Raw genomic sequence first — 144,179 nt, 5'->3', positions numbered from 1 at the left:
GACATGTTAGCATTTCCATCAGTCCTACTTCTGCCTAGGATCCTCCAATCGTCACTAACTCTTCTGAGCACTTCCTATTTTTTTTTAAAGATTTTATTTATTTATTTGTTTATTTGAGAGAGAGAAAGAACACAGAGAGAGAGGGAGAAGCAGACTCTCCACTTAGCAGAGAGCCCGATGTGGGACGAGATTGCAGGGCCCTGAGATCACGACCCGAGCGGAAGGCAGACGCCCAACAGACTGAGCCACCCAGACGCCCCTTCTGAGCACTTTCCAGAAGCAAAGTGCAATACTTTGTGACAGCGTAATCGAGGGATAGGGTGAGCGGCGGTCCCCACTGGTGAGGGGTTTACAAATCAAGCCTATGGGTCTAAGAAACAAAACCCCAAGCAGTCTATGGTAAGTGCCAATTGTCGGGAGTGGGTGAGGTCCTAAAGGAAGGATGGGACTCGGGCACAGCTCTAAAAGACAGTAGCAGCATACCTTTGAATCCTCTTCATGTGTGTGTTGTTTTTATCTCTTCCAGAAAGGATGTTCTTAGATCCGGGATGGCAAATGGATTTTGTCTTCAGTGACCATTGCAACTGGCAGGTGTCCAGCAAGAAGGGCTAAGATTACTTCTGGGCACGGAGGAAAGTGTTGGTATCCTTCCCAGGTAACTGCCAAATGTATAGCTTAAGTAGGTGGCAGCACGTGAGTGACATTTTCTGTAAATTATTACACCTGATCTACAAAGATGGCTTTGCCCGCTGAGTGAAACTCACACATTACCGGTGTGTGGTCCTGCAGCCTTAAATTCTAGTTTCCTCTCATGTGCCCGTGAAGACGTACAGCTTTACATCTAATTACAGAGCTGGAAAAGGAAGCTCTCTATCCTGAAGTTGGCTTCAACAGCCACATGAGATGAGACAAATGTCTTTGTTCAAAGTATTGCACTAGGATTTGTTATGTGGGTGGAATCCTGTGGGATGGTGACAGTTTGTGGGAATTTTATGGGGAAGGAACTGGGTTAACAAGGTCACCGTTTTTCTTTTTTGGGCTTAGGCGTTATTCTACAGTGCATGTGTAGAAAAATCTGATCTCCAGCGCTTGCATTCAGTATTTTCATAAAAGAAATCATCGTGACAGTGTATGTCAAGAAGAGTCATGCATGATTTGAAATTCTATAGATATCTTCCTTCAGAATCTTAACAATAATAATGACAATAAAACATTCGTGCACACGCAAAACTTTTCTGAAAGATTATATGCAAGCTGATGTAGATTTTGTCCCTGCCTGGAAAGGCAGATATAAATACCTACAGCACATTCCCATCAGTCTCAGACTGGGTCATCATGAAGATGTGACCGAGAGCGCACAGTCTCCGTGCCCGGAAAGACCTTGATGCAAATCCCGACTCCACCATTTTCTGACTCAATGGTCTTGGACTATTTCTTCAAACAGGAAATGGCGATAGCAATAGCACACCCAGAGGATTGTTAAAAGGGCGAAACGTGAATGCCTAGTACATTGTCTGTTTCGATACATTTAAGTTCCTGTCTTCTCTTGTATCCCTTGTACTACTTATGGAATATCTGACTCCCATCTCTGCAAATTCTTTCTGGTTTTCCAATCCCACTTTCGGCCGGGAGCAAAGGAAAATATTTCCTTCGTTTCTGAGTGATTCTATGTGCTTCTGCTCCGGGTCCCCAAACCTCCTTCTGGGACTGCAACCCTAGGGCTCCCGTGACCACCTCCCCACCTCCTTCTCCACATTCTGTCGGAGGCAACCCTTGCAGATTTTCTACCTTGCAGGGTTACCCCAGGCAAGCTGCCGACTGATGGATTTACCAATAATTACAATCTTCTGAAAGGCATGCTTCATGGGTATTTTAAAAAGTGAGTCTATGCCTAGTAATAGAAGAGTCTAATTTACATATATCCTTTTAGGTCAGAGACTGGATGTCATGCTTCTTTGTTCCCTATGCGTGTAAGTTATTAATATTAGTAAGTATGTAGCCAAGACCATGAAATATTTATCTACTGAATAAAAGGGCAGGGGGTCAGGGAAATAAAGGGTTTGAGAGGGAGGGCAGAAACGTGAGAAAATCTGGGAAAAAGACTGCTGAGGTGGGGGAGGGGGGAAGACGGGTGGATGTTCCTCAGCACAATAGGGTTTCAGCACAACAAAAATAAATAAAATAAGAAAAAAAAAACTGTGCCCCAGTTATCCAGATTTGTAATGGACAGTTTGTGGGCCATGAAATGTCTCATTGCTTGCCGCCCTCCTTTGCTGGGGAGCGCATGGCTTCCGTTACAGGGAGCTAAGCACACACTTCCGGCTTTTTCAGCCCATCCTGGAAACTCCCCAGCCAGAAGTAATTTCCACACTTTATTATGTCCTGTTGGGGGGATTCTATATACTCCTCACCCCCGAAAAAATTTCAAGTATCACTGAAACCTCAGCTCCAATGACCCGAATCAAGTTTGGAAGGAACTGTGATTTTCCAGAAAACTCTTTAAAGGATGCCACTTTATAAAGAGCCACCTGCTCACTGAGCAGTGACAATGCGCATCAGACTGATGAAAATGATGCTGCTTTTAACCTCAGACTACACCGGATACTCCTCTGAGAAAAGCGGACTTTGTCCCGCTCTGTGTCTTGCCACAGAGACACAGGAAAGGACACCTCCGCGGCTCCCCTCCACCGCAAAGATGACATTACTTGAGTCTTGAATCAGTGGAGTGACCTACATAAGCTCTCCTGAAAATAATATTTCAAAGTATTTTAGTGAAACCCTATGTATAAGCATGCACGTGTGCACGCCCCGAGTCTTAACGGGTTTATAGAAAGTTTCATGAGTAGATAAAAAGAGAAAAGAATGACCTTTTTTATATTGCTGATTCCATATACAGCTGACCCTCAGCAAGAGGGGTTTGGACTGTGTGGGTCCACCTACATACAGATTTTTATAGATATAGATATAGATATATAGATATCTATGTATCTAGATATTATATATATAGAAATACAGTACAACACTGTAAATGTATTTTCCCTTTTTTTTTTTTAAGATTTTATTTTTTAAGTAATCTTGACTCCCATCGCGGGGCTCAAACATACAATCCTAAAATCAAGAATCGCTCGCTTGGGCACCTGGGTGGCTCAGTTAGGCATCTGCCTTCTGCTCAGGTCATGATCCTGGGATCCTGGGATCGAGCCCCCAGTCGGGCTCCCTGCTCGTTGGTAAGCCTGCTTCTCCCTCTCCCACTCCCCCTGCTTGTGTTCCCTCTCTTGCTGTGTCTCTCTCTGTCAAATAAATAAAATCTTAGAAAGAGAAAAGAAGGAAGGAAGGAAAAGAATCGCTTTCTCTACCGACTGAGCCAGCCAGGTGCCCCCTTACGATTTTCTTGGTAAGTGTCTTTACTCTAGATTACTTTTTCTAAGAATACAGTATATGATATATACAAAATATGTGTTAAGCGACTGTTTATGCTACTGGTCAGGCTTCCAGTCAACAGTAGGCTATTAGTAGTTAGGTTTTTGGAGAGTCAAAAGTTAGGTGTGGATTTTGACTGTGCAGGGAGGTGAGTGACGCTAACCCCCACCTTGTTCAAGGCAAGGGTCAACTCTATATTGTTGGTGAGATGTTCGCTTTTTAAAAACAATCGAAGAAAAGGTAATGCTTACTGTTCAACTGAAGAAGGATGTTGAGCAGATTAATGGGAGGGTCAACACAGTGTATCTCTCAAAGTTGAATTAAGTATAGAGCCCTTCTAATGGTTACAAAGAAAGTCCTCTTGGACCATAAGACTATGGTTTTGGGTTTTCAAGTGTCCTTGTCCTTAGCTGTCGAGAGGATGACTTTATAAACTAAACTCTTGTTTTATGAAACGATCCTTAAATCAGGGATTATCACCAGGAAAGGATTTGGTTTTACAACCAGCACCAACAAAATGAAGATTACTATTACAATAAACACAGAACAAAAAAATTCTTGGTCGGAATTGGGTTTTTTATTTTTGGCATTTTAAGGTGTTTTGACATCTGGAGGCTTTGCTAATCTTGGAGAGCCGGACCCTCCCAGGGATCTCGAATTCCTGGAGATAGTAAACTGCTTACCCGCTAACAGACCTTTCGTATGCAAATCAACCCATTCCAAGGCCTGTGCACCACCCACCTCCTTTATCAAATTTACTCCCCAAACCAATATCCCCCACCCCCCACCCTAAATCACCCCAAGGCTACATACCATCCCTCTGGGGACCGCCCCACAGCCCAAAACCCACCAAGATTATTCAAAGTAGCTAATCCTAACACTTCCCGGGCCTGGTCCATTCCTTCCTGTGAAAGCCACAATAAAGGCTTTTAGGCCCATCATCTCTCCTGCCTTCGGTCTCCTGATCCACCCCGGAACTTCCCGTGTGACTCAGCATGGTGTGACCCGTCCCCTCCAGTTGGCAACTGGGAGTAGTCAACTCTTCTTTCAAAGACAGATACCTTCCCGGCCATCACCTCACCATAGTCAGTTGAAACCAGTCCTGGGTACCTTTCAAGACGTCCTTGGATTCTGAGACCGGAACCCTAGTTTGAGAGACGTGGCTCTAGTGGGCTCCCTAGGCCAGTAGTGTCACCTGTAGAAATGCAAATTCTTAGGGCACCTGCTAAGCCTCTGCCTTAGGCTCAGGTCATGATCCCGGGGTCCCGGAATCGAGCCACGCATAAGGCTCTCTGCTCAGCAGGGAGCCTGCTTCCGTTGTGATCTCTGTCTGTCAAATAAATAAAATCTTGGAAAAAAAAAAAGAAAGAAATACAAATTCTTGGACTCTGTCCAGACTTCATGCATCAGACCCTCTGGAAGGGGGGGGGGCAGCCCTAAGTCCTGCAGGGGGTTCCTACACTCGCTTCAGTTAGAGAAACCCCACCCTCTAGCCCTCAATGGCAACCTTCTGTGAGCTTTTGGTTGTGAGGTTCTCCTGTTCCTTTCCCTTTCCGCACCTTTTTGGGGCGCCAAGGTCTTTCCTCATGAAGCTGCCTGTGTACCGTAGGCGTTATTTCCTGGCCTTTAAAGCCACCCTTCCCAGCTATCAGTTTCACTCTGGGAAAGCAAAACTTGTCATTTCTCTCTCTCGCTCGCTCGCTCGCTCGCTCTCTCTCTCTTTCTCTCAGAATGGCCCAAGTGCCTGCTCAGCCCCTGAGAGTGATGCGTCCTTACGTTTTGCGTCACAGGCTCTCCCTTGGCTCTACCCAAGTCCACTCCCCAGGTCCCCAGGAGGGGTGGAAGGGCGCTGTGCACAGGAGAGACCAAGTCTCAAAACTAGAGGTTAGAGCCTCCATTTCCAAGACCTTCACGCCTTCATCTGCTCGCTTCTGTCGCACAAAGAAGAATTAGCCTTGTTCTCAAACTGAAGCCTTCCTAAAGATTGGAAGCTGTAAGACATCTTCATGGTATCACTTCAGGTTACTTGTAAAAAAAACATTTAAAAAGTAAAACGTATATATATTTGAAGGTAATTTTGATGAGACGGTTTCCGTCATCATTTTCAGCCCATTGAAAGTTGTCTCTCTGTCTCCCCCAAGGGCTGAGAAATGACCCAGCCCAACCTGCTACACTTTCACAGGGAGCCTTATTCAAATGAACGTAATCCTACTTGTTTCTCACAAAGAGAGATGTTTTCTTTCCCTTGTTTGCATAAACTTTGCAGCCGCTTGTAGTGACATCACAGGCTCGACTTTATTTGCCGAGTAAGCAAATCGGCATGTGAAGGCCTCATGCAAAAAAGACATAAATATTTCCTAATCATTAGCACTGTCTCGTGTTATTTATCCGGCTCCCGATACAAAAATCATCATTTTTTAAAAGCCTTCAGAAATGGCTCCGAAGGGGCTTGGATTTCAGCAGAAGGTGTGAGCTTCCACTGTAGCACCTCATAAAAGTCACTTAACCTCTCAGGCTCTCGTTTCCCCCCTCTTCTCATGTTATTTGATTTTTGTCAAGATTTCATTTTTTAGTAATCTCCACACCGAGCATGGGGCTTGAATTTACAACGCCAGATCAAGCATGTCACTCGACTGTGATGGAGCCTAGCCAGGCACCTCGCCCTCTTCTCGTTTTTGTTGTGTGTGTGTGTGTGTTTTTTTTTCTTAGATAATGTCAACAGGCCAATGAACCCCTGTGGCTCAAAGCTTCTGTGGTCTAGAAAGAGTTGGCTCCCTTTTTGCCCCATTATAAGACTTGATCAGTCGTGAGAACACAGCTTTGGCCATGACAAGGGTGCTCTCGGTGGAGGTGTGCAATTGTTCCTGGAGCACAAGTAGTCTGGGGTTGCCTCCTGCCCCGGGGAAGGACCTGACCATGCATCACCTTCCAAGCTCCTTCTTATTCAGGAAGATTCTCTGCCTTGCAACAGGCTCTCCCGCTGACTTTCCTTCAGCCAGAAGAGCAGGAGCGAGGCTTTAATTTCACAATGCCCTGAGATTACATTCTCCTCTTCAAACACTGGTTCTCGACCTTGGCTTCACTTTTGCCTCACGTGGGGAATCTTGAAAAAAATCACACTATCTAGGTCCCATCCCCTCTCCGCCCACCCCCCACCCGGGGGGGGGGGGATTCTGATATTGGCCTAGGGTTTGGCCAAGGCATTGGGATTTTCAAAAGCCCCCCCAGCTGGTTCCAAAGGCAGCCAGATTCCAGTACCAGCGCCGAGGGGATGCAGCCCCAGCGATTGAAAAGGCTGGCCTCAGATCCCTCCCAGAAGATGGATATTAAAACAAAGGAGAAAGGAAGAAAGGAATCGCCTGGGGAGAAGACCAAAGGGGAAGCGGAATGGCTGAAGGAGGAAGGATTAAGCAGGTACTAAAGGCAATCTCCACAGTCCTCATAAAGCAGGTGCGGAACAAACACTTGGCTTCTGGCTTCACGAAGAGCCCAGGGGACAGGAGAGCTAATCCTGTGCAGAGATGTGTCTGTTTTCCATCTGGCTCTCCGCTATCCCTCCCTAAACACTGCCTGGTGTGGGGACTGCTGAGGGGCAGACTGTTTTTTCTGCATGCTGAGGACAGGAGCAGGGTCCCCCTGCAGACCCCTTCATTTGGTAGCCAGTGGACCCGGGCGTCACAAACATGATTGCGTTTCCCAGGCCGGCGCTTTAACTGCCTTTCCTGGCAAACAGACTCCCACGCAGTTTTAAGAGAATCGTTCCGGTGGAGGCATTTCATTGGTTGAGGTATTACACTAAAAGCCATTGCCAGAAAATAAAAGTGATCATATTAGAAGCTGGCAGGCCCAGGAACTGACAGACACCTTATTTGATAGAGCACCTTGGAGTTTACCAAACCCTCTGACATCCTCTATCATTTAGGTTTGCTTCAGAGCATCCCTGTGAGGCAGGTAAATCACAAACCATCTCCCTTCACACCCAAGAACGCAAGAAAGCTCAGAGTGGCTTAGCCACTGGTCCAAGGCGGCACAGCCCGGCGCTGGTTCTGGACCTTTTTGTTCTTGCATTATTCTCCCTGTCTGCTGGACAGACCCCTCTGGTGCCTGTTCTGGCTGGCTGACTTCGGTTCCTCGGTTCCTCAGTGCCTGCTTCATGCTTCCCCCAGCCCCGCCCCCACTGTGTGTGTGTGTGTGTGTGTGTGTTTTCCTGTCTTTGCTTCTCTCCGAGTTGCCAAGTGCCTTGTTTTGCTCCTGAGCAATTCTTTTACCTGAGTAACCAGCTCCCTGCATCAAAGTGCTCTGTATGGAACACTCAAGAGGGTTCTGTTTACCGGCTAGACTCTGTATCAGGCAGGTCCTGGCAGGAAACAGATGGTGCACTCAACAGGGGAAGGGAGAAGCATGGAGAAGAGGCTGTTTACACTGATATGGGCAGGATAGAGGGAGCCGACAGGGCATTGGCGAGGAGCTGCTAGGGACTCACCTTCCCTGGGCTAGCAAGGGCAAGGGGAGGAGAGTGCATTGCTGTCGGTGTGGGAACGCAGTGGCTGCCAAAATCATGTCCTAATGGGAGGGAAGGAGGGAAGGAGGGGGAAAAAAAAGAAAAATAAATACACCTTTCTCTCCTCCTACCCTCCTGTCTCCTGCTGCTGTCTCCCACTACCAAACCCGACTGAAAGCCAGGGGCCAAGGGTAATGAAGTCCACAGAAGTCAGTCCACAGGGTCACAAGTAGGGCAGAGGCGAGAGGGAAGGGAGTGGGTGGGAGTGGGCGTTTGTGCGTGTGTTGGGAAAGGAGGAAGCAAATGGAGAGCAATCAGTTTGACTCTGACTCACACAGCCAGTAAAATGTTGAGTCAGGACTAAGGCACTGATGTTCTCATTTCAGGTCTTGAGTTTGTTCTAGGGTTGATTAAACCCAGGAGAAAGATGACACAGAAATCTTACCTTTGTTTCTGATTATTTTTATTGCATAGAAAGTGTTCAGTATTGGGATGGTAACAGCTTTTACCTGTTACTTTGGGATGCTCAAGCCCGCTCTGGGCATGGTGCCTTTAGAAAGAATATTTATTTGATCAGCTTCCCAAGAATAATGTCATTCTGGGGTTTTAGCTAATTCTGACTTTTAGCTAATTCTTGGTTTTAGCTAATTCTGACTTTTCTCATTTTAGGGTGTGTGTGTGTGTGTGTGTGTGTGTGTGTGTGTGTGTGTGGCTTTCATTGTTTTTCAATGAGCACATAGTTTTATAATTTAAAAAATTGTGCTCTTCTACTTTCAGGATTTATACAAAGATGATTTTCAGGACAACTGTACCTTCAACCCCCAGACCCATTTCTCTGTTATTTATAGTATACCCGAGTGTCTATGAATAGAGAACTTCCTTGTTTGACAGACAAGGAACCCTGAGCTGGGGGAGAGAGCTGTGACTGGACCCAGCTCTCCTGTGTCCCTCCAGCACCAGCGGTGCTGATCCCAGGGAGACTGGTTTTGCCTGTGCAAAAGCAATATTCATTGCTTTCTTCCCTGAAAGCTTTTATTAGACTAACCGCCCTTTCAGTGGAAGAAGGACAATGGAGGTGTGGGAAGAGGAGGGAGTCTGCTGGGAGGGAGGCACAGGCGGGGAGTGGGGAGGGAGAACACAGGGATAGAGGGGACGTGGCTGGGAGAAGACAGGCTGGAAGGAGATGAGGGCTCAGGGACTAACATCCATAAAAATAAACACGGACGACAACAATATTTCACTGCTGTTCCCTAGGAAGAGGCATCCTAATACGGTTTTACTAAAACTAACATCTGTGGAACCATGATGGGGTGGTTTTGCCCTGCTCAGAGGGCTTCACTGGTTTCTGCACACTCTGAGGTTGCCCTCAACACACTCGACAGCATAGGTCTTTTATAGACGTGTGCTTTGTCTTGGGAGGAATGCACAGCTGAAATGGATTGCTTAATGTTCTAGACTAGAGTGGGTCTGGTAATGTCAGAGGAAATTCCAGAGAATATGCCTTATAATTCCATTTGGGGCCATTGGCATACTTCGCGCTTATGCGTGTGTGTGTGTGTGTGTGTGTGTGTGTGCCTGAGAACTCAGTCCACCTCTGAGTGGTACATAGCCGTGTAGCCAGGGCAGGCTGTCTCCGTAAGTGGCAGAAAGCTCTGGAGCCCCTGGAACAAATGAAGTATGGAGAAATGTAGGACGGACATCGGGAGAGAAAGATAAAGAAGCCCCATTGCCTGGTAGAGCTCTGCTCACAGCCCACAGCACTGGTCACTCAGTATTTAAAACTATGACACACCACAAAATATTCCAGCAGCCATGAGCTGAGGCACAGAAAAATTGCCAAACAGGCAAACATATTTGATACACAATTCTTTCCTTTCCCTCTTGTCTTCCTCTCCCAACTATGAGTGTCCCCACTCCCGCCCCTTGCAGTTCTATCTCCCTAAAGCCTCCAGAACCCTCAGAACAGCGTTATACTTGGACCCCCAAGCTTCACATGACTCTCTCCTTGGTCTATCAAGAACATTCCCATTCCTTGTGGCACCTAGCTGGATCGGTCCATAAGGCGTGCAACTCTTGAGCCCAATGTGGGTACAGAGATTACTTTAAAAAAAAAAAAGACATTATCATTCTTTGAAGGTCCCGCATAGACAGAAATGGCCTTTAAAATTCCACCCTGAGATTTTTTTGTTTCTGAACTTCTTGTTGGGGTGCCTGGGTGGCTCAGTGGGTTAAAGCCTCTGTCTTCAGCTCAGGTCATGATCCCAGGGTCCTGGGATCGAGCCCCCCCCCCCCCATTGGGCTTTCTGCTCAGCAGGGAGCCTCCTTCTTCCTCTTTCTCTGCCTGCCTCTCTTCCTACTAGTGATCTCTGTCTGTCAAATAAATAAATAAAATCTTAAAAAAAAATAAAAAAATAAACTTCTTGTTATTTAGAACACCAAGGTGATTCCTAATTTATACTAAGGTGTGAATGGCTTATGAAAGTTAGGTGTGTAGGCTATCCTAAGGATACTTGTACATTTAAAAGTTGACACTAAACTGAAGCCAAGAGATGGTTTTTGGGTTATATAGGCAAAGAACTGGCCTTGGAATTAGAAAGTCTACCCTTAATTTCACTACTCGCATTGGTGACATTAAGCAAGTGACTTATACTCTCTCCCTTGCTAACTCTCGATCTCCTCATTCGAAATAAAATGTAGCTAATTATCTTCAGCATAAGATTGTTGTGAGGATTAAGTAAAATGGTGTGTATAAAAGCAATATATACAAATATAAAGTATGGTATAACGCAAGCATTTAATCAATCATGGTACAATTCTAGACAGAAACCAGTCTTAGAAACCAGTCTAAAATGACATTCTGGGGGGTGGATGGGGGTGTTCATTGGATTTTTCCAAGTGTGAGCACCAAAATCCCGAGTACAATAGTAGAGGGAGATCAACCCAGTCCAGGTGTCACAACTCCTGGAGGGTTTATTTAGCTCTGAACTTTATGAATTCAACAGAAGAGTTGTTGAGAAAGAAGTATCTAAGTTTATACAGAAACTCCTTATAGCCAGGCCAGTAGATATGGTGTCTGCATATAAGGATCAGGAAGCTGTTGGCAAAACCAAAGCAATTCAGGTTACAAATTGTCAAGTGGATACTTGATTCATCTTCAGGTTGCTTAATTACAGCTACTTCAATTGTAGCAATCAAGAGCAAGACGGATATCGAAAGAAAGTTGAGTGATACCTCCATTCTCAACGGCTTCATCCAACAGAAAATTTCCTTGTTGTTCACTGGCCCAGTATACATATACTGGGATTTTTCCCAGGGAAACCTCTCACCATTCCCCAGACAGTTACCCTTCCCGCTCAGAACCAGTGGCTGACATCAGGCACCTACTTTATAGGCTGGACTTCAGCTTTCCCCGCCCCTTGGAGCTCATCACTTACAGAGACCAAACAAAGATCACCAAACCCAGCCTTACAAAAGAGAAGTGTTTTTCAATTTGTGAGCCTTTTTATGTGGATAGTCTGACAAATCACCAATTTAGAGGCTTCCCTCAGTTGAAATAAAAGTTGAGTTACACGAAATGGGTCTATCTTAAAAAATCGAAATTGGTACTGTTCAACAAAACTTTCTGTGGTGATTGAAATGTTCTAGATCTGTGATGGCCAGTGTGGTAGCTGCTAGTCACATGTGGCCATCTGGTGCTGGAAATGTAGCCAGGACAACTAAGGAACCAGATTTTTGTTTTATTTTATTTTGTTAATTTAGGTTTATATAGCCACATGTGGCCAGTGGCTACCATGCTAGTCCTTGTAGATTCTAGATCATATGGTAACCTCCCTTATTACCTCCATTATGGCTTTCTTTTCTGGTTACATCTTTGTGTTATCTTCTCCGTAGGCTTCCTCACATTTCCCTGACAAGGTAAAATGTTTAGGACTTAACGATGTGAGACTTGAAACTACCATAAAAAATGTAACCATCCTGTGTACAACTATATCATCAGTGAAGAGTTTCGTCCTGGGGATTCAACAAGGTTGCATTCAAGGAGATTCATTATTGAGCTAACACTAGGTAGCCCTTATTCTGTGCCAGGCACTAAATACATACCCATTTAATATTCCTAAGAATCCTATTAGGTAGATAATCTTATCTGTCCCTTTTAACAGATGAAGAAATTGGGGTATGAAAAGGTCAGTAATGTTTTATTTTTTTTTTAAGATTTGTATATTTTAGAGAGAGAACATGCACACACATGCACATGAGTTGGGGGATGGGCAGAGGGAGAGAATCTTCAAGCCGACTCCCAGACAAGTGTGGAGCCCCACCCTGCGGGTTCGATCCCACGACCCATCAGAACACGTGAAGAGGTCAATAGCATGCTGTACATGTCATAGTTAGGAAGCGGCAAAGTGAAGATTCAAACCCAGGGAGTCTGGCTTCAAAGTCCATGTGGTACTGGCTTCCAAGCTTCCAGTTTTTCTAGATCCATCTGGTTCTCCTCAAAAATCATCATTCTCTGGGGGTGCCAGGCAGAGCTCAGTTGGTGCTACTCTCGGTCTCGGGGTTGTGAGTTCAGGCCCCACGTTGGGGGTAGAGGGTACTGAAAAAAACCATCACCCTCTGAACTCCTACAGCACTTATTGTCTGTGAAGGTCACCCAGCAGGGAACGTAGGCTCTCGGCTATACCCTGATTGGTGCCAGGAGACAGAAACCAGGTGAGGGAGCAGCACACCTCTTCGAGACGAAAGTACCATGGGGTACAGAATCCCCAGCAGTGGATGAGTAGAGAGAGGAGGGAAATCTGAAATTGCTTATCCCCTCCCCCACCCATCCAGCCATATATCATCCTGCCAGGAAGGAGAAAATACCTTAAGGGACACCTGTCTTATTTTCCCTTGGAAGTATCCTTTAGCATTCTGCACTGAATCTCAAGACCACAGGATAACGTTTCCTCTGAATTCTGCTCTGCTGGTCCCCATTTCTTTTCTGTTTTTACACTGTGTGCTAGGAATCTGTTCCAATAACCCATACCTATTAAACTCAAGCCCTGAAGATCCTGACTTAAGCCGCTTTCAAATGAAACCAGGACAATAATCAGAGCTAAGCCTCTGGAGTCACTTTCTCCAAGCATAAAAGGGATGATGGGGAAGCTTTACCCTGACCCTAATAGTTACTGTATGGAATGATCCCCAGACTTTCATGGAAACAGCAGATCGGCTATCCCAATGCTCATTTTCACAGAATCCTTCAACTTCACTGAGGAGATGTAGAAAAGTCAAAGAATGCAGTGGTCCCTTGGTTCTGAAATGAAAACCAGTTTCAACCAATGATCCTTGATCATTCAGTAACGCGCAGGAGAAAATGGACCATTTCCTTCCCCTCGCTGTCAATCATACCGCATTACAAAGACCATGCTGATTTGCTAGGAGATGTTCAACCTTTCTTTTATGTTTCCAGAGAAAATGGAGGGGAAAGAATGTGAAGAAATACAGCTGACAGGTAAACAACTGTCAGGAGGAGAAAATTGGCCATCTCTAATGTCAGCCTGTAAACACGTATTTAGCATTCCAAGATATTCCTACAGCGGAGGCTTTCAAAGAGCTTGTAGTGGAAATAATGCAGACAGAATGTCCTACCGCAGTTAAAATTTAGAGGATGGAAGAGCCATAAAAATCAAAAGCAAAAGTCTGAGCAGCGGTTATCCAGTTGAACTACACCTTGCCTTTGACCAATTTGAATTATTTGTCTTGCTTTTTCAGCATGATAACCAGTGGGTATTTTTCCCTGGTAACTGAGGAACCGTAACTAAGGTGGGACAGAAGAGCAGTGAGTAGAAGCTCACTATTGGCTAACGCTTCCAGGATGAGTCTGCGGGAAATAGTAACCATAGCATGGCCCAGAAAAAGGCAAATACGACTTTAACAGATTAGAAACATTAGTGTTGGATGAAGGGACAAATGGTACCCAATTATGCCCGGTCCTATTCATTTCTGCTTTCACTGATTGTGACAAATATATATGGCAGGAGTTGGTAGGAAGCAGTCCATTTATTTAGATCATTAAATATGCAATATTTAATGAGAATGTTTTATTTTTACAAGGTCCCCGCAGAAATTAAAAAACACTCAGTTCGTTAACCGTTTGGAATCGTATTTTGTTTTGGCAATAATGGAATGAACATCGCAGGCAAAATGAGCTGTTTCCTCATTGCCTTTGGTTTTGAATGTAAGCTTTTAAAAAGAGTACTAAGTGCACAAAGAAAGCTCTAGTAATCATGAACTGTGATTTAGTGAAATACTGGGTGGTTGTGTCTTTCTATTGCAAATTGTCAAATGGTGCATTAGCAATATATCAGTTGCAATTATACTAAAAGAGACACCTTGACTCGAAGTGAAGTGTTATTTCCTCTCCTTGAGAGATTTATTTGAGTGTGAAGAGAACACACTGTTACAGACCCTGGGTTTGTATTCAGGCCTACACAATATTTGCTGCTGTTCTTTCCTCCATTACCTATGAATCAGTATATGCCTCCTATTATATAATACTTGCTGATAATCATCGATTTGCAAATAATGTCATCTCATGAAATCATTCATTTTTAAATTATAAGGAGCACTAATGTAATACCAGCAAATTAAAACCCAGTATTTTAGATTTCAATGCCACATGGGTCTATCACTGGGGTTCTGGGTACCTTGAACTCAAGAGTGTCCAAAATCTGAACTCTTCGTGTGCACCCAGAACTTGTTTCTCCTCCTCTGTTCTCTGTCTCATTTGACGCCACCTCCCATCACCCAGTTGCCGGAGCCGAGAACTGGGCGCAAGCTTGCATTCCTCTCTGTCCCCTCACTGCTTCGTCCAGTTCATCACCAAGTCTGACCGGGTCTGTCTCCTTACTATCACTCAGCACTGTCCTTTTCCCTCCATATCCACTGCCACTTTCTTATTTCAAGCCAGCGACCATCTCACACCCCCACTCTTGCAAAAGCTTCTTTCCTGGTCTCTGTGCCTCTGAGCTTGTGTCAACATGGCCCTCGAGTATGTACGTCCCAATGTCTCATCATGGTCCACTAATTCATGACCTCACCCCCTTCTCCTCTTCAGTCATTTTTGTCACTCTCCATCTCTCTGTCTAAAGCCCTGGGCTGATCCTCCCCACTTCTTATTCTCCTTTACCCCAAAGTTCTCTTTCAAGGTCCTCCTTGGAAGCCTCCCCTCTCTCCCTCAACACTGCAGGCTGGCTACCCCTCCTTTGCCCATGAGTGGCATGTGTTACGAGGCGCCACAATTGGTAATTTCCTTGCCTGATGTGCAGTGCCTTGAGGAGAAAGAATGGGTCTTTCTCAAGTTTGTCTTTCCAGGGTTCAACCCCTCTTTTCATTATAAGTGTGCAATAAATATTTGCCTAACAAATGAGTGAAATCCAGTACACCCCGTACGTAATGCTCCCTGTTTGGGGGAGTGAGAACTTGCTCGAAAGTGAAGGCAAGGTTAATAGGACCAATGATGCTGGGTGTACGCTGGGAGACCATTCCCCAGAAGTCTTAGGGTTTCTGCACATCTTTGAGGCAGAGGTGCTGATGGCCTTTGTTCAGACTAATTGTTTTCAAATGTTTGTACAGCAAACAGCCTTAGAGTTAGATAGAGATAGTGTGGAGCAAAGGGCAGGTTTGTTTACTGTCCCGTAATAACATCCAGAGTGTCTCCCTCTAGAATAAAGGTCAGTCATGCTTACTGACCGTTATAAAAGATTCAAGTTCCCTAAGCTCAGGGTCCCTTTCCTGTAATGTAACCCACACATGTGGAGGGTCGCTTGGTCCTCTTGGTGCTTCCCTGTGAGAACCAAGACTTGGGAAACCAGAGCAAATTCTGGTGGTATTCTGGCTAAAGCTATTGCTTATGAGGAAGGAACTGGCATTTGTCTCTGACCTAGGAACCTTATGTCCTTGGTCAACAACCATGAAACTGTGCTAAGCTAACTCAGTAGGTTACAAGTAGAGTAAAACCTCAAACCTTTCTCAGTGCTAACTTGGGAGAACACAATCTGTGGACATATTTATAGCCAGGGATATCAAATTTCCTGGCAACGGTAGGATCCACATTTTGTGTTGTGGGAATGGTGGTGATATTAGACTGGTGATATGAGATATGAGATGAAATGATGATATGAGAAAAATAGGTTGCCCCATTTACTTCACAGACCACCTTCCTCAGCAGTCAAGCAGGTAACATAATTGGGTGACGTGGGCTGAGTTGGAGCCATCTATATGGCTCCTGCCAACATTTGCGCCAGCAGAATGAGGGACACTTTCTAGCGTTCTCTTCTGCCAAGCAAATGAAGACTTAGATATGGATTTTTATCAAAAATATTCTCATTAATGGGCGCCTGGGTGGCTCACATGGTTAAGCATTTGTCTTCAGCTCAGGTCCTGGGATTGAGTCTGGAGTAGGACTTCCTGCTCTGCAGAGAGTCTGCTTCTCCCTCTCCCTCTGCTTCTCCCCTCTTCTTGTGCTCTCTCTCTCTCTCTTTCAAATAAATAAATAAATCTTTAAAAAATATTCTCATTAATAAATGTTGAGAACAAATGTACCTTTTTAAGAACACATTTTACTTTAAGCTAAACAAAAGCCCACTGCTGTGTGCCCCCTCTGCCTTAGAAAAAATGGAGGGGCACCTGGTTGGCCCAGTTGGTAGAACATGTGACTCTTTATATATAATACACACACACACACACATATATAAATTTTTATTTTTATTAACATATAATTTATTATTTGCCCCAGGGGTCCAGGTCTGTGAACTGTCAGGCTTACACACTTCACAGCACTCACCATATCACATACCCTCCCCAATGTCCATAACCCAACCACCCTCTCCAAACCCCGCTTCCCCCCAGCAACAACACGTGACTCTTGATCTTGAGGTTGTAAGTTCGAGCCCCAAGTTGGGTATAGAGGGTACTTTAAAAACATAAAACCTTGAAGAAAGGAAACAATGGAAAATAGCCAAGTTCCTGTGAGCTGTTTGCCCACAATGCCAAAAGGAAATTGAAACTTATATACAGCTGCCAATGAAATCAAGGTGGATCGGGACCCCCACTCCAAATCCGTATCTCCAAGATCAGGGTATCTACCCTCTTCTTTCCTCTTCCACATACGGTCTCTTGTTGCCTATATCCTTTCTGCTCATCTTTCTCTAATTACAGGCTGTATGCGTGTTTATGCAAACGCAATTCTACCCAAGTCGATTCATGGCGTTTTTTTAAAAAAAAACCCTAAGAATCATAAATGATAATAATATCTAATGTTTGTTGAGCACTTAACTGTGTATCAAGCTCAATAGCAAGCAATTTGCATACATTATCTTACTTAATTCTCATAATAGTCTTTTCAGAGTATTATCCCTATTTCACACTGGAGGAAAAAAAATAGTTGTGTGGATGGTTGCCAGGGTCTGGGGGGAGGGGAGAGAGGGGAACTGTGTCATAGACAGAGACTTTCATTTCTGAAAGATGAAAAGAGTTCTGGAGATTGGCTGCACCACAATGGGAATGCACTTAGCACTACTGAACGGTACACTTAAAAACTGAGAAGAAGGTACATTTTATGTTCTGTGTCTTTCAGCACAAGCTTTAAACAAACAAATGCGAAAAATAAAGACTGGAAAAAGGCAAGTCAAAATGGAGGCAGTGGTTATGTTCAAGGAGTCCCATTTGAACAGTAGTTCTATTTTGAGAGTGCGCTTTTCTCTACTTAGAAATTTTCAACAATCAACATTAAAAAAGTAGTTGGGAGTGGGGTGAAAAGATGAATACCATATGAAATGCCCAGCAAAGGGCACACCGATGGGATCCATTTCTGGAGCCATCTTTCCTGTTCTCTAGCTTTTGCTGTGCCCTCCATACCACTCTGCTCACAACCAGTCAATTGGGTGGGTTCGTTGGCTTCCTAATGTCCACCAGTCACCAATATCCCAGAAGAAATAAAGTGGGGATTATATCAAGCAATATATAAACCCAGTTAACAATCTACTTTCTTTTTTTTTTTTTAAGATTTTATCTATTTATTTGAGAGAGAGATCACAAGTAGGCAGAGAGGCAGGCCAAGAGAGGGGGGAAGCAGGCTCCCTGCCAAGCAGAGAACCCGACGCAGGGCTCCATCCCAAGACCCCGAGATCATGACCTGAGCCAAAGGCAGAGACTTAACCCACTGAGCCACCCAGGCACTCCAACAACCTACCTCTTGTAGGCTCATCATCGCCAGGAGCAAAAGGCCACTGTTTGGGCTTCTCCATCTGTTCTTTCATCAGAGCCCTACAACTCTGCCCCAACAAGGCATCAAATCATACCCCTTGGTCAATTCACAAATGTTTATTGAGCAATGACTACACTCAAAACAGGAAACTATCATGTTTCCTTAGGCAAGCTCACATCTTTTGTGGGGGTGTCATCTGTGTTTTCTTGGGTTCCCAATCAAGCCCAGGGGGAAAAGCCCAACCCATGGATGTGAGAAGACCACAGATTAGGCACCTGGATGGCTCATTTTTTAAGTGTCTGCCTTTGGCTCAGGTCATGATCCCAGGGTCCTGGAACTGAGTCCCACATCGGGCTCCCTGCTAAGCAGGGAGCCTGCTTCTCCCAATCCTACTCCCCCTGCTTGTGCCCCCCGACCCCATCTGTGAAATAAATAAATAAGATCTTAAAAAAAAAAAGAAAAGAGAAGACCACAGATTGCCCCATGGGCTGTGTTGGAAATGTTGGACTGGAGAGGAAAAGAAATTCCAAATAACTTTGTAGACCAGATTTAGTTTATATTGGCCAAATTTTCCTTTGTTTGGCAAGCACTGGCCAGTTCAAGCTAGAACTGGGGATTTCAGCTTCCAATGTGTATGTACACGTAAGGGTCATTATGTAATAAGAATACATAAAATACATATTTTGTTCAGATTTGGTAAAGAAAGACTTTATTAAAGAGGATTGTTGTAAGGTGGAGGAGACTATTCCAATAGGGACAACGCTCCTGATCATAAGATCTGCAAGTGTCTCCCATAAAATATAGTTTAATACCCAGTTTATTAGCATCGCATGCCACGCAGAGCTATCTAAAAGTATTTTATCGTTGGGGGCCTGCCTGGCTCAGTTGGAAGAGCATGCGACTCTTGATCTCAGGGTCGTGAGTTCAAGCCTCATGTTGGGTGTAGAAATTACTTCAAAAAACTTTTAAAAAATATTTTACTGTTAATCCTTGCCACATATCTAAGTATGTTTAATTGCACAATTAGAAGGTCTGAAGTATTTGAAGGTAAGGAAATGTGTTCAAGTCTCCCTTTTATTCAATAGTGGGTCAAGGGATGGAATTTAAGTTTCTTCTCTACTAATATTTACAGTGTACCAAATAGAAAAACAGGGGTCGAACAGACATTTCTGCAAAGAAGACATCCAGATGGCCAACAGACACATGTGCTCCACATCACTCAGCATCAGGGAAATACAAATCAAAACCACAATGAGATATCACCTCACACCCGTCAGAATGGCTAAAATTAACAAGTCAGGAAATGAGAGATGCTGGCAAGGATGCGGAGAAAGGGGAACCCTCCTACACTGTTGGTGGGAATGCAAGCTGGTGCAACCACTCTGGAAAACAGCATGGAGGTTCCTCAAAATGTTGAAAATAGAACTACCCTATGACCCAGCAATTGCACTACTGGGTATTTACCCTAAAGATACAAACGCAGTGATCTGAAGGGGCACGTGCACTGGAATGTTTATAGCAGCAATGTCTACAACAGCCAAACTATGGAAAGAACCTAGATGTCCATCAACAGATGAATGGATAAAGAAGATGTGGTATATATACACAATGGAATACTATGCAGCCATCAAAAGAAATGAAATCTTGCCATTTGCGACGACGTGGATGGAACTAGAGGGTATCATGCTTAGTGAAATAAGTCAATCGGAGAAAGACAGCTATCATATGATCTCCCTGATATGAGGACGTGGAGATGCAACATGGGGGGTTGGGGTATAGGAGAAGAATAAATGAAACAAGATGGGATTGGGAGGGAGACAAACCATAAGTGACTCTTAATCTCACAAAACAAACTGGGGGTTGCTGGGGGGAGGTGGGGTTGGGAGAGGGGGAGGGGGTTATGGACATTGGGGAGGGTATGGGCTATGGTGAGTGCTGTGAAGTGTGTAAACCTGGTGATTCACAGACCTGTACCCCTGGGGATAAAAATACATTATCCGTTTATAAAAAAATTAAATAAATAAATAAGTAAATAAAAGAAAAACAGGGGTCCTGGGGTAGCTGGGTTTGGTGGCCTTAAAAACTGAGATAATGTAGCAGTGCCATAATCTCTTACTCCAGATACCTGATATTCTGCTACCATCTTTCAGTAATCTTATTTTTCCAGAAAAGCTTCAAATTTTAATATTCTTTCCTACTATCAGAATAAGAATACTTGCCTTCACATAATTTTTAGTTGGCCAATATACTGTCATAATACTGATGGACTTGTCAAAACAGCTGGACATATTCCATTGTGACAGATTATAGGTGGTCCTTGTTTTGCAAACCAGGCAAAGCAATCTTCATCAACGGGAAAAATTACAAGTGTTCTGTGACCTTTAAAAATTGTCAAAAACATTAAAATCTCTCTTACTGTTGGCTAGAAATGTATAAGAAAATGAAAAAAATGGTAAAATTAATTTAATATTTAGTTATTTAATTTTTATATAATTTAATAGTTTAGTATTTAATACACTGCAATTGAAAACATTAGACACATTGAGTAGTAAAGCGTTTTTCCTTTTTCTGGTTTTTAAGATTTTATTTTTGGGGCACCTGGGTAGCTCAGTGTGTTGAGCCTCTGCCTTCAGCTCAAGTCATGATCTCAGGGTCCTGGAATCAGGGCTCTCTGCTCAGCAGGGAGCCTGCTTTCTGCGCCCCCAACCCCACCTGCCTCTCTGCCTACTTGTGATTTCTCGTGAAATAAATAAATACATAAAATCTTTAAAAATATTTTTTATTTTTGAATCATCTTTTTACACCCGATGTGGACTCAAACTCACAATCAAGAGTTGCATGCCCTACGGACTGAGCATGCCAGACCCACCTAAAGTGTTTTGTTTTGTTGTTGTTTTTAAAGATTTTATTTATTTATTTATTTGACAGAGAGAAGAGACAGCAAGAGAGGAAACACAAGCAAGGGGAGGGGGAGAGAGAGAAGCAGGATTCCTACCCAGCAGGGAGCCCCATGCAGGATTTGATCTCATGGGATCATCACCTGAGTTGAAGGCAGAAGCTTTACCACTGAGCCACCCAGGCACCCCGTGTTTTGTTTTGTTGTAAAAAAGGAAAAAATCTTATCAAGAGTAGTTTGAGCAGCACTTCCCTCTTAGTGTGTAACTTTGAATGGGGAGGGAGTAAACTTTTTCTATGCACTGGCAATTTAATTGTCATAATTAATTTGTCAGGCCTTTCTAAATATGAATCAGTGACCAGTATTTTGTGTTTTGCACTTTTTTTGAGAAAGAGAAAGAGTCAGAGCACACAGTTGCACGTGGGGTGGAGACAGAGAATCCTAAGCAGGCTCCATGCTAAGTGTGGAGCCCGATGCAGGGTTCAGTCTGTCGATGTGCATGGAAATCAAGGATCATCATGCAACCAGCTGAAACACTCAGGTGCTCTTGTCCTTTGTACTATTTTTTATAAGATTTTTTTAAGATTTTATTTATTTATTTGACAGATGGAGGTCACAAGTAGGCAGAGAGGCAGGCAGAGAGAGAGGGGGAAGCAGGCTCCCTGCTGAGCAGAGAGCCCGATGCCAGGCTCGATCCCAGGACCCTGAGATCATGACCTGAGCCAAAGGCAGAGGCTTTAACCCACTGAGCCACCCAGGAGCCCCCCCCTTTATACTTTAAATGTAAAATATCTCTGGGAGTTCCTTTAATGTGAAATTTTTGCCAGTGTCACTTCCTCTGGTACATTATGCCTTTTATCACCACCACTTTCCTCATTTATACGTTTGATTGGCTCCTCGTCACTAAGTTCTTCTGACTGCATATCTAGAATCTCTTGAGGACAGAGGCATGGTCAACATTCTCACACTCTGTTATTTCTTCTACAACTCCATTTATGTTAGTTTCAAATTTAACTTCCCGTATTACTACTTTTCGTTTCGGTGCGGCACTTTCATCTTCGTTGGTCAATTTCCTTTTTTGATTACCCATTTTTGGAAAATGTCACATGCATTCATCCCTGGATACCAAGTAGGCCAAACAAGCACATGTTCTGTTGTCCTTGTTGGAACTGAATAACAGATCAGCAGTGACCAATCAGAGACAGGCTTTGAAAGACGTGATGTGATTGGTCACTGAATGGTCTAAGCATCTGTTATGTCACGATTTGTGGACAAAAGAATGAGCAGCAAAGTTTGTACTTTATGCGATCACATTGTTGGGGGACTGGTGTTATTAACTAATCTGAAATATTTGCATATCAAAACCATGCAAAGCTAGGACTGGGTATATAACAAAACCTTGGGATCCTGTAGCCTTTCTCTCCCAACTCTGAATAAATCAGTGTTTCTCCAGGATTAGTATCAGAGTTTAATTTGCATAGGTAACTTGGCAATTATGGGATGACCCAAGAAATCCCTAGAACTCTTACACAAGTGGCCCTCCACCCCTTGGAGGAGGGAAGATGGCTTGGGCTTATGACCAAGCCTCCTAGATACCTGGGACTGAACACTTCTAAGGAAGCCTGCTCTGGAAAGCATTGCAGTGGAAGTCTGAGGGCTCACATTAGGCAAGAATCTGGTTTCACCTGTGACCTGCAGAAGACACATGTGAAAACAAGTAGGGCTCAGCCACTGTCTAATATTTGTATCTTCTCTTGGGGTGCCTGGGAAGCTCAGTTGGTTAAGCGTCTGCCTTTGGCTCAGTTCATGATCTCAGGGTCCTGGGATTGAGCCCTACATTGGGCTCCAGGCTCAGCAGGAAGCCTGCTTCTCCCTCTCCCTCTGCCCCGGACTCCACTTCCTGCCCGCTTGCACTGGTGTGCGCTCACACTCTCTCTCTAATAAAGAAACAAAATCTTTAAAAAATATTTACATCTTTTCTCGAAAGAGCCTCAGAGCATTACATTCACTGACCAAGGGGGCTTCCTGAGCTGCTGCCCAGTAGGGAAGTTGCTGAGAAAGGCACTCTGCACTGCCAGGCAGCAGAAGGATCTGGGACGACTCCCCAAGTACAGAGCTGCAGAGAAATGCTGAGAGAAAGGGTGGAAAAACCATGCAGGACAGCCTGTTTTGGGTTTCTTTGGCTACTATTTGCTAACTTCCATATTTTACAAACCTCACATGGAAAAATTTACTCTTTCACTCTATGAATAATTACTGTCAACTCTGGCCTACACTGTGCAAGGCCCTGACATAAGCTGGTGAAAGTGACGAACCGTGCAGGAAGGTGGCCATCAAAATGGCTAATGACGCAGCTGATCATTTAGTTATAATCAAGATATCGAAATAAATGCCGTGAAAAAGATTCACATAGTGGCATGACATTGTGTGGGCAGAGGGGGCATTTGGGAGAGGCTATCTTGAAGGGGTGACATTTGAGCTGAACTTTGAATGAAATGCCAGTTGGGTTGCCCAAAGCCCTGGCATATCCCCCATATTTCGAAGCTTTATGACATTTACATAGAAAATGATTATCTCCCCTCTTCCTTTTCCAGAGAAAATGTCTCTACATTTTATGGATTTTTATTATTTTTATGAAGCACAAGTTTTTAAGCCCCCTTGGTCTGCTCTGGACCTCATTTAGGGTGTCACACAGCCCTTCTCTCTGTGCAAACACCTGCCCTCATCTACCTGCCTTCACCCCCTCTCTGATGTTCCGCCTATCCTCCCCATTTTCCCACCTCTGACCCAGCCCTGCCCCATAGATTTGACCTATACTATTGACAACCTGACCACAAACTGGGCTGTTCTGAGCAGCTCCAATTCTCTATGTAAGTGTCCATCCCTCCTACCTTGATGTTGCATCCACTGGCATATGGCTGTCCCTTGACTGACCATAGCCTCACTTACAAGACCCAGACAATTTTGTTAAATGCATACTATAAGAACTCCAAGATACTTCATCCTAGTCCCACTGAAAATGTAAGGTCTACAGTGGTAGAGCCAATGTCTCCTTCAAATGAAGCAGTACTCCTTGCACAGTCATCAAGAATTCATCTATAAAGGCCCCAGCTCCCACCCCCCCTTGGCAGGAGCTATGGACATAGCTCTGAGATGTGTACTCAACAATCTTTATGAGTTCTCCAGTGGGGCTGAATCCCAGCTGTCCGTAGTGAGAACCTACTTGGTACTCTACTCTTTGTGGATTCCCTTCCCTTCCCTTCCTTATCGCACTTCCACACTCTTTTGCCATCCCCCAGACAGACTACTCGCACTCAAATCTTTGTCCCAGGATCAACTTCAAGTAGAAAACGAACTCAGCTGCCTGTATGGGAGGGCCATCTTCCTGACAATGCGCTGAGTCTTTGACATGCCGTATCTCAATTAATATTCAGACAACTTTAAGAGGTAATTCTTGTACTTTCCCTCGTCTTACAGATAAGAAATTGGGGCCCTGAGAAGTAAGTAGATCTAGTAAGTCTAGATCATACAGCAAGTTCATGGTGAAGCCAGGATTCCAAATTAGACAGTCTGACTCTAAATCTACATCCTTAGCCACAACCTAAAGTTTTATGTTTTAGAAACACCCATCAGGGGGCTACATTAACTTCAGCTGAGCTCACCACGTACCACGAACGATGGTCATGTGCAGGCATGAATGCTCTCAGAATGATTTGCTCTCATTCTGCTTACTTCTAAGGCCAGTCCTACTTTAGGGCAATCTGGGCTCAGGCAGAACTTCAAGATACAGATTACATCTTTAATTCCCTGTGTATAAAACATTATTAGAGGGGCACCTGGGTGACTCAGTTGGTTAATTAATAATTAAAGTTATAATTTAAATTTAAGTTATAATTTAAATTATAAAATTATAAAATAATTACAATTTTAATTATAAAATCTATAATTACATGGCTTTCACTGGAAATAAAAACACACTATAAAAACAGATGTTAATAAAAATCAAACACCTAAAACTTTGGCATCTAAAAAAACCTACAACATTTTAAAAGCTTGCAGTCAGACCTGCTGGGATTCAAATCCTGACTCTGCCGTGCCTAGCTGTGGTACCTGGGTTAAAAATATAATATATGTAAGTGCTGAGGACAGTGTCTGCCCGACAGATAGTAGACACTACATAAAGGTTGCCTTTTCTTTAGTCTTTTTTCTTTTTCTTCCCTCCCTCCCTCCCTCCCTCCCTCCCTCCCTTCCTTCCTTCCTTCCTTCTTTTAGGGCATGGAGCCCAACACAGGGCCTGAACTCACAATCCTGAGATCAAGACCTGAGCTGAGTTCAAGAATCAGACATTTGGGCACCTGGGGGGCTCAGTTAGTTGGGTGACTGCCTTAGGCTCAGGTCATGATCCTGGAGTCCCAGGATGGAGTTCTGCATAGGGCTCCCTGCTCAGCAAGGAGCCTGCTTTTTTCCTGTGGCCCTCACCCCACTCATATTCTCTCTCAAATAAATAAAATCTTTTTAAAAAATAAATGAAACATTATTAGTGAATATTTATTACGTTAATGGAGAAGGCTAGGTTTCATCCTAATCTTCACAGAAATCCAAATGGAGTCCCAATGCGTGAATGTTGACTGCATTATGAAATGTATAAAAGTTGGCACATGCAAAAGCTAAACTATGAGTATAAATCAGACTCCATATTTAAAGATGAGGTCAACGAAAGGTGGTGCCAAGAAAAAGGAAATTTCTCTCTCTGAAAGGCAGAAAATAAAGAACAAGCAGTGGGAGCTAAAAATCCGAAAGACAGCTGAAGAAGCTCTGAATTGTAACTCCCGGGGTTTTTCAGTGTTGAGATGAGTTTTCTTCATGTGAAACAAAAGGCAAATCAGTTAATGAGGCTGAGGTGAAGTGTTATGAATCTGCAGAGAAAGCAAGCTGACGGCTTGATTGGCATATTGAAGGAGAGGAGGAGAATGAATGGAAAATTTACCAGATGAAATTTCCAGATGCCTTTTTCACCTCAGAAATGAACAAGGATGTAGATGGGGAAAAATGCTTTCATCCTTAATAATAAGTGGCTAAGAAATATGGGTCTTGTTTAGAAACAAGAAGGATTAGTCCAACAGATATAAAAACTCATCGATGCATCTCAAGGTGATAATGAGACAAAAATCGTAGGCATAGAATACCTATGAGGTACAATTGTGAGTCTAATGCCCCCTGAGGTATCCAGCAAGGCCCAGGTACTTTGGGGACCAACTTGCCTGGTCTCCACAGAAACAAAAATAACTGAGCCCAAAGATCATTTGGGCAGGAGTAGCAGTATTGGAGGGTTTTGTCTTCCTTCCATCTCTTGTTTTCCATTTAAGATCCTGATCTTTTGACTAGCTTAGCTCCCAACCACATACATTCTTTGTTTGTTTCACGGCTGGCGGATTTGTCTCTGAAGTTCTTAGTTAGGCAGTGTATCCGGTGAACTTTTCCACTTGGCCCCTTGACCATTTCTGGGGATTCTGCCAAGCACAGAGCCATTGGTTTGGGCCCAGTCTCCTTCGTGGGCCAGACCAGGTCAATGTCCCTTATGATTATCCTTCATGGGCTCTGCACTGTGAGACATTTTCTTAACTTCCAGGGGGTCACACAGCTGTTCTTTGCTGTATCTTAAGGTGCTCTTGAACCCAGATTGTTCTAAAGTAATTGTGTTAGTCAGGGCTCTCCAGAGAAACAGAATCAATGGAAGATCTATGTCTATGTTTATATGTCTGTATATTCTATTTCTATATATAAGGATATCTACAGGCCTATATCTCTCTATATAGATATCTACATCTCTATATCTCTTTCTCTACTGAAAGATATATATCTTGTATGTCTATATCTTGTACATATCTTTCTATAGAGAATGATAAAATATATAAATATCTTAAGACAGAGATTTATTACAAGGAATTGGCTCACATCATAAAAACTGAAAAGTCCTAAGACCTGCTCTTGGTAAGCTAGAGAACCAGGATCTGATGGTTTAAATTCCACCCTCAGACCAAGAGAAGACTGATTTCCCAGCTCAGGGGTCAGGCAGGTAGAGCCTCCCCTCACTGGGCATTTTTGTTCAATTCGGGTCTTCAACTGATTGAATGAGGTCCATTCACGTTAGGGACGGCAATCTTCTGTACTCCCTCTGTGGATTCAAATGTTAACCTCAGAGGGCTCTGGATGGCTCAGTGGTTAAGCATTTGCCTTCCGCTCAGGTCATGATCCCAGGGCCCTAGGATCAAGTCCGGAGTTGGGCTCCCTGCTCCTCGGGAAGCCTGTTCCCCCCTCCCACTTCCCCTGCTTGTGTTCCCTCTTTTGCTGTGTCTCTGTCAAAAAAAAAATAAAGAAAATCTTCAAAAAAAAATGTTCACCTCATCCAGAGACACACCCAGAATAATATTTGATCAAATGTCTGAATGGGGCACCTGGCTGGCTCAGTCAGTTAAGGGTCTGCCTTCAACTCAGGCCATGATTCCAGGGTCCTGGGATCCAGACCCAAGTGGGGCTCCCTGCTCAGCAGGGAACCTGCTTCTCCCTCTCTCTCTGCCCCTCCTCCTGCTTGTGCTGTCTGTCTCTCTCTATCTCTGTCAAATAAATAAATAAATAAATAAATAAATAAATAAAATTTTTAAAGAAACAAATGTCTGGACACCCTATGGCCCAGTCAAGCTGCCGTTAAGTTAAGCATATCAGTAAGATTACCCCCAGAGTGAGTGGTATCCACTTTCTAGGAGATATTCTGGGAGGGCTCTCCACCCCCACCCACCAATCAGAATGTCTGTCCTTCAGAAATAAAGGAGAATAATGAGATGTTATTTTGTATACATGTATGTATGAAAATATGTATGTATGTATTAACAGTAATGTCCCAATGGTCTAAAACACTAGCAAAAAGCCTTTATTTCTGCTCCTCTGCTTTCTGATACTTGGAAAGCCTTGTAAATTTAGGACAGAACCCATGACTTTTTAGACTCGTTAGAAGAGCGGAAAAAGAACAGGCTTTGAAAAAGATGAGAGTCATCTAATACAATACAGCTAACTCTTGTGTATTCAGTATTACAAGTTTTAATACAAAGTTTTCCCCCAAATTGGGCCTGATTTCCTGATACGCCACCCGTGGGCCCTCTCTCCCCCTCACTCCACCTCTCTTCCTTCAACCTGCAGCTGTTGCTGGGAAATGACCACTGTCATTCACCAGGAAGTTCCTTCCTGTCAATTCTTAAATGACATGTTGGTTAGAATCTTCCTTTTATGCCAAGACAGCACCCAGATGCCTCGTGCCTTATTTTACACCTTCTTTACACAAACACAAAGCCAGCTGATAGCCAAAAGCATGGTGAGTTTTGATCATTAAAATTCCTGAATTCCTTTGGGCTCCATTTGGAAACAGATTTATTTACAGTTTTAATGATCATTCCTGGTTGTTACTTTGGTTTTGTTTCCTCGTTGCTCTGTTTCATTTTATCTCATGGCCAAGCTGTGAGAAGTCCTGTAGAGAGAGGCTGTTCATTTGTCCCAGTTTACCAGGGACAGTCTCAGTTTATGAGGATTGCCTTGACTTAATTTGTTAATGACCCCTTTTTTCATTCTCAAAAGCATCCCAGTACAGATGATAAATCATGTGTTCACCTATAAATAGGGGCCATTTGAAACAGATTAATGTTAATTTAGTCTCATGGGTAAATGGTAAACATTTCCACCGTGCTCCTCTGTGCTTTTCTTAGACCAGATTCAAACTCCAGCATTGATGTTTCTGGGCGGCAAGGTATGCATCTGAAAAGGAGGTCCTTTTCGGAATAGTCTTCACCATGCCACTTCAAAGACTACTGGAAATTTCTATATGTTTGATCTTAAATATTCCGGTCTCAGGGACTTTCAAATTTTGCTCCCAAGATCTATTCCTAGAACCCAGAGGTGTTTTAAACATTATTTTAATGTAAACTCAAGACATCCGTCCTTCAAACTTAATTTTTTAAATTTTTTATTTTTTAACAATTTTATTTATTTATTTGAGAGTGAGAGAGCGAGAGAGAGAATGAGAGCACAAGCAGGGCGAGTGGGAGAGGGAGAAGCAGGCTCCCCACTGAACAGGGAGCCCAATGCAGGACTTGATCCCAGGACCCTGGGATCATGACCTGAGCTGAAGGCAGCTGCTTAAAGGACTGGGTCAGCCAGGCACCCCCAAACTTAATTTTTAAAATAAACAAACTTGATTTTGAAAATAAAAGTGTATTTTCCCTTGAAAACCTAAAGGCTTTGATCCCTGTGAAGAACCTGCCTTTACTATGTGTTTTTCACTCTAAACAGCTAAATTCCTTCCTTAGTAGGTCGCCGTCAGTAGGGTTGACCAGTGTCCCATTAGAGCCTGAGTTGCTGCTTTAAGACTTCATGTAGCTTAGCCCATTTGTGCCCAAATGTGAAGCAGAGCTATCCTCGTCCTTCTAAGGCACTTCTAGAATCACTGTTCAGTTCATTGTTATGGGACCTTTCCCTGAGTATCAACCTGTGCTTGAGTCAATGGTCAGGGGGTGGGATAGGAAAGAATAAGGGCTGTGTGCCACACATCCAGCTGGATGGAAGCTGGATGGAAGGGGAACATTTCCTGGTGCCCCAAGTCTCAGGAAAGGCTGTGGGATGAACCTTTTTGTCCTTCTTTTCTTTCTTCCTTTCCTGTTCTCTGACTTGCATTTATTTTCTTTTGCTCCCATCCCTATGTCCTCTCTTCTCTTTCTCCTTCCCTTGCTTCTCCTTCCTTCTACAGTTCCTTTCTTCTCTTTCTCTTGTTCCCCTACTTGTTTTGTACTGCACCCTTTGTCCCTTTTCTTCACTCTGCCCTTGGCCCTGTCATTGGTGCCATCGGGCAACGGGTCGGAAAACCTCTTGATTTTCTAATCTCTTAGACTCTTACAAAAGCTAGGAGCCCTCTCCCGGGGACAGAGCACAGTTATGCAAATTGTGCATACAACTTCTGGGAGTTGATGCCTGAAGCTTTCCAGTTAAGAGCTTCTAGAATAAGTGCACTTGCGGTCCACTTCTTATTATAAATCAAGTGATAAAATGGTTTCAAGGAATCACCTTAAGGAGACAGGAACAACTTCAATGAAGGAAGTTGGCAAGCGTGTAATCAGCATGGATGTCACAAGATGACATTAAGGGGCGCCTGGGTGGCTCAGTTGGTTAGGCCACTGCCTTCGGCTCAGGTCATGATCCTGGAGTCCCAGGATCCAGTCCCACATCGGGCTTCCTGTTCATCAGGGAGTCTGCTTCTCCCTCTGAGCCACTTCTCCTGCTCTCTCTCTCATTCTCTCAAATAAATAAAATCTTAAAAAAAAGATGACGCTAAGCCATATAGCAGGCAGTGAGCTTTGGAGAGGGTATGAGACCCAGAACAAGTTCAGATGTCCACACACTCCTACAGTTAGCATCTTCTCTATACTATAAAGCCCTAAAGCAATATATACTTGTAAGAAGTGGCATTAAAGTGAATTTAACTGGTCAATAATGTAATAGCCTCGAGTAATACTTTTTATAAATGAGTACTCTGAACATTGAAGAATAAATTTACGCTATTGGGAGTTATTTTTATTTTAAACACACACACACACACACACACACACACACACACTCCCTTTAGTCCCTGTTCTTTCCAAAATATATTTTAAAATTTCTTCCTCGAGGTATGTCTTGTCTATGGGGAAAAAAAACTGCTTTGCATATTTCTTATCTTTCCCCAAATCTCCTATTGGGATTTTTTTTTCTCATTTTCCACCTACTGCCCAGGAGAACCAGATGACAATTTTATATTCAAAGAAATTTGCATGCTATAAATGTACTCTTAAATAAGCATAATAGAAATGTATTGCTCTATTGTAAATTACTACTATAATCTCATTTCCATCTGGGAATTCTTTAAAGCGTGGTTAAATTTTTAGTAATGGTGAGTTAATGACATATTAAAAATGAAACAGGAACCATTTATCTGAAATATCAACAATATTATTATATATTTTAAAAGGTCATCATTTATTTGAAACATAATTATAGAATGACTCTAAACCACACAGAGACTTACTTTTAAAAGTATACATTACATTTTCCCACTGATATTTAGCTGTATTTAAAGAGTAGTGGTTGGATTTTTAAAGAGAGGAAGCACTTTATCATTATCGTGTGTTTGTCCTTTGAACAAATTTGGCCCATAGGGCACTGACCTTCTAAAATCAAAACCAACGGTGTCACATCAATGAATCGATAGTGTTAGGCCTGCTCTTTTCTTTTGCCCTAGATTTAGGTTCTAGGGGTTATGTGAACTTAAGATAAAAGGAATATGATGAAAATAACTTGGCTAGCTGGGAAAAAAAACCCCACTTGGGCAATAGGGAAGAGTCAAGCGTGCCAGTTAAATGGCACTTTGTTTTTCGCTAAAGATCTCTTGAAATTATCATGATACATTGAACATGGTGTGTGTTGGGAGTTAATTCCTGATTATTTAAGAAAATATGGTACATAAATGATCCAAAAGAGGACAGTATGTTAGAACTTCTGTTTCAGTTAACCCATATCTTCCTGCTGTGTTTTTTTAAAGAACTATTAAAATTATTTTATGTTGCCCAAGGGGCACATCTCAGTCTGGCGATAAAGGGTACAGGCTCCTTGAAGGGTGCCATGATGGGAAAGACCCACAACAAATGAAATATTTACCACAGCAATATTTACCCATAGGAAGTAGAAGTCATAGTAATTAATTGGTATTTATATAGGACTACACAATTTGTAGATTTTGCCTATATGTTCCCCAACTTTGGGAGGTAGGAAAAGCCATACATAATTATTACCCTTTGCTTATAGATGGATGAATGGGTGGATGGAGGGAGGGAGGGAGACAGAGAGAGAAAGAGAAGGAGAGAATGAATCAATAATAGGATTTTATTTTTAATGAACCATGTAGACACTTAGATTTCAGTTTAACATACACCCCAGTTGTATCCTTCTTAACTGTCACAGGCAAGTTTTCTTAATTTTGCTGATATAGGTTTTATATATTATTTTCTCTCTTTTTAAAGGAAAGATTTTATTTATTTATTTGAAAGAGAGAGAGAATATGAATGAGCAGAGGTGGGGGAGAGGGACAAATAGGCTTCCCACTCAGCAGGAAGCCCAACATGGGGCTGGATCCCAGGACCCTAAGATCATGACCTGAGCTGAAGGCAGTCACTTGCTTAAAGAGCGGAGTCACCCAGGTGCTCCAATTTTTATAGTTTTGTAAGACCCTAATTTAGTCATTTGAATTTCAGTGCACTAAAACTTCACCAGGGGAACTTGTTTAAAATGAGATGCTTGGGATGGGGGGGGGTGCTTGTCTCACTCAGTAGATGGAGCATGTGACTCTTGATCTTGGGGTTTGGGTTCGAGTCCCATATTGGATGGAGAGATTACTTAAAAATATAATCTGTTTTATAAAATGAGATGCCGGGGCGCCTGGGTGGCTCAGTGGGTTAAGCCTCTGCCTTCAGCTCAGGTCATGATCCCAGGGTCCTGGGATCAAGCCTGACATCAGGCTCTCTGCTCAGCAGGGAGCCTGCTTCCCCCGCACTCTCTCTCTCTGTGCTGCTCTGCCTACTTGTGATCTTTCTCTCTGTGTCAAAGAAATAAATAAAATCTTTAAAAAAAAATGAGATGCCTGGGCCCCACACCCAGATATTCCAACTTAATTTCTCAAGCAGGCCTAGTGAATTTGAATTATTGGCAAACCCCCTAACCCCAAGAGTTAAGATAAATGAGATCGAGAGGCTCAAGTAGCCCTCAAAATGTCCTCCAACCAAGTACATCGTGTACATCGTACATCTCCGTGTACCCTTTCTTCCAAAGCTGATTCATGGAATAAACTGAAAGTCCAAATGCTTGGAATTCTCATAAGGTGGGTGATTCTTGTGAATCACTCTCTGTTTATAATGAACATTCTGTTTTCTTGAAGCACCTTGATTATAGAGATGAACATCTTGTACCCTGTGTTCTGGTGTGGGTCTGCCCTCCTCTCTCACTCGACAGTGAACTACCAAAGGCAAAGGCTTCACTGTTAACAGATTCCCCCCTGCCCCACCTTGCACATAAGAAGTTTGCAACAAATTGTTCATCTGATTGACTTAAATGGAGAAGAGTTTTTAAAAATTAGAAATGCATATGCTTTCTTCTTCTAAGAACTGCTCAGAATTGCCTTAAGATAATTCTCCTCTGCTGGGTAGCAGTGAGCAGAAAGCCCTAGAAAGGGTTCTTTCCACCCTCCAAAGAGGCACACGGAAAATATTGTTGTAAAGGGCTGTTCCCCATGGTTCTGGCATCCCTTGGGCCCACCCCAACCACAAACTCATGTAGAACAGATAATTTACTCATCCATATATTCTTGAGTATTTTCTCTTATAACATTTGGACACAAGTAGAAAAATTTCCCTGAAATGTTGAACCCATTGTAAAGTTTTGGAGTGATGTTTCTATGCAGGTCTTTTTTGATGAGTAATGAGCATTGAACACACACACACACACGTGCGTGCATGCACATACATGAAGATACACACACATACACACACACATGCACACACATGCACCAGCAACAACATCTGCAAAAATGTCCATGTGCTTCATTCCATTGTGCTACTCAAAAATATAAAAGAAAATGAGTTAAATAAAAACACACAACAGTGAATGTGTCCGCTGGGAGTACTTCCTTGTGTTTTACATTATCACAGCTCAACATTAAGTCAGACCCTTAACTTGATTTTAATGTATTTAAGCAATAACCATCAAGGCACAGGGTACTTTCTGGGAACTAATGAGAAGCAAGAAGGGTTGATGGCCCAAAGTCAAACCAAGGACCATTAACCCCAGCTGGCTATTAATTCCCCAGGAAATGCCTGGCACTGAAGTTGGTATTACTATTTATAAGCCCTTTCTATATGAAGAAAAGAAATACATATATCCCCCTGCCGTGCCTTCATTTCGCAGAGTGCTGTGGGAAAGCAGGGAGCTCTGTCATAGTGCTGCTGAGGTATCGGGCCTTTCCTGCTAAATTAGAAGTAATTATCAAAATGAAGACTTTGGTCTCCAGCCAAAGACATATGTAAGAGTCCCCCCCACCACCACCACTACCCTCCTCTTCCTTGTCCCCACCACTGGTAAATTCAAGGGAAGTAGGAATGCTGGCCCCTTCCCGGGACATTTTTTAATGAGGTCTCACACACAAGCAGTAAAGTGTGTGAATCTTAAGCGTACAGCTTGATATAATTTTTAGATAGGTACTCACTGGCATTATGGCCCAGATCAAGGTGTAGAACATTTCCAGAACCCCTAAAGCCTTCCTCATGCTTTCACCCAGGCAACACCCCAACAAAGGTAATCACGATTCGGCCTTCAGTCCCATAAAGTCATCTTGCCTTTTCCTAAATGTCATATAAATGGAATCATACGCTGTGTATTCTCTTTGTGTCTTTTCTTCCCCCTCACTCCACATATGTCTGTGTAGTCATGGGTCGTTCTTTTATATTGCTGCTCCTGCATAACATTTTTTTTTGAGATTTATTTATGTCTTTGAGAGAGAGGGAGCATGGGAGAGGGAGGGGCAGAGGGAGAGAGAATCTCAAGCGGACTCCCCACTGAGCAAAGAGACTGATGCAGGACTCAAGCTCAGGACCCTGAGATCATGACCGGAGCTGCAATCAAGAGTTGGCCTTAACCGACTGAGCCATTCAGGGGACCCTCCAGGGTAACTTTTAAATGCCCTCAAGTTTTATGAAAAACGTAAACAGGAGATTTCTTCTTTTTCTGACCTGTGAGAAGGTTTTAAGACTCAATGCTTGAATGTCTAGATTCTGTTTGCCCTGAGAAGGTAAGACATATTTAGAGGACCCCGCCCACTAAAGGCCAGCGGCAATGTGCGTTTAGGCCATAAGAAATCCTACCTGTTGGGGCGCCTGGGTGGCTCAGTGGGTTAAGTCTCTGCCTTCAGCTCAGGTCATGATCTCAGGGTCCTGGGATCAAGCCCTGCATCGGGCTCTCTGCTTGGCAGGGAGCCTGCTTCCTCCTCTCTCTCTGTCTGCTTCTCTGCCTACTTGTGATCTCCATCTGTCAAGTAAATAAACAAAATCTTTAAAAAAAAAAAAAAAGAAAGAAAAGAAATCCTACCTGCCGCAAGGCAGCTGCTTCAGAAGGCTGTTCTGAGGGCAGGCTAATCAGAACTGGGTATAAACAGACATTCATAAAAATGTGGTTGCAGTATCTTCCCTAACATCCTCTTCTTGCCCCATTTTGAAGGGAATTATTCTTTTTCTTTTTTTAAAAAAAGATTTTATTTATTTGACAGAGAGAGAGATCCCAAGTAGGCAGAGAGGCAGGCAGCGAGAGAGAGCGGGAAGCAGGCTCCCTGATGAGCAGAGAGCCCGATTCAGGCTAGATTTCAGGACCGTGAGATCATGACCTGAGCTGAAATCAAGAGTCGGGCACTTAACTGATTGAGCCACTCAGGTAACCCCTCCCATATTATTATTTTTAAACTTACTCTGAATTCTGCGTGCAGTGGGAGCTGAGTATCGGGCATAATATATTCATTGAATCCTCTGATAGATTTTCATTTGGGGGCATGGAGTGCATGATGAATACTAGGTAACAGTGGGAGCCTGGGTGGCTCAGTTGGTTGGGTGTCTGGCTTCGGCTCAGATCATGATCCCAGAGTCCCAGGATCAAGTCCTGCATCAGGTTCCTTGCTCAGTGGGGAGTCTGCTTCTCCCCTGCCCTTCCCCCCCTCTTATGTGCTCTCTCTCTCTCTCTTTCAGTCTCTGTCTCAAATAAATAAATAAAATATTAAAAAGAAAATTCTAGATAACGGTGATCCTACTTCCCTACTGAAAAATTAGGAGATATTCTGTGAGTAAAGATTGAGCTTTTATATGAAAAGCACATGGTATAATGATTAAATGATGTGTATTCGCTATTATTCTGGTTATCTATTGCTGTGTAACCAAGCACCCAAACTTAGTAGCAGAGAGCAACAGCTCTTCCATTATGCTCTCAAATTCTGCAGTCCAGAATTCAGGTGGGGGTCAGCAAGTGTGGCTTATTTCTCTGCCATCATGTCTGAGGCCTCAACTGTGAAGGTTCAGATGGCTGTGAGTGGCTTGAATGGCCACTAAGGGCTGAAATCAGGTGGAGGCTTCTTTACTCCTATGCCCTGCATTTGGTTGGGATGACTTGAAGGCTGAAACTGACAACTGCAGCACATATATATATGGTCTCTCCATGTGACTTGGGCTTCCTCACATCCTGGTATCTCAAAAGAGTCTGACATTTCACGTGGTGGCTCAGGGGTCCAAGGAAGAAATGTTCTAGCAAACGAGGTAGAAGCTTATGTCACCTTTTTTGATCTACCCTCAGAAGTCGCAAAGTGCCACTTTTTACTGGACTCTATTGGTTAAAGCAGTCACATGCTTGGCAAGATTCCAAGAGGGAGATAGGGGACGTAGATTCCCACCTGTCGATGGAAGTATCGAAGAACTTGCAGTCATGTTCCAATATCACCACAGTTGTGCATTCACTGATGACTTTTATTGGATTTCATAAAATCTGCACTGTCTGGAGAAAACCAAGAGCATGTTGGCTTCAACAGAACAATGATGGAACTCGAAACTGGTGATTTGAGACTGTGAACTGTAGTACTCCGGTGCCCACCCAACTTTATTTTGTTGCCATGGGACATTGGGGATCTCCAGGAAAGTATTTTTTTTTAAGATTTTATTTATTTATTTGACAGGGAGAGAGATCACAAGTAGGCAGAGAGGCAGGCAGAGAGAGAAGACGAAGCAGGCTCCCCGCTGCACAGAGAGCCCGATGTGGGGCTCGATCTCAGGACCCTGAGATCATGACCTGAGCCGAAGGCAGAGGCTTTAACCGAGTGAGCTACCCAGGCAGCCCTCCAGGAAATTCTTTAAATTAAGCACTCCCATTAATGTGAGTGAGTTGCTGTTGCTTTTTCCACCATTAGAGCAAGGGGAACTTTCAGCTGACAGCTTCTCCCATCTTGTTTCCTCAGCCCTTCGTAGGCCGTGTTATACCTTCAGATTTTCTACCTACTCCTGTCAAAGCTGAAGGGCAACATTTCCTGTTTCCTGTGTGAGAAATTAGTCAGCCTTACCTTATAAAATCCTTACTGGCTTAGGAAGCTGGGATCCAGCTGAGGAGATAACTGTGGGGCAGAATAATCGATATCTAAGGTCACAACCTAGGTTGATAACCTTGCGGCAAATGTGGCTCCAGTAATCTAGCGAACAGTTGCGCAGAATATTTGCATTCGTTATCTAGCAGATTCGTCATTTTGTAACCATCAATCATTCTGTATGTTCAGTTGTCCTAATCTAGAATCAAGTGGTCCAGAATATCAGAGGGCACTTGGAGTTCATTCGTTTGTTCGAGGCATGCGTTCTATAGACGAGGACACTGAGGCCAGGGGAATTGCCAGGGAGCAAATGGCTAGAAAGGCATGGCGCACGGGAACAGAACCCAGGTCTTCTTACTGTCAGTCCAGACTCTTTCCACTTGCATCCTCACTAACTATTCTTAGACCCATGCAGTGAGTTCCTTTCAGACATCCTTAAAAGAACCCTACCCACAGAGGCACCTGGGAGCAGAGGAGCCAAGAGACTTCTCTCCTTTTGCTTTTCCCATTCTCTTTTCCTTCACTGGATTGAGGGTGGGACCTTGGTAAGAAGAGTAAATGGCTTATAAAAACTGGAAGGACTTTTGGCCCTGGGTGGTATTTTTCTGGGGTTTTAATGGAGTATATGGGACCTTTTTGCATGGAGGCACATTTCGGACTGGGGACTATTACCTTCTGTTTAGGAGATGTCTTTAGTTACAAAGGATTGAGGGTACCAGGACAAGGTTCAGAGGATAGGAAGCATTTGCATGACACTCAAAGGTAAAAGGTAGAGATGTAGCAACTTCACATTCTCCAAATTTTCCCAAGGCACTCTTGATTTTTATTTTTGGCCAATTGTTTAGCCATGTGTTAAGTGGACAGTTTTCTGAGCAAGCTAAGAATAGAAAGAAATCTTTTTCAATGTGATTAAGAAAATCTAGGGGCAGGGGCTCCTGGGTGGCTCAGTGGGTTAAAGCCTCTGACTTTGGCTCAGGTCATGATCCCAGGGTCCTGGGATTGAGCCCCGCTTAGGATTTCCTGCTCAGTGGGCAGCCTGCTTCCTCCTCTCTCTCTGCCTACCTCTCTGCCTACTTGTGATCTCTCTCTGTCAAATAAATAAATAAAATCTTAAAAAAAAAAAAAGAAAAAATCTAGGGGCAACTGGCTGACTCAGTCAGTAGAGCATGCAACTCTTGACGTTGGGGTTGTGAGTTTGAGCCCCATGCTGGGTGTAGGGATCACTTAAAAATAAAATCTTAAAAAAAATAAAATCTATGAAATATTTACAGCTAAGATCAGCTTAATGATCTCCTAAGACCCACACGAAGGGAAAAATATCTGCTCTCATCACTTTGATTCAACACTGTTTAAGGATTCCTAGCCAGTGAAATAAAGCAAGAAAAAGAAATAAAAGGCATAAATATTGGAAATGAAAAATTAGACTCATTATTTATAGATGAGATCATTGTTCACATAGGAAACAATAAGATATCTACAAAACAGGGGCGCCTGGGTGGCTCAGTGGGTTAAAGCCTCTGCCTTCGGCTCAGGTCATGATCCCAGGGTCCTGGGATCGAGCCCCACATCGGGCTCTCTGCTCTGCAGGGAGCCTGCTTCCTCCTCTCTCTCTGCCTGCCTCTCTGCCTACTTGTGATCTCTGTCTGTCAAATAAATAAATAAAATCTTTAAAAAAAAAAAGATATCTACAAAACAAACTAGTAGAATAAGTGGGTATAGCAAGATTGTATAGTACAAGGTCACTACACAAAAATAAATCATACTTTTCTATATTTACAATAGACACTTAGAAAATAAAATTTGAAAATAATATTACTACAATAGCCTGGGTACCATTGTATGTCTAGGGATGCCTATAGTATCTTGCAATGTACTATGCTATGGATTTTGACAGTTTCCCTAATAGAATAGCTGCTCCAACTTAATGATTTCCCATCTACTCTGTGCTTCCAGTCGCACTTTGCTATCTACTAAATGCCTTCAATTAACCACAAAATTTGCATCTTTTTTTGTGCAAAGTAGAATGAAATTTGTTCAGTAAGAACATATTTTATTTTGTTGAACATTTTAATACTACATTTTGTCATTTAAAATAATTATTTTTAAATTGTGGCAACTGGGGAAATATAATTTATTAAAACCACACACAACCAAACCCTGGACACTGTGGAATTTTCATGGCTTCTGATGGCTAAGTTACTCAAGTGAAGCTAACGAATAGATTAATGGTATTAAAATGAATTTTATATGTCGAGATAAGTATGGAATAACAGAAATAATATATTAGGGGGTTGAACTGAAAGTAGGGTTGCTGGGACACCTGGCCGGCTCAGTCAGTATTACATGCAACTCTCCACCTTGGGGTTGTAAGTTCAAGCCTCACATTGGGCATGGAGATTCTTAAAAATAGAACCTTAAGGGGGGCGCCTGGGTGGCTCAGTGGATTAAGCCGCTGCCTTCGGCTCAGGTCATGATCTCAGGGTTCTGGGATCGAGCCCTGCATCGGGCTCTCTGCTCTGCAGGGAGCCTGCTTCCTCCTCTCTCTCTGCCTGCCTCTCTGCCTACTTGTGATCTCTCTCTCTGTCGGATAAATAAATAGAATCTTAAAAAAAAAAAATAGAACCTTAAGGGACGCCTGGGTGGCTCAGTTGGTTAAATGTCTGCCTTTGGCTCAATTCATGATCCCAGGGTCCTGGGATCAAGACCCAAGGGCTGACTCCTTGCTCAGCGGGGAGTCAGCTTGTCCCTCTCCCTCTGCCTGCCACTCCCCCTGCTTGTGCTCTCTCACTCTCTGGCAAATAAATAAATAAACAAGTAAAATCTTTTAAAAAAAGGAAGTAGGGATGCTATAGTAAATTAGAAACGAGACACTATTTTCCTGGAAGGTGATAGTAAGATCTGCTACTCAAAAGCTTGGACAAACATGATGTACCATGAAGTGTATTTTTCCAAAGCCCAGAAAGAATAAATTTTATAGAGATCTGCCTAAAGTGAAAATTGCATCATTAAATAAAAGTGGCAGTCTCGGGGTACCTGGGTGGCTCAATGGGTTAAGCCTCTGCCTTTGGCTCAGGTCATGATCTCAGGGTCCTGGGATCCAGCCCTGAGCCCTGCATGGGCTCTCTGCTCAGCAGGGAGCCTGCTTCCCCCTTTCTCTCTACCTGCCTCTCTGCCTGCTTGTGATCTCTCTTGCTGTGTCAAAATAAATAAATAAAATCTTTTAAAAAAGAGTGGCAGTCTTTTAATTTTTGTGTAGATAGAATGAAGATCCAAAGTCCAGTTTAAGACCATCTGGGATCATACTTTCAGAAAAATCTAGAAAGACTTAATCAGACCTTCAGTTTAGTCTTGAATTCAGAAGTGCTCTCCTCTTCTCCCTCACCCAGGATTTACAGGAACAAAAGGAATTCGGGATGAAATATGTACATGTGAAATAGGAAAGGGAGGACTTTTCTACCCTCAGAAGCTACTAGTGTAAAAAACACACAACACCTATAGGTTTGACCTAATTATAAAAGTGTGTTCTGGGAGCAGCTGGGTGGCTTAGGTCCCAATCCCAGAGTCCTGGGATCCAGCCCGCACTGGGTCCCCTGCTCAGCGGGGGGCCTGCTTCTCTCTCTCTCCCACTCCCCCTGCTTGTGCTCCCTCTCTTGCTGTGTCTCTCTCTGTCAAATAAGTAAATAAAAATCTTCTTAAAAAAACATCTTAAAAGCGGGGCGCCTGGGTGGCTCAGTGGGTTAGAGCCTCTGCCTTCTGCTCAGGTCATGATCCCAGGGTCCTGGGATCGAGCCCGGCATCAGGCTCTCTGCTCCGCGGGGAGCCTGCTTCCTTCTCTCTCTCTCTGCCTGCCTCTCTGCCTAGTTGTGATTTCTCTCTGTCAAATAAATAAAATTTAAAAAAAAATCTTAAAAGTGTGTTCCGGGGCACTTGGCTGGCTCAGTCCGTAGAGCATGGGACTCTTGATCTCCGGGTTGTGAGTCCAAGCCCCATGTTGGCTGCAGAGATTACTTAAAAATAAATCTTAAAAAAAAAAGTGCTCTAACTGAGATGTCCTTTGAAAGACATTCTGAATTTTCAGTGGAAATGGATATTAAAAGTCTGTCTGAATCATTGACAGTTGTATTGTGATTATGTAAGAGAATGTCTTTGGAGACATGCTTGAAATGAGGAGCAAAGGGACCTGATACCTTCAACTTGTTCTTAAATGGTTCAGAAAAAAACACACACAGAGACATGCACAGACAGTGGTGCTGAAGGTAAACCATTAGTAAATCTGGGTGAACGTCATATGAGAGATTCTCAGGTTTGAAATGATATCAAAATAAAAAATAAAAATTTTTAAAAAATGTGTAAATCGTATACCTTTCATCATCACTGATGTAAGTTACCTGTAAAAATCACGTTTTAGTAGTGCCAAACCTGAACTAGACCCGTATAGAGGGGTTTCAAGTGATTGTTCAAATATAGAGTCACCATCCAATAGGTCTTCACGAAGAACCCATTAATACTCACTGAAGCCCCCAACAAAATTCACCTCTTTAACTAAGCAAAGCTGAACAAACATTTTATCAGAAATAATTTTGGAGTTGCCTGTCGATGTGGCCAAGCATTCCCGGGGTTGGGGTGGGGGGAATGAATGATTGCTTCCCTGAGCTAGAAAGGAATTGGACGAGTGGGTGGAGAATAACATTCTTGTTTAAATAAGTGCTATTAGAGGATGAATATTTAATTTGACCAGTCTTTGAAAGATGATAAAATGGAAGAGGGAGGTCCATGAAGGGTCACAGGAAAGATTGGAAGGTGAGACTGTATGGAAATATTAGGAATTACCAAAATCATCATTGCTGCGGCCAGCCCCGAGTTACAGACTGGAGAGTAGAGACTGTTTTTCCTCCCTTTGACGCAGTAAATAAAGGAAGCAGCATTTGGAATAATTCTTGTTACATAAAAATGGCAAAACACAGGGTGAAAGATGGAAATCTGTCCAAACCTTGTGAGAAAATGAGCCCAAAGTCTGGAACAATGCCTTTTATAGGAAAAAAAAAAAAGGCAGAGGGAAATTGCCCATAATTGGTTTGAATTGGAATCTTACATGGTGAGGCTTAATTTCTTTCTTTGATGAAATGTGTTTATTCTTTTTGGTATTTTCTTTAAAAGGTGTGATCATTTATCGAATTATAGTTTCACGGAGTAAGAAAAGCATGAGAATAGTCATGTTCTCACTGGGAACTGCATGGTTTTCTGTGACTTGACCTCAAATGTCAGATGGTGGCATTTCTGCACTGTAGTGGTCAAAGCAGTCCCAGAGGGAACGCGGGTTGAAGTGTAGGGGGACATGGGCTCTAGCTCTCCAGGGGAGGTCTGTCAAACAATGAGGGACCGTTTTTTTTTGTTTGTTTGTTTTGTTTTGTTTTTTAACACTGGCCACACTGCTGCTGTGCCTGACGCTTGTGCCTCTGTGCTTCCTTATAACCCATTCAGATTTCTACAAAGGCAAGTTCATTGTCATTTCCCATGGACGACGTTCCTCCATCAGCCACGGTATTAGTGTCTACTGCAGTGGTTTAAAACAATACAGATCTACTCGACTGAAATTCTGGAAGTCAGAAGTGCAAAATGGGTCTCGCAAAATGAAAATCAAGGCATCCATCGCCAGAGCTGCTTTCCTTCTGGAGTCTTCCAGAGGCGAATACATTCCCTTGTGTTTTCCAGTTTCTAGTGATTGCAGCTATTCCTCCATTTTTGATCCCTTCCTCCATTTTCAAAATCAGCAGTGTTTCCCGTTCAAACCTCTTTCCCCACCCTCCTTTCTGACCTTGGCTTCTGTCCTTCTGTCCTCACAGCTCCTAATTCAGGCCCTCCTCCCTCTCTCTCCTAAGAACCTTTGTGATTACAGTGAGCCCACCTGGATAATCCAGGATAATCTCCCCACCTCAGGATCCTTAATTGATTTGCATCTACAAAGTACCTTTTGCCTTGTAAAGAAATACATTCAAAGGTTCTGGGGATTAGAAGGTGGACACGTTTAGGGGGTCATTATTTTGCCTGCTATAACCGGGTTGCAGGAAGCAAGTGGTGGATGTTTGCCTTTAGAACCTCGGGTTTACTCTGTACCGCTTTGTTGGCCAAAGTAAAATGCTTTTGGGGGGAGGCAGAGTAAAATTTAAAGAAACCAGATGCGGTATCTGTTTCTTTTAGTAAATGGTTGTGAAGACCTGGATATTATCCTCCATCCTGTGATGATCAGCTTAATCTTGCCTTTACAGTAGCATTGTCCAGCTTCTAACTGTCAGGCTTTTGTGAAAGATTCCGGATCTGATTTTCTAATTCCTCATCGCAAAATTCTATGACCATTCTTTCCAGGGTTTAGCCCGTGGCCAGTAAATTTTCAAATAATGTGTCCCAAATGAATTGAATCTCCGCATTGCTGATAAAAATGGAGACTAGGAATTCTCTCTTTATCAGGTGGTGCCTTCGGATTGTAAATAACAACCCCTAAAATGTTTTCTTGAGGGAGTGTTTTCTTTCTGAGCACAATCATTTGCTTATTGAAGCTGCCGGATGATGTTTGGTAAAATAAGAGATTTCTAGACAACTGGAGCCTGCTGATATTGACCTCCTTCTGAAGTAAGACTTTCTATTCTTCTGTATCACAAATGCTAAAACTCAACACATACAAAGGGACTTTCCCCAATTATGTGTTTATTAAAGGAAAAGAGATGTGAATATCTCGGCTAATTAGTTACAGCAGAGTTCTGATGTTTACCTTCAAGTTCTTCTCACTTGGCCAGGTCTGGCTGGTATAAATGCCCCCATTTTGATTTTGTCTGTATCTTCATCTTCTGTTCGCTAATTGGCCACGGTGGCCAATTGTCATCTCCACCCCGACCCATGTTGCAGTTCTCACTGTTTTATATTAGGACTGATGTGTGGCTTGCAGGGAATTTGTCTGTTACTTTACTTTAATTTTTTTTTTTTAAGAATTTTTATTTATTGGAGACAGAGAGAGCGTGCGCACAAGCAGGGGCGAGGGTCAGAGGGAGAGGGAGAAGCAGACTCCCCACTGAACAGGGAGCCCGATGTGGAGCTTGATCCCGGAACCTCAGGATCATGACCTGAGCCGAAGGTAGACACTTAACGGACTGAGACACCCACCCGCCCCTTAATTTAATTTTTTATCAAGGTTTTAATTGTAATTCCAGTATAGTTAACATAACAGTGTTCTGTTAGCTTCAGGTGTACAGTAAAGTGATTCCACAGTTTTATACATGACTCAGTGCTCATTAGGACAAGTGTCCTTCTGAATCGCTATCACCTACTTCACCCAGCTCCCCATCAGTCTCCCCTCTGGTCGCCATTAGTTTGTTTTCTATAGTTAAGAGTCTGTTTCTTGGTTTTGTTTTCTATCTGCCAGTAATCAGAGTTAAGAATTCATGTCACAATGTCTACATCACTGATGATTCCATAACTATTTCCACTTGCTAATGGAGAGAGATACAAGGAAAAATGAAAACTTAAGGAAGATGGCTCCATGTTACGGTTCCTTTTGAAAAAGTTATGCCATTCTCTGCCTGCGCAGAAGGGTTTCACTCATCAGTCTCAGGTTTAGTGGAAGCAAATAACTTTCACGCTGAGTTATTTCTGGTAAATGATCCTCTCAAAGCTAGGAATCCTTATTACACACACCCCATGTCAAAGTCACCATCTTATGCTGGTCTATGAGTGGCTATAAAAGCTGTGTTTGTTTGAACACCGAGTTTTCAATGAGCCAGGCAATGGCTATGCCTATTCCCAGGGGAACCAAGTGATGTTTCTCACTGGAAACTTCAGGAGATGCAGAAACGGGAGTCTTTTTTTCCCAAGATTTTATTTTTATTTGACAGACAAAGATTACAAGTAGGGACAGAGAGGCAGGCAGAGAGAGAGAAGAGAGAGAGAGCAGAGAGCCTGATGCGGGGCTTGATCCCAGGACCCTGAGATCATGACCTGAGCCAAAGGCAGAGGCTTAACCCACTGAGCCACCGAGGTGCCCCAGAAGTGGGAGTCTTTAACAGAAAGCCAAGAACCTGCAAGAAAGCTAAAGTCTAAGGAACTAAAAAAATCCAAAGGGTGTCCCAAATGTCAGAGCTCGAAGCAGGTCTAAGTACAGAGCTAGGAACCTAAGAAATAGAGAGACAGAAAGAAATAGAAATGGGTGGAAAAGGGGGACCTGGGTGACTAAGTTGGTTGAGAGGCCAGTTCTTGATGTTAGCTCAGGTCATAATCTCACCGTCCTGGGATCAAGCCCTGCATCAGGCTCCCTGCTGAGCAGAGAGTCTGCTCCCACTTCTCTCTCTCTGCCTGCCTCTCTGCCTACTTGTGATCTCTCTGTCAAATAAATAAATGAAATCTTAAAAAAAAAAAAAAGATTGGTTGACCATACAGTTGTGGGTCCATTTCTGGGTTCTCTATTCTGTTCCATTGATTTCTGTGTTTGTTTTTGTGCCAGTCCCATGCTGTCTTGATGACTATAGCTTTTTAATAGAGCTTGAAGTCTGGAATTATGATGTCTCCAGCCTTACCTTTCTTTTTCAAGATTTCTTTGGCTATTCAGAGTCTGTTGTGGCTCCATACAAATTTTAGGATTGCTTGTTCTGGTTCTGTGAAAAATGCTGGTGGTATTTGATAGGGACTGCATTAAATGTGTGGATTGCTCTGGGAAGTAAAGACATTTTACTAATGTTTGTTCTTCCAGTCCATGAGCATGGAATGCATTTCCATTTCTTTGTGTTCTCTTCAGTTTCCTTCAGGAGTGTTCTATAGTTTCCAGAGTACAGATCTTTTACCTCTTTGGTTAGGTTTATTCCTAGGTATCTTATGTTTTTTGTGCTATTGTAAATGGGATTGATTTCTCGATTTCTCTTTCTGCTGCTTGTTATTGGTGTATAGGAATGCAACAGATTTCTGTATATTGGTTTTGTATCCTGTGACTTTACTGAATTTGTCAGTTCTAGCAGTTTCTTGGTGAAGTCTTTTGGGTTTTCTACATACAGTATCATGTTGTCTGCAAAGAGTGAAAGTTTGATTTCTTCCTTGCCGATTTGGATGCTTGTATTTCTTTTTGTTGTCTGACTGCTGAAACTAGAATTTCCAGTACTGTATTAAATAACATGAGAGTGGGTGTCCTTGTCTTGTTTCTGACATTAGGAGTCAAGCTCTGTTTTTCACCACTGAAGATGACATCAGCTCTAGGTCTTTTGTATATGCCCTTTATGATGTTGAGGTATATTCCTTCTACCCTACTTTCTTGAGTAAAATTATTAAGATAGGGTGCTGCATTTTGTCAAATGATTTTTCTGCATCTGTTGACAGGATCCTGTGGTTCTTATCCTTTCTTTTATTAATGCAGTGTATCATGTTGATTGCTTTGGGGTTGTTGACCCACCTTGCAGCCCAGGAATAAATCCCACTTGATCATGGTGAATGACTCCTTTAAAGTACTGTTGGATTTGATTTGCTAGTATGTTGTTGAGAATTTTGCATTCATGTTCATCAGGGATATTGGCGTGTCATTCTCCTTTTTAGTGGGGTCTTTGGTTTTGGAATCAAGGTAATACTGGCCTTGTAGAATAAGTTTGGAAGTTTTCCTTCCATTTTTATTTTTTGGAATAGTTTTTAAAGACTAGGTATTAACTCTTCTTTAAATGCCTGGTAGACTTCACCTGGGAAGCCATCTGGACCTGATTTTGCTCATGATTCTCTATCCCTCTCCCTCAGCCCCTCCTCCTGCTCTCACTTTCTCTCAAATAAATAAATAAATAAATCTTTTAACAATTAAAAAAAAATGGGTGGAAAACCATAAATGGGAGTATTCCAGAGCAAAGACTTAGAGAACGGGAGCTACTAAGGACAATGCTAGCTTCCCACCCTTACTAGCTTCAAGGTGTTTCACCATCCTTGCTGGTTCTCATTTCCCTGCCTTCATCTTTGTAGCTATTCCCTTTATTACATTCGGGTGAGCTTTCTGTTTCCTGTTGCTGATACCCTAACAAAGTAAGAGTCAGTGAAATGCATATTTACTACAGTTGGCAAAAATTTTAAACATTTCTTTTTTTTTATAAGATTTTTGTTTATTTATTTGACAGAGAGAGACACAGTGAGAGAGGAAACACAAGCAGGGGGAGTGGGAGAGGGGGAAGCAGGCTTCCCGCCAAACAGGGAGCCAGATGCCAGGCTCGACCCCAAGACCCTGGGATCATGACCTGAGCTGAAGGCAGACACTTAAGGACTGAGCCACCCAGGTGCCCCAGTTTTAAACATTTCTGAATGGCGTTGCTATCTGTTATGTACGCATGTATTCTTTTTTTTTCTTTTTTTGGAGATTTTATTTATTTATTAGACAGAGAGAGAGTGCACCAGCAGGATGAGTGGCAGGCAGAGGAAGAGGGAGAAGCAGGCTCCCATGCTTAACCGCTTAACCGCTTGAGCCACCCAGCCGCCCCTATTAGCATGTATTCTGTGCTAGAACTCACATTTCTGTGTAACTTGTGATTCAGGAAGAAAATGTTTTGTTCTGTCTTTTAGTGGCTTCTGGTCTACCAAGACGACAAGACTGACACAGGGTATTATAACACTACGAAGGAATTGCTATAGTGTTGCTAAATAAAATGGGCAAATGGAAGATTCGCCCAAGTTCCCTTGGCCTTTTCCGTAAAATTCTCTATTGGCAACACGAAGAAGGAATCACTGCTGGACTGATGATCTGTTATCCTCCCTTGACTTTGTAAAGACAGAGACCTCCTTCTCTCCTTGGCAGACATTGAAGCAAAGACTCTCCTTGCTTATTGGTGTTTGATATCTCTTTTTCAGGTAAGACCTTCCTAAATCAAGTCTATCTTGGACCAGGTTCCCTGGAGCAGAGACTGAGAGGAAGATTCAGTTAGAAGCTATTTGTGAAGGAAGTGCTCCCAGGAGAAACCAGTAAGGGAGTGGGGCAAGCAACACAGGGGAGGGGGGAAAAAGTCAATAGTGTGAGTTCAGGTGATGTCCCAATGGGAGCTCAGAAGGGTAAATTGTACCTCAGAGTCTGTTCCCCTTGGGACAAGGGAAGGGTGAACTTTCATATTTCTGCACCAGTTAGTTATGGCGTATGGGCTTCCCCGGGGTAGGAGGATGTGGTGGGAGGACCATTAATGGGCCAGAATGCCAGCAGGTCCAGCAAAGTGGATCCAGTAGCTCAAGGGTATGTCGCTGAAGACAGTTGCAGGTGTGAAAAGTCAGGAGCAAAGCAGAGCACACGAAAGCTAGGGGATGGATACACAGAACCCACAAAGGAGGGTCTAGGGGATCTGACCAGAGTACCAGCATTATCTGCGGCACAGCCTTTCCAGGGGCATAGCCACAGCTGGCTCATACACAGTTAAGCAAACTTGTAGGGAAAAACAAACAAACACGACTTTCCTCATATGCGTACATTTGTTTAGGTTCTGGAGACTCTGGAGGAGATTATGAGTGACATCTTCTCATACCCTAAGGTGACCAATGGTATCCCAGGATGCTGGATTTTTCAGTGCTAAAACCCAGACAGTCCAGTGTAACCTAGGATGGTGGGTCTCCCTCCCTATATCTGAAATGCTACTCAACAAAGACCTTTCAGGTGATGTTCCGGAAGAATCTAACCCATGCAGAGCCAGCTTTGAGTGTAGGAAGTTTCCAAACCTTCCCTGATGTAGCACTGGGTGGTTTCCAGAGCTGCATTTATTTGATTTATTTTTAAGGATTTTATTTATTTATTTGAGAGAGAGAGAGTAAGAGAGAGAACACAAGCAGGGGGATCGGCAGAGGCAGAGGGAGAAGCAGACTCCCTGCTGAGCAGGGAGCCATATGTGGGGATCCTGGGATCATGACCTGAGCTGAAGGCAGCCTCTTAACAGACCAAGCCCCCCAAGCTTCCTCCAGAGCCGCATGGAGAGCCGGAGTCTGGAAATCTGGAAAGAAACTGAGTCTCAACAAGGAGCCTGGGGGTTACAGCAGACGATGGAAAAGGACTTCAACTTTGGACTTTCAGGTACAGCTTTTATGACCCAGGACAGACACAGGGAGGGCCCTTTTCAAGATGCATGTCTGAGGAAACCCTCGTTCCCCAGGATAGGGGAAGGTGCAATTCTCCAGAGAGCGTCACAGGAGTGGGGGCCAGCTCAGGATCAGAAACTCTTCAGGGACCTTTCCTGGGAGGTTTCTCCCAGATAAAATTTCCCACAATAGTGCTTTCATGCTCCCTATTCTCCAGGGAGAAGGGCGGGGGCGGGGGGGGAAGATGTTTGACATGCTTGTTGGAATTTTGTGTGTGTCACTGTTGAGTTCTATTGATGTGATAATAAATTTCCATTTAGCAATATTCTTGTTTAGCTTCAGTTCAAATCTAATGTGAATGATGATGAGTAATAACACTTCAAATTATATCAATTTTCTATATGAGAAAATATGCCATTTTCGTGACATTTTTGTTTTTGAGAAAGGGGAAATCAAAAGGTGATTCATGACTCCAGCTTTTAACTTATGTATGAATCGAAAAATGTTCTCAAGAATGTTGTCATGATGATTTCATCCCGGATAAGCTGAAAATGTTTGAGTGAGGGTTTTGAGTTATTGAATTAGAGATAAATTTGTATTGCAGGTGTCAATCGCATTGGTAAGAATCTTCTGGAGCTAGAATGAGGGCTTATAATCCTAGGCGCATACGAAAAATATTTAGGGAGCTTTAAAATGCCCCAGGGTCCACATCCCACTCAAGAATGAAATCTGGGTTTTGGGAGAGTGGAGTTCGGGCCGGTGGGCTTCATGGACCCCGGATGTGTGGCAGTTTCCCGAGGCCCTACATGGACGAGGGCCCTGCCTTGGGTTTAATGCTCTGACGCGGCGTCTTGAAACTCTTAAGTAATATTTGAACGAGGGGCCCCTCAAATTATGTAGTAGGCCCTGGGGCCGGGCACTAGCATCTTTTTAAAAACTTCCCAGGCGGTTTCAGTGTAGGAAGCACTGAATAAAGTGCACTAATAAAGAAGCCTTGGATCAGCTTGCCAGCAAAAACACTGGACTCTGCTGATGAAAGAACCCGGAGCCAAAGCCTGTCTCAAAAAGACTGGCGGTTACCCCGCCCCGGAGCTGCTCCTGACCCCGCCCACCTGCCCTGTCTCAAGGGAGACTCGCTAGAGGCCAAGGGGTGGGAGCCTTGTGGGAACCTTCTAGCGCATCTCCTACGTCCAGCCCGAGAACCTAGGGTTAGACAGACAAGGATGGGTGCTGCCTTTCTCCTGGTCCGCTGTTTTTGAAAGAAACAGGCTGAGAGGGCTGGGGTTGCTTTGTGCCCTCTGCCAAGGTCAAGTAGGGAGAGCAACCCATAGGTTTCCCTTGGAGCCAGGTACCCGGAGAGGTCTTGAAACCGTGTGAGAGACTTGGCGAGTCTTCTGCTAGAAATCTCGGACCCCTCAGCACCAGGAGGAGTGACCTGACCCTTGGCAGGCCAGAGACTAGAGAGAAAGAAGGCAGGAAACCCAAAGTCCTGAGTGCCTTTCCTTACTGTCCTCACCCTCCAGAGGATGGAACCTGAATCCTGTGTTCTTTGAGTCAGAGACTGCCTCTGCCATCTCTGTGGTTGGAACCCTTGGACTTCTGCACAGAAAGCAAGGAAAGACGAAATTATGCAAAAGAACAGTCTTGAATGGACGAGCGCTACGGTTCGAAAATTGTCAGGTAGATGTATGTTGTTAATACATTCAGAAATAAAAATTGAGCTGATGAAGAGGCGGGACACAAAGGGCTCATCATGAATCTTCTTGTTTACTTTGTACACTATCTCATTATTATCAAGTCTTTGCTACAACAAATTAAAGTAAGACCAAAAACAAACAAAGAAACAGAAACAAACAAATCCCATGAACTGGCTTATCCTCTTAAATAGGTGAGCACGTTGAACATCCTTCAGTCCTATTCCGGAAATACATGAAATTTTTTTAAAGATTTTATTTATTCATTTGACAGGGAGAGACACAATGAGAGGAACACAAGCAGGTGGAGTGGGAGAGGGAGAAGCAGGCTTCCCGCTGAGGAGGGAGCCGGATATGGGGCTTGATCCCAGGACCCTGGGATCATGACCCAAGCGGAAGACAGATGCTTAACAACTGAGCCACCCAGGTGCCCTGAAATACATGAAGTTTTAACACGTATTTATTGAGTACCTAGAATGTGCCAGACACTGTTGCAGGGGCCTGGGCCTCAACGGTCAACACAATAGACCCCCACATACACCCAAAAAAAATCCCAGCCCTCAGGAGAAACGTGTTATTCTAGTGGGAAGGTAGACAATAAAAATAAATGAGTAAAATATAAAGGATGTCGATGGGAACAGATGCTACAGGGAAATAGAAAGCAGGAAATGAAGCTGCTGGAGGTTGGAGGTCTGTGGGGGTTGGGGACTCAGGGAATATTCAGAGGATCACTTTGGCCTTGGCCAGTGGGGAAGTTTTGTCTTCAGGTCCGGCTAGGATTGGCTATCATCTAGTGCCCTCTTAACAAAAATAACAGAAATACCACGAGGAGACCACTAACATTTCGGGTTGCCGACTTTTCTTCAGGGGCCCAATTTCAGATTTAAAAAAAAAATCGGATATAAAATTGGTTTGCCTTCTACTGTAACGCTTTGATTCAATCTGTGGGCCACCGTTGAGCTCCGCCCGCACATTTTCATGAGGGATCATGAGGGAATACAGCCAGTGATGTTTCAAAGCAGCTCCTGACTGCTTCACACATTTCAAAAGTTTTTAGAGGCTAGGTATCAAGATCCAACTACAGACACACAGGGAGAATCATTCCAGTTTTCCTTTCTTCAGAGAATCGACGCTTTCCTTTTGATTTCTCTTGGCACTTCTGGCTTAAACCCGCTCTGTTCATGTTCAAGTTGGTGCGGACGTCTCTCCCAAGTGTTTGGTTCTCTTCTCTTTTATCGATGCTTTACGAAGCAGGAGGATTTCTAATGGTGACTGTGGGTCTATCTCGGGGTCTGTCCCCGGCATGCATTGCAAAATGAGTTCCTCGCTAGAAGCGGCAGCTCCAGCATTTACATTACGGAAGGACACAGGGGCCAGCCTCTAATTGGAGTTTGGAGGTGGGGGCGGGCATGGGGAGTCCGGCTGGGGCCTGCTCGAGGTTGCATTTGCATTGCAAATATATGATTTTTCTTCAGTTTAGGTGTTTTAGGGGAAATGGCTGGAGAGGGGGTGAGAGTGGTGGAGGTGGTTAGAGAGGCGGAAAGCCCACCGCCCCGCCTCCACACTACCCTTTAGGGCCACAAATGCTTCCTGGACTGGGAGGAGCAAAGGGAAGACTAAGCTCCTAGCTGACCCCTCACTCCTGCGTTCCAGTCCCGGGTCACGATCAAAGTCAAGTCTAGGACTTCTGTATAAAGCGCTGAGATTAAGTTTGCCTTGGGCTCTCCTTTGCTTCCTCTTCTCTGCTTCAGCCTTGGGGGGAGCTCTGGCTAATCTCTGCTTCTCACTTCAGCTTAGCAAATATTTATGGAGGATACTCTATGAGCTCAGCGTTCCACTAGGCAATGGCGAGGGGGATAGAATGATGAACTGATAAATATACAAGTTGGGAACCGACAGGAGTTCAGGCCGGGAAGTCTTCCAGACTCATTTACATTTTAATTTGGGATTACTGAAGACCAAACGTTTTAACACAAAGGGAGGAAGCTGTTATAACCCAACAAGGGGAGGCAGGATTGAATCAGTGGGGCCTGTGGGGGTTGGGGTGTACTGTGTTCAGGTCATCCCATCCTGCACATTTTTAAGTCATGCCACCCAGGTATCACGTAATCTCAAAAGAAGAGAACAATCTCCAACGGTCTTTGAACACGTTAATATTCTGTGCCTCTATGATTCTTGGTCGTAGCCTAGTCCCATTTTGGGGCAGCCATAAGATTAGGTAAATGATCAAGATTCCTTCCAATTCCTGGATGATTCTACCCAGCTGTTGTCCTTCATGTACAGAGATGACTCCGCCTATCATTCTTAAACATTCTACATTTAACATTTACTCTGCGCTGGATATGAGAGATTATGGGCTGGCATCCCCAGGAGTTGAGGATTCCCTGGTACGTTGGTTTCCCAGGGCTGCAGGAACAGAGTACCACACGCTGGACGGCTGAAAGAACCGAAATTTATTGTTTCCCAGTCCTGGGGGCTAGAAGTCCAAAATCAAAGCACTGGCAGGGCCTCTGAGGAAAGATCCTTTCTAGTCTCTTTCCATTTTGAGTAGGCCCAGTTGTTGTTTGGCTTGTGACAGACTAACTCTGTCCAATCTCTGTCTTCATCTTCACAAGGTTGACTTCCCTCTCTGTGTGTCTCTTCTCTTCCAGCAAAAACACTAGTCATATCGGATTAAGGGCCCACCCAACTTCAGTATGACCTCATCTCAACTTACATCTTAAATACATCTGTAAAGACCCTATTTTCTTTCCTTTTTCTTTTTTTTTAAAAAGATTTTATTTATTTATTTGACAGAGAGAGAGATCACAAGTAGGCAGAGAGGCAGGCAGAGAGAGAAGGGGAAGCAGGCTCCCCACCGAGCAGAGAGCCCAATGTAGAACTCGATCCCAGGACCCTGAGATCATGACCTGAGCCAAAGGCAGAGGCTTAACCCACTGAGCCACCCAGGCGCCCCAAGACCCTATTTTCAAATAAGTTCACATTCATAAGTATCATGGGTTAAGACTTCAACATATTTTCTTTGGGGACACAATTCCACGCACAACATCTAGTGACCAACAATGTTTGTCTATGTGGAGGAATTGGGTTTTGATCGGCAGCCATGAAACAGACCAAAACAAAATGGTCCTGGGGGAGGAAACCGTGATCTGACTAACCTGATGTGCTTATCAGTTGTGCTAATGAGTCATACATGTATTCACCAGATCTATCATACTGGCTTAACTCCCCCTCCCTCCCTTTCTTCCTTCCTTCCTTCCTTCCTTCCTTCCATCCCTCCATCCACCCATCCATCCATCCATCCATCATGGAATGATATGGTTAAATATTTGGTGCTCTGAAATTTATGGGAAGCTCTGGATCAGAAAAAGGTACTGTCTGGGGCACCTGGCTGGCTCAGTGGGAAGAACTTGATCTTGGGGTCATGAGTTTGAGCCCCAAGTTGGGTGTAGAGATTACTTAAAATAAACTAAGAAAATAAAAAAAGGGTACTTTCCTGTGAGTAAGGTAAATACTGAAGTGCTCCTTCCTTTATCACATACCCAAAAACCATAAGAGAGCTTACCAAGAGTTTCATAACTGAAGGATCTATTGTAAGTATTCAGGTTTATACTTAGCTTCGAATTATACATATACACACCTACTCACACACACACATTTTAAGTAACTTCGCTTAGAGCATCAACATTTCCATCTGCGCATTATATGGGTACTATTGTCTCTATCATTGTCTTGTGTGATAACCAGTGACGTCGTTTCCTAGCACCAGGAGACCAATTACAGTCTGGCATTAGGCAAGTTCAAAACATTGATGTTGCTCTCTAATCCCAATCAACCGAAGGGAAGAAACTCAGTTCATGCTTTTTTTAGAGCAAGAAGAGGAGACTCTGGCAAAAGAGCTGTTCTATCATCTCTCCTCCTCCATAAATGATCTCCAATCCTCAGTTATCACAGAAAGAAAGGACAGAAAACTATGCCTAATACGTTCGGGCTCACTGTGAGTTGTAACATAGCCCAAAGAGTAAATGAATGAAAATTTGTTAAAATAATTATCAGGAGAAAATTGCTCAAGAGGGGTAAGCTGGTGTGTTACAGAACTCTGTGCCAGGATGAGGATCAGAATGGGACATGCCGATAGGATTAAGCTGTTACAACAAACTCGTGTTTTGTTTCAAGCTTACTGTTTTGAATTTGGACTGGTTATCGGAATTCCCTCTCCATGGGTCTACGTGGGATGTTCAGAGCTGTCCTTATCAATGTCATGGACGTTTCAAAAAAAACTTTTGGGAAAACAAATGGAAGGTGATACAGGATCCCTTGGAGGCTGCAGGAGTGTCTGGTTGCACTCTTATTTAAAGATTAGTGAAAAATTCTCAGTAGCAGGGGACCCAAAAGGGAAATGTGAAATGTAATGGTATTTGGTCAGTGGAGCAAAGGGATTTGTAGTGGTGAAAGAAAATACAGATGAAGTTATTTGGATTGTGCTTTTTATATCTCTCTTAGCATAATTCAGGCTTAGAAAGGATCTCAATTGTGATTTTGTGGGCTTAGTTTTGACCTGAACAAAACGGTTTTGCCAGTTTTGTTTCTTCTTTTTATTCAAATGGGACACACCCTCCTGGTTTTGAGAAATCTGATTGTTATCTCTTAGTCAGAAGCATGCTTGACGAAATACTCTTTCCAATTTTGGATGGTTAATCATGCTGGATTTTTACCAAAGACCTCAAGGGAGACTTAACTTGAAGGACAAAGATGGTTGTCAAGTGAGCTATGGATTAAGATCTGCTTCTTTGGTGGAAGTTCACGGAAAATAGTTTAGGCAAAGGTAGATTCAATAAGGCAGACACAAAGAAATAAAATATGCTTCTGGGGAATAAGCGAGGCAGCGCAAATGCACTGGAACTCATTAAAGAAGCAGCCGATGAGCAATTCATAACCAATATCTGAGATATAATTTAAGACCCGAAGGTCACGTAATATCAACTCTATTGCAACACACATGCACCAAAAGAGTGGCTGGCAATTTGCGTGAGCTAGCCTTAGCTGTTTTTATTTCTCACAAAGTGTTTCTCCGCAGGCACGCACACGTGCGCGCACACACACACACACACAAAAGATGTAAGAGTAAAATCGGATTTATCGGAGGCATTTACTTGGATTAATTAGGTAATAAAAGCATTTTCAAATTGCTAATTTACTAAGCAATGTCACCGGAATGCTGAATTACTTTACTTTTATTATGATGATCAAAAGAGATAAATGCAGGCCCAGCCACAAAACCAAAGCAGAGAAGAGAGGCAGCAGTCATTCTTCGCATAATTACTGGTATTTGTTATCCTTGCCTTGAAAAGGGGATCATCAGTTTTTCTAAAGACTGTTTTCTTTGCTTCAGAGCCTCTTCTTCAGAATGCTGTTTATCATCCACGTTGTCCTCATATACCCAGCAACAAATGCACTACGAATATGGTCTTCATTAGTCAATTTAATTTTGGTTCAAAATGTCAATTAAAGAGTGTACATTTCATTCTTATAGGGATGAGACTTAAAAAGAAAACTCTTGGTTCTCAAGTGTTAGGTTAAATTACTAAATGCAGTGTTGAAAAACAGGGTTAATCAGTGTAAAATTTAGTATCATGAGCCTAGAGTTGGTTTTGATAATCGATTATAATTCATTTTCCTATCCCTTCAGGAAAACAAAGGCTCAAAAATCATGGAATCTGAAAAAAAATCATGGAATCTATAGCTTTATTTATATTTAGGGGAAAAAATTTTGAAGAAAAGAAATGTAAGAGGAAACAGAAAGGAACTTTGCCTCAAAGAGAAAAACACTAAAGAAAATGCAGTTAAACCAGATATCCCATCCCTAGAAAATGAATGAGAATTTTATTATTTCTTCGTTTTAAAAAAAATCCGTCCTTTGCCAAATCTAAGAACGTTGCCAACTCGGGAGAAAAAGGATCCATTTTTCTACATAACCACATTTAATAATTTCCATGAAACTGACATTTTAGAATAATGGCAAAACGCCAAATTAAAAATTATGGATTCCTAATCCCTAAATTCTGAGCTAATTTTCTTAAGAAATACCTAAAATACACTTTAAAACGAACCCAATTAATATAATTACAGAGGGCTTAAATAATACATACAAACTGGATCTGTTTCTGTAAAACACAGCTGTTCTGTTATTTATATTTTGCTATTACTTAAAATTAGAAATGTGGCCATATATATTAAGTAACTTTTTGAAAAGAGTGAATCTGTTGTCTTCTGCATCATTAAATTTTTAAAAAGCTCCTACGACCAATTAGCTTGGAAATCTTATATTCATGCCTCCTCTGAATATTGCTGTGGTCTTAACAAGGAAAGCAGTACATTCAGGTATTCAATGTAACAGAAACAAGGCACAGGCAGCAACTTGTATCCCTTGGCAGTTGACATGCTAATTTCTTTGCCTTCTCTCTGTTGCTCACTCCACCCCACTTCACCAACCCCCTTCCCCCCAAGAAACGAGGCACACTTCGGGCGGTGGACGGTGCCTTGCGGCGAGTCTAGACGCCGGAAGAGCGCGGGCAGAGCGCGCGGTGCCCACACCCTTGACTGCCGGGTGAGTGAGTGCGGGTGGCCGCGGCTGGCGCGGGAGAAGGGAGAGGGTCGGGAGCGCGGGGTCTAGGCGGCACCCCTCCATCCCCCCTTCGCCCGGTCTGGGAAGCTCCGACACGAGGCCCGGAGCCCGCAGCCCCCGGCTGAGCCCGGGCGGGGATGGGCGGGCTGGGGGCGGAGCGCGGCGCTGCGCGGGGCGGCGGGAAAGGGGCGGGGAGGACAGCTCAGGCTCCGGCGGGCAGAGGGACGGTGGCAGAACCTGCGGGCTAGGTGGGAAGCTCACCGTCAGGGAGGAAAGGCAGCGAGGACCGCACGGCTGGGCAGTGAAGAGACGCTGGGGGAGTCCGGGGCTCAGGTCGACTACACCTTCTCCTGCAGCGGACACAGCGCAGCGGGCGGCGCACCGGCCGCATCGGCTATCCTGCGCGCAGGTGGGCACCCCCACGCGCAGCGCTCTGTTCCTCTCCAGGGCCGCCGCGGGCCGGACGCCCTGGCGTTCAGGCCACCAAGCTCGGGGACGAGGACCGGGCAGGTCCGGGGGCAGCGGGAAGGTGCACGGCCCCTTGGTGTGCTCGCCTGTGCGTGCGCGCTGTGCTGGGTGGGGAAGAGGTGCGGAGAAGCCGCCTCCCTGGAGATTCTGCCCCGCGAGTCTCCCAGTCCCCACCCCCATCCCCTCCTCGAGAGCCGAGCCCCGGAGTGGCTTCGGAAGACTGCGACCGCCCCTCCGCATTTCGGTGGTGCGTGCAGGTCGCTCCTCTTCCCAGTCTACACCCAGGAACCATCCGGAGGCCCCCTGCTCGGGGACGCTCGGGAGTGTAGAAACCTGGGGAAACGAGAGAGCGGTGGCAGGACCAGCTGGGGCGTGTGCGGGGAAGGCAGGAGTTGCTGGAGTATTGTCTGCCGGGCCGGTGCTTGAGCCCGCGCGTTCGCTCGCGCTTTTGGGGCCGGAGTGGGGTTGGGGGAGGGGGGAGAGGGTGGGATGGGGTCTGCCGAACTTATCTCTGAAGGCGGACGGTGCACATGCACTTGGCGCCTTGTGCACGTTTGGATGAGGGTTTAGTGGAGGCACATGGAAGCAGGATTGGTCGCCGGCGGCCCCCCCCCCCAAGAGCCTCTTGGGATGGCCCAGCGCATGTTCGGGGTCTGGAAGGAAGGCAGTGTGAGTGTGTGTGAATGTCCGTCCTAGGGAGAAGGAGGAGAGTGGCTCAAAGAGACTTGGTTTTCTTGGATTGGCTGCAGTTCTTTAAACCACGCCAGACTTTCGGGGCGTTAAAGTAAATTGCGGGTAAGTGGGCACGGATCTCTGGTGGGGCTAAAACAACAACAAAAAACCCCAACCCGCTGCGTTTGCGGGTTCGGCGGGCACGCTGGCTGGGTGGCTCCTGGCGCTAGCTCGCCTAGTGGGTGGGGGTGGGGCTGGGGGTGGGTGTGGGGGTGGGGGTGGTGCTTGCGACTTTGGCTTAAGGTGCTGGAGCTGGAGCACTTGTTCTCGGTGGACTGTGGGACTCAGAGGAGGTAAAGAGCTGCGCGGCGCGGTGTGTTATTCTCAATTAACTCTAGAATCTATCTCTCTCACACACGCACACACACCCCGGTTTGGTCTGTAATTCTCAGTTAACTCTAGAATCTTTGTCTCTCTGTTCTCTCTCACTCACATACACAAAAAACACCCTGGTTTCATCTTATTTTCAGTTAACTCTAGAATCTGTATCTGTGTCTGACTTTCTTTACACACGCGCGCGCACACACATATCCCTCTCATCTCGTGGCGGCTTTGACTATCTGATAGTTGTTTGTGGATTTTTATCTATTGCCTGTTCTACTCATAGATTTTGATTAATCTAACCTTTTTTTTTTTTTTTAAGAAAAAAAGACCTACCTGGATTAAAATCTGTGGGGTGTCGGAAGGACCTTTCAGCACTCTACATTCACATTCAAAACGGGTGTAGGGCATTATGATGAAAATAACCCCTAACTGCTCTTTAGAATGGAAAAAGGACTACTTTATCTTAAAATTATTATTTTATTACTATTTTTGTTATTTTATTATCTTAAAGAGACATTTCACAACCGTTTGAGAGGGTACCCTTTGCCTGAATCTCTCCCTCATATTTTTCCTCTTTGTGGTAATTTACAGAATTCTTAATTACGCAGTTAACAAAGTGGTTAAGTTGTCTTCTGATTTGAAATGGCAGATCTTGAAATGATTGTAGGTTGGCATGTGGGTGAGTTCTGTGACTCCCATCTCTTTCTTTAATGAACTGATCCGGAGAGAGTGGTGTCGATCTGAGGCTTAACGCATGTTTCGATTTCTGAGTAATTTATCAAATCACTGGGGGAGAGGGACTCCTTAGAAATTTGCCACAGAGGAGAAGGTACTCTTTTATCTCTTGGAGCAAATATTTTGCCACTTTTTCCCCAATTGTCCCTTTTAGTTCCCTAGGAAAGATGGGTGGTTGATGAATAATACATAAGGCTTATTTCTCTTTTATGTCTACAGGTGGCAGTGTGGAAGCCAAAACGGGAGCTTCCCGAAGTGGTTTCTGAAAAATAAAGATAAGCTAGTACAGGAATCAGAAAAACCGCAGGTATGTAGAACAATTAATACACCTAGCCAGCTTTATAATTATTGCATTCCAATATCTTGCCATTTATGTAGACTTTTATGAAGTGAAACCTATTTGGAGGTATTCCCAAGGAGAAAACGGCTTATTCTATTCTAGACAATGTATTTAAATAAAATCCTGCATTACTTTTTACTCTGCTAAGAGAAGCATTGTTTGTCTGCTGTGACCATGTGGCTTTGCATTTAACCCATTGTTGCTTAATACTTGCTTTGAAAAACACTTCCCGAAACTGTATAAAACTGCCATTTTGGGGAGTAATTGCATTTGGGACACTTTTAACAGGTCACCCTGTTGAGCCGACGTAACGCCATCTGCTTTTCACAAAAATTACGTCTCACTTGACTTGGCATACCATTCTCAGGCAGAATACCAATGCGTTAAGCTGCTGCTTTTACACTAGCTCCCCTCCTTTTTTTTTTTTTAAACTTTCTCGGCTGTCCATTTTCTTCTCCTACCAAGCCGAACATATACAACGGACCTTCATAATTTACCCATTTCACTGAATTAACAGCTGGTTTCATACAGGATCAAAGGCAATCAAATTGAGGCTGTTTCTCATTTTGACGCAGTTTAAAAGAATTGGCCTTTGAGGATCTTTTAGATAAGAAGTTTTGCATATTAAGGCCCTTTTCCATCAGCCGGATAGCACAGTGTTATGAATGGTAGAGGAAGTGGGAGTTCATCCCTGTGGATTTTTACCTTAGAATGGTCCTCTCATGAGGAAGCTAAAGTTATTACTACGTTGGCTGTGTAAGGGACAGACATCAAAATGGCTGTTAAAGAGAATGAAGCCTTCTCTTTCCTCGGGATGTATGCATTCATCGCAATGCGGGAATGTGGTGATATCTTGTGATTTTTGACATTCTGCCTTTACAGCTGAAGAGGGATTTAGTTAGTCCCTGCCAATGAAGGTGTAAAACAAAGTCAGATGCTGTTCCCGAAGCTTAAAAAGGCCAAATTGGACACTTACCAGTAGAAAGCACACTGGGAGTTCTGACTCAGAAAGTATAGGCTGCAGTAAGGACTGAGAGGTTCTTACTATAAAGGTTCTTACATCCCACGGAGATGGAGTGGCTTCTGGAAAGTTTGAGGACATTTAGGAGCGTGTAAGTTTGCACTTAGATTCCTTATCTGACTCTGGCCTCTGGGAAGTAACTAATCATCCCTCAAAGGCTTCTAATAGGAATAGGGTCTAATCTTCTAGGGCAGAAAGGAAGAGGGCAACAAGTTGACATTTTGTTCCGGTTTTGAATCCTGCCAATCTCATCATAGAGACAGGAGGTGCTGTAGAGATTTTATGACATATAGAATCCATACAATAAAGTGTAAAATGCATTATTTTCGATGTGTCCCGCTCAGTGAATTTTGACACGTGCACACACCATGTGAACCCCACCCGGGTGAAGATAGAGAACATACCCACTACCCTCGATTTTCTCCTCTTTCCCCTTCTGGGCAGTTTTTATCCCACTTCGAACCTGAATGAAGGTAGCCATGTTAACGATTTTTTTTTTCCACATTGTAATTTTTAAAAACTCCATCCGCTAGTTTGTCTGCTGTTAAGTTCCATATAAATAGTATGCTACAGAAGGGATCCTTGTGTATGTCTTACACATTAACATAATGTCTAGGAGATTCACCCGTGTTACTGCGTGTGGTAGTCATTCATTCTAGTTTCTTACTGATTTGTAGTTTCAGTGTATGGACCTGTGTTTGCTTATCCATTCTGTTGGAGTTTTGGGTTGTTTTCAGTGTGTGGCTAATATGAATAAAGCAGCCATGAACAATTTTTTTAATTTTTAAAGATTTTATTTGAGAGAGAGAGTGTCCATGTGTGCATGCGGGGGTGGGGGTGGGGGAGAGGAACAGATGGGGGGAGAAGGGGGGGGAAGGAATCTCAAGCGGACTAGGAGGCGGAAGAAGAAGAGGACGATCACGAAACAGAGGAGGACAACGTGGGGCTCGATCTCATGACCCTGAGATCACGACATGAGCCGAGACCCAAGAGCTGGAGGCTTAACCGCCTGAGCCACGCAGGTGACCCTGAACATTCTTGCTTATGTGGGCTGAATGCCCACCCATTTCTCCTGAGCACATGCCTAGGAATGGAGTTGCAGGTTCATAGAGAAGGCTTCTATTTAATTTAGCTTTAGCCGATCATTGCCAAATAGTCTTCCAAACGATTGTACCAATTTAAATTCCACAGTGGTGTCAGGAGTTCCATTCGTTCCGCATTTCTGCCAACACTTGGTTTGGGGGTCTTTGTAACTTCAGCTGCTTTTGTGGGGGGGGTGGCGAATGAGTAGCTCCCTGTGGGTTTTAAAATTAAAAAAAAATTAGTTGTGGTAAAATACACATAACATAAAATTTACCATGGTAACCATTTTTGCACATGCAGTTCATGGCATTAAGCACCTTGAGTGTGTTGGGTAACAACCATCAGCACCATCCATCTCCTGAACAGTTTTCATCTTGCAGAACTGAAACTGTGCCTGCGAAACAATAAATCCTGGGTCCCTCTTCCCCCAGCCCCTGGCAACCACCGTTCTATTTTCTGCCTGTGAATATGACCACTTTTAACTACCTCATATGGGTAGAATCCTAGAATATTTGTTCTTTTGTAACCAGCTTATTGTATTTATTGTACTTAGTTTATCGTACGTTAAGAATTTTTCAGGCTGAATAATACTAACACTGTATGCTCAGTTTCTTCCTCTATCTGACCTCCAAACGAGGCAGTGCCTGGGGAATTCATACCAAATTTGTTTATCCTTCTGTCCGTGGATACTTAATGTTGCTGCCACCTTTTGCCTGTTGTGAATAGTGCTGCTCTGAACAAGGGTGTACAGAGAGTTCGAGACCCTGCTTTCAGTTTTCTGGGAGTACATACCCAGAAGTGGAACTGCTGGATGGAAAATTAAGTAGCTAAATGCTACTTAAATTTCTCGAGGAACCACTGTAGCTACTGCACCATGTCACATTCTCAAAAGTGTGGAGGAGGGGGTTCCAGTTTTTCCAAATCCTTGCCAACACTTGTTCTGTTCTTTCCTTTTTTTTTTTTTTTTTTTTTTTTTTTAAAGAGAGGAGTTGTGTGCCCACACATGAGTGAGTTGGGGAGGGCGGAGGGAGAGGGGCAGAGGGAGAGGGGGAGAGAGAGAACCCCAGGCCCCAGAAAGGCTGCACACCCAACCCAGCACAGAGCCAGAGTCAGGGCCCAATCCCATGACCCTGAGATTATGACCTGCGCCCAAATTGAGTCAGACACTCAACCAACTGAGCCACGCAGGCACCCGTGTTCTGCTTTTTCTTTTTTTTTTTTTTCTCTCTTCTTTTCTGTCCCCTCCTCCCCTTCCCTTCCCCTCCCCCTGACAGTAGTCATCCTAATGGGTGTGAGGTGGTCCTTAGGTTTTAATTTATGGTTCCTAGTGACTAATATTAAATGCCATTTTATATACTTATGGGCATTTTGATATCTTTTTATGAGATTTTTGTTAAAATGTCTTGCCTGATTGTGGCTTTTTTCTTTTTTTCTGTTGGAGTTGTTTTCTATTCTGAATGGTAGTCCTTTGCCAGGTATATGTATTATTACAAATATTCCAGTGTGTGGCTTGCCTTTTCACTGTCTTTGTGCAGTCTTTTGATAATTTTTTTTGGATAATTTTTAATGAAGTCCTGTGATAGATTTTTTTTCTTTTATGGCTCTTGCTTTTTGTGTTCGTTTATAAAACTTTTGCCTACTTTGGGGTTATTTTTTAAAAACTCTTTTAGTCATTTAAAATGTGTAAAGGCAATCTGCTTGGAAAATGCGATATATTATAAGCTTGTTTCAAATATGTGCCCTAAGAATGAAAGTTGGGAATGTTCTTTACTACAGCAGGTGCCAGAGAAAGTGTTTGAAAAACAATGTTTTTCAGTAAGACACATGGACACAGGTTTTTACTGAAAGTGGCCCCTGTTGTGGTCTCCCCTAACCCTGATTATGTCCTCAAGGGGCCCCCTCGAGTGGCAGAAACCCTAGGGGAGAGCCTGGTGATGACTTAGCTAAAAGAAGGGATGTGGCCAAATGGATGAGTATCCACTTTTCCTTAATTCATAATCCATATTCACCGAGTGATCCTTCCCTTCTTCCATTCCCAAGGAAGGTTGCCACTGGTCGATGCCCCTTCTTTCTTTTGCCTCTGAAATAGCAGTGCCCCACAGGATTCTGCCATTTATTAGCTTTTTCTCTTCTCCACCTATATTTTTTCCCCTGTGTTCATGTTTGCTCTTAGGTCTTGAGTTGTCCCTCTCCCTCTGCCCTGTGTTCAAAAGGCTCCTCGGATCTTTGTCTTCTGCTCTCACCTCCTGTCCTTCAACAGAAGGTCTAGATCTGTATCCTTACCTGCCTCTCCTGGACATCTCGCACAGGATACCCCACAGGTGCTTTTATAAAACACGCGTGGTGTTCCCCTTCAGTCTGCTCTTCTGCTTTCCTGCCTTAATGAATGTAGTTACCATTAATCCAGGATCTCAAATTTGAAACCTTGGCACTGTCTGCATCCTCCCACGTGGCCCCTGTCCCTCTCAGAGGCTGTGTTTAGTTTGGTTCGGGTCCCCCTCTGGGATTTGTAGTAATAGCCTCCCCACCAATCTCCCTGAGCCTTCCCCCTTGCCTCTAATCCCCCACTTGTCATCAGCTTGCCTTTCCTAAAACATAGATTTAATCATGTCATTTCCTACTTAAAAGTGATTTGTAGCTCTCTACAGCCTACAAGAGGCATTCAGATTCCCTAGCATGATTTACAGTGTGACACCCTTCATTATTTGCCTTCAACCTGCTTTTCCTGTTCCGTCATCTGCCATGTCCTCACCACACTCCATCTGTTCTCAACTATTTGCCATTCCTAGAACATTCCTTGAGTTCTTCCCTGCATCTGTGCTTTCGCACATGGCTGTTTCTCATCTACTTCTGATGTCCCTTCCTACGTACTGGGGACTTCTGTGTTTTCCTCTAAAAACCAGCTCCAGGGTGACCTCTTCTTGGAGTGAGCCTTCCTATCATCTAAGTAGATCCTGTTATTAACCCTTTTTTAGTGTCATTAGAGGAGATGCGGAAGTGTCGGCACGATTGCGTATCAATCTTTGTGCCCCCAGCAATGAGTGAGAGCACTGCCTCACAGAAGAAGGCATTTACTACATGTTCACTGAGTGAATCCATTCCTAATGGTAGCAGTTAGCTTTTTGCTGTTTAACAAAACACCACAATATCATTTTAGTTAGTGGTTCATTTTATCTCTATTTTGTTTATTTATTTTTATTTTTATATTTGTTTATTTGAGAGAAAGAGCATGAGCAGCGGGGAGGGAGAGGGAGAATCAGACACCCTGCTGAGCAGGACCCTGGGATTATGACCTGAGCTGAAGGCCCTCCCCACCCTGGTGCCCCCCCAGTCAGTGGTTTAAAACAACCAGCATGGAGCGCCTGGGTGGCTCAGGGATTGAGCCGCTGCCTTCAGCTCGGGTCATGATCTCAGGGACCTGGGATCGAGCCCCACATCGGGCTCTCTGCTCAGCAGGGAGCCTGCTTCCCCCCTTTCTCTCTGCCTGCCTCTCTGCCTACTTGTGATCTCTCTCTGTCAAATAAATAAATAAAATCTTAAAAAAAAAAATAAAACAACCAGCATTTAGTTGAGCTCTTGATTCTGTAAGTAGGATGCCCTACTGATTGAGCCAGGCAAGTGCCCCAACATATTTTTTTTCTCTTTTTTTAAAACTTTTTAAAACTTTTTATTTTATTTTTTCAGTGTTCCAGAATTCATTGTTTATGCACCACACCCAGTGTTCCATGCAATCCGTGCCCTCCATAATACCCACCACCAGGCTCACCCAACCCCCCCCCCAACCCTCAGTTTGTTTCTCAGAGTTCACTGTCTCTTCATGGTTTGTCTCCCCCTCTGATTTCCCCCAACTCCCTTCTCTCCTCCCAGTGTCCTCTGTGTTATTCCTTATGCTCCACAAGTAAGTGAGACCATATAATAATTGACTCTCTCTTAAGGCTGGCCTGGGGTTCTTCACACTGTCGGGTGGCAGGGTCCTAAGAGTGCTGGGTGGGGCAGGGCAGGGGGTGGTGGTGGACACACAAAGCTTCTTGTGGCCTCCGCTTGCAAGTGCCACAAGGTTACTTCCGTTAGCCGAAACAAGTCACGAAGCCAGCCTTGATCCAGGAGGTGGCGAAATAGATTCTACCTCTTTAAGGGAGAGTGTCATGTTGAAAGGAACGCACATAGAGGAAGATAATTGCAGCCATTTTTTTTTTTCAAGTAATCTACTGCATTTGCCTGGGAGCAGGGAGATGGGATTGATTGGTGACTTAGGTCACCAGCAGGGAGGACAGCTTTGACCCCAGGTGCATCTAATTGCATCTAAGATGAGTCTGGCTAAGATGGTCCCATGTTTGCCAGCATCCTTCTTTGATTCTCCTGCTGACTCCTCTGTCATCCTTTTAGCCAAAGCACATTTAAGACAGCCTCAGTTTCTTTCTGGCCTTGATGAGATACTGTTGATGCTGTAGGAAGGGGGAGTTGCTCTAAAGTGCTGGAGAATGCAGAAACCTCTCTCTCCTCATTCTGGACACTGCTGTGGATACCCTTGGGCATGGGGGAACCCTCCCATTAGGACGCAGGCTTTAGTGTTTGCCATTGATTTGTCCTGGGCATCCAATTTAAAAGGCACTTTGGGGGAAGAAGAATGTCAGGAAATGAAAAGGGATCTGACTGATGGGGGTTGTTCATCTGTGCTCTCGCTCACTGTGGGTGAAAAGTGAAGATCTTGTATTGAGAAACAGTAGTAGTTTACCCAATCTTAATGTGTGTGTGCTTTTCCAGGTGTTACACACTGTTCAGAGTTAAAACCTGAATTAAAGTGTTTCTCATGTACTACTTATTCAAGGATTCTTTGTAAGGACTAACGTATGTTGAGAGAAGTACGGTTACAGTACACATGCAGGAGCTTGGTTGAAATATACATGAAGTGTATACTGGTAAATATCCTCAGAAAAACACACCTGAAGTGACCCCGACTTCCAGAGGTAGTAGAATAACCTTGGATCAGTTTGAGTTTCTCCAGAACTTTGTTTTAGTACAAATTGGTATGTTTTAGTAGAGCTGGTAGAAGAAGTGAAAAAACAGGGGCGCCTGGGTGGCTCAGTCGTTAAGTGTCTGCCTTCAGCTCAGGTCATGATCTCAGGGTCCTGGGATCGAGTCCCTCATTGGGCTCCCTGCTTGGCAGGGAGCCTGCTTCTCCCTCTCCCACTCCTGTTTGTGTTCCCTCGCTGTATCTAATCTTTAAAAAAAGAACACAGATCTAAGTTTTTCCTCCTTCAAGCCCATTTCTACTGATCCTAGAGATGCAGGTGAACTGTGAAGTGACCAAAAGGCATAAAATAGGAGGCATTTGAAAGGCCTTAGTATCTGCTACGACCTCTTAATGACCTTTTTACATGTTTGCCTCCTGCCTTGTGCCATTCCTAGATTGGCCACTGACACAGAGGCATGAAACAGCCACAGCCTGAGTGATCCTCTGTCAAAATAATAGATGTATTAGTATTTATGGGTGAAAATAGAGCTTTTAGAAAAAGATTTTATTGATTTATTTGAGAGAGAGAGCTTGAGAGAGAGCATGAGAGGGGAGAAGGTCAGAGGGAGACACAGACTCTCCATGGACTCTAGAATAATGACCTGAGCTGAAGGCAGTCACTTAACCCACTGAGCCACCCAGGCTCCCCAGCACTTTTCACTTACATTAACAAACACCTTCTTAATGTTTTTCTTATGGCATGCTTTTCCTTTTATTTTGTAGAGGACGAAAGGTGTAGTTCAGATCTCACTGTACACTATTTATAGATCAGGTTCTTAACTGAATCTCTGTATTGTCTTTGCTGCTGGTTTAAAATAACATAAATTCAAATGGCCATAGTTCAATATTTTTAGAAGACCATGACTAGTTTGAGTTAGAAAAATCAATATTTCTAACTATTCACAATTGAGCAAATTAAGGCATTTTGACAGATTGGAATAGGATTGAGAGGTTTGGCCGGTATTCGTGTTTTGTTTTTCCAAGAGCTAGTCTGATAGCCTAGACAATAGAGTAAAATGTTTTATATACTGTATTCCTGACATGTTACATAATGTAAATTCTCCTTTCCAAATTATATGTACTGATGTATAAATACATAGCCTATATGTACTCTGATTCTTGGGGAAGGAGCGAGGGAGGGAGAGGGAGAGCGACAGCGAGAGAGAGAGGACATACATCCTCCTGGGTAAGGTTAAAATACTAGCAAAAGCTGTACAGAAATCATGAGTGAGCACAGGAGAGCTGAGTTACTGAAAACAGCCAGGTAGGACCAGTGTCTTGAGTTTTATCAGGGATTATCAGTTAAGAAGTATTTACATTGAAGAAAGTTATGATAGGGAAATGACTAACAAATTCAAGGTGATAGTTTTAGAAAAAGCTTCAGATACCCCATGGAATGGTGTTACAGGCATCCTATCAGCTTTTCAATGGGGATTTAAAAACACGCATTAAGATAGACTTGATGGTTCATCAGTCATTCTCCTGTTCTTTGAATACTAATCTTCACACGGGACAATACTTGACTGATTTGCTGGTTTTGTATATAAACCTATTTTTGTCTCCGATGAATGATAGCAAAATTTTCTTCTTGTTATGCCAACTATCAATATTTTGGGTGTTCCGAAGGGAGGCTTGGGCACGGAGGTTGGGATCTGGGGCTGCAGATGCTGACTTGGTGTGTCTGGCCGCCCAACTGTGTGTGTGTGTTTGTGTGTGTGGGGGGGGGGGCAGGGGGAGGGTCTTGGACTGTGTTTTGACAGTGAAAATAAACAAAACCATGACATGTATTTGACAAGGAAAAAGGTAATGGAGGAAAACAGTGGAGTCTTAGGAATTTCTGAAAGAGGAGGAGGTATGGCTGTTTTAGCTAATCACAGTGCCTCAGATGTAACTGGCAGGGGGTGTTTTTCCCCAGAACATGTGTGGGAAGCAAAAGGCCATGTGTACTGAGGGGACACTTTGTGCTCTGGTGATAAAGACTATGTAGAGGGTCAGGCGTGGTCTTTTCTTGACCTCTAGGGAGGGCCCTAGGCTATTTTCCTCCTTTATTTACCAGCATGTATGGTGATACTGTGCATGTTCTTACCCATGTTACAGAGAAAGACCTTGAGACACGCAGAACTAGCGTGACTGCTGGGGTTAAAGTGATAGCCCGTGGCCACACCTTTCTCTGCCTCTGTGACATGTTTTTCTGCTGTGCCTGCGAACATGAGGTTCACGGAGCGACCAGACTCTCTCTGTGTGTGTGTGTGTGTGTGTGTGTGTGTGTGTGTGAGCTCTTCCCAGTGGTGATGTTTGGGGCTCTTTATCTCCGAGGTCAGTGAGTGAGCTCCTGGTGTGTGGTATTTTCCATCACTATCTGTGAAAATGTATAGTCATTAAAATCAAAGCATTACACTGAGAGTTATCACATTTTACTAGATTTGACCTTGGACCGGCCTGGTGCGAGCATCGCAAGGCTGCACTAGACGTTAGAAGGATGCTGTTCAGGTTTCCAGTCAGCTTCTAAAAAGCTGTGGGTGCTGGGCACATCATTAACTGATCTGGGCTTCAGTTTTGTCTTCTCTAACTTGAGAGTGGGACTGTTTACCTCTAGAGGCCCATCTTACTCTGCTACTCCATCAGTCTTAATGCCAGAATTGTGTCCCTGCCCCCCCACCCCGATTTCAGTAAACTCCACCGTAAAGCTACTACTGGGATTAAAAACATTTTTTTAAAGATGCTATTTATTTACTTATTTTATTTGGAGAGAAAGAGAGCACACAAGCAGGGGGCAGAGGGAGAAGAAGCAGACTCCCTGTTGATCAGGGAGCTAGGATCCCTGAGATCATGACCTGAGCTGAAGGCAGATGTGTAACTAAATGAGCCAGCCACATGCCTTTCTGCCCCTGGGGTTGATGTCTTTCATCAATATTGGAAAATACTTGGGGGCACTTGGGTGGCTCAGTCGGTTAAGCATTAGACTCTTGATTTCAGCTCAAGTCATGATCTCATGGTCATGAGATTGAGTCCCCAGTCAGCTCCACACTCAGTGGGGAGTCTACTTGAGATTCTCCCTTCTGCCCCTCCCCCCACTTTCATGCTCGCTCTCTCTAAAAATAAATCTCTTTTTTAAAGGTTTTATTAATTTATTTGACAGAGAGTGAAAGCACAAGCAGGGGGAGCAGTAGGCAGAGGGAGAAGCAGGCTCCTCACTGAGCAGGGAACCCAATGCAGGGCTTGATCCCAGGACCCTGGGATCATGACATGCGCCGAAGGCAGATGCCCAACCATCTGAGCCACCCAGGTGCCCCTAAAAATAAATCTTAAAAAAGAAAATTTCCAGCCATTGTCTCTTCACATACTGCTACTGCCCTGTTGTATTTTCTTCTGGCTCTTCAGTTACATAGTCAGGAGACCTTTTCATGTTCTTTATGATCTGTTTCTTTTTTCTTTTCCCTTTTCTATTTTTTAAAAAGTTTGGTTTTTGGGGCACCTGGGTGGCTTAGTGGGTTGAATCCTCTGCCTTTGGCTCAGGTCATGATCCCAGGGTCCTGGGATCGAGCCCCACATTGGGCTCTCTGCTCAGCAGGGAGCCTGCTTCCCTTCCTCTCTCTCTGCCTGCCTCTCTGTCTACTTGTGATCTCTGTCTGTCAAATAAATAAATAAAATCTTTAAAAAATAATAAAATAAAATAAAATAAAAAGTTTTGATTTTTAAAATTTATTTTTAAGTAATCTCTATACCCATCGTGGGGCCCTGAGATCGAGGGGGGGCATGACATGCTCTATGGAGTGAGCCAACCAGGTGCCCCTTCCCTCTTCTATTTGGGCTTTAATAGAGGTGTTTTTTATTAACGTTTATATTCAAAGTTTACTATGTCTAGTCTGCTATTAAGCCCAACCCTGCTAATTGACCCATTTTAGTTATTTCAGACAGTATATATTCTTGATTTATATATATATATATATAAAATATATATGTATTAAAGTATTTTCTTTTTCTATGACGTCCATTTGATTTTTTTTTGCATAGATTCTAGTTCCTTTATGAGATTCTCTACCTTTCCATCCATTTCCTCTTTTTTTCTCTTCGTTTCTTTGACCAATTAATCAGTTATTTCAAAGGTTTTGTCTACTGAATCCCATTATCTGAATCATCTATGAGTCCGCATCTGTTGTCTTTTTTTCCTCTTGAATATTGGTTACATTTTCTTGCATTTTTTTTCTCATGTCCTAATATTCTCATAATACTTAATTTTATAACAAGCAATTCTGTGTGAAAGAATCTTACTAGCTCTATACCACATCTTCCTCCACAGAGGCTTTCTTCCTTTTCCTGTTAGGTAAATGTTGTGAGTAGCTGATTACCTTTGTGCCATTGGGAGCTGAGCTGAGTCAAGGCCGTGTTGCATTTTTAGGAAGACTCGTCCAGCTTTGGCTGCCTGTGCCCTTCAGGCGTGGTTCTTTGGGGATTTTAATTGAAACCCTGGAACTAGAAGTTCTTTTGTCTTTTTGGTCCTGAAACACTGTGGGAGATTAAACTTAGCCCTTTGAGGGTCTTGACCTTAGCTTCCTGTTCCCTTGATTTTAAATTCACGTGACTGTTTTGTTTTTTTAAATGACTTTTTTAAAAAAGATTTTATTTATTTGACAAAGAGAGAGAGATCACAAGTAGGCAGAGAGAGAGAAGCAGGCTTCTCCCCGCTCCCTTCAGCAGAGAGCCGGATGCGGGGCTTGATCTCAGGACCCTGAGACCATGACCTGAGCTGAAGGCAGAGGCTTTAACCCCCTGAGCCACCAGGCACCCCTCATGTGACTGTTTTGAGGAGAAACCTGGCTATATATTTGAGGGAGCACTCCTCCTTTAGTAAAAACTTCATCCCCGAAACCCTGTGAAACTGGATTCACTCTGCCTTTTAATAGCTTTTGGCCTAATATCTCAGTCTTCCTCTTACAGCTCCAGAACTGAACAAATGTGGGTATTTCCCATTTGTCACATTAGCCTGCATTATTGTGTTCACCAAAAGTTTCAACTCCCTTCTTTTACTCAGTAGAAGTCCTTTCTCTTGGCAAGTCTTACCATGATGCTCTCAAGGGCCCTGAGGGAAGAAAATCAGAGATTTCTGCTCACCTCAGAAGGGCTCCCCTTCCTTTGACATTCTTGTCCTTGAATCTTTTTTGGTCTAACGGAAGCCTCATACTGTTTTTCTTCTGTGTAAAACATATAAGGTGGGATCTGCAGTTTCAGAATATACATCATTTTCATGTCCTCATCCATTCTCCTTGTGGAATCTTCCGTTGAAACATTCAACATTTTTCAGCTTCGTGATAAAAGTAATTTTGGTAGTGAAGCACCTGCTGACTCATTATAATATTGCCAAAGGAGGAAATTGGGACTTTCATTTTTCAATTTTAATTTACCTAGAAAACACTTTTTAGGTAGAAGATGGTAATGGAGGCACTTCTGTTGATTTAAGGTTCTCTCAGGGGCGCCTTAACCAACTGGCTCAGTGGGTTAAGCCTCTGCCTTCGGCTCAGGTCATGATCTCAGGGTCCTGGGATCGAGCCCTGCATCGGGCTCTCTGCTCAGTGGGGAGCCTGCTTGCCCTCTCTGCCTGCCTCTTGCCTACTTGTGATCTCTCTCTCTCTCTGTCAAATAAAATAAAATCTTAAAAAAAACGTTCTCTCAGGCAGGTTCCTTATGGAACACATTTACTTCTTTATTGTACTAAAATGAGACATGACTCATTACACACCCTCCCATTTGTGAGGAGAATTTGCTCCAGAGAATTCTAGGACCATTAATAGGCAGCATCCATATGGTTTGCACGTGTAAAAAGGAGAGAATGAGCCCCTAACATTATTTAAATTGGAACCATTTCAGTGTTAAGGAGCAGTTCCGTTGTTAACTTTTCTTAGAAGCTGGGTAAGGCCTGGCCGGTGCCAAGAGCCCTAGGCCTGGTGGGAGCTCTGAGTTCTAGTATTGGCTTGGCCTCCCACAAGTGCTTTGTCCCAGGGGAGGCCTCCATTTTCTTAACCTGAGAGTTAGGACAGTGGAACAGTTGAGTTCTGATCCTTGACCATCTCTGTCCTTTGGATTCCTAGCATTTATCACAAGGAAATTAAGGTTGCACATGCATTTCAATGAACTATTTGCCAGGGTCAGTTGAATGAATAAAACCCTGCAAATTTCTTTTGATCCCCTACGTTTTCTCTATTTGTGACGCCCAGTGGGAAATCTAAGATACTGTGTCTCAGCATCTAGGACACAATTTTTGTTTTTTAAAATCATGGGTCCTGAGTCCCTGGATTCCAGTCCTGGGTTTGTCACTTATCTGCTCTGGGGCCTTGGCGCATTTCACCAACCTGTAAGGCTCCGTTTCCTCAGCTGGAGAATGGATAGAAGAATACCTTAGCCCCACCGGTTTCACCAAAGAACCAAACAATGGATAATATGAAGGTGCTACAAAACCATCAGTTATCATTAGGACTGTAATGACACGTCCCTTGTCAGCAGTAACCATCTGTCTGTTGTGGTTGTCACTATCAAAAGTGAGTATGAAATCAGCCCAAGGGTACTTAAATTATATATACCTTGACTTTTGTTCCCACTTAGCTTCCCCCCTCCCCCAACTTGGGGATGGGGTTAGGTAAGCTGACACTGCAAAGGATAAGCTCTCTGCTTGCAACTATTTAAACTAAGAGCTGGAGGGGACAGAGGGATTATTCTAGCAAATCCCCCTCTTTGAAAGATGCCCTTTAAGAAGTTTAACTGACTTAGCAAAGGTAACAGAGCCGCTTGGAGGTAAAACCACAACTAAACGGACTGTTCTTTGTTTAAACCTTGACTTGTGCAATGACTTCTAGTGTTTTGGTCAGGGACCCAGACAAAGAGATTTCCTTTGCTTTTAAACATTGGGGTTCTCCATTTCTCTTCTCCCTAACCTTCTGACGTCATTGACCTCCCTTTCTCCTGCCGATTCTACCCCTTCCTCTGGGCCTATAGCCCCTTGCTTCTCTTTTCTTGCATACACATTTAGCCTAAATGCCTTTTTCAGTAAAGCCTCCACCCACAACCTTAGCTTCAGCTCCAGAAAACTTTGGAAGTTCTGATTTCAGTGTTACCGGGATTTCACCTTGTCACCCCCCCTCCCCTAGGTTGGTGAGTGCTTCAGGGGCAGGGACACAGGCTGGTTCTTCTCCCATCAGACCTGGCCCTCACCCTAGGCCTTTCAGCGGGGCTGAAGGGATGGAGAGCATTCCTTCATTGAAGGACGCCTCTTGCAGACACAGTGCTTTTCTGATTTAGGAGACTGAATGTTGATCAACCAGAGGGAGCATCAAAGTGTAATGTCAGAAAAGAGCAGTTCACCTTGTGCTCTGTTGTGGGAATCTCTGCTATCAGTCAGTTTGTTAAATACTCAGTTATTATACGTGAAATACCAACAACGTGCTGGGTAAAATAACGGTTCTCCAAGGATCTCGACACCCTAATCCCTGGAACCTGTGAACATGTTCAATAAGAAAAGGGAATTAAAGTTGCACACAAAATTAGGTTGCTACTCAGGTGACTTTAAAAGAGATTATCTTCGGGGCACCCAGCTGGTTCAGTCTGTAGAGCATGTGACTTGTGATCTCAAGGCCGTGAGTTCGAGCCCCACGTTGGTTGTGGAGGCTACTTAGGAAAAAAAAAAGATTATCCTGGATTACCTGGCTAGGCTCAGTGTAATCAGTGGTTCCTAAAAGGGGTGTGTGCTATAGAATCTGCTTGTAGCTAAGTTCCTGGACTCCTAAAGGTCTCAAATTGCCATGAGTATCATCTTTGGTTAATGCTTCATCGATAAATTCCTTTCTATAACTGATCTAATTATATCCGTTTTCTGTGTTATTAGCTGTAATGAAAGAAAGGTACTTTCACTGAATGCTTGTATAACTCAGGTGCTTTTTATATATTACCATATTTAATGTGCTAAATAACCCAAGAAGTTGGTATTATTAAATCTATTTATGGATGAGGAAACAGGCAGGGTGGTTAACTTACACAAGGTCACATTGCTAGGAACTTGGCAACCCTGAGTTTTTATTGCACATAAAAAAAAATTCTGAGGTGTGACATTCTCACTTTTGCAAGGCACGCTCATGGCTTCTGCTGTCTGATGGTATGTTGTATAAAGTCTTGCCTTGAAATCTGAAAGTTGGAGATTATTTTCTGTATTTTTTTAACGATTTTATTTATTTGAGAGAGAGTGCGCGTTCACACAAGCCCAGGAGAGGGGAAGAAACTGGCTCCCCACTGAGCAGGGAGCCCAATGTGGGGCTCCATCCCTGGATCCCGGGAATTGTGACCTGAGCCAAAGACAGATAGATACCCAACCAACTGAGCCACCCAGGCGCCCCTGAAAGTTGAAGATTAAAAGTTAACCAGGAGTCCAACAAAATCTTGAGTATATTTTGGTCTATTTCCTTTCTGTCCTGCTTTCCCCCCGTGCATATGTATGTTGTAGTTTCTGACAGCTGCAATCATAGTTGTTTTTTTTTTTTTTTAAAGATTTTATTTATTTATTTGACAGAGACCACAAGTAGGCAGAGAAGCAGGCAGGGGGGTGGGGGAAGTAGGCTTCCTGCTGAGCAGGGAGCCCAATGTGGGGCTCCATCCCAGGACCCTGGGATCACAACCTGATCCGAAGGCAGAGGCTTAACCCACTGAGACACCCAGGCGCCCAGAGTTTTGGGTTTTTAAAAAGAATTTTACATTATGCACTCTTCCGTATCCTGTGTCTTTATAATTATTATCTTTAATAGGCAATAGGTGGTGTCCAATTTTTTTTTATTGTTACAAGTAATGCCGAAGGAACGGTTTCTAGCTGGGACAGGCTGTTCTCTTGGTGGAGAGCAGGAGCCCAATCCAGACCATACAGTGCAGTTAAAACCTTGGCTTGGAGGTGCTCAGCGCTGTACCTGCTCACATTTCCATTAGTCAGTGGGTGTCCTAGGGCCAAACCCAGGTGGGGGACCAAACCCAGGTGATGATTGAAAGGATGAGTAATCCTATTATACAGAGGAAGAAATAGTTGGGAATAACGATCCCATCTACCACCCGGAAGGGAAAAAGATGATTAGAGCTAGAACCTAAAAATAGAAATAAATAAAAGTAGCAGGTAGAGACAGACAGGTGGCTTGTGATTGAGCAGAGGCTCTGTCTTTAGGTGTCTCCTCTTTGGGATGTGAAAGAATGAAAAGAAATGACATCTGGAAGCCTGCTGTGCTCCACCCCCCTCCATGTGAAAGGCTGCCAGCAAATACAGGTTCCCTTTGATGGTGTAATTTTGTCATGGTTCTCGATGTGCTATTTTTGTGTCTGTCTGGATGGAACTTGACTTTATTGGGTTTTAACTCAAAAACACACAGTGCTGTGGATTTTCTAGTCATTGAAGAAAAGATGGGCCTAATTTCTGGATAATTCTCCCTCAGTCCCTTTAAAAAGTATACAACCACTGGGGAGCTAATGTCAAATTCCTGGCCCCCTTTCCCAAGCCACCTGAAATCAACATTTCCAAGGTGGGAGCTTGTTGGAAGGGCCCCATTTTGGGCCCGACCAATGATCTGATTGAATTGGATTCTGTATTTCAGAAACATCCCCAGGGCATTTGTATCTACATTAAAATCTGAACAGCACTGATCTAGATTTTCCTTAGGAATGCTGTTCTAGGGGCACCAGGGTGGCTTAGTCTTTTGGGGTCTGCCTTTGACTCAGGTCATGATCCCAGGTTCCTGGGATCAAGTCCTGCATCAGGCTCCCTGCTCAGCGGGAAGCCTCCTTCTCTCTCCCACTTTCCCCTGCTTTTTTCCCTCCCAAACTGTGTCCCTCTCTGTTAAATAAATAAATAAAATCTTAAAAAAAGAAATGCTGTTCTATTTTTAATTTTCTTTTTAGAGGGGGATGGGGGAGGGGCAGAGGGAGAGAGAAAGAAACTTAAGCAGGCTCTGTGCCCCAGAAATGCTGTTTTATTTTTATTTATTTATTTATTATTTTTTAAAGATTTTATTTATTTATTTATTTATGTTTTTGACAGAGGGAGAGATCACAAGTAGGCAGAGAGGCAGGCAGAGGGACGGGGGGAAGCAGGCTCCCCGCTGCGGGGAAGCAGAGCACCTAATGCGGGGCTTGATCCCAGGACCCTGAGATCATGACCTGAGCCCGAAGGCAGAGGCTTAAACCACTGAGCCACCCAGGCACCCCAGAAATGGTGTTTTAAAAGAAAAGTTTTCTTGGGGCGCCTGGGTGGCTCAGGTGGTTAAGCATCAAACTCCAGATTTTGACTCAGGTCATGATCTCAGGTTTGTGTGAGCCCGTGTTGGGCTCTGTGTTGGGCACAGAGCCTGCCTAAGATTCTCTATCTACCTCTCCCCTCCTCTCCTACCTCTTTAAAAAAAAGAAAGAAAGAAAGAAAAACAAGTTTTTTGAATTATTATTGGCCTTTCAGTTTCATCATGATGAATACAATCAATAATATCTAGGTAAGATTTTTTAAAAGCCTTCTTTTAGGGTATGTAGTATTTAAAATGGGCATAGTTAGATCAGAATTTAGAATTGTTTTTCTCTTCCAACTTCTTTTTTTTTAAGATTTTATATTATTTATTCAAGAGAGATAGGCAGAGGGAGAAACAGGCTCCCCCACTGAGCAGGGAACCTGTTGCAGGACTTGATCCCAGGACCAGGGAATCTGACCTGAACAGAAGGCAGAAGCTTAACCATCTGAGCCACCCACGGCGCCCTCTTTTATAACCTCTAAGAAAAACATGTATTATTACCTAGAAGATTTAATTTTAATTGAGCTTCTGGCCCATGACCTTTTGTTGGGCATATTTGAATTTTAGAAATCTTAGATTTTAAGGGATCAAACTCCCTACAGTATTAGAAATAATCTAACATGTAATGTTTTAGAGTCTTTGGAACAAAACGATAATTCTTCAACTAAAGAATCTCTTGTTATCTGACCCCGTTATTTGAGAGTAATCTTGTTCTTGAATTTTTTTTATGTGTAGATTGCATGTCCGAGGACCTAACTCACTGGAGGGTGCATACAGACGCTGAATGAAGTAGTGTTTGTTTAAAAATCCTTCACAAGCTCTCAGATGCCCAACCAGTGTAAGGTGTTCACCTAGTTTTAGGGCAAACCACAGCCTGTGGGCCATATCTGTACCCGTGTTTATAAGGTTTTTTTTTAAATTTTTATTTATTTGTCAGAGAAAATGAGCACAAGCTGGGGTGGGGGCACCAGGCAGAGCAGACAGGGAGAAGTGTACTCCATCCCAGGACCCCGGGATCATGACCTGAGGTGAAGGTGGACGCTTAATCTGCTGAGCCACCCAGGCATTCCTATAAATAAAGTTTTATTGGAACACATCCATACCCATTAATTTACGTCATCCTTAGAAAAAAGGAGTCAGCCTAATAATAGGTTTATCTTTTTCTTCTTCCACACAATATGTTAGTATTAGGGCCCTGAGCACAGGTTAAATTCACTTTGCCACTTTTTGGAGTTTTCTTATTTTTTAAGTCTTTCAAATGGTCCTTTGCAAGGTACTGAAGACAGTGCTGTCCTCAGCTGCTGACTTTACACAGATGCAATAGTTCATCAGTGAGCTGTGTATTCGATGTTTCATGGCTACATGCAACTTCCCTCATGCAGCCCAAAGAATCTTTTTCTCTTGGAACCCGCTAACGTTAGGCTTTTCCTTCCCTGGGGTGCCGCCTTGTGGTGGGCTGTGGGTCCCTCACTGACAAGCTCCTGTGCTGGTTAGTCATGGAGGAAAGTGAGTCAGTCCGTGTGACTCATCGCAAACTCAACTCAGAGTAACAAACCCCACCATACACCTCAGAGATCATGAATCATTAGACTGAGACAACCTGCTGGTGAATACAATTTGGAAAAACATCCCTATTGTGATTTTTCAACGCTTTCCCCTCCTACTATAAATGGGCTTAGAGTAAACATTAAGAATAAAGAAGAAAGACATTACTCATTAGGGTTTTTTGGGGATTCAGTCTTGGTTTTAGCTAACTCAGTATTCACACTTTACTTTGTTCTGTATGGTTGTGTGTGTGTATGTATTTTAAAACTAAATATATGTATTTTAAAATTATATATAAAAATAAAAAATATATATATACACATGCATTTATATCTATATCTCCATGTATTTTGAGTTTGTACATGTATGTGTGTAGCTAATTCTCATTTCTGGTAAACCTTGGTATGGAAAGTTAAGAGGCTGTCACTGTAGCTTTTACAGGCCCATTCTGTGTCTGGATTCCCTCCTGTGAAAATTTTACTCAGGTGGGGGTTAATCCATCACTTATTTATGAGTCCACAAACAGAAGAAACTTTATGCAAAAAACCCCGTCCATTTTGTTTCCATCTAAGTTATTTCTAGGGCAAATAGGTTGACAAAGCATAGCAGTCCACTACATTCTCAAAATCCGCATAAAGATACTGTTTATTTGCAGTTATTGTCAGGGGAGAAAAATACGTGGGTCCTAAATAATTGTTTAGCTATACACGCTGGGAGTTAATGTCTTCAATTCCAAACTAAATTAATAATGACCAAACTTATGAGCCAGCATATTTTGCTATAGCTTTTCACTCGTCCACCTGCATGAAGATAGAGATGCGTTACTTGTAAGAATTGACAGATCTGGGTTGGATTCAGTGAAAATAGCACTTTGAAACTATGGTATTCAGCTAAGTGTTCCTATAGTTTGAAGCTATATTTGTTGCTGAGTGTTGCCAAGGATCCGAGTGCTATGAGCAGCTTGCAGGAGAGATCTGTGCGGTTGCTATGTGCAAAAGCCCTAGAATAAGCAAATGGGAAATGATAACAGGGTGGGTAAATATTACTATAGTAATGACTTATTTCTATAGGAGAAATTTGAAAAACAAACCTAGAATCCCTGGAATATGGCTAGAAATGCATGTTGCACAAAATGGATAGTACAGAAAAACGAAAGTCAGGCTTCTGATACCACTTCTGTTAAGAATTACTTTTCTTTTTGATACGGACTAATTGAAAACATTATGTTTTGAGTGACTTTTTCATGTCCTGTTGAGCATGGATAAAATCATAAGAGAAAGTGCAGAGACCTGAAAGAAAGCAGCAGTGTTCCATTTTTTTTTCTTAGCATGACAATACCAAAATATGCTCGTCATGTGAAATATAGTGTTCTAGAGAAGCTAATTGTATGACTCCTTTAATTCCATTATATCAAATAAGTCTTGATCATGAAATTATTTTCTTTTTAAGATTTACTTATTTGAGAGAGAGGTTGTGATAACACGAGCAGGAGGGGCAGAGGGAGAGAGAATCCCAAGTAGACTCTGCACAGAGTATGTAGCCTGACACGGGACTCGATCTCACAACACTGAGATCGTGACCTGAGCCGAAAACAAGAGTCAGACTTTAACTGGCTGCGCTACCCAGGTGCCCTGATGTTGAAATTCATTAAGTACAGGCTGGATCTCTTGGGTTGCCCTTTATCTGACTCTTTCATTTTTAGTAGGATAAGAAATAGGGCCACACCGTTATTAAAGCAAATTTTTTGACTATGAAGTATTGACAATTAGTTTTCTTCGCTGTCTTGTCTCCTGCTGTGGTGGTCTCAACCCTTGCTGCTCATTAGAATCACCAGTTGAAGGTTTTACAAAATACAGATACTGTGTTCTACTTCAAATTTCTGGGTCAGTTCTGATTCAGAGTGGAACAGGGGCGTGCACACGTGTGTGTGTGCATCTGCGTAGGTGTTTAAACTACCCATGTGGCTATAATGTTGAGGTAGGGTTGAGAATTACCGTTCTAGACCCTTAACAAATCCTTAACAGTTAACCACATCATACTGATAGTTTGTAAAATGACGTAAGAAATGTACACTGAGGTAGATGGCACCAAGTTATGTCCAGAGCGTCTGGTAGTCTTAGAGTTGTCTGCTCCTCTGAACTTCTGGGATTTTAGTCCCATGTACTGCAGGTGATGTCTAATTAATGGTTATATTTGCCAACTTACTTGAAACACTTAGCCAGGAAACCCCTTTGTGAAGAAGGGCCAACCTGGTGGGGGGGATATCAGAGTTGTTAAGAGATGGCTTCACTCAGCAGAATGCTGGTTGCCCAGTTCTACACTGAGAAATTTCTGTAGTAACAATCCTGTGAGATTGGTTTTATTTCACTGGGACAACTCAGGACACTGAGGCTTAAAAATTTAGAGTACCTCCTGAGGAGGGAGTGGAGCTAGGATTTGCGAGCACATCACTTTGTCTTTTAGACACATGGCTTTCCCTGTTACTGCACTGTTTCTCATGGGTTGAGTGGGTCTTCCATGACCTTGGTTGCTTGTGCTATGGCACGCGTAGGACTAAGATGGACTCAGCGCTCGTGGGCAGCTCGTGTTGGCATAGCGAATACCAGTGGATTTGAACGTATTTGGGCTAATGTGAATAAATGGATGGGTGACAGGTATGTCCTTAAGCTTTCAGACTGTGAAGACTCTGTTAATTTTTATGTATGAGTTCTACTGCGGTTGTCTAACATATATATATGTAAAAGGGTTCTTAAAATTCTTTCCAGAGAAGAACTGTTGGAGTAGCCTACTAAAACCCTATTTATTGAATGCATTAAATGTAATTTATTGAGAGTTCTGTAAAACTTGTCATCTCATAATGATTTCAGTTGAGGTAGTTCCTGATGATCGACTTTTATTAACTGAACGACTGGTAATGCCTTTGCTCAGAACTTGACGTGTCAGGTCAAGACTGTAAACTTCTTAATAATAATGGGGAAGTACCCACCTTCTAGTTATATAACAGAGATAATTACAGAAGCAATTTTCATTTACCAGCCTTCTGTTATGTGAAAAGACACTGCTCTAATCCTCATGAAATAAGTGGAATTCTTATTTTGCAGTGCAGAAAACTAGACTTCACTACAAACAAGCAAACAAACAAACAAACAAACAAACAAACCTTCCTAGGACTGCAATGCTAGTATGCCGTAGAGCTAAGATTGACACTTAATTTTTCTGACTCTAAAACCATGCTAAAAAGCTGTCCTGGTACGGAGACGCCTCCTTCCTGTTAGTCCTCTGTTTTCTGTTTTTTTGTTTTTGTTTTTCTAAATAAAGACATTTCACTGGAAGTATGTCTTCAAAGCGATTGTTCCAAATTAGCTTATCCTTATGTCTCAAAGAGCCATTTACCATATGGATCTCCCCTTTCCCCCTGTTTGGTAGCTGGTTCTTTGGGGATTTTTCACAACCTCTTATGTATGTATGCATGTATATGAAGTACAATACACATGCAGAAATGTGGCAGAAACGCAGTTGCTGTAAACAAGCACCCATCTAACTGCCACCAGGGCCAAGAAATGGAACCTGAAAGCCCTCTTCCTCCTCCTCTAGTCATTATCCCTTTCTCCCAGGGATACCCTGACTTTATGAAAATCCCTTTTTTTAATTTTTAATTTTACTTTTTACCTTTTTTTAACTTTAAAAAAATTTTACTACCTAAATATCTCTAAATCATGTAGTTTTGCCTGCTCCTAAGCTTTATGGGTGTAGATTAATATAGGATATACTTTTGCATCTGGCCTTATTTGCTCAATAGATTCCTTAATACCATTTTCTGCATAGGGATCATGCATATATTTTGTTAAACCGATTTTGGTATACTGGTTATATTTTTATGTGATCAAAATGGCATATTTGTCAATTTTATTACTAACAATTGCTTCTATATAAAGTTATTTCTTTTGAGCTTTGATGTTATGGTCAGCAAGGTTGGTAATAAAAATCCTTTAAAGTTGTAATAATAGTGAGGCCTTTGATTTTATTTTTTCTATGAACGTAGTATTCTCATCTGTAAATAATACCCTTTTTTTCTTCTTTTTTAACTCCTTTCTTTTTCTTGCCTTATTATCATGGCCAAGACCTCTAGTACAATGTTGAGTAGAAGAAATGGTGGTAGACATCCTGTCTCATTCCCTTTTTTAAAAGGGAGTGCTTTTGATATTTTACCAGTTAGTATCATATTTATTACAGATTTTTGGCATGTATTTTCTTTAAGAGTAGGAATTTCCCTTCTGTTGCTCAAGTTATTTTTTTTTAATCAATAGATGTGGCTTTTTCTGTATCGAGATGAGAACATGATTTTTTTTAATCTGTTAATATGGTCAATTAAATTGGCTGACTTTTTAAAAATATAAATTCAATTAACCACCATATCATACATCATTAGTTTTTATATATTGACCAACTTTTAAAAAAATTAAGGGTGGAGTCCCGATTTAAATTCAGTTTGCTCAGGATGTTATGATACTTTTGAAATAATGGGGATTTGATGTGCCTAATACTTTCTGTAAGATTTTTGAATCTGGGATCAGGAATGAGACTGGCCCATAGTTTTCAGCTCTCGTACAGTTCTAATTGTGTTTTTGTACTTGACTCAATCTAAACTCCAAGCTGTGTAAAGTGCCCTTTGCTCCTGTTCTCCGGAAGGATTTGTATAATTTAGCCTTAAATCTTGTTTTAAGTGTTACTGCTTCCTTAAATTTTTTTGTTAGAACGTGATGGTGAAGCCATCTAGGCCTGCAGTTTATTTATTTATTTATTTTTTACTGTGGGAAGGTTTTTAATTACTGATTCAGCTTAGAGGACTGTTCAGGTTTTATATTTATTTATCTGACAGACAGATCACAGGTAGGCAGAGAGGCAGGCAGAGAGAGGAAGGGAAGCAGGTTCCCTGCTGAGCAGAGAGCCTGATGCGGGACTCGATCCCAGGACCCTGGGATCATGACCTGAGCATCCCAGGACCCTGGGATCATGACCTGAGCCGAAGGCAGAGACTTTAACCCAGGTTTTATATTTCTTGGGACTATTTCGGTAAGTTGGATTTTTTCACAATTTTTCCAAGTTGTCCAAAATTTAAAACTTTTCGGGATAAAGTTGATTGACATATGCTCTTTAATTGTCATCACTATTGGCAGTTAAGTCTTTTTTCTCTGTTTTATTTCCCCGTCTTCATTCAAAGTCTTGGCATGTTTATTAATATTCTCAAATGGCCAGCTCACACCTTTGCTGACTGTCACTGTTTTATGCTTGTTTTCTATTGAATTTCTGCTGTTATTAGTATTTTCTTCTTTGTGTTTTCTTTGGCTTTCTTTTGGTCTTAATGTTGGAGATACATACTTATCTTTGTAATGTTTAGCTGCTCTTATTTTCTAACATACATATTTCTTTTTCTTTCTTTCTTTCTTTTTTTTTTTTTTAAAGTAAGCTGTATGCCCAGTGTGGGGCTTGAACTCATGACTCCGAGATCAAGAGTGTTACATGCTTTACCGACTAAGCAAGCCAGGTACCCATCTAACATATATATTTCTTGTTTTAAGTAGTTTTGGCTTCATCCCACAAGTTTTTAAAATGTAGTAAATATGTTATGCAGTTTAAAATACTTTCTGGTTTTTACTGTTTTTTTTTCCTTTGACCTATGAGTTACTTAGATGTTATTTAATTTTCAGATAAATTGGGGTTGATTTAGTTCTCCTTGACTACATCGTTTCTATTTCCTTTAGTGTAGTTCTGCTAGCGATGATTTCTTTTCAGTTTTTGCTATTCTGAAAATATTTTTCCCACCTTCATTCTTAATATTTTATTTATTTGACAGCGGGGGCGGGGCAAAGGGAAGGGAGACAGGCAGACTCCCCAACGAGCAGGGAGCCCCACATGGTACTCAGTTCCAGGGCCCCCAAGGTTATGACCTGAGCCAAAGCAGATGCTTAACCAACTGAGCCACCCAGGCACTCCCTAAAGATTTTTACTTTTAAGTAAGCTCTACACCTAGTGTGGAGCTCAAACTCACAACCCCAAGATCAAAAGTTGCATGCTCCACAGACTGAGCCAGCCAGACACCCATCCCTAATAATTGCTGCTTTGAATGTAATTTGGCTCTTTTCTCTGGCTCCATCTAAAATTTTATCTGCATCTTTAATTTTCTGCATTTTTACTGCATTGTGCCGAAAGCATAGATTTCACTTACTCCTTTTAGGTTTATTAGGGTTTCTTGAATCTGAGAGTGGAATCTTCAGTGAATTTTGGGAAATTCTCAACTGTTCTCATTCTATATTGCTCCTAGCCCATTTTTTCATTCCTCCATCGCTAACGAAATATGTGTTACTTATTTTCATGTGTTTTCCATACGTCCTTCTGTTTCAGTTACCTGTTCTTCCACACAAGTCACTAATAAGTAGTAGCTTGGAACAATAGCCATTTCATTAAGATTCTGTGGCACCTGCATGGCTCAGTCAGTTAAAGTGTGTGCCTTCGGCTCAGGTCATGATCCCAGAGTCCTGGGATCGAACCCCGAATCGGGTACCCTGCTCAGCAGGAAGCCTGCTTCTTCCTCTCCCACTCTCCCTGTTTGTGTTCCCTTCTCACTGTGTTTCTGTCAGATAAATAAATAAAATCTTAAAAAAAAAAAATTCTGTGGGTAGACTCGGCTCAGTTGGATGATTCTTCTGCTCTTGCTTGGGATCTGTCAAGAGACTGCAGACAGAAGGCATCCGGGACTTAAACCTTGCAAATGCCTTCATGGACATTTCTGGTGCCCTTGATGGGGACATCTGGAAGGCTGATCTTGACAGGGGTGACAGGAAATCTTCATGTCAGGAGTATGTCTTCTACTGTCCACTCCTCATGGCCTCTCCATGTAATCTTTTCCAGCAGGGTATTTTAGGCTTCCTACATGATGATTCTGGGCCCCTAAAAGGGATTTCAGAAAAATGGAAGTGGTCAGGCAGAGGCTTAACCCACTAAGCCACCCAGGTGCCCCACTCAGATCATTTTCTTAAGGGGCAAGTCCCCACATCCACCCCAGTTTACAGTACTAACTGTAGATGGATGTCTACATAGGCTTTTATACATTTCATCGTGCCAAATGTAACTGTATCTGAGCAGAACTGCCCCATCTATATCCTCCCACCTACCTTGAGACTTGGTACTCAGTGATTTCCCACAGTTTGTTTTTTTTTTACCCCCAGAGATTCTATTTAAGGGGCACCTGGGTGGCTCAGTCGGTTAAGCGTCTGCCTTCAGCTCAGGTCATGATCTCAGGGGCCTGGATCGAGCCCCACATCCTGCTCAGTGGGGGGCCTGCTTCTTCCTCTGCCTGAGACTTTCCTGCTTGTGTGCTTGCATTCTCTCCCCCCCTCCCCCCCCCGTGTGTGTGTCAACGTGAGGCTTGACCCCAGGACCCTGAGATTGTGACCTGAGCCAAAGGCAGACGCTTAACCAACTGAGCCACCCAGGTGCCCCTGTTGTTTCTCACAGTTTTAACAGTTCTTTGGTATCTGTTAAGATATTTTCTTCTACTTTTCTCAGCTGTTATCTTCTGTGGGTGCATTGGCCCTTGACAGCCTGGTCCATCATTACTGAAAGTAAAAGGTGATACAATTTTTAGGATTGATTAGCGTTTTAGTCCATTATTCCTTTAGGTTTTAAGTGCATTCTTTATACATCGAGGTAAAACATATTAATGGTGATCTTGGAGGACTGATAAGTTGTCATACCCCCAGTTTAATATTTGTTCTGGTCAGTGTTGGCTTCCTATGTTTTGCCTCCTCTTTAAACTCCTTTGTAACCTTAGACCATTAGAAGAACATCGTAGGCACCGTCTGAGTCATTCCTTTTCAATATGTATCTCATGCTCCTCCTGCATAAGAGTTATCGGGGGAGATTATTAAAACTGACCTGGTCTGATGACTGCAGTTTTCATACAAGGAAACACGACAAAAGCAGTTAAGTACGTTGAATTTAAAGTTATGACTTAATTTGTTCAGATATGGTTACATTTGGCATGATGAAATGTGTTGCAGAGGTCTGTTGAAAGAGTTGTGCTTCTTGCCATGAAACTAACCTTGTCATGTTGTTGGGAAGTAGAAAAGGTGGAGCCAGAGTGAAACCATCCATCTCAGGAGGGAGGTGATCTTTGGCAGCCCTCCCCCTAGGAAGGCTGCAAGCATTCTCTCTTAAGCCTTCTTACCAATCTGCTAGCTCCTGAGACAAAGCACCTGTCCTGTCAACATCCCTTACTGGTATTCAGGCTGTGGATGGAATGACTTGAGGGTGAAGTTGACATCATGTTACAGTTACCTGAGATCTCCAGCTGGTGGGTCAAGTTAAGGGTCTGTTAAGGTTTCAGATGCCTGGGTGGCTCAGTTGGTTAAGTGACTGCCTTCGGCTCAGGTCGTGATCCTGGAGTCCCGGCATCAGGTCTCACATCAGGCTCCCAGCTCGGCAGGGAGTCTGCTTTTCCTGCTGACCTCTCTCCTCTCATGCTTTGTCTCATTTTCTCTCTCTCTCTTTCAAATAAATAAAATCTTTTTTTTTAGATACATACCTTTTCTTTAATTTTTTTAAAGATTTTATTTATTTATTTGACAGACAGTGATCACAAGTAGGCAGAGAGGCACGCAGAGGGAGAGGGAGAAGCAGGCTCCTCGCTGGGCAGAAAGCCCGACGTGGGGCTCGATCTCAGGACCCTGAGATCATGACCTGAGTTGAAGGCAGAGGCTTAACCCACGGAGCCACCCAGGCGCCCCTCAAATAAATAAAATCTTAAAAAAGAACAAAAAACAAACAAAAAAGAGTCTGTTAGGATTTCAAGGATTGCTCCTTTGTTACTCTAGTTGTTTTCCCTTTTTGTTGTTACTAGGAACTTACTTAAGCTACTGTTTTCTTCTTTTTGGTTGCTGTTTTGATTTACTATTTGTTGTCTTCCCTCCTCTTCATCTTTACCCTTAGGATGCCCAGCCAGTGGTATTCCTTTAGTGGAGGGGGAAAGGTGGCAAGAAAAGCATCAGGTGACCAGAAGTCTTTCCTCTTTCTGACCTTCGGGGACTTAGATTATTTCTGGGAGCCCTCGGGTCATCCAAAATGACAGAATAGATGATGTTTATACTTGAGCTGTCCGTTTCTTAAGAAAATTATTTTTTAAAAAAGATTTTATGTATTTATATGACAGACAGAAATCACAAATAGGCAGAGAGGAAGGCAGGGGGTGGGGTGGGATGCAGGCTTCCTGCCGAGCAGAGAGCCCGATGAGGGGCTCCAACCCCGGACCCTGGGATCATGACCTGAGCTGAAGGCAGAGGCTTAACTGATTGTGCCACCCAGGTGCCTTCTTAAGAAAATTCTTTAAAGATTAGACATCTGCTATAGACTGAATACTTTTGTCAGCCGCCCAAATTCATATGTTAAAATCCTTTTTTTTAAAAGATTTTATTTTTAAGTCCTTTCCATACCCAATATGAGACTCAAACTCACAACCTCGAGATCAACAGTCATGTGCTATATTGACCGAGCCAGTGAGGTGTCCCCATAATGTTAAAATCCTAACCCCTGAAGTGATGTTGTTAGGAGGTGGAACCTTTGGGAGGTGATTAGGTTATGAAGGCTTTGCCCTCACGAATGGGATCAGTGCCCTTAAAAGAGAGACTCCAGAAAGATCCCTTACCCACCTTCCGCCATGTGAGGTTGCTTCAAAAAGATGGTTGTCAGGAAGCCGGCCCACACCAGACACTGAATCTGCTATCACCATGACCTTGGATCTTGGACCTCTTAGCCTCCAGGATCTGTGAGTATAAGTGTTTGTGTTTACGAGCCATCCAGTTTATGGTGTTTGTGTTATAGCAGCCTGAACGGACTTAGACAGCATCCAAGTAGTAATACTGTGTACTCACTTGGATAGCTTGCGTATCTCTGAGGTTAAAATCATCCAGGCAGAAGCTAGACATTTGGGAGCCATTGGTGTATAGATGGCATTCAAAATTGTGAGCTCCATGAGGCCACCAAGGGAGGGAGCTGTAGAAGAGAAGAAGAGCCAGCTGAGCACTGAGCCCTGGGACACCCTCCTGTTGATGGTAAAGGCACACAGAAGGAACCAATAAACACTGAACAGCTGTGGCCAGGAAAGCAGGAGGAGAACCAAGACAATGGAGTGTCTTGGGGAGTCAAATGCGAAACGTGTTTCAAGAAGAGGGTTGTGTTAAATGCAGCGACTAGTTTAGGTAAGGTAAGGACAGAAAGTTTACCATAGGAGGTCATGGTGAATCTTGATAGGCATTTGGTGAAGGGATGACTGGAGTGGGGCACATGCTTTAAGAGAGTGGAGGGGGGAGGAATTAGCAAGTATGGGAACAGAGCAGTGGCGCTGTGTCTGGAAGGGACGGGGCATGAGGTCAAGGTTTTCATTTTTGTTTTTGAGGTGGGAGAAACCAAGTAATTGTAATGTTCCTAAGCTGATAAGAATGATCCAGTAGAGGGAAAAACATTAACGAAATGAGAGAAACAAGAACTATTGTCTTGAACGAGGCAAGAAGGATCTAGTACACAAAGGGATTGGCCTTACTTAGGAGTTTAGTGTATTCAGAGGAGAGAAGGTAGGATATGTAGGCCTGTCGGAAGTCATTAGCACCAATGTTACATATGGTCCAATCTCTTTCTACCTTCTAGACACATGTTGGATTATGTTGGCCCACCCCTTATGGCGTGGTGGGCTCACATAACTGCTTGTGACCGGTGAGTTGTTTTAAGCGGTGGACATCATTCCTGTACTTCATCATTTAATTGTCAGTGTGAACATCCTCAAGAGTTATTTTCCCCTGTGCTGTGGCCATCAGCAATGTTCCAAAAACTGGTTTCTCCTCAGCCTACATCCCTGAGTAGGGACAACGTAGAGCAGGGCCCCTAGCTGACCATGACAGCCATGATTGTCCTCTGTTGTTCTAAGTTGTTCTTAGAGCATAAGCGTTAGCCTATCCTGAGTGATGTAGGCACAGATGTAGATAGGAGGACTTACTATGGTGGGAGCTTGTGGAAAGACTGTGATGGTTGTACCCGGTGTTGCAGTGAAGTAGGACAGTAAGCCATCCAGCTGAGAGTGAGGATGGGGGATGAGACGTTGGAGATTTGAGGAGGGAGCGAAGGGGATGAAATAGTCATTAGGGAGAATCTTTGAGTAATTGGACCAGCAAAATGTATCATGATTATCAGTCAGGCAGCACTCAACCCACTTGAGGTTGGCGGCCATGATGAAAGCGAATAGTTAGCGTCGGGGTGTTTTTCTTTCACTGCTGTTGACTGAGTGGGCACAGACATGGTGTAGGCAAAAGAACTGGATTGAAAGAGGAATTGGATTTTGCCAGGCAAATACGACAGAGAGTGGAAAGGGAGTTGGATATAACATATAAGAGAGTGATTATGTAGCCTATTCTCTTAGGACTTTTTTTTTTTTTGGAAGATTTTATTTATCTATTTGACAGAGAGAGAGATCACAAGTAGGCAGAGAGGCAGGCAGAGAGAGACGAGGAAGCAGGCTCCCTGCTGAGCAGAGAGCCCGACATGGGGCTCGATCCCAGGACTCTGAGATCATGACCTGAGCCGATGGCAGAGTCTTAACCCACCGAGCCACCCAGGCGCACCTCTCTTAGGACTTTTAATCAGCCTCAGACATATTCTTAGGGTAGTTGACACCGAGGGCTGAGAAGCATAGTAAAAGTTAAAGTCAGGTCATGTAGAATAGGCCTTGGCTTATAATTTACAAAGCACTTTTGCACATGGCAGAAGATGAGAAGGGCAGATGATACCGTTGGGTTGGCCATAGGACAGTGCAGCTCTTTTCTTTTCTGTTGACGAGAAGGCCCCTTATACGCCCATGCCTATCCTCTGTGCTTTGTGAAATCTCTGCCATAGTGGACCTTCTTCCTGTTCTTTTATTCCCTCCTTTCTTTCTCTTTACCCCTATGTGTTTCTGTTTAAAATATCTGTACTCCCCATGTGTGGTTTAAGCTTGACTGTGATCCTCCTTGGCCTTTTGTCTCTTTTCCCCTTGTTTCGTTGTGGGATTTGGCTTTCGGGCAGGTGGAGAGGGAAGGGAAGATAGGTGTGGTGGGTTACTGCAACTCAGAATTAGGCATGGGGATTGGATCTATAAGCCCCAAGTCACCCGACCATGTCATCCCTCTGGATCACCTATGAATTCTCCAATTTTTTTTTTTTAAAGATTTTATTTATTTATTTGACAGAGAGAGATCACAAGTAGGCAGAGAGGCAGGCAGAGAGAGAGGAGGAAGCAGGCTCCCCACGGAGCAGAGAGCCCGATGCGGGGCTCGATCCCAGGATCCTGAGATCACGACCTGAGCCGAAGGCAGCGGCCTAATCCACTGAGCCACCCAGGCGCCCCGAATTCTCCAAATTTTAAGTGAGAAAACTAAAGCCTGAGGTTACTTGTATTATTTATGCAACGATGGGACAATTCTTGTTACCTTTAAACACCACCCCCCCTTTTTGACTCATGACTTTTTACCTCCCCACATAGGGAATATGGGCTATTAATGGTAGGAATTGTCCCTAATTCTCCCAGTTGGTTTTATGTGCACAGTGTGCCCCTTTCAGACCATGTAGATCTAAATAATATCCCAAAGGGCACTCACTCAGTCAAAGCTTCTGTTCTTTCTTTGCAGCTTCTAGGTACAGATGCTGGTTCTAATTCCAGAACTGTTTATAGGGATGCCCCGTGTTGATGTTGGGTCACCAGAAAGGGAGAGGGGCCAGCTAGTTCTAAGAGTTGTTAAATGTGTCTCTTGTATTTCTTTCTTTAGATAGGGACAGGGAAGGTTTGGTTTGAGGAGGCCCTGCTGCTGTCTGCTTTTGTGCTGAGCTTAAACCCTGGGCTGAGGATCTCAGATGCCCATCGTTATGACCTTGCATGCAGCCCACCTTGCCTGATTTGAGGTGGCAGTGATGCTCACGTGGAGCCTCTGTGCTACATCAGAGAGAAGCAATTCCTACGAGGTGCGTTGGGGTTGATGTTGGGAGCCTGGTGCTGATGGGGTTTTGGAACAGAGGTGAGGTTCAGTGGGGTGGAGTCCAGAGCCGAAGACCAGGAAAGAATTCTTGAGATGTCTTTGGTGCACAATGGTGGTTTATTAAAGTGGGAGAGGACCTGTGGGCAGAAAGAGCTGCTGCCCTGGGGTTGGGTTGTGAGGGGTTGTTGATGATATATTATGGGAGGTATGGAAAAAAGAACTTTCATAGGCAGAAGACTCACAGGATACCGAGGCCTTGCCCTTGTCAAGTTAAGGTTGTTTTTCCATCTAGCAAGGCGTTAACATGAAGATAGTTGGGAACTTCCTGGAGGAACATTACACTCTGCCCACTTTAAGTATCTGTCAATGGGCTGCAGGTTATAAGGACATTTAACTGTGTCTACATTTCCTTCTGGGAGCTAGGTTATTGATATAAATGCTTTGTTCTTGTAGATCCCTTAGACATTTGTCAGCTGAGGCAGACACATGTCTTGCAGGATTGTGATCTCTACACTTTTTTTTTTAATCTAAAAATTTTTTTAAAAAAATTATTAGACAGAGAGAGCGAGCACAAGCAGGGGGAGCAACAGAGGGAGAGGGAGAAACAGGCAGAAGCAGGCTCCCTGCCTAGCAGCAGGGAGCCTGATGCGGGGCTTGATCCTGAGACCCTGGGATCATGACTGGAGCTGAAAGCAGACACTTAACCCACTGAGCCTCTTAAATTTTTTTTAAATTTTTAAAATTTTTTTTAAAAATTTATTTGATTAATAAATTAAAAAAATTATTTATTTATGTGATCTCTATAAGTTTAACTATGTTTTTCCTTTCCTTAGCTGTAGGGTGTCAGGAATGCCTGAGGAATGTAACGTATATCCCATGGGGAGGTGTCATGTTTCTGCTTCACTTCTGCTCTGTCCCCAGCTTGCCTTTTATTTCCTTATCATTGCTGTCCACAAGGAGGGAAGAGACAGGCTTTGGCCCTTGGGAGACATTCTCTGGCTTCTGGGAGTCCCCAGCTGTCTCCTTAAGACTTGCTTTCTGGTATCTCTGATATCTTGAGTGCTTCCTATTAAAACAGGAAGGTCTTTGAGAGGAAGAGGACTTAACAAACTCCCGTGAATGCATACCAGGTACCAAGAGTCATTTCTTAGCATTTCCTGTGGCTAGATTTGGGGATGACGGCTGATGAAGGATGAGAAGGGCAGGATCAAGCCTTGCCTCCATCATCCTTGAAGCCCGCCGCCCTGTCTGCCCAAAAGCCTGTAAGTTGGGGGACTTTGTAGGGTTTGCCGATTTCAGCTCAGGGCCATAGATGATTGCTTGCCCTGTGACTTTCTCTGCACTCACATCTCTGCTTTATTCTTCAGACCCTTGCCAGGATGTATGTGCCTACTTCTGGCCTTTTCTATGGCCCGTATGCTGAGAGCTCACCCAAGGGAAAGCCTCACAGATTGGGTCTGGAGTTCCAGAGAAATATGGTTACTTAGTACTTGTTTCTCAAGGTCTAAGGCCAAGATACAGAAACGTTCATTACCTTCCTTTACAGGAGAAATAGCCCTGGATGTTCAAGTCCATTTCCTTCTGCCCGCATTCTTAACAGTGGAATGTGGAAATCTTTCGGAAAATGTGCAGTTTCTTTTCCTTCCTTTCTGGAAGGAAGGCTGGGCCAATAAGAGTTCGCCCCACCTTTTTGCTCTGTCAACTTCAGAGTCATTCTTGTTCTTCTCACAAATGTTGTCTCTATAGAGTAACTTTGAGGTTTTGGGGGAATGCAGGCTGGATCAGGGTTTAGAATAAGAGTTTTGGAAGAGGGGCACCTGGGTGGCTCAGTGGGTTAAAGCCTCTGCCTTGGCTCAGGTCATGATCTCAGGGTCCTGGGATCGAGCCCTGCATGGAGCCCCGCATCGTGCTCTCTGCTCAGCAGGGAACCTGCTTCCTGCTACCTGCCCCCCCCCCCACCTGCCTGACTCTCTGCCTACTTGTGATCTCTGTCTGTCAAATAAATAAATAAAATCTTTTTTAAAAAGGGAGTTTTGGAAGAGAGGGAGCTGGTGCAGGGGCCATTCATGAAGTCACACTTGTTAGCACACTTGGACACTCCTGCCCCGCATGAATTATTCATTTTGCTGCCTTCGTTGATAATAGCCACAGTGTTCAGGATCTCAGACTGTCTTGTGATACATCCTTTTGCTAAAGGGCTACGTATCAGCAGTCTCATTGGATTCAGAAGCCAATTCAGCATGCCATGCATACCATTTGAGAAGAAGGGGGGGATCCGGCCTGCTATGAAAATGTCATGCATGCTTAAAATGACAAAAGTTTGTTGCAAGCCATGGCTGCCAGTACGTTTTAATTCTTGTTCTGGAATCTTCAAAGCAAGTTCCATTGGAAGGGTTTTCCTTTTCAATAAGAAAACTCGCCGAATTACTTGGTTTGTTTTTTAACATCAAAATTGGTAAATTGGGAGTGTAGAACACCCAAAATGTAGATTGAAGGCAGTGTGTGTATTTTTTTTAAATTGTGGCAAAAAAAAAAGAGATACCACGTAACACGGAAAATTTACCATTTCAGCCATTTTTAAAGGAATATGGTACAGTAGTGATAACTATAGTCACATGGTTGGGCAACAGACCTGTGGAACTTTTCCATCTTGTGAAACTGTAAGTCTGTACCCATTCAACATCTCCCCTCTCCTCCTACCCACCCCCAGCCCCTGGCAACCACCTTTCAGCTTTCTGTTATGAGGAGTGTCTTTGTGCCTGGCTCATCTCACTTTGCCTGATTGTAGCATGTGACAGGATATCCTTCCTTTTTAAGGCTAACTAATACTCCATTGCCTACATAGACCGCATTTTATTTATCCATTCATCTGTGAAGGTAGTGTGTCCTTTTGTAAGGGGTTTTTATGAAAGCTTTTCTTGGGAGTTAAAGCAACCGAACTCCAGGGAACATAGAAAAATCCAATTTGAGTCCGTCATACTGAGCAATATTCTGTGATACCTCATATCAGACTTTTGTACTGGCCACACCTGGAATTTCCTCCAGCGGAATACTAGCATAAGTGGCTTAGGTGCACCTTGCCCCCAGTACCCCTCCCTCCCGTCCCCACACACACTCCTCTTAGAATTAAAGGTCGGTCAGATTGGCCTTAGGGAGAGGGTGATAAACGGTGGCATTTTCTCCTCAAGTTGAGCTTCACTGACCCTCTAGAGGAAAGAGATAAGGGGAAAGGGGCGGGGTGGGAAGGCAGCTGTTGCCGCAGTGAAAGGATGGCTGACCTATGAGCTCATTAGGGTTAGTAATGGGTTCTCTCTCTGGACTCTCGATTTTTCTCACACATCAGCTTCTCTGGAGTCCATCCCGGACTCAAAGTTGAAGCAGCTCTGCCTAGAGCAAAACCACACCAGCAATCTGCTCTGTGGTCTGGGTTTAGTCTAAATGGTACCAGAGCACCAGAAGACAAAGGTTTGACTTGAAAGAACAAACAGCATGCTTCGGGAGACTGAATTGTGCCGTGTTACTTTCGCTTTTTCTTGACTTTGGTTCTTCCTCTGAGCAAAAGGAGGAGGCAGATGGGGAGGCCTGATTTCGGTTGTGGCTGGGCTCCCTGTCTTCACAGATGCTATGGCGGCAACAATTTCCTGTCTTCCGCAGGTACGGGTTGTGAGGCTGAGCCTTTCCCCACTCCCTGTCCCTTTATTATTCTTGGATAAGGGTGAGGAGCAACAGAGGGTGGGAGTCCCCCTTTTCCTTTTCTTTTTCTTTTTTTAAAGATTTTATTTATTTGACAGAGATCACAAGTAGGCAGAGAGGCAGCCAGAGAGAGGAGGAAGCAGGCTCCTGGCTGAGCAAAGAGCCCGATGCGGGGCTCAACTCCAGGATCCTGGGATCATGACCTGAGCCGAAGGCAGAGGCTTTAATCCACTGAGCTACCCAGGTGCCCCCACCCCCCTTTACCTTTACCCTGTTGCCAGCCCCACACGCAGAGTGAGTGTTCTCCATTCTGTCACCGAAAATGCTCCCCCCCCCCCCACACTGGCCCACACTAAGGGGACTGGGGGAGCACCTTCCCTGTCTCTGGAACTTCTTGGCCCTCCTCCTAGGAAAGCCCAACGGGGTGCTGTTGGGTGGGTGAGGGCAGGAGAAAAGCTTCTGGAAATGCCCGGCAGCTTTAAGGAGAGACCTAAGGTGTCAGGGGGAAATGCTTGTCTGCTTAAAATATGGCTCCCCGGAGACCCCCAACCCATGGCACGTCAGCCACGGTGGCCAGGTATGGGGGGAAACAAGGAGGACTAAGGGCCAGGTGTGCGGCTCTGTAGCAGTGACAGCTGATTCTGGCCTGCTTCCCGAGATGGATGCTGGGGAGGAGGTACACACTCAGGTAATTGGACAGCAAGGTAGTCAGCTGACTGATTTTCAGATGTGAGTCAAGTGAGGGCCCTGTTGGATCCCTTCCCCAGGGTGAGGGATCCCTTTGGGATGGAAGTCAAGGACTTTCTGTTTTGTGGGTGACAATTTGGAGATGCAAAGAAATATTTTTAAAACGTTTTTTAGTGAGTGCGTGTGTATGGCCTGTGAAAATAACTTTATACTGTTGATTCTGTCTCCTCACATTTTTTAAAAAATATTTTATTTATTTGACAGAGAGAGATCACAACTAGGCAGAGAGGCAGGCAGAGAGAGAGGAGGAAGCAGGCTCCCCGCGGAGTAGAGAGCCCAATGCGGGGCTCGATCCCAGGACCCTGGGATCATGACCTGAGCCTAAGGCAGAGGCTTTAACCCACTGAGCCACTCAGGCGCCCCTCTCACATTTTTTAATGAAAATCTCCCAAGTCTACCACAAAGTTGAAAGACTTTTATCATGATCACACATATGCCTACCACCTGGATTAGTAATAGCATTTTAAGCTACTAGCTCTATCAATTAACTAACCATCTACTTGTTCATCTAGCCATGCATTAGCCCATCTTACTTTCTGATGTGCTAAAAAAAAGGTTTACCCCTACCTGCTTCTGTGTTTTAAGTTAAGTATTTGTTTTTTAACTTTTTAAGGTAAAATTTGTATACAGTGAAATGCACAAATCAAAAGTGTAGAATGCAGTATTTTCTCTTTTTGTCATATTTTATATAACTAAGCTTCTGGTTATAGTAATAGAATTTCTATAAATTATTTAAGAAGTGCAGTTTTTTTAAAAACGTAGATTTTATTTATTTATCGATAGCTCAGGCAGCCGTAGCGGCAGGCAGAGGGAGAGGGAGAAGCAGGCTCCCCGCTGAGCAGGGAGCCCAATGTGGGGCTTGATCCCAGGACTCCCCATGACCATGACTTGAGCCAAAGACAGACACTTAACTGACTTGGGCCACCCAGGTGCCTCTGTGCAGTTTTTTTTTTTTTTTTTTTCAGTTTTTTTTTTTTTTAAGATCTATTCTTTTTAGAGAGAAAAAGAGAGCATGCAAGCACATACACACACGCACACACACGAGTGGGAGGGAGAGAATTTTAAGCAGACTCCCCACCCAGCGCAGAGCCTGATGCAGGGCTCAGTCCCTCAACCCTCAGATGATCTGAGCCGAAACCAACAGTCAAACCAAGAGTCGGATGCTTAACCGACCGTGCCACCCAGCTGCCCCAGGAAGTACAGTTTTGAGAGTAGCTGGGAATGAGAGCATAGGAGGAAAATATCGTAAATATTATGTTCACTGTAACATGAAGTTTGTTCCTTTACTGCCTCTGGCCCTTCTCTTAGTTCTTTTCCCCTCTCACTCCCCTCTTCTCCCACCACACGCTGGGCACAGAAGAGAGTAAAGCAATAGATTGGTGAAGATTTTGTTTTTAGGATCCGCAAGTGAAGGGCTGGCTAAGAAGTGACTCCTGGCTTTTGCCCTCTACCTGTTGGCAACCACTCTCTTCCACCGTTCCTTTTCTTAAGATAGTCAAGGAGACAGTGTCTAGTCCACACAGTTCACAACCAACAAAAACTGTCCCTCCATTTGGTGTAGTCATTCTGTGAAGTCCCAGTAGACTGTTGAGCGTTTACTTGGGGAGAGAAGATTTGAGTATGTGGTGGGTCATGAAAGAGCAGGATAGTCCACGTAATGGACTGGCCTTGGGTAGTGGCCGTGGGTAGTTAGGGAAGGGTCCTGGATGAGTACCTGCTTTGACATGGTTCTGTGTGGATGGAGAGAAGGGGAGAGGGCTTTTAAGGTCCCTGTGGATCATTCACAGCAGGCATGCTTTTTCCTTCCATCCCGGAGAACTGATGGCAGATTTGAGGAGGTCTTGACAGATAATGCTGGAAAGGTCAGTCTTCACGATTATTTTGGGCCGTAATCGATGGATCATTTTTAAAAAGCTTGGACAGGGACAGTCTATAGTTCCCTGGATTTGTTTCCATTTCTCACCTGTGGTTAACAGAAATCATACTGTACTAGGACTTTTTTTGGGGGGGTGCCAAGAATGGCATCCATTTCCCAATTGATTGTTTGGATAAAGAATTTGTGTGAGCTGTTTCCAAATAAGTTGATGAGACATGATGATCAAGCAATCTGCGTGGCATAAATTTTTGATCTGAAGGTTTCAAGGCAAGTGTTCCCTTTTCATGAAAAGATGGAAGAGTCGTGCTCCTTTTATTAATGGGGCTCTGGTCTCTCTTGAAACCACAAACCAACCAAAAAGGCCCAGCAGCATTTCGTGTGTATAGTTACTCATCTCCTTAAATGTTGCAAAAAAAAACCGAAGGGATAGGAAAATCAGAAAAGGGGAGGGGGGAAGTTGGTGATTTCGGAAATCCAGTGACTAACTGCTTGTGCTGACTAATACCAGTGGACTCATAATGAGTAACAATAGTGAATTTAGAAGGGATATAAGTAGAAGGAGAGCTATTTTAAGGTTGCTTTAATACCAAAGACTGCTGAATTGGTCCCACAAGTAAGGATTCCCTTTGGGAAATTTGGAAATAGTTCAGTTCATCCAGTTCACCCCTCCGAAGTTCTGTCTCTCCTTCATCTCCAGGAGTCATCTTGAGGAAGTTCGATACCGGTTCTTGCAAGTATGGCTCCTTTCCCACTTGGCTTCTTGGGGGGAGAGTTCTGGGCACATGAGCTTGCTTTTGTGGTTTTGCATTGAAGAAATGCCAGAGGTGTCCATTGAGAAGGAGAACGACCAATTGATTTAAAAAAAAAAATATTGGTAGTGGTGCCTGTGAACTAGAAATAAGGATTTGCTGGAATTTATTTTCTCAGTTTTTGTTTCTAATCATGGCATAAAAATACAAGACCTGACCAATCTGTCCTTTCAATCATAATTTTTAAAGTTGAAAATGATAGCAGATAAATAGAGCAGCAATACAACTGACCAAAAGGTGCAAAGATGGGAAAGTCCATTGTGGGATTTCCAGTTATCTGAGTGTCAACCAGGAAATGTTTGTATTTTTTTTTTCTTTTCATCGTTGTTGAAAAGGTTTTTAAGCGTTCATTTTCCTTGAAACTCCTTTTTCCTGATTCCACTTGATGCTGAGATATAAAGGAAATGGCTGTCATTTCCTGTCATGTAGGTATGTGATAGGTTGTGTTTTTATTTATTTATTTTTTGAAGATTTTATTTATTTGAGAGAGAGTGAGAGAAAGAGAGAACATGAGCAAGAGGCAGGGCAGAGGGAGAGGGAGAAGCAGGCTCCCCACTGAGCAGGGAGCCTGATGCAGGCTCTGCCTTTGAGGGCTGTATCTCTGAGGGCTCTATCTCTGAGATGGTGACCTAAACCGAAGTAGACACTTAACCAACTGAGCCACCCAGGTGCCACCCCCATCATTTTATTTTTATTGATACTAATTATTGACTGGTCTCTTGTACTAATTAGATTTAAAATCCCTGAGGCCAGGGCCATCATGTGCGTCATTATTACAATACCAGCACCCACCTAACCCCATGCCTAGCCCATAGTAGTAGGCACTTACTCGTGGATCAAAGAGATAAAATCATGAATCCTACATTAAAAATGGATTTATCTAGGTAGTGTCTTGGGGATTATGATATCTTACAGGATTTTTTCTTGAAAAAGATCTCAAACTTCCTTAAACCTAGAACATGACTGCAAATTCAGTTTTAAGCTAAAATCTTTAATGAGTTTATTTTCTCATTGCTTTTTCTTTTTTGAAAGTTTAATTATTTATCTTTAGGAATCTCTACACCCAGTGTAGACCCAGAGGTCAAAATTCCCATGTTCTACCAACTGAGCCAGTCAGGCGCTCCTCCCATTGTTTTTTCGTTATATTTTGTTTCTCTCAGTATTTGGGACTGCCAGGCATTTAGATTACTCATACATTTTAGAAGTGTATATACAGATAATATATAATTTATAATCTATATTTTAAATTATAAACATATATATTATAGTTATATATGGGTATTTTCCTCTTTTAGTAAAAGTAAGAAAATCTCAAAAGGCATGAATTTGAACAGCATGAATAGAGAAGGCAAAACCTCAGGTTTCCCCAGAGAAAATATTATCTGAAGGTCTTTGAACAATTAATTGAATGGGATATTTATTTAAGTAAATTCAAGTCCATAGGCAAGTTCATGAGCAATTTTGCTTTTTGAAGAAATGTAATGGTTTAGAAATAATGATTTGAAATTCTTATTAAAGCATATGAGTTTCTCTCACTTTAATTTCTTCAACATGAAAAAGCATATCCTTGCACGTAAAGCTGGAGATAGTTTAAGTAATTTTGTCTTAAATTTAGCAGGCTTATTTTTCAGCTAGAGGGGCTGAGAGCAGAGTCACGAAATACCATTCCCTCCAAAGTGGTGGTTAATTTAGATGAAGTTTTGGAGCAGCAGAAGAAACATACTGTAGAGCTTGGTGCTGTCTTTAAGGAAAATCTCATCTAGAAATTTTGCTTTCACAATTAGAGCAGATCGTTTCTATAAGGAAATAGTTTGTAAGATCCAATTTGGTTATTGTGTTCTATCCTTTATAGATTTTGTTGCTTATATGAGAATGAGAAACAAATAGAGGGATTTATATGGACATTTGATTGAAGAGTTGCCTTGGGCTTTTGCATGCCACCTTAAATCTAAATTATGGGCATCTTGTGTTTTTATGTCTGTTGGTTTGGGCTGCGGTCAGGTGTTAAAACCATTGTCTCTTTTCTGTAGAATCACTATTTCCAGTCCATTCTGAAGTACTATAAATGTTCATCCTGTAACATTCAGAGATCGAATGCTTTCCAATCCTATCTAAGTTCAGAACTTCGGAAATAGGTTAGTGAACAGCATGACTCTATTTTCATTTTGATATATAAGCACCCGCAAAGGGGTTTAATCCTTTTAAAAAAATTCACATTAGTGATGCTTGAAATATCTTTCCTAAAATCAAACTTCAGAATGGAATGGAACTCAGCATTTTGGGTTTATTCTAGCTTCTCAGCAGAGAGCAGTGGCAAGGAGCATGGGTGACAGATGCTTTTCAAGGAGGTTACTGAATGCACCAGGAAATGCTGCAGATAAATAAGATTGAAGTGCAAAAGCCATACCATACTGGAACTGGTGGACTCCTAGGTATTTGCAGGAGGATGGGAAGTCTGTGTGTGTGGTATGTGTGTGTATGTGTGAGTGATTTGTTATTGTTGTTCTTGCTGTTGGTTTTTTTTAGAGAAAAAGTGGGGAAGGGGCAGAGGGAGAGAAAGAGAGTGAATCCCAAGTAGACTCCACACCCAGCACATGAGCCCTATGCAGGGGTCCCATCTCACAACCCTGAGATCATGACCTCGGCTGAAATCAGGAGTTGGGATGCTTAACCAACTAAGCCACCCAGGCTCCCCAAGGTTGGGAAATTTCTTTCTTTCTCTCTCTCTCTCTTTCTTTCTTTAAAATATTTTATTTATTTATCAGAGAGAGAGAGAGTGCGAGCGAGCACTGGCAGGCAGAGTGGCAGGCAGAGGCAGAGGGAAGCAGGCTCCCCACTGAGCAGGGAACCTGATGCGGAACTCAATCCCAGAACCCTGGGATCGTGACCCCAGCCGAAGGCAGCCGCTTAACGAACTGAGACACCCAGGCGTCCCAAGGATGGGAAGTTTTTAATGTCAGTCACCACTAAAGGGCATGGGTTGCTTCAGAATATAGAAGAGGGTGTGGCACAAAGTAAGAGCTCAAGAAATGTGTTGAATGATGGAATTCATTAAACCTTACCTTAAAATTTTGGAATGCTAATGAAGCATGAATCTTGAAGGAAGACATTTCAAGAAAATAAAGCAAACATTGTTTTATGTAGTAAGAGTCAAGCTGTAGAATCCATTGTACAAAGATGGTGCCCATTGATGTTATAAAATAGGCTCAAGAAAAATTGCTGTCAGGTGTTGATGGAAGGGAGTTGAGAGGTGTCTCTGGTCACTGAAAAAAATACGGCGCCATCTAGTGGAACCATTTCACTAGTGGCGTGTTTTGTGTTAAATACTTTCAGAAGATTTAGGTTCTTCATAAAATCTATAACTGATTTTCTTTCTCAGGGAAAATAAATAAAATATTAAAAAAACAGAAATCATAACTAGGCAGAGAGGCAGGCAGAGAGAGACGAGGAAGCAGGCTCCCTGCATAGCAGAGAGCCCGATGCGGGGCTCGATCCCAGGACTCTGGGATCATGACCTGAGCTGAAGGCAGAGGCTTTAACCCACTGAGCCACCCAGGTGCCCAAGAGAGTGTTATTATTATTATTATTTTTAAAGATTTTATTTATTCATTTGACAGACAGATCACAGGTAGGCAGAGAGAGAGAGAGGAGGAAGCAGGCTCCCGGCCAAGCAGAGAGCCTGACGTGGGGCTCAATCCCAGGACCCCGGGACCACAACCTGAGCCGAAGGCAGAGGCCTCAACCCACTGAGCCACCCAGGCGCCCCGAGAGTGTTATTTTTTTTTAAAAGATTTTATTTATTTATTTGACAGAGAGAGATTACAAGTAGGCAGAGAGGCAGGCAGAGAGAGAGAGAGTGGAAGAAGCAGGCTCCCTGCAGAGCAGAGAGCCGGATGTGGGACTCTATCCCAGGACTCTGAGATCATGACCTGAGCCGAAGGCAGAGGCTTAACCTACTGAGCCACCCAGGTGCCCAAGAGTGTTATTTTTTTTTAATATTTTATTTATTTGACAGAGAGAAATCACAACTAGGCAGAGAGGCAGGCAGAGAGAGAGGAGGAAGCAGGCTCCCCGCGGAGCAGAGAGCCCGATGTGGGGCTCGATCCCAGGACCCTGGGATCATGACCTGAGCTGAAGGCAGAGGCTTTAACCCACTGAGCCACCCAGGTGCCCCCCAAGAGTGTTATTTTTTAAGATTTTATTTATTTATTTGAGAGAGAGCATGAGTGGGGGAAGGGGCATTTTACTCCCCTCCAATCTTTTTTTTTTTTCTTTTTTTTTTTTTTTTTTTGGTAAGATTTTCTTTTTAAGTAATCTGCATCCAACCTGGGGCTTGAACTCATGACCCTGAGCTCCAGCTCCACCAGCTGAGCCATCCAGGCATCTCTTTTTTTTAAAAAGACCCCCCACCCATCTATTAATTATATTTGCTTTAGAAAGTTCTACTTGTTTTGAAAAGTAGTGAGAGGCAGGAATGAATCTTTGACAATTTTCTCATTTTACTTAACATAAAATGGAGTCATAGGGGAGTTTTATATTTTGCTTTCACGTGAAAAGCAGTTTCATGCACACTGGAAGGTGGAAAAAAGGACGACAGATTACATAGCAATTGAAAAGTAAACCTCATTTTACCAACATTTTTTAATTAGGACAGTAACCGAAATTTAAAATGAAAGACACATGCTCTAAAATTTTATACTGTTGAATAAATTAAATGTTTTATACCTCAAAAGTTGGTATCTTCAGTGCTTTCAAATGCTCTCAAAATGTGTCCCATATTATTTGCCTAGTTTTTGTAAGAAATAACTATCAATTTCAAGAGTTTTAAACTCACTTTATGCTGTTTTGTTTATAGAAACAAATACTTGTATTACACGATACTTTAAAAATACAAGTGATTTTTTTTTGGGTCCTTAAACATGTTATTTTGCTCTCCAATTAATGTAATGGTTTGAGGAATCATGATTAAGTTAGATGCTGAGTAGGAAAGATGAAAAATGATAAGTTGAGGGACACAGTGTGAAGCTTATTTTATTGGTTTATAGCTTCATTATCCAGAATACTGCCTTTTGCGCTGCGTGAGTATCTCTTGAATCTAATGACCACAGTGAATTCTGGTGTACCTGAAAGCAGTGGAAAGGTCTAGAATTTCCACAGAGGATATAACATTTTCCTTTAGCGCTGCCCCCACACCCACCTTTCTCAGATCAACTCCAGCGTGGAGGTGCCATTTGAAATGAAACTGCCTTCTAAACAGAGAGGACTGACACAGGAAGTCCTTCCTTGGCCAACGGAAGACTAGCTTATTCAGAAAACTCATCAGCGGGTTGATGCTGGTATGAGCGAAGCATAGGTGATTCGAAGATGCCAACAGTCTTTTGAACTGTGGTCTGCCCATAAAGCAGCCAAGCTCGCGGAGGTTGTGGGACTTCGGGAAGCCAGAGTGTCTCTGCTTTCTCAGGATGCTTCACTGGACTGGGGAAGTACCGTGGTGCTGCCTTTCCATGAACTGTGTGACTGGACCTTCTACATTTTTTGCTCGATCCAAGTTATTTGAGAGTTAAACACAAAGCAGAATTGCCTGCTGTTAAGGCAATCTAGAGAGGTAGAGAAATCAGTGTTTCAGGTTTGTTATCTACGATTAGGAACCCTTCTCTCATTTCCTTGATCCCAGGCAAACCCAAAGGGGGTAGGCACTTTAAGTTTCTTCTCACCTTCTGACCTCTTAGCTGACAGAAATAAATTAGTATGTAGTATTTATTCATATACGTAGCTGTTAGCCATTACTCCTTACGGGTAAAGTAGTTGAAACTTAACCAAAGCTTTGAGGAGGTGATAACGCAAGGCCGCGGACTTAACCATTTTAGGTTTGAACCTTTGAACAAGTGAGCAATTTGCTGCTGCTTGTTTGCTACCCACACTGGGGCCAGCCCTGCCGGTGTCTAATCACATGGGAAGCATGCGAAGTAAATCTTAGAAAAACTACTTATTATAAATATGGTTTCCTCTGGAAGACAGGAAGCAAGCATTTGTCAGGCCTGTGACTGAAAGAAGGCATTTCCAAGAGAAGCCGTCCTAGATAGATTGTATGCTGTCTTGTGAACGGAACTTAAGAGCCACGTGTCCACATTCTGAAGGCTATGGGAGAGATCAAGAACTTGCCCGTTTGGCTCTATGCTTCTAGAAGTTTGTTAGATCTGTGTGTCCATTCTGGACTGGGGCCTTAAATGATTTTGACATTAAAAAACAATTTTTGTGTTAATGTTTAGCAAGATTGTGATTATTTTTCATGTACCTCCATATTTTATTCTGATAGCTTGAGTTTAGCTTGAAGCATTTTCCTCCAAGTGCACACATTTTTGCATTTTTATTTTTTTAAGTAAGCTCTGTGCCCAGTATGGGGCTTGAACTCACGACCCCAAGATAAGGATCATGTCACGTGCTCTACTGGCTGAGCCAGCCAGGCACCCTGTCCTTAAGCATTTTTAATAGCATTTTGGTTCCCTTTTCTATATTTTTTCTCTTAGAGTCACTGTGAAAAATTGTATTGGTTCTTCTTGCAGTTGTTAATAAGTAAATATTTCTTTGTTCTTTCTTTTTTCCAAGTAGGCTCCATGCTGGAGCCTAGTGTGGGGCTTGAACTCATGATCCCGAGATCAGGTCTGGACTGAAACCGAGAGTCAAACCAAACGCTTAACCGACTAGGTCACCCAGGCGTCCTTCTTTGTGCTTTTTAAGGAGAACTTCCTAAAATGGTGGAAATCAGACATTTTAAGCATAGCGTTGAAGTGTGAGGAAGCCAGTTGGAGTGACAGAGGAGGGGTTCATCCTCCACTTAGAAATACGGAGACATAGGGCGCCTGGGTGGCTCAGTGGGTTAAGCCGCTGCCTTCGGCTCAGGTCATGATCTCAGGGTCCTGGGATCGAGTCCTGCATCGGGCTCTCTGCTCAGCAGGGAGCCTGCTTCCTCCGCTCGCTCTTTCTCTGCCTGCCTCTCTGCCTACTTGTGATCTCTCTCTGTCAAATAAATAAATAAAATCTTAAAAAAAAAAGAAATACGGAGACATCAAATACCACTTGGCAGTCCCTTTGTACAGTACTTAGTGTAAACCCACTTATTGCGAATGAGTTTTCTTTGACTCTCTCAACATAGCTGCTTTGTTAACTTTGGACTACAGTAACAGTTATTCAGTTTTTAAAAATGGACTTTCACCACTGCAAATCAAGAGTCCTTGAAGCAGTTACAGGATAAGGTTCTTGTAACCAACAGGCTGTTCCATTGTGCCCTAGGTTGCTCACTGCTCTATGCTTGAGTCCTTATGTTCTGTGGGTGAGCGGTCTCTCTGTACAGTTCCTAGTGCTTAGTCGATGTGGGACAGTCTGTGGCTACTTTGGGTTCCCAGAGGTAATATGGAGTCAAAGGCTTATGAAAGAGTCTGTAGAGTGTTTAATAAATGCTAAGGCTTTCTCTGGATTGGAATTTATGAAAAAGACATTTTTCTTCACGGATGCTAAATCCTGCATGCTTTTAAAAGAGGCCTGGTTGGGGCTCAATTTGTTTTCATGACTTTTCCTTTGTTATTATTCAACAGTGTTACAAAACGAGGCCTTTGCTGCTATGTTAACTTGATTGTAATTTGTATGTGTCACAAAAGGACATGCTGTTCTTCATCAATACTAAATCAGAGCACTCTTTACACCTTGGATTTTCTTTAGTCAACACCTTGTACTCAGCTGTGGGCTAAGTGAGGATGTTGAGATGAGCATGCAGCCGTGGGTGCTGGGTAAGCTATTTACTTGATACGGCATCTGGAACGGCTTCATACTTGGCAAAAGAGTTTCCAGCCTATAAGAAGATGGATTCTATCTTAAGACAGGCCTTGGCTAATAGGAGAGAGGTTTTTGGGCCCCTGGGGAATGGAGTTCCAGAGATTTGATTCAAAGAAAGGGGAGGGGGGCACCTGGGTGGCTCAGTGGTAAAGCCTCTGCCTTCAGCTCAGGTCATGATCCCAGGGTCCTAGCATCGAGCCCTGCATCGGGCTCTCTCTGTGCTTGGGAGGGAGCCTGCTTCCCTTCCTCTCTCTCTGCCTACTTGGGATCTCTGTCTGTCAAATAAATAAATAAAATCTTTAAAAAAAAAGTGGGGGGGGAGGGATTTGGTCCTGTCCCGTTTTGGGGTGAGCCAGGTGTCTAGGAAGCTTTCCTTTAAGCCTGCTTTTACTCACTTGTGTCATTTTTTTAAAGACCCTGCTCCCACTGACCCTTCTCAGGAACCACATATTAAACGATAAGCGTATTTGGTAATTAAATACTTGGCCTAGACAGAAGTAACAGCAATTGCTGTTTTCAGAAGAGAAGCAAGGTGTTTCAGAGTTTGCTAGATCCATCCCTCCTTTTTTTTTTTCTTTAACAGATGGAGAAACCGAGTCCTGAAAGGTCGTGACAGCTTTGAAGTTCTACAAAGAACTCAAGTAGCATATGGCTCATCTAGAAGGTAAAGATGAGAAGAGCTTCTGCTTGATGGGCACTTTCTTGAAGAGAAATACTTTTGCTCAGCTTGGTGAGTATTACCCTCCTGATTACATCATTTACGATTTAAAAAAAATATGTTAAACTTACACTGAAAAAATCCATATGTTGCTTTTAAAATGGAGGCTTTCGGTAGCATTTAGATCTATCCATATGTTACGGTTTAGGCCAGATTAACCAGCCAATTTCAGATGTGTTTTTTTGGAAAGCTTAGATGTATAATCACTCGAAGTTTCTGTCAAATCACAGCTTGTAGAAGCTATTTCCAAACGGCCTTTCATTTACTGGTTAAATTAAGGCTGCTCCTTGGGCACCTGGCAGGCTCAGTGAGAGGAACGTGCGACTCTTGATCTCAGGGTCGTGGGTTCGGGCCCATGCTGGGTGTAGAGATTACTTGAAAAAAAACTAAAAAAAAAAAAGAGAGAGAGAGAGAGAAAGAGAGAGAGATGCTTCTTTGAGAAAGAGGTGTGCTCTTAATTGGGGTAGGCCAGCCTTCTCTGAGGCTCCCTGTGTCCCGACTGCTTCCTTTTTGCTGTCCCTCTGTTCGAATGTACCTGGGCTCCTGGAGGGCCCAGGGGCTCAGGGCCAGGGGAAGAACCCCACCAGGCAGCTCCGTCCTCCTCCCACATACTACTGGAGAGTCACAGTGACCACATCACCTGCCAGCAAGGCTCTCCTGGGGTTCTGATCTGTCACTGGGGTAGAGAATTCATGTAACAAACGAAGGACTCCTTTCTTTGGGAAGAAGCTCAGAAAGTGATATGGGTAATATAAACTTCTAGTTGCAATCCATGTTTAAGGTCAGAGGAGAATATGGGAGTTTTTTCTCCAACACTCTCATGGGTCTTCCTTTGTTGAACACCTGTTCTGTGCCAGGGAGTAAAAAGTCTGACCATATTTTTTTTTAAAAGATTTTATTTATTTTGACATAGAGAGACACAGGGAGAGAGGGAACCCAAGCAGCAGGGAGCTAGAGAGGGAGAAGGAGGCTCCCTGTTGAACAGAGAGCCCGATGCAGGGCTTGATCCCAGGATGCTGGGTCATGACTTGAGCTAAAGGCAGACATCTAACAACTGAGCCACCCAGGCGCCCCAAAAGTCTGACCATATTTAAGTCCATAGTGTGACACTGTGAGGAAGAGATCATGGCCTTATGTTAGCTATGAGGTCATAGATACTTAGGAGAGGTGTTCAGAGCAGTCACATGGCTAAGATCATGGTTAGTAAATAGTAGAGGTTATTGGTTAGTTCTGCTTGTCTGTTTTCACCAACCTATTCTAAGAAAAAATAATGAAGTAGATGTTTGGTTTGCTATTCCCTTTATTACTTGTATATCAATGTGAATAATAACATAGTTGTCTTTCAAGGCATATATTTTTGGTTTTGCCCAATTTCTGTCTGATAATCAAACTGTGTGTTTTTTAAAAAAGTGTTTTTTGAAGTTGCACTATATGTCATAGACTCTGCTAGGGGCTCCGGACACCGCAGGAAATATATATAAAAATAAGTATCATTCTTACCAAGTCTGGAGATAAAACTAGAAGGTTTATCTGTGCATATGTCATCATGTTCTTTCTTGACTATCAAGGTGTTGAAACAAAGAGCCCAAGATTAATTGTCATTTTCCCATGGACTCAACAGAATTACTAAACTAACTGGGTACTTCTTGAGGTTACTTAGCCAGCTCCTGAGGGTCTGGGGGAAATGCAAGCTAAATCATTCTCTTACTAACAATTTTTTTAAAATATATATTTTTAAGATTTTTTTATTTATTTGACAGAGAACACAAGTAGGCAGAGAGGCAGGCAGAGAGAGAGAGAGAGAGTGGAAAGGAAGCAGGCTCCCCGCTGAGCAGAGAGCCTGATGCCGGGCTCGATCCCAGCACCCTGGGATCATGACCAGAGCCGAAGGCAGAGGCTTTAACCCACTGAGCCACCCAGGTGCCCCTCTTATTAACAATTTTTAAGGTGGGAGGTGCCATTAAGCTTTTAAGGTAGCTGTTGCTTTAGACTCGGACAGCTGTGATGATGAGAAATGATTTCTGTCCCATTAGAGCTGGCTGGTATAAATGCGTGTTTTAAGCTGAATACATTCGGAAATCTTAATTTCTCTACCTTTGACCAAAATAACCATCCTCCAGAGGTTTTTGAATTGACAAGCAGAGAGCCCCGGCAGGTGGTCGGACACCTGTTTGGTACTGGTGTGGTTGGAATCCTCCTACTCACTGTGGTGACCAATCTCTGACGTTATTCCTGTTTCTCTCTCCCAGACTTTGGTCCGTTAGTGCAACTTTGCAATGTGGTTTAGAAGCTTCTAGGAACATCTCTTCTCGTAGTTCTCTCAGGTTCCTCATAGGTGTCTTAACTTTTTTTTTTCCTTCCAGAACATTCTGTGCTTCATACAGAATTACATGCCTACTTTTTTTTTTTTTTTTGGTTCTGTTGATTGCTGTGGAGAAAAGAGCCTGACCTCCTGTTACAATAGAATTACCAGACTCGAGTGTGTTTTATCAAGCTCTCCCGTATGGGAATTTACCACCTGTAAAGCTACGTTCACCTCAGGTCTCTGGCTGTATGTTTGTGTTTATTCCTTGAAAGTAGAGGGGGTAAATTAGAGACCCTTTAAATGCTTCTGTCAGGAGAGGGCCAGTTGTAGGGGAAATCTCTCCCAAAAGAATAACTTGATCAGATGTTTATAGTAAGGTTTCAAGTTCTGAGATAAGTTAGAAGCTTTATCTGTGCCCGTTTCTTTCTGTCCTTTCTTCACTGTGGAGGTGTTGAAACACGGAATCCTAGGGTCAGTCCCTGCTCTGCAGAACTACCCGGTTTACTCAGCAGGGAACTGTTGCTCTCTCGAGTATGTCGTGCTGGTTGCTGAAGCCTGTTTCAGGGCTTTGTGGTTCCGGGGCTGTTGACCCCGCAGTATCTGGGTCATGCTTGGCTTGAACAATGGCTCCTTCATCTTGGTTCAATGAAGTGCCCAGGGCTGGAATCATTATTTTTTTTGCAGTGTCCGTCTTTTTGTCTTAGCTCCTTGGTCTGGTACTCATGTGACGTTCTCCATGTGCCTGTCTGAGATCGTGCTTCAGATATAGGACTAAAGCACTTTCTAGGTGGTACACTTAAACAACGGGAAATTTTATTTAACCACCAAAAGATCACATACAACCATTCCTCAGGTGAAATTTTTCCATTGGCACCACTATGACTCACTCTAATGCAGGCGGTGGTGGGTTGTATCTTGAGAAGCCGTTAGAAGACCATGTATTTACATTCCCTGCATTTCTCCTTGGTAACTTGACACTCTTTTCTATTTCTCTGTGTCACTGTTTCATGTCCGTATTCTCTACTGAAGGTCAGATTCTGTGATACCAGGAGCTGTCATCGAATTGCCTCACATACACAGTAGCTGTCCAGTCAACACTTGCTGTTCTGTAGAGTGTAAAGAGCACTTGAACTAGGACCCTGGAACTTGGGCTCCAGTCCCATCTTTTTTTTTTTAAAGATTTTATTTATTTATTTGACAGAGAGAGAGATCACAAGTACATAGAGAGGCAGGCAGAGAGAGAGGAGGAAGCAGGCTCCCCGCGGAGCAGAGAGCCCGATGCGGGGCTCGATCCCAGGACCCTGAGATCATGACCTGAGCCGAAGGCAGCGGCTTAATCCACTGAGCCACCCAGGCGCCCCTCCAGTCCCATTTTTGCCTCAACAAGTCTACGACCTTGAGCCAGTCACTTCCCATGTCTAGAACAGAGTCTCCTCATCTTGTGAAATAAGGCCATGGGCAGGGAGATTCATGAGGTCGCTTTCGGCTTTATGAGTCTCGGTTTGTGTCTGACTAAATGGAGGAAGCATTGCAGCCAGTCATTTGAATGCCACGACTTTGTTTCCATACCCGGGCTGAGTGCGTGGAAGTGTCCTGCCTTGGGCTGGGAATGGCTGGCCCACTGCCTTCTCGAGAAGTCTGTGCCAGAACCCGAGTCACCTCCTTTGGGACATCTGAGGGCAGTGTTTTCCAAACTTTTTCCTGTAGCCACTGCCTTCTCTTCAGAATAATAAAAGAATTAAAAAAGATCGAACATTATATGTGGCGGAGAAGCCATGTTGGCGCTTAGCCTGTCCCTGGGTATATGCTGTGTATAAGAGGGAAGAATCTGAGAAGGTGGTTCAGAGCGTACTCGCTGTGGTTGGAGAGGGCGTAGAGACGCTGTGGCCTTCCCTGGCCAGCTCTACACTTAGACTTGACCCCACCTCCCATACCTACCGGCCACCCTCCAGTATCCCCTGTACCCCCATGGTTCCCAGCTCTCATCATAGAACAACATTCTGGCCTGGTCAGGTGATAGGCATTTGGGTCACCGCAGTCACTGTACAGGCCTAGTGGTGTGGGACGGGCCAGTCTCAGAAACAAGAAGTCTGTGATTTACCCCCTCAGCACCCTTCCCTGAGTCTCCCTGAAACTGCCCCTACTGCTATCTGATTACTGCCAAGAAGACTGGAAACCTTTCTGCGACAATCTGAAAGGTCCTGGATCAAATCGTCTCTTGTCTGGTCCGGGAGGAGTCAAACAATCCAATAAGGTTTTTTTTACACCCATTCCTAAAAAGCCCACAACCTATCCAAACACACCGGAGTTGTGCAGTCCTATAGTCCTTAGTAAAACCAGATTCATGGTTTGAAACCTTCTGAAGAAGACATTTCCAGTCCCAGATGGTTTCACCAGTAAATTCTAACACACATTTCAAGAAGACCTAACACCAGTTTTTAGACCATGTCTTTGAGAACACGAGGGTAAACTTGCCAGTTTATTTCACGAGGCCAGCATTATTGATACCAAAGACGGTAAAAAGCAAAAACAACAGTGATAAACCCACAGACTAATATCTTCTTGAACACGGACCAAAAGAAATTCTTCAAAGGATGTCAGCAGTATTAGTTGTCGAACTTATGTGTGTGGAGTTGTTCTGTTCCTCTGTCCTTTTAATGTCAGTGGGATCTGCAGTGATACCCCACCCCCTCTTCCATTAGTAAGAAATGAGTTTTTTCCTTGTCAGTCTTGCTAGAGGCTTAACAATGTTGATATTGTCAGAGAACCAGCTTTTCTGTTCATTGATTTCTTGCCCCCTATTTCTTAGCTTTCAATTTCATTTATTTCTGCCCTTATCCTTAATATTTCCCCACCTTCTTGCGTTGGATGTATTTTTTTTCCATTTTATTTATTTTTTCAGCGCAACAGTATTCATTCTTTTTGCACAACACCCAGTGCTCCATGCAAAACGTGCCCTCCCCATTACCCACCACCTGTTCCCCCAACCTCCCACCCCTGACCCTTCAAAACCCTCAGGTTGTTTTTCAGAGTCCATAGTCTCTTATGGTTCGCCTCCCCTTCCAAATTTTTTTTTTTTAATAAACATATAATGTATTTTTATCCCCAGGGGTACAGGTCTGTGAATCGCCAGGTTTACACACTTCACAGCACTCACGATAGCACTTACCCTCCCCGTTGGATGTATTTTGCTCCTTATTTTCTATTTTGTGCAGATGGGAACTTAAATTAGTGATTAGAGACCCTTCTTTTTTCTAATATAAACATTTAATATAAATTTCCCTGGAAGCACCATTTTTAACCGCATGACACACATTTTGTTGTGTTGCATTTTTATTTTGTTCAATACAAAAATTTTTGTCTCACTTGAGACTTTTTTGACCCATATGTTATTTCGAAGTATGTTGTATAATTTCCAAGTATTTAGAAATTTCCCTTTTCTCTGTTTTTTGTTTCGCTTTTTGTTCTCTTTTGATTTCTACTTTAATTTCATTATGATCAGAAGACATACTTTGTATTGTTTCAATTCTTTTCAATTTGTTTAAGTTTTATACTTCAGGGTATGGTTAGTCTTGGTGAATGTTTTATGAGTACTTTAAAAGAATACATATTCTGTTTTTGTTACTGTTTTGTAAATACTCAATTCAGTTGGTTGGTGGGGTTTTCTGTTTATTATTTCTATATATTATTGAGAGTGGAATGTCAAAGCTTTCAACTATGACTTTAGATTGATCTCTTCTTTGAATTGTCAGTTTCGGCTGCCTTTATTCTGAAGGTTTGCTGTTGGGTACCACTGTATTTAGGATTGTCATGTCTTGTCAAGTTGACCCTTTTAACATTAGGTAATATCTTTCTTTGTCCCTGGCAATGCTGTTGTCTTTGCTTTGAAGTCAATTTATTGTGTGTGTGTGTGTGTGTGTGTGTGTGTGTGTGTGTGTGTGTGTAAAATAAGATTTTTATTTTAACTAATCTCTATACCAGCCTGGGGCTCAAACCCATAACCCCAAGATCAAGAGTTGCATGCCCCAATGACTGGACCAGCCAGGTGCCCCCCTGCCACCCAACTCCAGCTTTCTTTGGAATGGTTGTGCATGTTAATACCTTTCCCCTCCTTTTACTTATTAACCTATCTACTAACACTGTATTTCAAGTGAGTTTTTTTTTTTAAAGATTTTATGTATTTGAAGGAGAGAGCGCAAGAGCGTGAGCAGTGGGAAGGGAGGGGGAGAGGGAGAGGGGGAGGGAGCAGCAGACTCCCTGCTGAGTAAAGAGCCCATTGCCTGACCCTGGGATGGTGATGCTTACCTGTCTGAGCCACCCAGGCACACGTCAAATGAGTTTTTGTGAAGATACAGTTAGTTCCTATTTTTAAGTTCATTCTCACAATCTCTGTCCTTTAATTTACCTGTTTAGACCATTTTAATTCACCATAATTATTGATATGCTTGGATTTATGCCTACCATTTTTTTTTAAAGATTTTATTTATTTATTTGACAGAGAGAGATCACAAGTAGGCAGAGAGGCAAGCAGAGAGAGTGAGAGGGAAGCAGGCTCCCTGCCGAGCAGAGAGCCCGATGCGGGACTCGATCCCAGGACCCTGAGATCATGACCTGAGCCAAAGGCAGTGGCCCAAACCACTGAGCCACCCAGGCGCCCCTATGCCTACCATTTTATTATTGATTTTCATTCCTGTTTTCTGTGGTCTGCCTTCTTGGGAATTTCTTGAATATTTCCTAGCGTTTTACTTTATTTTTAAAAAATTTTAAAGATTTTATTTATTTATTTGACAGAGAGGGAGATCACAAATAGGCAGAGAGGCAGGCAGAGAGAGAGGAAGGGAAGCAGGCTCCCAGGACTCTGGGATCATGACCTGAGCCGAAGGCAGAGGCTTTAACCCACTGAGCCACCCAGGTGCCCCTCCTAGTGTTTTATTTTTAATTGATCTCTTGTGTGTCTTGTGTGTCTCCTTCTATCTTTTTTTTGTTGTGTATGTGTGCCTGCCGTAAGGATTACAATGTCCATACTTCACAGGAGATTGGGACTCAGCATTTTACCACTTCAAGTGGACTATGGGGACCTTACCACTCTTGTTTTGTTACATTTGTCTTGGGGTTACAGTGGCATACACTGAAAACCCCCATAGACCATGTTTTTGCTTTCAACGAAGAGCTTAAGAGGAGAAGTACAGTGTTTTATATTTACCCAGATGTTTACCATTTCTGCTGCTCTTTCTTAATTCCTGATGTTCCCTGTTTCCTTGTGGTATCATTTCCCTTTTGTCTAAAGAGCTTTCTTTAGCTATCATCTTAGAGGAAGTCAGCTGCCAGTAAGTGATCTTAGTTTTCCTTCATCTGAGAATGTCTATATTTTACCTTCATTCCTGAAAGATCTGTTCGCTGGATATAGAATTCTGTGTTGGCAGTTCTTTCCTGAGGAGAGCTTAAAATATATCGGGCCATTTCTCTCTCTCATGCATGGTTTCTAGTAAGGAATTCATGGCCATTTGAGTTTTTGTGCTTAGAGGTAATATGTCACTTTTTCCTCTCCCTCCTTTCAAGATTGTTTTGTGTCTAGTTTTCAGCACATTTTTCTTTGGAATTATCCTAGGGGTGGTTTGCTCTGCTTTTTGAATTTGTATATTTATGTTTCTTGGGAAATTTAGCATGCCTTCCACCACTAGTTTGTTGTATTTTGTTTCTGCAGTGCACCATTGCTCTCTTTTTTAGACTTCGTCACACAAATGGCAGACCTTCTGTTATTGTCCTCTGGACCCCTGGGGCTCTGTTGTTTTGTTTTAGATCTTTTTTTTTTCTCTTTGTTGTTCACATTGGCCAATTTCTGTGGCTCTGTCTTCAAGTTCGTGGACTCTTGTCTCCATGCTCCATTGAGCCCATCCAGGAAGATTTTATTTCAGTTATTTAATTTTTCAGTTCTAGAATTAACAATAGTTCTTTATAGCTTCTATATCTCTGCTCAGACCTCCGTTCTTCTGTTGCTTTCAAGATGGTTTATGATTGGTTGCTGGTATATGCTATAATTGCTCCTTTCAAGCCTTTGTCAGATAGTTCAAACATCTGTGTCATCTCAGCATTGGCATCTGTTGATTGTCTCTTCTCATGCTGAGTAATTCTGGATTTTTTCCAGGACATTTTGAATGTTATGGTATGAGGCTCCAGATCTTGTTTAAATCCCATGGAGAATGCTGATATTTTTTTGTTGTCGCAGGCAGTCGATTTGATTATGTTCACAGAGCAAGTTCTAACCCAACTTTCTGTGAGCTGTGGTCCCAATGTCAGTTCAGTTGGCAAGGACTTGGCAGTGCTGTATGGACATGTTGGGTGGGTATGCCCTTTGGTGATCCAACTGGGACACTGGCCTTTCTAGAATATTCTCTTCGTCTCAGGTGGGCTGTTGAGGATGAGATCCATGCATGCCAAGCTTGTGGGTGAGCCCAGGAGTTTATAAACGATTCATATGGTGCCTTTCCTGAACTTCGCCCTCTGCATAATTTCTTCAATACTTTCCAATTCCATGGGGCTTCCTTTGGTCATTTAGCTAGAAATCTTGGGATTTCATTACTGCTCTGCTGTGCCCACATTCCTGCACCAAGTGAAAGGAGGACAGAGAATAAAAACTGGCATGGTTTTACCCATCTCCTCAGAGCCACAGCGCCGCCGAACACAGAGGAAGACTTTTCATTCCTCAGGGGTCTGAATGGTCCTGCAGGCTCCCATTGCTGCAGGCTGCCATTGCAGGGGTTGTGACCCAAGAGAACAGGGCAAAGGAAAAAAGGTGGGGGATTTCCCCCACTCTCTGAGCATCAGGAGTTCTTTCCTGCTCCATGAGTTAGAGCTACAGGGCATCTCCAGGCTTGCTCTCTGTCAGTTCTCTGTGCAGGGTTCAGGCTTGGGGCATATGGGAGGAGAAAGTCCTGGTAAACTCACTGGCAGGTGAGGTGGTATTTCGAATTCCTTTCTTTCCTAATCTGCCTGCTACTATTTACTTTTCAGAGTCCTCAAGTAGCTGCTTTGTGTAGTCTCTCCAGGTCTTGTTCCCTGGGAAAAACAGGGTCGAAGGTGCTCACTGTATTTTCTGTAGAATGGGAACATCTATGTCCATTTTTGAATGTGTAGAATAGGATGAGTGTAAACAACGGACGCATTAAACTGCCTTATTTTAAGAAAGATTTTATTTATTTATTTATTTGAGAACAAGCACAAAGAGGGGGAGTGGCAGAGGGAGAGGGAGAAGTGGGTTCCCTGCTGAGCATTGAGTCCAACACGCGGCTCGATCCCAGAACCCTGGGATCATGATCTGAGCCGAAGGCAGCCGCTTAGCTTAGCCCACTGAGCCATCCACGTGTCCCCAGTAACTGCTTCTTAATGTCACTCCACTCAGCTTGACATCTTTGCTTGAGAAACTGCCCTTAGGTCACCCCCATGCATCTTTTAGGAGGAAGGCAGGATCAATACTGCCAGTCATCTGATGAAATAAAAAAAATTGCTTCTTTTTTTTTGACTCTATGACTAAAAGTGAATGGGGAGTATTTTTCTCATTACGCTATTTATTTAAATGAAAACTCTTTTTCAAAGACATAAGTTAATGCATTCAACTCAGAAGATGTCTGAAAGCCTTTTGGTCCATCCAACTAGATAAGGACCACGAAGAGAAGGCTTATGGAGATCTGAATCCCAACAGGCACCCTCTCTGAGAAGGAAAGAAGTATTTCTTCAACGAAGATCGCTTTGTTGTGCTTCTGTACCCTGTGTGAGATGCCAGAAGCTGTATGTGCTTCCAGTTCCTGGAGGAGGGATTAGCGGGTAAGAGTTAAAATAGTTGCATTGGAATAGGAGAGCCCGCCATGAAAATTTGTCCCCTTTAGCTCAATGGCGAAAGGCGTCACCAGGGTGGGGAATGATAAAGACCTGTTATTCAGGAGGGGTGGGGAGCAGGAAGCTCTGCTGGTGTTAGAGGAGAATGGAATGTTTTAGGGAGCGGGGGTTTGTCATTTCCAGGAGCAGGGCGGGCTGCATGATGGGAAGGTCTGGCTCCAGCTGGAGCCCACTCACAGGATGTCAGGGGGAAGTGTGACTAAGGTCACGGCCACGCCACGTGGTGGGCCAGCTGGAGCCAGAGCAGGGGCCTCTGTGGCCACACATCCTGAGTTTCTATGGTCTAATGCAGTGGGTTTGAAAAGAAAGAGGGGATGCAGGATGCTGGCTGGGAGGGCGGAGTGCCAGGGCTGTTCTGTCTTAAGTGACAGTGGGCGGAGATTACAGCATTTCATCTGCTTTTCCTTTGACACCTTTTAAAGATACAACACACGTTTTCAAGGGTTTATGCTTGGTGTCTGCCAGAGGGCTCTTAAACCTCTTCGGATCCTTAGGGGCCCAAGGAAGAATTTCATTGGAGTACCATTTGCAACAAACTTGGAAATGGAAAATTAGAGTTTGAAATGCTCTTCCCATGAAGCAGTTTATGAGGGGTTATTTTGACATCTGTCTTGGGGAATTTTAAGACGCTTCCGTATCTGAAAGTCTTACATACATTTCTCATAACTTTTCTTTGGAGAAGGGCTGTTTAGGATGTGTAGCAGGTTAAGTTTCAGAATTTCAGCAGCTTTAGGCTGTTGTCATCCAGTTTTGACAGACTGAGTGTGCACTTAGAGGAAATGGAATGTACTTTCAGTCGCTGGAATGCATTGTACCTAAGGAACTCGGGATAGTGTATGTCAGGTTTCAGCTGTGATTAATATTTCGCTGATGAGTTTTCAACTCTGTGCCATGCTCAAACTCTGCCTCTACTTGAACACTGCCTACTAGTTTTTTTTTTTTCCAAAGATTTTAAAAATTTATTTATTAGACAGAGTGAGAGAGATCATAAGTAGGCAGAGAGGCAGGCGGGGGGCGGGGAGTAGGTTCCCCGCTGAGCAGAGAGCCCGATGCAGCCCCATCCCAGGACCCTGGGATCATGACCTGAGACGAAGGCAGAGGCTTTAACCCACTGAGCCACCCAGGTGCCCCTGGTTTTTGATTGTAAAATGATAAACGGGTGCCAGAAAATTTTTACTCTCTGTGAAGATTTGAGAAGGTCTCCCGTACACATTTTTAATTTCTTAGGACAAAAAGCATACTACCAAAAAGTATGAAGTATGAATCTTTTCTCCCTTCCTCCCCCCCCAACAAATGATAAAATATGCTTTATGGAATGAGGAAAAGGGCTTTTCTTTACATGACTAGGTAGTTTGAATTCTACCCATTTGACTTCAAGTGTCACCATAGAAACATGGGTGGGAGGCTGTAAGTACTGTAGGCTGTTATTGTCAGACATCTCTGGCAAGAATTCATCGAAGTGTATAAAGCATTTCCTTTAAAGTGCTAAGTATTTATTTAGTTCTGGTGTTCTTCCTAAAAATTCAAGACTTGCATTCCTCCTACGGAGAGAAAAGATAGACGAAATCACAATCCTTAATTCTAGTATTTTGAATGTAATTGGCATATTCAAAATATGTGCGCTTACCTTCAAAATACGATTCCTGGAAGAGACAGGTGTCTGCTTGAGAAGCTGTGACTTCTTCAGCAGCAAGAAAAAGTGGGAACCCACCCACATTTCTTGAGTGCCTCTTTTGTGCCCTCCGGGAAGCAGCAGGTCACCCATTCTGCTTCTGGTTTCTGGAAGTCAGTTTGCAGAGTGGAAAGAACGTTCTTGAATGGGTTGATTGGTGTGACTTTGGCTGGGTCGGGAATGATGAGAGAGAGAGAGATGGAGGGAGGGAGAAGCTGCACAGATAGGTGTGTTTGGGGAACAGAGTTCTCAACTGAGGATGACTTTGCCCCCAGCGGACATTTGGTTGTATTTGGAGCTGTGATGGGGACGGCGTGTGGAAATGCTCTTGGCATCTAATGGGTGGTGGAGACCAGGAATGCTGCTAAACATCCTGCAATGCACAGGACAGCCCTCCCCGTCCCCCCAACAACAAATGATCTGGTTCCAAATGTCAATAATGCTGATGTTGAGCAACCTTGACTTAAAATTAACACAGAGAATAGCCGTGAAAGCCAAGTCCTCTCTTCTTCACGGAGGTGTATGGACTACATTTTAGCTGGAATTCCTCCATCTTAGCAAATAACTCTATCTAAAGATTATTTCTAGATAGTTCTACTCTCACGAAGTAGAAACTCTAGCTTACTAACGAAAGGATTTGCTTGTGATTTCTGGGCTCCAGTTATTTTTTTGGTTTTCATTTTCAGGATACACTTCTTTTTCTCCAGTCCCAATTTCCCCCAGTATAATTATGGTTTCTACTTCTACTTGATCTCTTCACCATAGAGGTAATAATTAGCCAGTGACCATTCAGCGTGAAGTATTCTTTTGTCCTGGGTATTTGGAGCCTGCGATTATATTGCCCCGAGACTCAGATACCATCAACCAGTCAGGAGTGCTAGAGGGTGTGAGCATTGCTTAGGTCAGTACCAAGCATAAGAAATAGTAGGGGCACAAAGTCAGAATATAACGCACTGTAAGAATCTGGCTTTGTTAGCATCAAGTGGCACGAGTATGTGGTTCTTGTTAAGAAAAGAATGAAGTTCAATTGAAAAGAATTTTTTTTGAAGTTTGTTTATTCACTTATTTTTAGTTCTCTCTACACCCAGTTTGGGGCTCAAACTCATGGCCCTGAGATCTGGAGTCGCGTGCTCTTCAGACTGAGCCAGCTGCGTGCCCCTAAATTCTGTATAGCAATGTTTAGTTTGTGCCTGGAGATCCGGAGATGGAGTTGCGAGACCTCAGCTGTTCAGAGGTCCTGGGCTCCCATCTGCCATCATTTCTTTAGCAGTCCAAGTGGTCATAGATTTGTAAAAGGAGATGTACCATAGTGTCTGGCACAATCCCTCATTCTTAGACACTCTGGAACACTTACTGCTGTTTAAAATGCCAGAACACTAAAATCAATGAAGAGATAGAATGGGACTGAGGCAAGAGAAGAAAGCTGGAGGCCAAGAAATGGAAGATTTGTGAAGAATGGGAAGTGTCAAATACACACCCCCCCAGGGGTGCTTTCTGCCCATTGGAAATGTATTTGAGCACCTAGCAAGTGAGAGTTCTTTAGGCTCTGTGGATGCAGTAGAGAGAGAGGAAGGATAGGATTTAGCCCCCATTGAAAGGGCAGATGGAGGGAACAGCACATAGAACATTCTAGTCTGTTGCTTTTATAAAATAAAACCTTTTATCGTAGTCCTGGGAGAAGAGCTCATGTCTGCTTCTTAGTTTTATTTAGGAAGTGTGCTTAATTACCTGAAAAGGAAGTATCTCCACCCTCTTCAGATAATACTATAAAAAGATTCCTCCGCTCTTTCTACCCAAACAGAGGTGTATATGGGAATAAAATAACACACAAGTAAAATGGTCTTCTCGGTTATAGACATTAACAGTCCATTTGGAAAAAAATAGAGATCCCCCCCTCCATATTACCATTTTAAAAAATCATTGAACATGGAATCACAGGCCTTTGTTGTCGTGGTTCACTGAATATTAACCTTTCGCCTGCTAACAATTCAAATTCCACAGAAAAATACAAAACAGCCTCATTATTTAAAATGATATTTAGGCGCACCTGGGTGGCTCAGTCATTTGAGCATCTGACTCTTGATCTTGGGTCAGATCATGATCTCAAGGTCCTGAAATCAAGCCCCTCCTTACGCCCTGGGTGGAGCTCCTCTCTCAGCAAGGAGTCTGCTTGAGATTCTCTGTCTACCTCTTTTCCCCCTCTTCCTCTCCCTCAATCTGTCTCAAATAAATAAACAAGCCTTAAAAAAAAACCTCCACAATATTTAAAAGATATACCCTTGGACCTGAAAAGACTTACATATTATATTGCTTTTTATTCATTTTTCCTACTGATTTTTTTTTAAACTTCCTGAGTGAGACAGAATCTATTTAAAAGCCTAAGTGATTTTTACTCAGGGACTGTTCTCTTCTTTGTTTCTCCTCAGTTTTAATCTCTCAAAGAACCTTTTCCAATTTTTTAAAACTTGGCGTGAGTTCTAACCTTTTATCTGCTTCTAACAGGGTGGCTCTGAGGGAGGCCCTTGCCCTCTAATACCAAGTTTGTTAACTATTAGAATGAGGGAGGGGAAAAAATGGTGGCCAGCAAGATTGGCAAAGATAAACCTGGAAGCCAGTTAAAGATATGTGAAGTTCATTATGCTGTTCTCTCAACTTTTGTACATGCTTTTAAGAAGTTGCATAATAGAAGTATATATTTTTTAAAGATCAGCAGAAATAGATAAAAGTGTTTCTTGTTCCAGCACTACCTTTGGTGTTCTTAAAAGGTCAGGGGGAAGATCTGAATATACTTCGAGGCCAAGTGCAAAGGCAGGCATGGTATGGGATCAGTTCAGGACCTGTCTTTGGTGAGTGGGAGATGAAGGGAATAGGTGTGCGTGTTTGAAGGGTGATCAAAGTTCCTTAGTTGTGACTAGTGAGTCCTGACCCACCTAGGCCAGGCTTGCTTTCTTTTGGGGGGTGGGCATTTTCAAAAGCGACTTAAAAAAAAGTTTATTTATTTAATTAATCTCAATACCCAGTGTGGGACTTGAACTCCCAACCCTGAGATCAAGAGTCACATGCTCTACCAACTTTCCCAAGGAAAGCCATCTGTAACTCATCCTCTTCAGCCCCAGGTTTTTTTCCTTTCCTCTGAAAATTGGCCTGAACTTTCTGTTGCTCTGAGCAATGGTATTATGTTCCTAGACTAGATATGGTGCCATCGCCAAAGTCTTTAATGCTCTTAGCATGATGATTAGGAATTTCTTCAGTCCTGCTCATTTCTGGGACGCTTTGGTCTTTGCCCTGAAGCTCTGATTAAGTGTCTTCTTTTGGTGCTTACGTTTCTGGAGCCAACTCCTCATTATGTTGTAAGAGTTGTTTCATTTTGATGTGTGGGATACCCCTTAGGTAGAACTATTCCTTGGTGTTTCTTGAAATTCACTGATTCCTCAAACATCATAGTCAAGTCCAGCCAGAGCTACTGAGGACAGAGACTTGGGGATCCATCTTAAAAACCTCAGAAATCCATTTTGGTCTGTTTGTTCAAGAGATGTTCCTAGCAACCCCATGAGTATGCATGTGTGTCTCCTAGTTTTTCTGATAAGGACCAGGGCACTCTGAAGCGCAAAGACTCAGAGCCCAAGTCCTCCCCGCCTTCTGAGCCTGGAGATAGATGGAGCGCCACCTACCAGCCTGATATGGAATTGCAGTGCACTCCCACTGACTTAGTGATAACGATTTTGTTTTTCTTGGTAAAACTCCAAATCTTTGAAGAGGGTGAGTAGGAAAAAGAGGAAGGAAAGGATTAGATTGAGATTGTGCATAGCTGCATAATAAGGGAATTTGAGGAATTTGTGGACAGCAGATACAGTCACCCTGGCACTGTTAATAGTGCCTTTGTGAGTAAGTTCTACATACATTTCCCTTTACTTAGAACCTGCTACCCCATCTACTTCCCCCGAATTGCAGCCTTTCTCTAAAGGAGGAGAGGCAAAGAAGTTGGCTTACAGTTTACTGCCTAGACCAGTACTTGGCTCTCACATACCCGTTTAAGCAATACATATTGGATGCATAATGTACTAACGTTAGACTGTGGGCAAGATACTGGGACTGGTATAGTAGGCAAGACAGACTCAGAACCCTCTTCTAATGTAGGAGTGCCCACTGGCCCATTGGTATGTTCTCTTTGGCCCACACAACGCTGTAAGTGCTGCAGTGTTTTTCCCCCTCGTGAAACATTGGGAAACTTGGCCCCTTGGGACTATATTTCCACATGGCATAAATGTCAGAGAAGTGAGGGGGTGGTGTTGAGAAATACCTACCATGCTAAGCACAGGCTTACCAACTCTCTCATTGTATTTGATATGTTAGCTCTTGGGCGGGGGGCTCTGTGATTGCGAACCCCATCTTTATGTGCCTCCCTTCACTGCGATCCCCCTGTGACATAGGGAGCCTTGGGTGAGAGGCAGGACAGGAGGCCAGGTTGGGATGGGACATGTGGCTCCCAGTGGGTTCTCTCTGCCAGTGGGCAGTGCTCTTGAGCTCTGCCCTTCATCCTGCCCTGCCCAGGTCGCTGCTGTACCACTCTCATGAGTGTTCAGGATTAGAATTTGCATCAGAAAGGGGATATTTTGGTGCCAGGTTATCTGGTCCTACACAGCTGTCTGTCTTTGTGGTTCTTCCTGCCTAGGGCCCCCCCCCCTTTTAAACCAGCTCATCAGTGCTGCTCACCTTTGAAAGCACACCCGCCTTTCTTTCTGGAGTGTTCTGAAGGCTGGGCACTGTTGGGCTTCAAGGCTGGGGGCCGCAGAGAATAGAGCTGCCTTCAAGGGCTCTCCAGCTTCTGCCTGATCACTTGCTTTGTTCTGTTTTTGCGTTTTGGACTTTCTTGTAAATTTCCTTTGCAGAAAGCGTTGCGAAGCTCAAGGTATTGTCTGTTTCATTAATTGAGAATAATTATTAATTCGTTGTCTTTCCTGATCTTCCTATCTGGTCTCTGTAATGGCATCTTGAATTCTGGAGGGTGGGGTTTCTGTCCTGTTGTGTTTCTCCCCGCCCAGAGCCCAGCCTGGGACTGTGCGAAGTAAGGTTAAAGAATAAATATTCGTTGCACAATCAAATCAATATCTCGTTTCCCGACTGTTAGCACACAGAGCTTACAGGTGATAACCAATTTAAATTTTAATAGCCCGAGAGACTCTTCTGAGGGCACATGCATTCCTTGCTCCTCTTAAAATTTGTATAGTTTTGAGTATGGAAGCCATCCATACCGTCCTCTCTTGACATTTTCCTTTTCCGTCCGGTTCTGTCTCATTAAGTCTGGGGCTGAAAGTGAGGGACAGGTGGTAACAGGCCTGGTTGCAACAAGCCTGGGAGCCTCGAGTCACCTGACAGTGGTGGGGGGCAGGGAGGGCTGGACACTTGGATAGCATTCAAGGTGGAGACCACAGCCCTCTCAGAAATGCCCTGGGGACGCCCGGACTCTCCCCACTTAGAAACACCGACCTTACAACATGGCCTCTCCAACAGGGCAAACTGATACCCACTAGGGGAGACCCCACATCCCCATGCAAGGTGGAGGGATGACTGACTGGAACTCGGGAACTCAGGAGTCCCGGTTTCCTCGCTAACCCCCCCACATCCTATTTACTTAACCTTCCGTGGTCAGTGGCCTCTTTTAGGACTGCTTCTAGTTTTAGGGATTAAATATGGGTGAGTCCTCACAGCACGATTTCCCATAGGTTCTAGATCTCTCATCTCTGACTCAGCAAACAGTGTTTTATGCCAGTGCACACATACCATTTATCTTAAGTCTCCACCCGGCCCTAAAATGTGAATTTTGTATTGTAATCTGCATTAGATGTCTATGCGTTTGGTTTAAAACAACTGAAAATTATTTTTGTGAATCCCATTATTTACCATCCTCAAATTTTGGAGTACGATTGACATACCAAGGATACATGACATGCTGAGTCCCTGGTTTGGCGAATTTCCAAGAGGGTCCTCCTGCTACTTCTGTGTAATTTTTTTTTTTCCTCTTTATCGTCTGTGTAAAATTTTTTTTTTTTTTTTGGTGGTCATTTTCAAATTCCAAGATGGAGAATATGACTTTATAATAGTATCACGTAAAGCAGTTTTCTTTATCCTCTTGGTAACCCTATGAAATAGGTTCTGTTATCTCCCTCCATTTTACAAACGAGAAAACCAGCACAGGGATGTTCAGTAAATTGCTCAAAGTTGGTTCCTAAATGGTGGGGCTGGGATTTGACCCTGAACCTGTGCGCTTGACCTTACTCTGCTGTCTGCCTGTGGAGTAAACTAAGCCAGGGAAACCGATTTGTCTTGTGTCATTAATAACAGTTCGGATTTTGGTGCTGCTTTTCACAGCCACTGCGTGACTAATTTTCATGTCAGTTCCAGGTAACGTATTTCTCGAGAATGCAAGAGGCTCAATTGTTGGGTTTTACATCTTCAGTTAGCAAGAACTTGGCCAGCCTCACGACTGTGGCCATGGATAGACTCTGCCCGATGACCCCCAACTCATCCACTTCTGAGAGATGCCCCACAGGAGAGTGACCTCTCTGACTGGGGTGACCAACGTCCGACTAAAGAGATATTCAAGCTGAGGCTTGTCATGATCCCAGCTGTAGTTGTAGTGTTTTCAAACAATGTGACTAAGATACAAAAGACACTGGTACTGAACTTGTTGCTGTGTCTTTGCAGTATTATTTGGTAGTGATGCTCTTTACTTTTCATTCATTGTGTTTCTTAGCTATGTAAACAAGAAGCCAAAGTGATTCATTACCCACAGCTCTTTTTAATAATGCTTGTGGTTTAACGTTTGCCAGATAATTCAATATATAGCCACACATCACTCTGGGGGGCAAACAAAATCTTTTCTGTTCCTTCCTTTCTTTCTTTTTAAAAATCTGTTTCTTTAGTTACTTTTCTTTATTTTCTTTCTTAATTTTTTAGTTACTTTTAATTAAAACCTTTTTAGAGGATTTATTTATTTATTTTGAGAGGCAGAGGGAGAGCCAGTGATTGTGGGGGGGATGGGAGGGACAGGGAGAGTTGTACACTGCACTGACCGAGGCAGCCGGGTGCCCTGTGTTTCTTCAGTTACTGTTTTCTTCAGTTACTTTAAAAAAGTCTGGATTAGGACTTCAGACTTACTCCATCCAGTGTGGCAACGGCAACAACTAAGAGAGACAAAAAAGAAGGTCTTAAAGGACATAAAACATAGAAATTAGACCTTCCACACATTCTTGCCTCTGGACCTACGCGCATTACCTCCATGGATGCTCATGGAGTGGTTTTCCTCTACTGCCTTACCAGAGGCCAACGTCTCCATGGCCAACCGGGTCCTGTCATCTATCTTCTAGGTGAAGCTCCTGCAGTTACCTGTATCTTCCCCAGCATCATCCATTTCTCCCATCCACATTCCCTTCCAGCTACTGTGCCTTGTCTTGGCATCAAATACATTTCAAACACATTTCCTCCCGCGCTGCATTGTTTTCACTGCACTGTTTGATTCCATTGTTTTCACCCCCCACCCCTAGCCTCCAAATAGACTCCTGTCAAGACTGCCCGAGAGCTCTGAGAGCTCCGCATTCCAAGTCCAGTGCTGAGTTCTTAGTCCTTATCTCATTGAGCCTTCAAACAGGATTTGACCCAGCTACTCCTGCCCTTTTCCTTGAAATCATTTTCTTCCCTTGGCTTCCTCTACAGGACACTTGGTGCTCTGCCTATCCGAGGGTGTTCCTTGCCAATCTCCTTTGCTGATTCCTCCTGGCATTGCCCCAACCTCTTCATATTCAAGTGCCTCGGCCCTCCTGCCCCTTCTCTATCTGTCCTCACTCCCAAAGTCAAATTAATCCCTTGGCTTTAAATACCACTTAAACGCTGATTTCATCTCACAACCCTCTGCTCAATTTCAACTTCATCTCCGCTTGGATGTCTCTTTGGCATCTCCAGGCTAGCATGTCGAAAACCCAGCTCTTCATTCCCCTCTGCATACCTCCCCACCCCTGCCATACCCAGCTTGTCCCAACTTGGGAAAGAGCAGATTCATGTTTCCCATTGCCCAGGCCAGAAACCCTGGGGTCCCCATTGAGTCTTCTCTTCGGCTTACCCCACCTCAGCAACTTTTGTCTGCTCTACCTTGATAATATATCCCCGATCTGACAGGTCACATTTATCTCTGCTGATACCACCTGGGCCAGGTCACTGTCCTCTCATTTGGATTCATCAGCTAGGTGCTTGGTCCCTTCCTTGCTTCAGGAGTTATCCTTTCATATGGTTCCACTCTCTAGATCAGAAGCCCCATAGCATTTGTTAACTTCCCTCCAAGCCGTTTGTTAACTTCTCTTGGAGTATTGACCACAGTCCTTGAGAGATGATGCCCTGTGAGATCTGCTCCCTCCATCCCTGCTCAACCTAATCATTGCCATGTCCTTTCTTTTTCTCCCTTTCCCATTCTGCTTGCTATAGTGACAGTGGCCTCTTTCCTGTCCCTGTGACTGTTGAGGTATGCTCCTACCTACCTTGCCCCTGCACAAGTTTTTCCTCTGCCTCACCACCTCTCATCTGTTGCCCAGATCTTTCCAGAACCTGCTTTGTGCCTTCCTTCAGGACTTGGTTTAAATGCCTCCTTGATCAGAGGGGCCTTACTTCCCTGATCACTCCAAGCAAAAGAACAGCCACCCCTGATTTTCCCCTTATCTGCCTCCCAGGATTGCTTGGTTGCTCTATCCTGCCAGAGACCTCATCACCAGCTAGCTTACTTTGCATTTATTTGATGATGTGTCTTTCCCTTCTGGGCTGGAAACTCCATGAGGGCAAGTATTTTGTCTCTTGTTAATTGCTGGATCCCCTGAACAGCCTGGTACCTAGAAGTTAGACGTACTCAGTAAAAAGAAATGTTTGAATGAATGAGGAATTACCTGGACAAGGTAGTCAGAAATAAGCTGCAGGAAATGAGGATTTTCCCAGGCCAGAAGAGGACGTAAAGAATCTATGACCTAGGATGTATTCTATAGAATACGTCTTAGAGCTAGGGGGTGATTGTTGGAGAAATGACCGAAATCCCGTGTTTTCTTTTAAAGCAGTGACTAGGAAAATACAAGGAGTCGAAACTGTTTTTTTATTTGCCACTGAGAAGGACTTGACGGTCCTGTGCCAAGTAACACAGCTGAAGGCAGGAGAAATAGCCCATCTCTCAGACCATTCAAATGAGAATCTCATCTGAGCATCACTAGGACTGCCTTTGAGCCATCATGTCCTGGTTAATTGGCCAAGTTTGTTTCTTTTCCTAATGGTACATAAAAGAAGGGAGTGTCTTAAAATCCATGGCGTTTCAGGTTGGGTGAAATACAGAGTGGGTCTCTTTTCTACATCTTGGAATTCTAAAACTCAGTTTGTAAATCTTAGTCATTTCTAAAGTTAGTTTATTTTTGTCTTTAAGATTCCAGTGTGTCTTAAATCAGTGCATACTTAATGCATAGGCTACTGTACTTGAGTGACAGTGTTGGCTTTCTTATGGAATGTTTCTCTGGTATTGAGCGTGACTAACACCATTGGGAGTGATTATCCAAAAATGAGTTTGGACTTTGGTTTGCTACGATGGGTTGAAGATACGTTTTTCAGACAGCTGCAGGTTTAGTTCTTGAACTCTCTCTTGAAATAATTACAGGTTGGGGCACTTGGGTGGCTCAGTCGTTTAAGGGGCTTCCTTCGGCTCAGGGTCCTGGGATCAAGTCCTGCTTCGGGCTCCCTGCTCAGCGGGAAGCCTGCTTCTCCCTCTCCCACTCCCCCTGCTTGTGTTCCCTCTCTGTCTCTCTGTCAAATAAATAAATAAAATCTTCAAAATAAATGAAATAATTACAGGCTCCTAAGAAGTCATACAAATCGTATGGAGAGGGCTCGCAGAGCCATCACCTGGCTCTCTCCCATGGTGACATCTTATGTAAGATGTGGTTTTTAATGGGTCATCTTGTTTTCTTCTGATGACCCATTAGGGTAGGAATTGAGAGGAAAGGTCATTTTGTCATATGGTACAACCAGCCGGTTCATGGTACAGGGCTCCCGGTCACAGGAGGTGAGATCAGAGGCAGACATGCCGCAGGGGATTCATATATTGACTGTCCCATCACAGAGGAAATAATCAGGTTAAATTAATTTGGAACCTATTCCTCCAACAGAGAAGCTCTGCATCGATCTGTTTTTGCTGCGGCACAGGCTTTCTTTCAGTGAAATTGTTTTAGAATGATTGAAAATGCTCTATAAAACTCAAGTTCTAGAATCGCAGAGTCAGAAGGCTCTGAAGGTCAGCCTCACTCATTTGCTAGGGTGACTTCCCTTTTATCACCCCGCCAGCTTCCTAGTCCAGCTCTTCCTAGGGGCCTGGGTCCACTCTGCACATGATAGGACTTTTCCGACCCACACGTCAGACAATAGTCATGTATCTCTGTGCTTTCCTGCCTTCCCTCTGCTTCAATACATCCAGACCCTTTAATCCCGGGGTAACTGAGCCCCCCTCACTACCCTGCACGCTGCTTCTCCGCAGGTTGATTCTGGTAGCTTGGCCACATCCTGGAGAGAGGATAATGATGGACCAGGTACATTCATTAGAGAGCAAATGGAGAGAGACAGTATAAGAAAAATAACAATAAAGAGGACTTGGTACAAAAAGCTCACCATTAAGATCATATTTTTTTAACTTTTTTTTTCGTTAAATATTTTTTATTTGAGGTCGGGAGAGAGCACAGAGTTCTCCCCACTCAAACTCCCCACTGAGCAGAGAGCCCGATGTGGGGCTCAATCCTAGGACCCTGAGATTATGACCTGAGCCTAAGGCAGACGTTTAAGTGACTGAGCCACCCAGGAGCCCCTAGATCCTATTTTTTTTTAAATGAAATCATTCCTTCCTTTTCTGGTTTCTCTTTCCCATTCCTATTGTTTATTCCCTTTGATAAGCCAGACTTCTGTGGTGTGGTCTCCATTGTGACAGCCCCATTACTCCTGCCTTCCAGCCAAGTCCCCTCCCCAGGACCTCCACCTCACCACCACCACCACCACCACTACATCTTCCTGGATGCCTGGCCTCCACGTGGTCTTTATTGCTATTTTTAATTCTTCCACACTATTGCTCGGTGGGAACCAGGTCACGTGAGCATAGTTTGTGACTGATTTGTCAGGTCTTCAGTGCTTCTGCACGAAGCATCAGATAATGCCTTGGAAAATTCTGGTTCTTGCCATTTGTCAAAACATCAGAATGGTAACCACCCCACTCCCCGCTGCCATCTCCAGATAGTTGGTATGTTGTGGGAGAGGGGCAGCAAAACCCCACACAGAGGACCCTCAAGGACTCTTTCTAGGGGATTCAAATTCTGAGAATAAATAAGACCGATTTTTCAGTGTCTTCCCCTGCAAATGGTGTTTAGAATGGTTAAAAAAAAGAGAAAGAACTAAAATAAGAACAGAAAATTTCTGGTCCCTTCTAGCCCCCGGTCATAAAGACAGGTCAGGATGTGACAAAATCAGATTTGGGAAGATTTCTACTGCATGAGAAACTAGATGGTCTAAGTTGGGAGATACTGTCTTGAAATGTGGGAAGTCAGATACAGCAGTATCATTAACCTGTGTTGAGGGAACAGGGATCTGGAGAGCTGGGGTAGAGAGAGCCAAGTTACCTAGTCTGAAAACACATCTGGCTCATTGTGTTTTAGATTTTTATTTATTTATTTGAGAGAGAGAGAGAGAGCGAGAGCGTGGCGCGGGAGCAGGAGCAGTGGGGAGGGGCAGAGGCAGAAGCAGAAGGAGAGGGAGAAGCAGGCTCCCTGTTGAGCAGGGAGCCTGATGCGAGGCTTGATCCCGGGACCCTGGGATCATGACCTGAGCCAAAGGCAGATGGCTTAACCAACTGAGTCCTCCAGGTGCCCCTCACATCTGGCTCATTTTACGTGAACCTACTATTGATAAATCTTTCCAGATTATGTAAATAGATCTTGACTAAAATCTCCAAAACGTTAACATCATATGGCAGATTTGGAAGTGTGTAAACCTTGACCTACAAACTTGGCATCCCTGAAGAGCTGTCGTTACAGATTACAGTTGTCAAATTGAGGAGCAGAGAGGTGTGGAAAAGTTAAAAGCTCTTGCTTGTTCAGAGCGCTCTTGAAATAATTTATTTGGAGACCGCTCCCCATAAAGATTGCGCTGGCACAGAAGACATGGTCTCGTAAATAGAAATGAATTTGAAGTATGGGACAGCGTGATGAAGACTATACTCCTCGAGCTCCTGGGTGTGGAATATTCTGTAGGGGTACTAAAATCATAGGGGGATGCTTGCCTATCTATAGACGATCTATAGCTAAATAGACGTATCGTGCCTTTCTCTTTAGATAGCCATTTTGTCCCCATGGTAATCTTTATATTCCACGAATTGCTAAATAGATCGGATTTAAAAATATGGCATAAAAGGAAGTGCCTTTCTATAGAAATCTGGTGGGAGCTGTACCCTGACTGCGAGTAAGTGAGCCGTGTTCTTGTTCTTCATGTACATTCCAAAAAAACTGACTTCGTAGGTTTTGATCCATCGTTCTCTCAATAAGACTCCCTGTAAATTCTTAAAACGATGGGTATCTACGTATTTCAGCATAAGGAAGCTCCAACATTTTGTCCAGCAACTTTCTTCTCGTCGACGACTACTCTAAAAGAATGCCCATGTTTTTCCCCCTGAGGCTTTGTTGTTGTATGCAGCATTCCCCTTGGAAAGCTCTGGAGAGGTGAAACTCATTTCTGAGCTGTTGTTTTCATAAACTCAGTATTTTGCTTCCAGCACTCACGGCAAGATAGTGTGGAACCTGGTTGCTACCCAGCATTAGCCTCGTTGTTTTCCCACTTGTCTCCAAGGGCCAAAGATTATCTGACAGCAACTCTGAAATAATTCCTGTTTCTGAAATTCATGTGTAAAAGGAAATTTTTAAAGGGAAGAGGGTGAGACGCAAGTTCAAACTCTTACGAATTTTTGTAAAGAGTTCTATTGATTAACAAAAGCTCTCCCGGCATCTTCTGGCAGACGTGCGAGAGAAGGCAGTGGTTGTAATTAATTTTTAGTGAGCGCCGCATATTTGATAATTGCTCTGATTCACGCTATTATATTCCTCTTCCTTCATCCACAGCAAAACAAGCTTAATTTGATTCATACCCTTAGGAAGAAAAAAAAAAAAGCCTCCGATTACTCACATGGCTGTGATTCAGCTCTTGGCTCCTGCCCCCCTCCTCCTCCTCCTCCTCATCCTCCCTTTCTCCCACCCTGCCACCCCCGTACTCACTCCCACCCAGTGGCGTTGCCATCAGAAAACTGAGTCAGTTTGTTCTTTACAATGGGTGGGGAAAGAAGACAACTAATTAAAAAAACTTTTTTTCTGAGCAAAGTATACACGGCTTAGATCTGAAAATCCCTGCAGGGAGATGGGCACAGTGGCTGCTTATATAACATGAAAAGCATGGAACAGAGAGGCAAGCTCTCCTGGAGAAATGCTCAGATTGTCTTATATAAGTGTAGGCTGAGTCTGTGTGTGTGTTGTAGAGGTGTGCAGGTTTGTTTGTTTGTTTATTTCTTTCTTTCTTTTTATTTATTTGGAAGAAAGAGAGGGAGGGAGAACCAGGCTTCCCACTGAGCAGGGAGCAGGACCTGGGACTCCATCCTAGGACCTCACGATCATGACCTGGGACGAAGGCAGATGCTCTACCAAGTGAGCCACCCAGGCATTCCCACTCAGGCAGGTTTCTATGAAAATTCTGTAAAATTGGGATTCTCACATAGGCTGTATGCAAAGGTAGTCTTATGATCTCAGAGGATAATTTGTTCTAATCAGAGAGTGAATCTAGCAGCTGCCCAAAGATTTTGGATCATGGTAACACATAGGTGATAATGGTGCTTTGCAGCCTTCTACCTCCAAAAGACCAGTGTGACTTGGAGGCCTCAGATTGTGGGCTTTCCTGCCCCCGCGAGTTGTAAGATTCGTAACTGGTGATGGCCGTTCACCCTTTGTGGTGACATATTATCGGGGCAGCAGTTTCTGTTCATTCCTGGGGGTTTTCTCATTTATTCCCATTCTCCAGATGAAACAGAAGCCTTAGTGTGAAATGAGGTGACTTTCCCACGTCCCCACAGGTGATAGTCCCAGAGCTTGTCCTGGGACCCAGGTTGTTTGCATCCTGACCTGTAGTTCTGGTTTGTGGGAACCTGACCCAGTTGGATCATTTGGTATTTTAGTGATTGCCTGGGGACAGGAGTGGTAGCTGACAGGGAGTTCTCTGATGGAGCTCCAAACCTGTCTTTCACGGAACTGTTGAATCAGGTCTCTGTGCGTCTTGGAACTGACACACAGGGGAACAACATCAAACCTTTACGCCCCCCCCCCCCCCAGACTCTTCATTTGTAATCCTAACCACCTTCTCTCCGTTTTGCTGGCTCCCCCCGCCCTGCTTATGTTACCACCTGTCTCACAAACATTGCCTGGGTAAAGACAAGTTGGAGCAGTTGCTCGCCCTTGGACAAAACATGGAATTACTTCTTGTATCCCCCAGAGCAGTGTTGAGCACACTGCCTTTGGGGAGTTCCATATCTATAAAGTTTGCCTGAGCTTCTGAAATATCTGGTTGCTGTCCTTTTTATCATTCTTCAAATATGTTAGATGCTGGCTGGATACGATTAGCTTTTGTTAGGGTTTGTGGGAGGCTTGAGTTTCTTCATATAATTTTCGGGTGGAAACCCATGCAGTTTTCTCCTTTAAAACATGAAATTTCTTAATGAAAGACTACATAGGAGAAAATGCATGCTGAGGTTGTTTGTTTGTTTTTGTTTTGTTGTTGTTTCTGTTGTTTTGCAACCCCTTCACACCCTCCATTCCATGGTTTTCCCTTAGGGTAGCTATTGTAAAGTTTGATGTCCTGTGACCCTGTAAAGAGAATAAACAGTGGGTCTTGGGTACTTTTTTTTTTTTAAATTTAAATTCTGTTAGCCAACTTATATTACATCATTAGTTTTTGATCTCAGGTACTTTTTCCTGAGCCTGGACCCACTTCCTCACACCTCTGTAAGTTCATTTTCAATGTCTTCCCTGGCTGGCCCTGACCTGGTTCTGTATGGGATTTTGGAAATTCTGAGAAGTTTGGGCAGAAAGACCCCAAACAGATGTCAAGTGTAAAATCAGGGGAGTATTTTAAACTACTGAAACTTTGGGAGCAAAATATGCCTTGGCTAGGTGTTTGTCATCTTTGTTAAAATAGGTTAGAAGTGATTCTTTAAAAAAAAAAAGTTGCGGAACTTTATTTTTCTCATGCAGAAATGTGGTTTGGGGAATGACAAACGTGCGTATTACTCTAAAATGATGGCTCAAAGAGCCGCCAAAGGATAGAGGTTACATGACTATGATAATAGAAAAGCCAGTCTTTAGGGGTGCCTGGCTTACTCAGTTAAGTGTCTGATTCTTTTTTTTTTTTAAGATTTTATTTATTTATTTGAGAGAGTGAGAGAGCGTGAGAGGGGAGAAGGGCAGAGGGAGAAGCAGACTCCCCATGGAGCTGGGAGCCCGATGCGGGGCTCCATCCCAGGACTCCAGGAACATGACATGAGCCAAAGGCAGTTGCCCAACCAACTGAGCCACCCAGGCACCCAAGTGTCTGATTCTTGAACTCAGCTCAGGTCTTGATCTCAGGGTTGTGAGTTCAGGCCCAGTGTTGGGCTCCATGCCCTAAAAGAAGGAAGGAAGGAAGGATGGATGGAAGGAAGGAAGGAAAAAGAAAAAAGAAGGCAACTTTTACATAGTGTTTACTATCTGTCGGGCAGACACCGTCCTCAGCACTTACATATATTATATTTTTAACCCAGGTACCACAGCTAGGCACGGCAGAGTCAGGATTTGAATCCCAGCAGGTCTGACTGCAAGCTTTTTAAATGTTATAGATTTTTTTAGATGCCAGTTTTAGGTGTTTGATTTTTATTAACGTTCTGTTTTCATAGTCTATTTTTGTTTCCAGTGAAAGCCATGTCATTATAGATTTTATGTTCTCTGTATCGTATGAAGGTAACTTTCCTTAAGCCAATAAAATTTTACTCAAAAAAGTCAGTGGCTAGATTAATACATCCCTTTTGAAGTATGAATACGTTTTAATAACTGAACAAGAACTGTGTATGCACAGTTAAAATACCAAGACTTCAAAAGTGTAATTGGGAAACGCAGTTCTTAATTGTAGTGTGTGAGTTTAATTTCTGAAAGTCAATTCTATATGTAAATTTAATGTAGGGTTTACTCCAGGAAAACCCTACGGGGAATCCTTTTATAAAGCGAATAGTCAGTTCCTGAATTAACTCTTTTTCGCTGTTTCAGTGTGTGTGCTCTTCTCTCTGGCTTCATCTATCAATTTGAAAAGCAGATATTTGCACAGTTCTATATATTCTAGAAATAGAATGTGTTTTCTATATCGTAACAAAATTAGTTCCCCTTCAAGGCATAATCAACAGTAAATGCCAAGTCTTAGTCCAGGCAGTTGCTGACTTTGCTCAAGGTTAAAGGAAGTATGCTGAAAAGAGATAACTGTAGTGAAACTGCTCAGGCTGAGCCTTCCAGATTTTTTGTGTGGGGAATTGCACTTCTTATTACTGCGTTCTTCCTGTCTGCGTAATACCTGGGAACAATTTATTCCATGTCATGCCACTCCCATCTTGGTAGTAAACTTTTTCCTGATGAGGAAGACTTTTAGGCCTGCCCATTTATTTAATTGGAATTTTCACGGATGACACTTGATGATTTTCAAGTTTTTCTTATGCCACTTGTAGCAGTTTGGGATCGAAGGACTGTATAGATTCGTGCAAGTGTGTGTGCGTGATGTGGTTGTATCGTACGTGTGTGTTTGAGTGAGTAGCTCAGGTTAGAATGTGAATTGCAGTAAATGCAAAAGTGAAAGCCTCAACGTGGCTCTCATGCTCCCAACCACTTCCTGAAGAACCTGCCACGTGGGCCCCAGACTTGGACTTGAACTTGAGTCCTCAGGACAGAAAGAGCCCGAGTCCCCCAGGGGAAAAGTCTCTGGTGGGCCTAAATGCATAAAACCTGTTGACTGCTGTCATATGAACGCAGACGTTTGGTTGCCTCAGTTGTAAGAAAAAGTTTCAGGGGGTAACTATGAAGTTTGAAATATCTGGGAACAGAGCCAGAGCTTTACCATACCTTAAAAATAGTCTTGTAGCTTCCTCATTTACACGATCGTGTCCTTTGAAATCATTTAGAACGTGCACTTGGATCCTGTAATATACAAGTTATAAAGGAAAAATGGGAGCTTGTCAGATTAACTGCAGTCACCAGGCTAATAAAACTGAGTCACATCTAAATGGGCTGCACTTATGCTACCCTCCCATTCTAGGGAAAATGTGGCCGGGGGAGGCAGTGTGAGTCATCACCTGGTTTGTTTGACATACGCTTCCTTCCATAAATTGGGAATGGCAAGCGGCACAGGGTTCTGGGCTTGCCTCAGAGAAAGAGCTGTTGCAGCCTTCCTTGCATGATCGAAATAGGGCCCTTAGGTTTGAAGGATGAAGCTGAGCCCATGTTTTGGCTTCAGATGGCGAGGGAAGGGGAGAAACCGAGAGACCCAAACAAAGAACATTTGTAAGTAACATTTGGGGCAGGAGGGGGGCGGCAGCAAAGAAACGGTAGGGGGTTTTCACAGCTGAATTTTTCTCCTAGGACAGAAATATTTAAGAAATAGATTGGAGGTATTAAAATAAAAATAGATTGGTAACTACTTCATGGGGGGCTCATGTACTTCATAAGAATGTTCTTGATGTGAGCAGTCTAAAATGATTATAAGAGAGTGAGCACGGGGACTGGGGGAGACATATATATATATATATATATAAAATTTGGTAGTTACCATTTCAGATTTGCCAAGTTGTCATGACCGTGTTTAATTTTGCCAGAGTTACCCAACCATTTTGAAAGAAATGCGTTTTGGTTAAGAAACTTTTCCATGGCAGAGTTTGAATCTCCTTCGGGGTATTTCGAGGGGATGGGAAGAGAGGGGACTTAAATGTGCCTCACGCGTTTTCCTATAGGAGTTTTGCAGAGGTTCCCTGGAGCCTTTTAAAAGAAAGCCGTTTAGAATGCAAAATTGTCGGGGAGACTGTAGAGGAAGGAGGAATATATTTATAGCTGAAGTGCGTTTGTAAACTCAGCGTCTGCTTTGGGATTAATTTTTAATATGTGCCAGGCATTCCTCTGATTTCCACCCTGGCTTGGTTGTGGCTCTGTCTCCCCGTCTGTGAAGCTTGGGTGTTCTCTGGTCTAAAGCCGGAGTTGTCACAGCCTGGGCGTTTTCTGTTTCGGCTTATGGCTTTTTTTTTTTTTTTCTTTTCCTGAATGAGTGTCCTTTGTGTAACCCCAGTAATTCAGAAATCCTGCAGTCATAGGGACTGCCCTGTCACGTGACTTAGGTACTAGGTGCTGCCTGTGATTGGTCAGCTGCTAGTTGGCGGGTCCCTATAAGAGGTCCCGCTTCGGTTGTCCAGCCACTCTCCTCCTGCCTGAAGTGTGGCTCAGCAGGGGCAGAGGTGGGGGGGTGGCGGGTGTCCAGTGATTCAGCCACATGTGATACATGACCAAGTAACTGCTTCCTTGGGGTCCGCACATCAGTGGAAGACACCCACACTGGTTGTGGCTGATTTGATCAAACTCTGGCTCCCCGAACTGGTAACTGTTACTTTAATGTAGTTTACGGATTAAACTCAGAAAAATGCAGCTAAATTTTTTTTTTTTTTGCCAGGAACTTGTGTGGACTTACTCCCTGTTCTCCCCCCCCACCCCCCCCCCTTCTTATTCGTTTTGTAACAGGAATGAAATGCAGTTAACTCTTTAGAAAACTCTCGTAGGAGAAAGTGCCTCGTGTGATCTGGAACAAAGACATTTTATAATCAGATTTATCAAGCTGCGAAGAGGGAGTTTTAGCAAACGGAAGCAGCAGCATTCTGTCACCAGGAAATACTGCTTTATCCAGAATTGGTAAGTGAAAAGTGGCATCGCTCCCTAATAGATATCATATGTTGTATGTGGGAATTGTAAAATTGTTTACAGATCCTTAACAACTGGGTTGAACCAGAGAACACGTAAACAGTGAGGAATTCTAGAAAGAAGTAGCCCAAGAATATAGCATAAAGGTTGAGAAGAAGCCAGGTTATTTAACAAAGATGAGCTGGGCTCTACCGGTTAGACAAATATATGTAATACATGACTAGATGGCTTCCCCCTTCCTTTTTTAGTGGGGAGAGGCAAATAAAATGGGTTGTTTGGTAGAGTTGGGGCATTGACATTGCATGGGTATGGATTTCCATTTAGTCTGAATTATATATTTGAAGGAATGCTTTCATAATCACTCAGCTCACCCTCTTGTCTCTCTCTCTACCCAAGGATGTCAAGCATTTAGTTAGAACTCTACAAAATGAAAGTTTAAGTAATGCATTGGAAACATTTCCTACTGATTGTGAAGGGCAGATTAAGCTGGTAACAGCCTTTTTTACATTTGTGTCATGAGTTTTAAGATTGCTCTATTTGATTACAATTAGTACAGCAAAAGGGTGGATATTTCTAAATGGTCCATCATGATTCGAGAGTTTGTGATGAGCAGTTCTTCCTGGGTAGACACGTGTCTGTCCGTCTTCCTCTGAAGCAAATTCACTTTTATAATCTTGAATCTGAGCTGCCCCAATGTTTAAAATTTCCAGAAAAAAATACAATAAAGCTTTGAATACTTGTGTTATATACAGTAGGTTCTTATTTGTAAACTATAAAAAAAACCATGATTTTGTTTTAGGTAATCTGATTTCTTGATTTGGCTTTTTAAGAATGATTGTGCCGGGAAAGTGGAATAGAATAAGAAAATATACTTACATGGGTGGGTGGCTTACCTGATCTTACCGGTTTTCTTATTGGTCAATAGAAGCAATCATGTGATGTCTACTTATAGAACCAGATGAAAAAAATGTTATTTAACTGCTAGAGATTATATAGGTCGTTTTGGTGATGTTCCTTTATGAATGTGACTCTATATACTTGAAACTGTTATTGACAGAGTGGTAAGTTTGGGGTTATTTATATAGGATACAATTTTATTTATTTGTTTTTTAATGACCTTAAGCCAAATGGAACGTTGACTCTGTATGTCTGACTTTTGCTTCCCATTCTGTTAATTTCGAAATCTGAAAATCCTTAACCTGAAAGGGAGAACTGTATAATAAAAAGCAGGATAGCAGTGTTGCAGTTTCTCTCTGTTGACTCTGGGGTGGGGTGAGGTTGGAGGGGAGGGAGATAAATCTAGGAGGATCTATTAATTATTTTTTTCTTACACACTTTGAAAACTCTGGATCAATTATTGTCAGACTGGTAATTCTCAAGACTTTTGCATAAGGGTTTATTTTCAAAGAAATAAATAATAAGCAAGGTGAACAGAGCTGTTAAGGGCAGGTCCTCTAATAAATCAGATTGGTGATCCAAATGTGTGAATATTACAAGTTATTTGACTTAATTATGGTGTGGCCAAGGATGGGAAAAATGCTTCTTGGTTCCATGAAGCCCCTGAATTTGTGGGGTTTAGAATCTTAAAGACAGAAAACTGGTGACAAAACTTTAAGATATTTACAGGTAACTTACATCTGACTGTTAGCTTGTGTTCAGTGATTCACAATTACTTTCAGCTCTGAATTTCATATATAAATACTTGGGCAAAAACATGATGATTTAATAATCTGGCTAAATACTGCTATGTTTAATGGAAAAAAAGCCTCTGTAAGTAAATTTTAGGTTTTACTCCTCCATTTAGAAGCCATTGTTTTGAATGACACAAATACAGTAGAAATCTGCTTCTATTCTAAATGAAAACAATAAATGCCAGAAAGTGGATTCCAGAAGAATTCCTATAGATCTTTGTGTTTTTTAATTCTGTCTGCTCTTTTGTTATCAGTTTCTTAATTTTTAGAAATACGTGTACAATAAGTGACATTGCCCTGAAGTCTCCAATTGGGGTTATTGAGAGTTTTAATATTTTTATCTACTCTGAAAAGATATTAATGGTATGCACATGTCTTTATGGGCCTGTGAAACTACATACTGAAGAGAGTCTGGTCAAAATAATGTCTCAAATGGTATTTGATATTTGCATATTTAGGGATCTAAACACGTTCCCTTTGGGCTTGTTCCTTAAGTTTTTGGTGTGGTGTACAGTTTGGTCCAATTACATTTTTGGGAGGTAGTATATGGCTGTGTGTATATATTTGACTGGAGTGGGGGGGTGTCTTAATTGCGAGCTAAACAAGTGGCCATTTGTTAGAACCTAGATAAGCCTCCTAGTGTTGTTCCTATGACAACTGAGGGGTTGGGTGTTGAAATGTAGCTTTAAGTTCTCGGTTTGGAAATGTCATTCAGACCTCCCACTACAGTCTCATTGAGTAGGAGGATAATGAGAAGGGGTAAAAACCATGAAGCAACATCAGTATCTTCGTTCATTTCATGTCTTCCTGACTTGCCCTTGTGTACAGATCGCCATGGGAGTGCTAAACACAGGTTGTGAACAAAACGATACTTCAGTATCAAATAAAAGAAAGGGGTCAGAAAAGTTGGGGAAGATAAATAACAACATATGGGGGTAATAAAGAGGCGGGAGAAGTCAGCTTCCATGGGTTTGTGCAAATCCTTTAGCCAGTGCTGACCAGCAGTAAGAACATCTTGAACCAGTTACTGAGCAGCTCTTCAAGAGCTGAAGATCTCTCCTTAAAATGCAACGTGGAGCAACATTCCTTTGGTAGCAGGAGACTTTACCACTTTGGCGTAGCGTTGGCTCATCTCCTCTGGGCTGGCTGCAGAGGATATGGTTGGCTTTGAAGGTAACACGTTTTTAAGTCAATTATTTGTCCTTTCGTAGCTTGTCTGTTCCCTGTGGGAAAGATGAGGGCGTACTGTGAAAATCGTGGTAAAACTTAAGTATTTTCTCCTATATTCAAAAATGACTTTTAAAAACCCTTCGAGATTACTTGTGGCCTCTTTGGAGAGATGACTTGGTTGACTGAGTAGCTTATGGTGCACTGTATTGGGGGGGGGTTGTTTAGATCATATTTGGCATAGATTAATTATGCAGTCATGAATTTTCCATGCCTGAAGGGCTTCCTATTTTCCACTCCTAAGTGGTTTTGACTATTTCTTTGGTCATTAACCACGTCCGGAAGTCAGAAAGGAAGAGAAGCCTTCAGTGGGTTTTGGCCCCTTACTTAATATATATAGGTCCACCGTCTCTTCTGAAATCCAGAAAGCTCTGAAAACCAAAAGATTGTCATGTAAAAGGCTTGGTGGTGAATCCTGACCTGAACTGATGGAAGGCTGCTTATAGTCTTAACACACCAATGTTTGTATGTTTTTCTGTAGAAATAATAATGACTCCTTCTCTCCTCCCCACCCCCCCCACCCCCGGAGTTTTTTTATAGGTAGAATAGTTACCTGTCATCTTTATCAAATCATCATCATAATCACCAGGGTGTCAGATAAGGGTTTGTGGACCTCTCATTACCCATACACCTTGAGTTTGTGTTCTGTGCTAGGCACTGCTGTAAATGAATCCCTGAGCTCTAGAGGTATAAAATGCTTTACATTTATTAACTTCTTTAATCCTCAGAAAAACTGAGTATTGGCAGTGGGGAAACTGAGGCACGGAACGGTGAAGCAGCTTGCCCAAAGTGACAGAGCCCAGAAGTGTAGTAGAACCCAGGGTTGGAATCAAGTGGGTTCATTGCAGTCTGCTCTCGATGAGCCCACGGCAGGTAGGAGAGACCCCCGGAAATGGGGCCCTGGGACTCTTGATTGAGTCATGGGGACGGGTCAGCTATTTACCTGATTCCCAGTCACCCTGTGCCCTGGTGTCCTCAGAAGCTGGTGACCTCACCGCTGTGGGCATGGTCAGGGGCCTGCCGTGCAGTGTTTACACCAGGCTCTCCTGGGTTTGGGGTATGGGAGATCCAGGGGTCTGAGACGCATTCCAGGCTTCCCAGCATTGCTCTCCGTCAGCAGTCAGCCTGACTTCTCTATCTTGAAAAATTAAGACACAAGAAACAACTCTTTCCTCAGCTCCAAGGAAATGATCTTGAGTTGCAGGTGGGCAAGTCTCTTTTTTTAGATCATTTTTGGAGCCCCTAACCCAGTGGGAAGTCTGCGTTCTGCTGAGGGCCTGGGCCTCCTTGGAGGGAGTAGCTCCCTGGCTTGGGAGCCACATTGGGACAAAGCAGGGGCCCCTTGGGAATTCAGGAGCCTGTGGACTCTGCACGACTCTGAAGGCACAAAAGGATACTTAGAACAGTAGTTTTCAAAAAAGTATACAAGGCGTCTAATACGTATGTATTTCTAGAGCTAAAAAAATTTCATTTACGCCAAGCTGACAGCAGCCTTCCCATTCTACTTCCCACATCCACTCTCCCTATACTCTGCTTGATTTTTCTTTTTTGCACTTAGCTCTGTCTGATGTATTCCTTATGTATTCGCTTGGCACTTCAGTCAAGTACTAACAGACATGTTATTTTTTTGAACTCAAGATTCCTTGATTTATTTCTCTTTGATCTCCATCTTCAAACTTACTCCTTCCTATTAATTTCAGACTGCTATCAGAAATGAAAGGTTTTCTGCCCTTTGGGTTTTTCTTACTTATTAGTTATCATTTTTATATTCACAACCATGAGAATTTCTTAAACAGTTTTGATTGTGCAATCAGTATTTGGAGAACTGATGTCTTCATTCAGGAGAGGAAACTAGCCAAATTTGAATATAATCATGGAGTATTTTTTAAAATCAAGAATATTTTAAATTTCTAGGGAGGATGTGCAAAGTAAAATACCTTCATACTTTGAGAACTGCCTTCAATTTAGATAGGGGAACTGGGGAGCCGTGCCAAATACCGATGCCATCAAAACATGGCAACCCTCCTTTCCATGGGTTAACATACTAAAGCCATCTACCTGGTACTGGATTTTTGGGGGAGGGAAAAATTAAGAAAAAAAATCAATATAAAACAGTTCTAAAATATTACATTAAAGAATATAAGTGATCTAATCTTGGGCATTTTCTAGCTTGTTCCTAAGTTCTCAACTGTAGCTGTAGCCTACTGCCTTTCAATCCTATATAGATTCTGGCTTATACATTTCAAAGGATTTAGAGTAATATACAATGTAAAATGAAAAATACATGTATATTATTAACTAATACGGTCATGTAACTAGATCATGAGAGTGCTTACATGGTTGATTTTCTTTAGTTCTTAAGGGAACAGATTAGGTACATAGAAAATTGA

General features: G+C 43.2%; 1 long non-coding RNA gene across 1 annotated transcript; it reads left to right on the top strand.

Moving 5' to 3' along the window:
* Positions 1-57,932: 57,932 nt before the first annotated feature.
* On the top strand, positions 57,933-139,227 carry LOC123934432. Its single transcript, XR_006816797.1, has 5 exons — positions 57,933-58,073; positions 58,829-58,927; positions 60,143-60,230; positions 107,809-107,955; positions 138,695-139,227. It is a non-coding gene; the product is annotated as an uncharacterized LOC123934432 (long non-coding RNA).
* Positions 139,228-144,179: the final 4,952 nt, after the last annotated feature.

This window comes from Meles meles, chromosome X (genome assembly GCF_922984935.1).
Source record: "Meles meles chromosome X, mMelMel3.1 paternal haplotype, whole genome shotgun sequence".
Lineage (NCBI taxonomy): Eukaryota > Metazoa > Chordata > Mammalia > Carnivora > Mustelidae > Meles > Meles meles.
Note: the sequence above shows the minus strand (reverse complement) of the source record. Positions and strands in the feature narration are given on the sequence as shown.